This window comes from Amphiprion ocellaris, chromosome 15 (assembly GCF_022539595.1).
Source record: "Amphiprion ocellaris isolate individual 3 ecotype Okinawa chromosome 15, ASM2253959v1, whole genome shotgun sequence".
Taxonomy (NCBI): Eukaryota; Metazoa; Chordata; class Actinopteri; family Pomacentridae; genus Amphiprion; species Amphiprion ocellaris.
In genome coordinates, this window is record NC_072780.1 from 33478897 (window position 1) to 33623075 (window position 144179).

General features: G+C 37.6%; 5 protein-coding genes and 1 long non-coding RNA gene across 9 annotated transcripts in view; 2 read left to right on the top strand and 4 right to left on the bottom strand.

Annotated features, from left to right (window-relative positions):
- LOC129350639 (uncharacterized) overlaps positions 1-38 on the bottom strand; it is a 4945-nt gene extending 4907 nt beyond the window's left edge. Inside the window, exon 1 of the long non-coding RNA XR_008604110.1 lies at positions 1-38. This exon is cut by the window's left edge and continues 125 nt beyond it. This is a non-coding gene — a long non-coding RNA (uncharacterized LOC129350639).
- Positions 39-3554: 3516 nt separating this feature from the next.
- Positions 3555-12788, bottom strand: srsf4 (serine and arginine rich splicing factor 4). 3 transcript variants are annotated; one of them, XM_055017747.1, is made up of 7 exons: positions 12614-12788; positions 10248-10390; positions 8114-8310; positions 7595-7701; positions 6038-6252; positions 5867-5944; positions 3555-4394 (listed from the first exon to the last, which is right to left on the bottom strand). In XM_055017747.1, exons 3-7 carry the CDS (start codon positions 8196-8198, stop codon positions 3917-3919), a joined length of 963 nt encoding a protein of 320 aa, XP_054873722.1. In that variant the 5' UTR covers positions 8199-8310; positions 10248-10390; positions 12614-12788; the 3' UTR covers positions 3555-3916. The 3 variants fall into 3 exon arrangements, with proteins under 3 accessions (XP_054873722.1, XP_054873723.1, XP_023116987.1); XM_055017748.1 differs by having other exon boundaries at positions 8162-8310; positions 12614-12787; XM_023261219.3 differs by lacking the exon at positions 8114-8310 and having other exon boundaries at positions 12614-12785.
- Positions 12789-15569: 2781 nt separating this feature from the next.
- Positions 15570-21602, top strand: xkr8.3 (XK related 8, tandem duplicate 3). The gene is made up of 3 exons (XM_055017746.1): positions 15570-16392; positions 18258-18445; positions 19452-21602. The coding sequence occupies exons 1-3, from the start codon at positions 16067-16069 to the stop codon at positions 20234-20236; spliced, it is 1299 nt and encodes a 432-aa protein (XP_054873721.1). The 5' UTR covers positions 15570-16066; the 3' UTR covers positions 20237-21602.
- Positions 21603-23334: 1732 nt separating this feature from the next.
- On the top strand, positions 23335-30710 carry LOC111562608 (XK-related protein 8-like). Its single transcript, XM_023261231.3, has 3 exons — positions 23335-23696; positions 26274-26458; positions 27997-30710. Exons 1-3 carry the CDS (start codon positions 23401-23403, stop codon positions 28722-28724), a joined length of 1209 nt encoding a protein of 402 aa, XP_023116999.1. The 5' UTR covers positions 23335-23400; the 3' UTR covers positions 28725-30710.
- An 859-nt stretch (positions 30711-31569) lies between these two features.
- eya3 (EYA transcriptional coactivator and phosphatase 3) lies at positions 31570-55701 on the bottom strand. Its single transcript, XM_023261216.3, is given in 20 exon segments — positions 31570-36514; positions 36516-36542; positions 37551-37651; positions 38762-38883; positions 39660-39774; positions 39910-40070; positions 40170-40228; positions 40898-40987; positions 41844-41927; positions 43498-43667; positions 44092-44269; positions 45779-45867; positions 46035-46172; positions 46355-46464; positions 48264-48318; positions 48403-48483; positions 48561-48655; positions 48816-48865; positions 50112-50207; positions 55578-55701. Coding segments are annotated over 19 exon segments (1995 nt in total). The 5' UTR covers positions 50160-50207; positions 55578-55701; the 3' UTR covers positions 31570-36292.
- A 3257-nt stretch (positions 55702-58958) lies between these two features.
- On the bottom strand, positions 58959-84353 carry si:ch211-195b13.1 (STKc_SGK domain-containing protein). Of its 2 annotated transcripts, none has more exons than XM_023261214.3 (13): positions 84112-84353; positions 67207-67282; positions 66585-66666; positions 65906-65946; positions 65744-65801; positions 65580-65663; positions 65369-65500; positions 65175-65287; positions 64931-65054; positions 63712-63807; positions 62383-62538; positions 62204-62293; positions 58959-61942 (listed from the first exon to the last, which is right to left on the bottom strand). In XM_023261214.3, exons 1-13 carry the CDS (start codon positions 84137-84139, stop codon positions 61778-61780), a joined length of 1245 nt encoding a protein of 414 aa, XP_023116982.1. In that variant the 5' UTR covers positions 84140-84353; the 3' UTR covers positions 58959-61777. The 2 variants fall into 2 exon arrangements, with proteins under 2 accessions (XP_023116982.1, XP_023116981.1); XM_023261213.3 differs by lacking the exon at positions 84112-84353 and adding an exon at positions 69147-69358.
- Between the last annotated feature and the right edge of the window lie 59826 nt (positions 84354-144179).

Here is a 144179-nt window from a genome sequence, read left to right on the forward strand (position 1 = left end):
CGATTGTTTACGCCTGAGTCCCCCAGATGTGAACAACGAATTTTTGACAGCGAATTTTTTGATGGCGAATTTTGAACATTGAATTTTTTGATGGTGAATTTTGAACACATCGAATTTTTTTGATGGCGAATTTTGAAGACATTGAATTTTTAACTGGTTTTTAGAATTCTGATGAGCTAAATTCAGGCATAAAAAAAATTCACATACGTAATTTTGATGCAAAAAAATTCAAAGTAAGAAATTCAGCAGCTTTTAAAATTCAGAATCTGATGAGTCTGATTTGCTTCCATAAATGTTCTTCAAGAAAATATTAGAAGTTTTACTGATATATATGGAATCACTTTAGATATTTTTAGGATTTTTTGGAAGATTTTCACTCATTTTCTGAAAATATTTACAAGAATTTTCTTGCCAAATTTGGGGGATTTTAAAAAAAAAAAAATACAACTTTTAAGGGGAACTTTTAAGGAATTATTGGAATTTTCTTCCTGAAGGTTTTGCAAATTTTCAGAAATTTGGGGAATTTTTTTGCTGAATTTTTGGATTTTTTTCAGACAAGGAAACAATATTTTTTGGTGCCTGTAAATGAAGACAACAGGAGGGTTAAACTGAAAACACGTGGACAAAATAGTTGGTACCCCTTGGTTAATGGAAGAAAAACCCACAATGGTCACAGAAATAATTTGAATCTGACAAAAGTAATAATAAATAAAAATTCTATGAAAATTAACCAATGAAAATCAGAAGTTGCTTTTGAACCATGGTTTAACAGAATTGTTTTAAAAAATAAACTCATGAAACAGGCCTGGACAAAAATGATGGTACCCTTAACTTAATATTTTGTTGCACAACCTTTTGAGGCAATCACTGCAATCAAACCATTTGTGTAACTGTCAGTGAGACTTCTGCACCTCTCAGCAGGTATTCTGGTCCACTCCTCATCAGCAGACTGCTCCAGTTGTCTCAGGTTTGAAGGCTCCTTCTCCAGACGCCATGTTTCAGCTCCTTCCACAGATGTTCAATAGGATTTAGATCAGAGCTCATAGAGGCCACTTCAGAATAGTCCAATGTTTTCCTCTTAGCCATTCTTGGCTGTTTTTAGTTGTGTGTTTTGGCTCATTATCCTGTTGAAAGACCCATGACCTGCAACTGAGACCAAGCTTTCTGACACTGGGCAGCACATTTCTCTCTAGAATACCTTGATAGTCATGAGATTTCATTGTACCTGCACAGATTCCAGACACCCTGTACCAGATGCAGCAAAGCAGCCCCAGAACATAACAGAACCTCCTCCATGTTTCACAGTAGGGACACTGTTCTTTTCTTCATATGCTTCATTTCTGCATCTGTGAACATCGAGCTGATGTACCAAAAAGTTCCAGTTTTGTCTCGTCTGTCCATAGAACATTCTCCCAGAAGCTTTGTGGTTTGTCAACATGCAGTTTGCTAAATTCCCATCTGGCTTTTTTATGATTTGTTTTCAACAATGGTGTCCTCCTTGGTCGTCTCCCATAAAGTCCACTTTGGCTCAAACAACAACGGATGGTGTGATCTGACACTGATGTAGCTTGACCTTGGAGTTCACCTTTAATGTCTTTAGAGGTTGTTCTGGGCTCTTTTCTTACCATTCCTATTATCCGTCTCTTCCATTTGTCATCAGTTTTCCTCCTGTGGCCACATCCAGGGAGGTTGGCTACAGTCCCATGGATCTTAAATTTCTGAATAATATGTGCAACTGTAGTCACAGGAACATCAAGCTGCTTGGAGATGGTCTTATAGCCTTTACCTTTAACATGCTGGTCTATAATTTTCTTTCTAATCTCCTGAGACAACGCTCTCCTTGGCTTCCTCTGGTCCATGTTTAGTGTGGTACACACCATGTCACCAAACAGCACAGTGACTACTGTAACCCTATAAATAGGCCGACTGACTGATTACAAGTTTGTAGACACCTGTGATGCTAATTAGAGGACACACCTTGATTGAACATGTCTCTATGGTCACATTATTTTCAGTCTTTTCTAGGGGTACCATCATTTTTGTACAGGCCTGTTTCATGAGTTTATTTTTTAAAATAATTCTGTTGAACCACAGTTCAAAAGCAATGTCTGATTTTCATTAATTTTCATAATTTTTTAATTTATTATTACTTTTGTCAGATTCAAATTATTTCTGTGGCCATTGTGGGTTTTTCTTTCACTAAACGAGGGGTACCAACAATTTTGTCCACGTGTGTATTTCCTCGATTAATCGAGTTTCAACGGTGATAAATGTGTGGTTTTGTCCACGACTGAAAGAGGTTTAGTAAAAGTCTCACAGCTGACGGGTTTTAAGCTTGATTCTACGTTTGTGGTCGATCAGACAACATGTAGTTCTGGTTTATTAACTCTGGGCTGATTTAATTCTTTAACATTTCAGTAATAAAAACCCTTTAATTAGCCTTTTTAAATCAGTGTTTTCTCTTTATTTAAGAGGTTTGGACTCCAGATTTACACCATATTTCCTGTAAAAATGAGAGAACAAAGATCGACTGACCTGTTGAATTAAAACCACTGCAGACTTTTACAAACATTTTAATAAATCAGTTTCATGAGCTCCTGCACAGACGAAGGCTGCTGGAATCCTGAACATCCTGGGGTTAAACTGGAGAGAAACCTGACCAACAGGTGATCCGTTCTGCTTTAACTACAGTTTTTATTCACAAAGAGCTGAAAATAAAACAGTTCAAGTCAAATTTGAATCTCCTTTTTTTGGTTTTATTTTTTCATTCATGTCTCTGTAGTTGTGGGAACATTTTTTAATCAACATAATATTTTAAATAATTATTATTCATGGAACGTTTCCCACAACATGTTAGCAGAACCTGTAGATGACGTTTTTGTCGTTTTGGTTGTTTCATGTTTTGTTTTTATCATTTTGTCTCGTTTTTGTCTTCGTGTCTTGCTTTTGTCATTTTGTCGTTTGTCATTTTGTGCCTCGTTTTGTGTTTTGTTTTCTATTTAGTTTGTCATTTTGTGTCTTGCTCTGTCTCGCTTTTGTCGTATTGTTTTGTCCGTCATTTCCTCTCCTTTTTGTCATTTTGTGTCTCGTTTCTGCCACTTTCAGTCTGTTTCTGTCGTTTTGTCTTGTTCTTGTCATTTTACGACTTGGATTTGGTGTTTTCCCTCCAGCTCATATTATCAAGATCAGACTAATTCTTTGGACTGTTTTCCATCAGTCAGTTTGTCCTCTTGGTCAGCAGTAACAGCAGCTAAATATCTAGCTTCTACTGCTGAGAAAAAGATCACATTAGCATGGATTAGAGTAGAGTTAGCAAACAGCACAGAAAACATGGAAGAAGAAGCTGAGCCCATCAATACCTATTATTGATCAATGTGGAGCAGGAACAAAGAAAGTTTAATGTTCAAACATTTTGAGATGTCCTCCAGTTCTGAAATGATCCGTATATCGACCTTAAATTTCATAATTATATTTAGAAGTATCCAAAACCGTTTCCACCGATTGTTTTAGCTCTAATAAATGAACTTGGTGAATCCAGAAACAGAACACAGATCTGCCTCCAAGACCAGAACAGACATTTTTAATCTGAAACAAAAACGGTACAAGGATTTCACAAAAGGCGGCAGACGTGGGATCTGGCTCCACCCGGCATATTGACAAAAACAGTATGCTTCTACGTCAATTAAAAAAGGCTAAGACACATACCAGAGCATCGGTGAAACTTATAAAACTCAGACTGCACCCTGTTCTCTTACAAACACCTCTAATGAAAAGGATGTAAAAGTCAAATGAAGTGGAGCGGCATGTGCATAAAAGACGGGGAGCAGAGCGCTGCTTTCTACGGCTACTTATCAAAAACAGGAGGTGGGGCGCTGGGGGAATGTAAATACAGGACGGGGCCACCGACAGTCCACCACTAGGAGCGGGAACGGGAGCGGGAACGAGACTGGGAGCGGGATTTGGAGCGGGACTCTGAGCGGGAGGCGGACCGGGACCGGGAGCGGGCTTTGGCCGGGGAGGGGGAACGGGACTTGGACTTGGATTTGGACCTGGCTCTGGACTTGGACTCGGCCGGGGAGCCGGATCGGGAGCGAGAGCCCCTCTCCGGCTCGCCGCCCTCGTCGTCGCTCTTCGCCGGCTCCTTGGAGACGGACTTCCTGGAGCGATCCTTGTTACCCGACCTGGAGCGGGACCTGGAGCCGGAGCGAGACCTGGACCTGGAGTCGTCCTTCTTCATCTTCTTCCCGTCCTTCTTGATCTTTTTGCTCTTCGGGCTGCGGCTCCGGCTGCGATCTTTTCCCTTCTCAGCTCCGTTGCTTCGCTCCTCTTCCTCCTTCTTGTTCTTGCCTTTATTCTTCTTGCTGCGGGATCGACTGCGGGAACGAGACGCCGCTCTGTGGACCAAAAAAACGAGTTAAAGTAACTTTATCTTAGCTAAAACTGATGTGATTAGTTAAAGTTGCTCTGAAATAATTTAAAGTTGCTCTATATTGGTTGAAGTTGCTCTAATATTAGTTAAAGTTGCTGTAAATGAGTTTAAATTGCTCTATATTAAAGTTGTGCAAAAATTATTTAAAGTTGCTCTAAATGAGTAAAAGTTGACCTACACTACCGTTCAACAGTTTGGGGTCATCCAATGTTTTCCAGTAAACCTCCCACTTTTATCCATGTGCTAACATAACTGCACAAGGGTTTTCTAATCATCAATGAGCCTTTCAACACCATTAGCTAACACAATGTAGCATTAGAACACAGGAGTGATGGTTGCTGGAAATGTTCCTCTGTACCTCTATGGAGATATTCCATTAAAAATCAGCTGTTTCCAGCTACAATAGTCATTTACCAAAAATAACGATGTCTACACTGGATTAATCATTCATTGAATGTTATCTTCATTGAAAAAAAAAAAACTTCTTTCAACAATAAGGACATTTCTAAGAGGCCATAAACTTTTGAACGGTAGTGTACCTCTAAAGTCCTTACAACAACCTCTCACTGAACATGAAATGAGTCACAAAAAAGGCTAAAATCTATTTTAAGTGGGGCTGAACGATTTGAGGAAATTAACTAAGCAAGCAGCATTGGTCGGGTCCAATCCAATCATGTCCATGAGGTGGCGCAGTGATTGAGAGTGGTTTTTTTTCCCCTATGGATGTAATCAGGGCCGGACTCTGATCATACATGTAAAGTTTGAATCAGATTGTAGCATGTTCAGGCTAGTTAGATATCACTTCCTGTTTCATAGTGACCCGTCCACCAGGTGGCGCTCTCTCTGTGACTGCAGTTTGTTCTATAGAATGTCATCAGGGCCGGACTCTGATCACACATGTAAAGTTTGAAGCGGATTGGAAAAATTTGAAAAAATGCAAAAATTGGTCAAAATTGTCCAAGATATGACACATAATTCAAAATGGCTGACTTCCTGTTGTGTTTTAGGTATGGGTGTCAGAATCTGATTAAGTAAGAAGACTGAGCTCATGCCAGTCAAAACAACAACTTAAAATAAATAAAATTGCAGCTTTTGTAGGATTGCAGACCAACTTTCCCATTGGACACACCAGTACATGATTTAGACCAACCTTCTGATGTTCGTTAATCACCCTGACATGCTGATGAATATTTCTCTTTTCATACTCTAGTTCTACATTAATATAAGGCTTAGGTAGTGATTTCAGCCTTGATATTTGATAAATGTATTAATATTGTCATCAGGCTCTTCCTGGAGTTTGTCTGACATTCCTCCTATAAACTGCACAGGTTAACCTTCTCACCTGCTTCTTCTTAGCTGCTACAGTTTACAGATGTTCCCTAAACGCCTCACTATGATGCGTTTAAATGAAGACTATACCAAACTGTGGTTTCTCACCTGGAGTGTGAGCGGCTTCGGCTGCTGCTTTCACTGCGGCTGCGACTCTTGCGAGATCTACGGCTCCTGGAGCGAGACCTGAAAAAACAAAAAACAAAACACAGATTAGCACCATTAGCATTGAGCTAACACGCTGCTGTAACCTCAGACGTGGTGACAAACGCCTCTGACCTGGAGCGGCTGCGACTGCGGGAATACGAGCGGCGACGTCGGGCACCGGGACGGTCCTCGATGAGCCGGATCTTTCTGCCGTTCACCTCGGTGCCGTCGAGCTTCTCCAGAGCCCTCTTCATGTCCGAGTAGAGCCTGAACTCGATCACGCCCTCGTTCCTGCGACCCTTGTGGGTGTCGGCGTAAGTCACCTCCCCCGCCTGCCTCATGTAGTCCTGGGGAGAGAAGAACATCAGATCGTCTCATTTAGCCCGAAAAAGAAGATTTATTATCCTGCTAAGGAACACAGTGGAGTTATGTGACAAACTGTGTTGGTTTGTGGGTCTGTTAGCAACGTTACTCAAAAACGGACTAAAGGTTAGGGAAGGTCAGAAATGACATAAGGACCACAAGAATGTCCAGTGGAATTCTCTGGTAGGTTCTTGTAGATGTTCCACCTCTAATCTTAGATAAGAACCTACCAGAGAAGTCCAGTTGAACGATAATGTTGCTTCTCTACACAACCTTCAGTTCTCTTTCCTCTAAAATCCATATATTTACTCCACCAAGGAATGCTGTCTGTCTCATTCCTCAAAAACAGACAAACGGATTTGGGTGAGATTTTCAGGGAAGGTCAAAAATGACACAAGAACCAGAATCTAGACTTTAAAGTGTGTACCGTGAATCACATCATAAATTCTGTCTGAAATTCTGCCACAAAAGCCACATCAATGCTAAAATTGCTTTTTAAAAGATGGATTTTTTTTTCTTAGCATAAACATGCCTTTTGACACATTTTGTGTTCAGAGGGTATTTTTGTCATAGGGGGTTGTTGTGTTGTCCAAGCTGTAGTTTTATTTAATTTGAGTGGATTGAGAATTCTTTTGACTGACATATTTATTCTAATGTATTACACACAAGCTTAACTTTGAGAAACTATTGAAGATACTTTCACTTTACTCTAAGTAAGCAGATTTTTAGCAATAATATGCTACTGTTTGATGTTTTATGTTGAGGGTTCTTTAGTTAGAGGGGTTGTTGTTGTTTTCAGGACTTTTGGGGATTTGTGTGCTTGGAAAAGGTTGAAGACAGTTCTGTTTTTTGCTTTGTCCAGGTTAATCTGGAGTCCTAATAAAGCTCTAATTTTATTTGACTAGATTGAGATTTTTTTGACTGACAGAAACTGATTATTGAATTTAGTTTATTTCACAGAATATTGATCAAAACCTTGACTTTGAAAATAATCTTGAATTTTTATATTTTTCCTTTCGCCTACTACTGTTAGATGTTTTATGTTGAGGGTCATAACTCCGCCAACAGAACACGGCAGAGTTATGTGACGATCAGCATCTATCCGTCTCATTCCTCAAAAGCAGACCAACAGATTTGGATGAAATTTTCAGGGAAGGTCAGAAATGACACAAGGACCAAGTGATTAGATCTTGACAGTGATGTGGCTTATAGTCTGGATCCACGGATTTGTTAAAGATTTCTGTATCATTGCCAGATAGCATCACAGCGTCACTGCAGCCTTGCAGGAGTACTGTCAGAAGCTATGAGACAAATCAACAGTCTTACCTTCAAGTCCTGCCAGCTACAGCGGCTGGAAAGATTCTCAACAATAAGCCGATAATCCGTCCTCATCGGCGGACCATATCTGTCTCTTCCCCAGCGTCCATATCCACCTTTCAGGGTAACAAGGAAACAACAGGAACAATGAGACCTGGAAAGCAACTGAGATGGTGCAAATATGCTAAACTCCAAAAGCTACACGCTACAAAAATATCTCAATATTCACTTGGGAAAGGAAACAAAGAAGGGGAAAAGCAAAAGGTGAAAAAGATTTACAAAAAGAAAGAAAAAAACATTAAATTCTAAAAAGATCCTAGTTATTTCTCTCTACAAGATCTTAATTCAAAAGCTTAAGCCAAAATAACACAGTTTTGGTAGAAGCCCAATAGGCCTATTGTTAATAAGAACAAAAAAAGAAAAATCATAGCTGATCCAGGAAGTACTTACGGTGAACTAAAGCATGTTTCTAAGCTATCCTATCTAACAACATTTCACTGATACAAAACATGTTCTGTTTTCAGGCACCTATGAGAGCTGAACCCACATCTCTTCCTAACCCCATGGCATCCTCACCACCCGGCCTGGGCCTAATGGCAAAAGCGGTCTTCATTCACAATGGCTCCCTTTTTTGGTCTGCCCAGGGGCCCAGAATGGTCAAACCACACTCTTGGAAAGGGGGGACACCATGGCCAGCAATAGGGGCAGGCAGTCAGCAAAGGACTCTTTCAATTAAAACATTGAGGTTCTTTGTTAAATCTTTACCTTTAAATTGACAATCATTTTAAATGAAATAAAAATGGAATAAGACATCAATAGATTACAAGATATATTTAACAATAACAATACTCAAAAAAATGAATACAGTTTATATTCCTTGTCTATTATTAAGCCATTTCCCCATCACACATTCACATGATCATAACAAGTCTTAACTCCATCACATGAAAGATACTTGTCAAGTCATTGGTGGCTCTGGTGCACACAAATTTAATCATGTTACGAGCTGATAAAGAAACTTCCTCCCAGAAAAAGGAACCGTCAGCGGGTCGTTTATTAGCAGGACAATACGAAACTAAAGGAGACACGCCTGTATGTTAACCCTTGTGTTGTCTTCGGGTCAAAAGTGACCCGGCCACGATGTTTAACGGTAGAGAAAAACCCCTAAATGACCTTTTTCAACTTGAAATTCTTCCTAAAGTGACTCCAGCAGTAGAAAAAGTGAAACACCGTCTTTGTTAGTATTTTCATCAAAGCTGTACATTAACAGCATAGAAAGATTGTCTCAGGGTCATTTTTGACACTCCCACATCACACACACCTCTAAAGCCACAAAAACACACACCCAATAAGAAAGTGAGATTATGGATGCTACTGATTGATCCCAGAAAAACTTCAACTTTCATGTGCATTGTTGTCTCCCTTCAAAAAATGTATTTAAAGCTACTTTCTAGACATTTCCGGTCCTTCTTAGGATATGTAAATACTGTCTCTTGCTAAATAAATAACGTTTACACCCATGCAGCACCTTTACTAACAATAACAGTGATAATAAAAATCTACTTAAGTAAACAGTTACAAAATGTAAGATGTAATAAAAGCAAGTGGTGTCCACTGATTAACCCTCCTGTTGTCCTCATTTACAGGCACCAAAAAATATTGTTTCCTTGTCTGAAAAAAAATCCAAAAATTATACAAAAAAATTCCCCAAATTTCTGAGAATTTGCAAAACCTTCAGGAAGAAAATTCCAATAATTCCTTAAAAGTTTCCCTTAAAAGTTTTATTTAAAAAAAAAAAAAAAAAAATCCCCCAAATTTGTCAAGAAACTTCTTGTAAATATTTTCAAAAAAAAAAAAGTAAAAATCTTCCAAAAAATCCTAAAAATATCTAAAGTGATTCCATATATATCAGTAAAACTTCTAATATTTTTTTTAAGAACATTCACATAAAAATCAACCAAAATCCAGCGAATGTTGCTGGATTTTGGTTGATTTTTTGGTGAATGTTCTTAAGAAATATTTTTTTTAGCATTTCTTTTTTCCACCAAAAAAATGTTCAAAAATTTCCCAAAAATGTTGAAAATGTGGACATCAGAAGTGTCACTGTGAAAATATATTTTTTAAAAACAGGTCAATGTGACCCGCAGGATGACACAAGGGTTAAACACAGTGGGAAAGTCCAGACATTCACAAAGCGTGTGATGCATGACAGGCTGTTTCTTCGTGGAAAACAGATTTTGGGCTGAAAATTCAATCAAACTGCTTTATTTTAGAGGCTCAGTGTGGAGTGTACAGGATGTTAAGACAATACGAGGGTTAAAAAGGGGGGTCAAAACCCTGAAAGGCTCACTGAGGACAGGACAATGGAGGGAACCGATGGGAGGAATGTGTGTCAATCAAGGAAATACATGACAAAAAAGCTGGAAAACAAGCACAAGTTAACCACCAATAGGATTCAGGAGCAAAACGCTGATTTTTTACAGTTTTTAACCCCCAGCCCTAGACTCCATCTACAGAAGGAATGATATAAATTGGATGCACATCAGCCACCAAGGACAAGCTCAACAAATTTCGCCCCTTTTTTGAAATTAACCTGCGATGAACGAAACCCCTCATCAACGACACATTATTCAAACAGGAAGGAAAACTGCCGGACACTTACTCCTTCCGCCACCGTAGCCTCCGTCCCTCCGGGGCCCCTTGGTGTGCTCCACTATGACCCTCTCTCCGCACAGCTCTTTGCCGTTCAGGTCGTAAACCGCATCGTCGGCGTCGCGGGGGTCATCGAATTCAACAAACCCGTACCTGCAGACGGGAGCAGAAGATGTTTCAGCTCCTCAGAGGAACACGATTACGTCACACAGCAGAAGCCAGACTTGTACAGACTGGTGCAGCGCTTTGCTACGTCATGTACATTTAGGCACGGATAACTAAAACCAGGACTCTCTCATGCATATTCACACAGGTGTACTCCTGTTACCTGGCTGCTGATGATACTACACAGAGCAGAGACTACTGTTTGTATAAATACCAGCTATACGTTGTGTATAAAATTAAACAGCTTCTGCCTCTAAAACATGAATAAACGCCATTTATCTTTCTCTGACGATTACTGTAACTGTTGATTAATGTGTTGATTATTTACTAAGTTAATCAATTAGTCGTCTGTGCTTTAACACATCAGAAAATGTTGAAAAATGTCTTGAAAGGATCTAAAATGTCTTATCCAAGACAATTCAAACATATTTAAAGTCAATGAGCAGGAAAGACACTAGAGAATACTTAAATTTCAGTAACTAACTTCACTTAAACATTGAAATACTTCTATTTTTTGATGAATCGATGACCACTAATCAATTAATCACAGAGCCTGAACCACTTTTTGAATAAAGAACCAGTTAGATGAGAGAAATGTAAAAAATAATAATCATTTTTTCACTTTGTAACACAAATGTAATAAATTCAATGTGTTCTACTCTCAGGTATGTATGACATGAAGGTTCATTTGTCTGTAAAATGTCTCAATTTGCCCAAAGATCTCCAGTTTTCTGTCACAGAAGAGGAAAGAAAACAGAAAATATTCACATTTAAGGAGTTAAAATCATAAAAGGAAATAAAATAAAAGTATTCTCAAACTACAAGACTCATAATTTACTCAGGATGATCAAAAATATTAGGAATCACCAGAGGAAACGGGTATTTTTAAGTAGAAAACACATTTTAGAGCAGAAATGATGTACTGGGGCTGCAGGTTTTATGGTTTCTGCATCATCAGACTTTATTTCATGCTTTATTATTTGACTTTGAGTGCCCATAAAAGCGCTACACAAATAAAATGTATTGTTATCAGAATTTTCTTTGTTTTTATTATAGTGAACTGAAACAAGCTGGTATCTGTGGGGTGTAGATGGAGCGACTGAATAAATAATCCGCTCTAAATGAAAGGTGACGATGCAAATATTAAATTGCAAAGGCTGCAGGTTTTAATCTAAATCATGCACCACGTCTGACTCTGGGATTTTTTTTAATCATTATTACTTTATTATCTTGAATGAGCTGCTTCAATGTCATGTCCTGTCTACACAAAGATCTGATTATAAACTGTAATTTTTATTAATAATACTACTTTATGCATTTAGGCACAGTCACAGCTTTGTGCTCTTTTTGTCTCACTTGTATTGTTTGTCATTTGTGCAATTGTTTTTGTCTTTTTTGTTTCATTTCGTGCCATTTGTCTCATTTTTTTTTGTCATTATGTGTCTAGTTTTTGTCATTTTGCATCTGATTTTTGTAATATTTTGTCTCGTTTTTGTTGTTTTTTTGTCTGACTTTTGTGGTTGTGATCCTCCAGTAAATCCACTATGGTTCAGTTCCAGGTGACTAAATGTTGTGTTCCTTTGTAGACACTGTGATCTGGAAGTCGTAATGTGGAAATGATAAACTTGAATTCATTTTTTTCATAAATTTCAGGTTCTTCATGATGTTTAGTAAAAAGACAATTCCTTAAATGTGAACATTTTTGCAGTAAAACAAAGGAACCATTAGGAGTTGTGGTTATTTCTAGGTTATTATGCTGTGGTTTTACTGGTTTTACTGGAGATCAGACTGGACTGGATTTAGAACCTGATCTAGAATAAATCTGACTCTCCTGGGTTAAACAGTTCTTATCTAGAGCTCCACATGGGTGTGACTGAACCTGAAGTTGTGTTTTGCGGTTCGTCTCTTAAACTCAGCCGCCTTTGACTTTGCCACGTCTAACATTAGCTAGCCTGCTAACATTTACGGACATATCATACAACAAAAACCTTTCCCGAAGCTCTTAAACACCAAACTTTAGCTTCCTGTTGAGAAAACAATCAGCTAATGGAAGCTAAATCGTCGCTGTGAATCATATTCGACGCTAAACGCTGCTGGTATTATTAGCCCGTTAGCATTAGCAGGCCGGGCCTGCTCCGCACAACAAGGCCCGGCCGTGCGCTCGGCGGCCTGTGCGGACCTTTAGCTCCAACAGACGTCCCTCTACGTTACCCGTTTTTCAAGTCGACTTCGAGGATCTTCCCGTAGCCTTTGAAGAACCTCTCCACGTCCTTCTCTCTGGCCCGGTAGCTCAGCCTGCCGATATAAACCCGCGACATTTTCTCCGCTTCTCTGTTCCGCCGAAATGTGCGACCGACCAAAAAACAAGGAGCGCGGCACACGGAGCATGCGCGGAGCTGCCGACAGACGTAACGGGCTCCTTTCATACGATTGGCCGAACGGCCGCAGGGGGGCGTGCCTACCTCGGACCGATTTTCATTACAAACTTTATTGACTATAGAATAGAATAGAACAGAACAGAGTTGAATAGAACAGAATAGAATAAAGTAGAATAGAATAGAATAGAATAGAATAGAATAGAATAGAATAGAATAGAATAGAATAGAATAGAATAGAATAGAATAGAATAGAATAGCCACTTTATTGCCAACGAGAACATATACTAGCTGGCGCACATTAGGAATGAAATTTCAATGCAAAAGCTTGCCATCGGATTTGTAAAAAAACAAAACAAAAATTATTCAAAATAAAAACAATTCCAATACATCCATGTAAAAACTATATAAATGTATATAAATATGTACACTACTGTTCCAAAGTTTGGGGTCACTTAGAAAGGTCCTTATTTTTCAAAGAAAAACATTTTTTTCAATGAAGATAACATCAACCCTCCTGTTCTCTTCATTTACAGGCACCAAAAAATATTGTTTCCTTGTCTGAAAAAATTCCAAAAATACAGCAAAAAAATTCCCCAAATTTCCGAAAATTTGCAGAACCTTCAGGAAGAAAATACCAATACTTCCTTAAAAATTTCTCTTGAAAGTTTTATCAAAAAAAAAATAAACAAATGTGGCAAGAAAATTCTTGTAAATATTTTTGAAAAATGAGTAAAAAATCTTCCAAAAAATCCTAAAAATATCTAAAGTGATTCCATATATATTAGTAAAACTTCAAACATTTTCTTTAAGAACATTCAGAAAAAAATCTACCAAAATCCAGCAAAATTCACTGGATTTTGGTTGATTTTTTTGTGTGAATATTCTTAAGAAACATTTTTAACATTTCCTTTTTTCCACCAAAAAATGTTCAAAGATTTCCCAAAAATGTTGAAAATGTGGACATCAGAAGTTTCACTGTGAAAATATATTTTTTCCCACATTTTCAAACTTTAAAACGGATCAATTTTACCCGTAGGACGACACGAGGGTTAAATGAAGGATAAATCCAGTGAAGACATTGTTAATGTGGTAAATGACTATTCTAGAGTACTTAGTAATGTTACAAAACTAATATTACAAAGAATGTCAGAGAAAAAAATAAATTAATAACATTTAACAGACAATCAAGAAGGAATTAAACAATAAAATGTAAAATACAGACATTAAAAGAGGTTTCTGGGCAGAAATGAGAGACAAAACTGAAACTAAATCACAAGAATATTCATGGTCAAGTGCAATATTTATGGTTGTGTAGAATGTTCATATCTCTGCTCCTTATTGCTCTTTTGCATATATTTTGGTTGTATATATTTTAAATCTGCGTTTCATATTTCTTTTTATAATTTATCTTTTAATGCTGCTAATGCAGAGAGGGTCAAACGGAATGCCATTGTTTTATGTAACAGTGATAATAGTCATAGTTTCAAATTATGTATTTTAAATCACATTTTTTAATGCAGTCATAGAAATTGATAAATTCAAACTATGTGATTCAGTTCATCAGTTTTACCTGTTCAGAGGTAAATTAGCTGCTAATTTACTCTGGTGCACTTACTTTTAATTGTGTGCTATTTCTGCCAAAATAAACTGTAAAATATAGTAAAATAATAACAATATATAATATCACAATAAAAGTGTAGAAACTTTAATAAAATTGTGCTAAATTTAGCAGATGAAAAACCAGAAAATGAGCTTTTATTGCTCTCAAAAGACTGGTTTCAGCTTCTGAAATGTGAAGGATTGAATCATTATCTGTCAGGAAAATTCTTCAGTGGAGTGCGCTCTGTGCAGATATTGTTGCTGCGGTAACAGGAAGTTCAAACATGAGTCATGCCTCAGCTTCCTGTTTCACATGGCAACATTATTATTAGAGAAGAGTTCCTCATTTTCACAGGAAGGTTCCTAAACAACTGAAACCTCATCGAGCCTCTGGATTATATTTATTCTGAATTATTCTGAGGATTATTTTCCACATTAATTGATCAAGAAAATGATAGTTTCAGCCCTAATTTACAAAATAATCCCAGGATGCAACTGAATTGGTTGATAAAATGTCAGAAAAACAGTGAAAAATGAAACTAAAACTTGGCATTTTTGCTTCAAAATCAGTAAAATATTTGGCTTTAGGAAACCTTTAGTGACATTTTTAAGCATTTTTTGACATTTTATCAACAATCGTCACATAACTCCACCGCGTTCCTTTGCAGAGTAAAATATGAATTTTAGAGGAAAGAAAACTGGAGGTTGTGTAGAGAAACAACAGGATTGTTTAACTGGGCTTAAGTCCAGAGAAGTCTGCTGGACTTCTGTTGTAGGTTCTTGAAGACGTTCTTGTGGTCCTTGTGTCATTTCTAACCTTTCCTGAAAATTTAATCCAAATCTGTCAGTCTGTTTTTGAGTAACGTTGGTAACAGACAGACAGACAGACAGACGGACCAACGTCGATCGTCACATAACTCTACTGCGTTCCTTGGCGGACTAATAATGCAAAAGTACTGAAAGGTTACATAAAAGTATTGTGAGATAATGCAAAAAGTGAAACAGCAGCATAGTGAGGCAAGTTAAAACTATTAGGAGTTAATGACGTGAAGCTAAACTAGCAAAGAGAACGCAAAAAGATTGTAACTGAAAAGACGACAAAAAATCCTGAAAGTTCCAGTTGTTTTGGAATTTTATTTAAAAGATCTTTACATTATTATTGATTATTAAAGTTGTTGTATTTTTCTTTTAATACCAATAAACAGAATTCCTGAGCTGCTAAATAAAAACAAATATTGGAAGAAGAGAATCTGAAAATAATCCACCTGAGAATAACCCGTTTTTTCTTGATGACCACGTTACCAGAACTGTTGTAAACAAACTTCCTGTAGATTCGATTCATGATTGATTATGGCGTATTTCCGGTCGACCTCTAGGTGGTGCTTCCAGTCCTCACCTTCCCCTCCCCGCTCTCCGGGCGGCGGTGGGCGGGGTTAAGGTTCACAATGGTGGGGTGTTTACGGCGGCGGCTCCCCGGAGGTTGTCCCGCCGTCTGACCAATTATTTTCCCTCCAAACCGCCCCGGCGGGTTCACGGTTCCTCGGGGAGGAGAGTCCCGGCGGCGCTCAGATGCTGGAGTCCGGGAAAGTTGTTCTGTCGGCGGCGGTGAGCAGCGAGGAGCCGCCGGAGGGAGGAGAATAACGGTCCGTTAGCCGGATGTTAGCTTCCCGGTCCGGTAGCCGACGCCATGGACCGCGGGTCCTTCTCCCGGTACTCCTGGATCGACTTCGCCTTCTCGGTGGTCGGGGTGTGCACCTTCCTGCTGGACTGGGGCTCCGACGTGTGGGTGGCCACCGAGCTGTACCTCCGGGGGGAGCTGCTCTGGTTCGGGCTGCTGGTCGGCCTCATGGGGCTCTCCTCCGTGGTGGTCCAGATGTTCAGCTGGTTCTGGTTCCGCTACGACCGGGAGCTGCCGGGCTTCGGGGGACAGACCGGGGCCGGGACGGTGCTGTTCGGGGACCGGGCGAAGCTGTTCTGCCTGCTGCACGTGCTGCAGCTGGGCTTCCTGTGCAGGTAAACTCACCTGGACGGAACCGGAATCGACCGGAACTGTATCGTGAGGATATTATGGTATTGTTATGGTGTGATTATAGTATGTTTTATGGTACTATTATGGTATTATTGTGGTATTATTATAATATTTTTATGGTACTATTATGGTATTATTGTGGTATTTTTAGGGTATTATTGTGGTATTATTATAATATTTTTATGGTACTGATATGGTATTATTGTGGTATGATTATAGTATGTTTTTCAGTATTATTGTGGTATAATTCTAGTATTTTTATAGTGCTATTATGGTATTGTGGTATTTTCTTGGAATTATTATGGTATTATTGTGGTATTTTCATGGCATTATGATGATACTTTCATGGTATTTTATAACAACGATAATAATAATAATACATTTTTATTTGTAATGCATTTTTCATTTAACAAAATCTCAAAATGCTACATTAAAGATATTAAAGGATAAAAACAAAAACAAGCAGGTAAAATAAATAGTTTAATTAAAAGCTTTGTTAAAAAGAAAGTTCTTTAGGCCTGGTATTTTTATGGTGCTATTATGGTGTTGTGGTATTTTTATGGTATTTTCATGGTATTTTTCTGTTGTGATGGTTTTATTGTAGTATTTTTATGGTATTTTTATTTTTAACAGTTTGTGTCGTTAACAGCTGGTTCCTGGTGGAAGTTTCTCAACAAACTTTAGAGAGACTGAAAGGAAGTAAAAGTTCCTCAACTTAGTGCAGCACTTTGCCTCTAGAATAATAACAACAACAACAACAACAACAACAACAACAACAACAACAACAACAACAACAACAACAATAATAATAATAATAATAATAATAATAATAATAATAAAGCTTATTTCTATGGCAGCTTCCAAAACTAGACTCCTTTACTAAACATTAAAATACAAAAAACATGATATTAAACAGTAAAATGAATAAAACATTAGTAAAAATCAGAGAATTTAGAACTAATCTAATATAAACTGATGAATCAGTAATAAAAATAGCTGGAGGTTCCTTTAATAGTCGACAACTACTCCATTAATTAATGCTTAGTGCTTGTAGTTTAGTCAATAAAATTCTTGTTTTGTCCAAAGATACTCAGTTTACTGTCACAGACAAGGATAGAAACCAGAAAATATTCACATTTGTTTCCCAAGGCCAAATATTTGAGTCATTTTTAAAGCAACATGTCGTTAGTTCTGGCCTTTATTTGCTGTTTTTCTCTGTTATTTATGAATTTTCTTGAGTTTTCTGACATTTTTCACAGTTTTATAGACAAATTCAGACCTTTTTTCTTTAAAAAAAAAATACTCAAACCAATAAATAACTGCTGAAAATAGTTGGAGATTCCTTTATTAGTCGACAAGTGATCGATTATTGCTGTTGTTCTGTCTGAAGATGTTCAGTTTACTGACAGTCTACAGCAGATGTTTCTCCAGAATAAGTGAAGCCATGTAATTATCAGGTGTGGTAACCAGTAAAACCAGTAACTCAGAGGAGAAGTGAACTCCAGAAATGTATAAATAAACGAGTTAATGAGAGATGAACAGCTGAAGACATTTAATTCATCATGACGGCTTGTTTTCACTTTTAATCACACAACTGAATGCATCTGTCTGGAAAGAAGGAAATATTCTGGAGTAGTCGGTGGTTTTTTATTTATGGTATATCTATCTGTAGTTTTATCATGGTAATTTTATGGTATTTTTATCCTATTATGCTGGTAGTTTTCATAGTATTATTATGGTACTATGATGTCATTATTATGGTATTTTTATGGTACTACTGTGGTATTTTTATGGTATTTTCACAGTATTTTTATGCCATTATGATGTGCGTTTGTCTCGTTTCGTTCAGGCACATCTCGGCCATCCGTCAGGGCTTCAAGGTGTGGTGGAGGAAGCAGGAAGGATCGGAGTACGCCGTCTACCTGAGCCACGATCTGAGCATGCTCCGTCTGATCGAGACCTTCTGTGAAAGCGCTCCTCAGCTCACCCTGATGATCTACGTCATGCTGAGGACCAACAAGGCCCGCACTGTGCAGTGTGAGCTTAAAGAAGCACAATTAGAGAACACAATTAAAGAAGCACAATTAGAGAAAACAGTTAGAGAAAACAATTAAAGAAGCACAATTAGAGAAGCACAATTAGAGAAAACAATTAGAGAAAACAATTAAAGAAGCACAATTAGAGAAAACAGTTAGAGAAAACAATTAAAGAAGCACAATTAGAGAAAACAATTAGAGAAAACAATTAAAGAACCACAATTAGAGAAAACAATTAAAGAAGCACAATTAGAGAAAACAATTAGAGAAAACAATTAAAGAAGCACAATTAGAGAAGCACAATTAGAGAAAACAATTAGAGAAGCACAATTAGAGAAAACAGTTAGAGAAAACAATTAAAGAACCACAATTAGAGAAAACAATTAGAGAAAACAATTAAAGAAGCACAATTAGAGAAAACAATTAAATAACACAAGGAAGGTTTTATAGAGCTGGGAGACAACAGGGTCACATTTAAACCCTACTGTGTTTGTTTTGAGTCTTTTTGTGGTGGTTTTATGTCTTTATATTTGTTTTTCTGTTTCTTTTTTTGTCTTTGTGGTTGTTTCACCTTGTTTCATGATCATTTTGTGTCTCTGTGTTTGTTTTGTGTGTTTTTGTCTTTTTATGTTAATTTTGTGTCTCTTTGTTTGTTTTGTGTATTTTTGTATGTTAATTTTATGTCTCTTTATGTTTATTTTATGAGTTTTTGTGTCTTTTTATGTTAATTTTGTGTCTCTTTCTGTTTGTTTTGTGTGTTTTTATGTTAATTTTGTGTCTCTGTGTTTGTTTTGTGTGTTTTTATGTTAATTTTGTGTCTCTTTGTGTTTGTTTTGTGTGTTTTTATGTTAATTTTGTCTCTTTCTGTTTGTTTTGTGTCTCTTTCTGTTTGTTTTGTATGTTTTTATATTAATTTAGTGTCTCTTAGTGTTAGTTTTGTTTCTTTTTGTGTCTGTTTCCTGTCTTTTTGTCACCGTTTCTAACAGCCTGACTTCCTGTGTGTGTAGTTGTGAGCGTGGTGGCGTCGGCTATGTCTATCGCCTGGATGGTGGTGGACTACCACCGCTCTCTGCGCTCCTTCGTCCCCGATAAGGCCAAGCAGGGCTGGGGCTCGTCGCTGGTCTACTTCCTGTGGAACCTGCTGCTCATCGCCCCCCGGGTGGCGGCGCTCGCCCTGTTCTCGGCGGCGCTGCCCGGATTCGTGGCCGTCCACTTCCTGCTGCTGTGGTCGGCCTTCCTGCTGTGGGTCTGGAAGCAGCGCACCGACTTCATGGACAGCGCCGGCGGGGAGTGGCTGTACCGGGCCACCGTGGGCCTCATCTGGTACTTCAGCTGGTTCAACGTGGCCGAGGGCCGGACCCGGGGGCGGAGCCTCATCTACCACGCCTTCATGACGGCGGACGGCGGGCTGCTGCTGGGGACCTGGTGGTTCTACCGGGACCCGGTGCAGACGGAGGCGTACGGCCCGGCGCTGCTGCTGGCGCTGCCCCTCACCTCCCTGCTGGGGCTGCTGTTTAAAGCCCTGTACTACTGCTGCTTCCACCCCCGGCTCTGGAGGCCCCCGCTCAGGGACCCGGTCCGGGACCTGCCCGACGCCCAGGTCACCTTCAGGGACGCCTCCATCCAGGACGACTCGCTGTCCTCACAGCTGACCAACCGACGGATGGCTCGCCACGCTGCACACTTCTACTTAGACGGAAGGACGTCTGGAGGAACCGACGGAGGAACTAATGGAGGAACCGACGGAGGAACTAATGGAGGAACCGACGGAGCCGAGACATCGCAGCTGTGACCCGATTATTATTATTATTATCATTAGTTCTGCTGGAAACGGCTGTTCAAGAGCTGTTAGGTCTAAAAAATTTCAGGAGACGGAGAAAATTGTCCGTCAAATACCAAAACTGGAGACATTTTTAAAGTGAAAACCAGAACTTTTCATTATTTTCTGACATTTTATCCACAAATGTAGCTGTAAACGACGATTATTCTGAAAACTAGAGCTAAAACTGTCATTTTCTTGAATAACTATTTGGTAAAATCAGTTTTCCCTATTAATCCAGTAGTTGTTTGGTCTCTAAAATGTCAGAAAATGGGGAAAAATGTTCGTCAGTGTTTCCTGAAACCAAAGATTTGAGACATTTTTTACTCTTACTTGTTTCTCTTGGAATGTACTTGATCTTTGGTGGATGTAAAGGCACAATTTTCATAATTTTATAGACAGAAATTACCTGAACCCTATGATTATTTTCAAAATTACAGCTGAAACTAAGGGAAAAAACATAAATACCAAAAATAGAAGATATGTATTTTTCCCTTTTAAAAAAAATACCTATTTTAGTTACAGTTTCTGGCTTTTATTTTGAAAATACAGCAACAACAACCTGGTTTTGTGTAACTCAAACAACAATTATCTGAATATTTTAGTCAATTTTAAATCTGGAACATTTAAATTAATTGGTAAAAGTCACAGATGTGTGGTTTTCTACTAATTTTATATGAAATTAAAGTTTTTAATATTTTTATTATGAAAAAAATCCCAACATTCAGCATAAATGGTCTCTGCCTTAATCTGAGATATTTTAATATTTGAAGCTCATTTCTAATCCAAACTTTGGTGCTTTTTCTATGAAATAAATCATATTTTATTACTTTAGGTACGCAGTTCTATTTTTACTTGTTAAAATGGGGAGGAAAAAAAACAAGTGTTTAGATATTTTAGTTACAGTTTCTGCCTTTTATTTTGAAAATACAGTATAAAATACAACCTGGTTTTGTGTAACTATTAAATTTAATAGTTACTGATGAAAAATAAAAAATCTGAATATTTTGGTCCATTTTAAACTTGGAACATTTAGATTAACTGCTAAAAATGACAGATTTGTGGTTTTCTATGAAGTAAAGTTTCTAAATGATTTTATTTTGTTAAACCTCTGAATGTAAATTTACCAATAAGTTCCTCTTTTTTAAATTCTTGTTCTGTTACATTGAACAGGTGATGTTTACTTCCTGTTTGTAAACTCTGATCAGTGTTTGTTTGTTTATTTCAGGTTCATTTAACCTTTTCAGATTCATCAGTTTGTTGTTTTACTCGTTGAAACTTCTAGTTTTCTGTTTTTACCTCGTCGGTTCTGTAAAATTATTAAAGCTGTTGTTATTTACCTGTTGTTGTTGTTTTTGCTGTTTTTCCTGATTTACATGATTTTTACAGTGAAGTTGTCGGTCAGTAAAATGGTGAAACGTTTTGATCAGAAAAGATTTTAGTCGAAGTAAAGGAGACATTTTTATAGTATTATTGTTATATTTTCATTGTATTATCATGGTATTTTTTCATGGTATTGTGATATTTTTAATTATTATGGTATTTTTATGGTAATATTGTATTTTTCTGGTATTATGATGGTTTTATTGTAGTATTTTTTATGGTTTTATTGTGGTATTTTTATGGTACTATTATGGTACTATTATGGTATTATGGTGGTATTATTATAGTATTTTTATGGTATATTTCATGGTATTATTGTAGTATTTTTATGGTATACTCCATGGTATTTTTATGGTATATTTCATGGTATTTTTATGGTATTTTTATGGTACTATTATGGTATTATCGTGGTATTATTGTAGTATTTTTATGGTATATTTCATGGTATTATTGTAGTATTTTTATGGTATATTTCATGGTATTATTGTAGTATTTTTATGGTATATTTCATGGTATTTTGTGGTATTTTTATGTTATATTTCATGGTATTTTTATGGTACTATTATGGTATTATCGTGGTATTATTTTGGTATTATTGTAGTATTATGATGGTATTTGTTTGGTATTATTGTGATATTTTCATGGTATTATTATGGTGTTTTCATGGCATTTTCATGGTATATTTTATGGTATATTTCATGGTATTATTGTAGTATTTTTATGGTATATTTATGGTATTTTCATGGTATATTTTATGGTATTTTTGTGGTATTTTCATGGTATATTTTTATGGTACTTTCATGGTATTTTATGGTATTATTGTGGTATTTTTATGGTATGTTTATGGTATTTTCATGGTACTATTATGGTTTTATGGTATTTTTGTGGTATTTTTATGGTATATTTATGGTATTTTTGTGGTATTTTCATGGTATATTTTATGGTACTTTCATGGTATTTTCATGGTATATTTTATGGTATTGTGGTATTTTTATGGTATGTTTATGGTATTTTCATGGTACTATTATGGTATTATGGTGGTATTGTAGTATTTTTATGGTATATTTATGGTATTTTTATGGTATATTTTATGGTATTTTTGTGGTATTTTCATGGTATATTTTATGGTACTTTCATGGTATTTTTATGGTATATTTATGGTATTTTCATGGTATATTTTATGGTATTATTGTGGTATTTTTATGGTATGTTTATGGTATTTTCATGGTACTATTATGGTATTATGGTGGTATTGTAGTATTTTTATGGTATATTTATAGTATTTTCATGGTATATTTTATGGTATTTTTGTGGTATTTTCATGGTATATTTTATGGTATTTTTGTGGTATTTTCATGGTATATTTTATGGTATTTTTGTGGTATTTTCATGGTATATTTTGTGGTATATTTCATGATATACTTGGAGTTTATTGAATAGAAATGGGTCAGATGGGACATTTTTCATTATTTTCAGTCTTAATTTTCATTTTTAATCCGAATCATTGAGTTGTTTTGAGCTACAGAGCGACAGAAAACGTTAAAAAAGTGTCTCCGAGTGTTTTTCTGCTGCCAGACTCAGTGTTGCTATGGTTACGTGAGTGCTATTGTCTGGACAGGAAGTGATTTCACAGTAAAAGCCTGTTGCTTCAGGTTGCAGCTGTTCCTTTAAGAGCAGCAGAGGCGTGTTCAGACCCTGAACTTTGTCTCAGCTTGAAAACTTTCAGTTGTTTCTGTCAGACGTCTTTCTGAACCATGAGCAGCTTCAAATACTCCCGTCTGGACTTCCTGTTCACCTGTGTGGGTCTACCTGTGTTCCTGCTGGACGTGGGCCTGGACATCTGGGCTGCTGTCAGCTTCTACCGAGCCGGGGCCTACTGGAGCCTTGGGGTCCTGGTCCTGCTGCTGCTGGGCTCCTCGGTGCTGGTCCAGGTCTACAGCTGGTTCTGGTACAGCTATGAGGACTTCAGGAGGGAGAGCCGGGTGGAGGCCCGCCTGAGCCAGAACCAGCTGAGACTGGTTCACCTGCTGCAGCTGGGGATCTACCTGAGGTGGGTCAGAGCCGGGGCGGTGCGTTCAGGGACCTCGGGAGAGTTGAAATTATCATCATCAGGTTCATTATTTCAGGCAAAATTGACTAAATTTAATGTGTTTAGACTTTTATTTGCAGTTTTTTAGTCACTTTCTATGACAAAAGTAGTAAAATTTATGTATTTTGAGTTTTACTTGCAGTTTGTTAGTCACTTTCTATGGCAAAAGTACTAAAAGTTACTTTTATTTGCAGTTTTTTAGTCATTTTCTATCTCCAAAGTACTGAAAATTACTTTTATTTGCAGTTTATTAGTCACTTTCTATGGCAAAATTACTAAAAATGACCTTTTTGGCAGGTTTTTAATCATTTTTGACAGCAAAAGTACTAAAAATGTATTTTATTTGTAGTTTTTTAGTCCTTTTCTATGGCAAAAGTACTGAAAATTATTTTATTTGCAGTTTTTGCATCATTTTCTACAGCAAAAGTACTAAAAATGTATTTTATTTGTAGTTTTTTAGTCATTTTCTACGGCAAAAGTACTGAAAATTACTGTTTTGACTTTTATGCCGTAGAAAGTGACTAAAGAACTGCAAATAAAAGTCAAAACACATACATTTTTTGTATTTTTGTTTTAGAAAATGAAAATGATCACCCAACTAAGTTGATATTTTCAGATTAAGAGCTTAATTTAAACTCAAACAACTAGAAACAACTTAATTTTACACAATTAGTCATGAAAATAACAGTTATCTGCAGCTAATTTTGTCTATAAAATGGCAGAAATGAATGAAAAATGCACCAAAAGTAAAGTATTTTCATTAAGGACTCAGAAAAACAACAAATAAGAGTTTTTTTTTTTTTTTTTTTTTTAAATGACATGTTGGTGTTTTTGCTCTAAAAATGACTCAAATAAAGCTTCTTACATATTAATATTTTTTAAATTTTTTCCTCCTCTATGACACTAAAACAATAGTCAGCCAGGATTTAGCAGCTAATTTTGTCTCTAAAATGTCAGAAAATAGTGAAAAATGTCCAAGATGGTGCCTTAATATAGAACAAAACCCACGTAGATTCATAAAAGACTGAGAAAATAAATGTCTAAACATATTAAATTTTAGTACTTTTGCTTCAGAAAATGAAAATGATCGTCCAACTAGTTGTATTTTTCAGATTAAGAGCTTTATTTAAAGTCAAATTACGAGAAACAACTTAATTTTAAACAATCAGTCAAGAAAATAACAGTTATTTGCAGCTAATTTCATCCATAAAATGAGAGAAGATAGTGAAAAATGTCCAAAAAACTGCAAATAAAACTCAAAACATATCATTTTTAGTACTTTTGCCATAGAAAGTGGGAGATTTGACTCATTTTTAAACCAAAAATACCAACATTGTTTACATTTTGACTCTTATTTACAGTTTTTCTTGGTCCTTTATTCATTTATTTGTTTTTTTCATGTAAAGACGGCATCTTTGGAGTTTTCTGACACTTTTTAGCTGGGATTAGCTGCATCTGAGTTGAGTTCTGCCTGGTAGAAATCTAAACCTTTGCACAGGTTTCCAGTAGTTTCAGTTTAGCCTGAAGCTCTTAGATTTCCTGGAAACATTCCTCAGTTTACTGGAAACGCAGACAAGAGCTGAACTGTTCAGATAAGATTAAAAAAACTGCACAAGATTCTGAACTAACGTGGCACAAATATGTTGTAATATTCTCATCAAACTCAGATATTAGACGTGAAACAGAAAGTGAAAGTGAAACATAGACTCCTGTTATGTCATTTAAGTGTTTTATTACTTTGTTAACGCCGAGTCATGCTTTATGTACAGATATTGTTACCGTGGTAACAAGAAGTTCAAACACGAGTTACGCCTCAGCTTCCTGTTTCACATGACGACATTATTATTAGAGCAGAGTTCCTCATTTTCAAACTAAAATACCGACGGAGTCACAGGAAGGTTCCCAACGAACAGAAACCTCATCGAGCCTCTGGAGTATTTTTATTCTGAGTTAATGTGTGGATTATTTTCCACATTAATCAGTCAAGAAAATGATAGTTTTAGCCCTCGTCATGCAAATAGCCTTCAGTTGCAGCTGATTTCGTCCATAAAATGTAAAAAAAATAAAATAAAAAATAAATATCCAGGATGACACCTTTACATCAAACAAAACCCAAAGGTATTCATAAAGGACAAAGAAAAATAGTGAAAAGGAGTGAAAACAAACTAAAATTTGGTATTTTTGCTTCAAAATGACTCAAATATTTGGCTTTTGGAAACCTTTAGTGACATTTTCCAGCATTTTTTCAACAAATTCAGCTGCATCTGAGGATTATTTTGTGAATTAGGGCTGAAACTTTCATTTTCTTGATCAATTAATGTGGAACATAATCCACAGATTAACCGGTGATTAAATTAAACTATTTAACAGATATTTAATAAAAATGATTATCTTAAGGACTGAAAGATGGTGAATATATTTTTTTAACAGTTGTAGAATGTTTTAGATCTGTCAGCATGAAGAGCTTTATGGTATGAACCTACTTAGTCATGGGTCTGTTGACCCGGTCCGACTGGTTCTGCTTCACTCTGTCCTCAGACACGCCGGCGTTCTGGAACTTTCTGTCCTCAGCTGTTACATGAAGGACCATAACGGCTTCGTGGTGTATCTGAGCCACGATCTGAGCATGTTGAAGATCATTGAGACGTTCACGGAGAGCGCCCCCCAGCTGGTCCTGATGCTGACCATCATCCTGCAGGAGGGTCGGCTGGACGCTTTCACCGGTCAGGTTCTGGTCAGGTTCTGGTCAGGTTCTGGTCAGGTTCAGCAGTCAGATCTGTCTCAGCGGTTTTACTGGTAGAAGAAATGTTCCACAAAGATCTCAGAACTTCATCATTTACCTTCATCCTGGGAATATTTCCACAGTTTCAGGTCCTTGAAGTCCATAGAGGTGGGTCCAGATTTACCACTTTTTAATGGACTTTTTCCATCATTTCTGAGCCTCAGAACTTCATCAGTACAGCAGATAGAACTATGACATTTAGGAGGAAAAACACATCTGAGTTCTGGGAAAAACTGCAACTAAAATAACTAAAAAAGCTGGAAAATTACCACAAAAGGAGACCAAATTACCACAAAAGACCCAATATTACCACAAAAAGAGGTAAATATACCACAAAAAGAGATAAAAGAAATTACCCTGAAATATGCAAGATTAATACAAAGACTCAAAGTCAGCACAAAAAATGCAAAACTGAACAAAAACACAAAATAACCATCAAAAGAGACAAAATCAGCACAAATATGGTCCAAACTACCAAAAAAAGACACAAAATCGGCACAAAAAGGTGTAAACTCACCAAAGAAAGGATCAAAACTATTACAAAATGACCCCAAACTACAAAAAAAAATAGGTGGATACACCACAAAAAGACACAAAATTACCACAAAAAGATGCAAAATTACCACAAAGACTAAATACCCAAAAATGCCAAAAATGACCACAAAAAACCCCAAAATCACCACAAAAATATGCAAAAGTATCACAAAAACAGATTAAATCAGCACAAGCAGGGTCCAAACTACCACAAAATGGCCCCAAATCACCACAGAAAGTGTGATGAACAGTTTAATGTCTATAACATAGAGTCCTAGAAACAATCATTGGTTCCCTGGATGTGTTTCTGGTTTCTGATAATTCACCAGAGAAAACTTTATAAAGGTCATTCTGGATAAACTTTAAGGCTCATGTCAGCATGTTAGTAGGTGGTTGGTCAGAACTATTAGAGACGATGGAAGAAGAAATGTGTCTATCTGCTGGACTGATCAAGTTCTGAGGATCAGAAATGATGGAAAAAGTCCATTAAAAAGTGATAAATCTGTGGTGCTCGTATAGCTCAACGCGTTGAGCAGGCCACCCATGTGCAGGGGCTGGTCCCCGATGCAGCTGGTCCGGGTTCGATTTCCGCCCTTTGCTGCATGTCTTCCCCCGATTCTTTTCCTGTTTCTCTCTCACTGCGCCTATCAATAAAGCCGATAAAAGGCCAAAAAAATAACTTTAAAAAAAAAAAAAAAAAAAGTGATAAATCTGGACCCACCTCTATAGACTTAAAGGACCTCGAACTCTGGAAATATTCGCAGTACGAAGGTAGAACTCTGATCATTGATAAAGTTACTGGAGATGAAGAACCAGATGTTCTGAGGAGGTCAGGATACATGTTTTTGAGATGTTTATGGACTGATTCAGTACCTTACAGCGCTTTCCATTTATTTAGTTTGTATATGTGGACTTTAACTGTCTTCTCCTCCATCTCCTCCTCAGTTCTGAAGGCGGTGGGTTCAGCGTCGGCCATAGCGTTCTGTGTGACCACCTACCATCGTTCTCTTCGTTCCTTCCTTCCTGACAAACAGAAGCAGCGCTTTGGTTCATCTCTGGTCTACTTCCTGTGGAACCTCCTGCTGATCGCGTCCCGCCTCACCGCCATCGCCCTCTTCGCCTCCGTGCTGGCCTGCTTCGTCTTCACTCACTTCATCTGCTCCTGGATGGTCTTCTTCTTCTTCGCCTGGAGGTCCCAGACCAGCTTCATGGACAGCGCCGGTGGGGAGTGGCTTTACCGGGCCACAGTGGGCATCATCTGGTACTTCGACTGGTTCAACGTGACTGAGGGTCGGACCAGGTACCGGACTCTGGTTTACCACAGCTTCATGCTGCTGGACATCTCCGTCCTCTGTGGCATCTGGTGTTGGAAGATGATCACGGATCCTCCTTATGCCACGGTTCCTCCCCTGAACGCCGCCGTCACCGCTGCTGGCGTGGTTCTGGTCTACGTCCTCGGCCTCCTGCTGAAGATGCTCTACTACAAATGCTGCCATCCCAACCTGAACAAAGAGGAGCTGAAGGGGGATGACTTGGAGTACCAGAGGGCTCTAGAGGAGGATGTGGTGGACACTCGGATGTTCAGGATGGCAGCAGTCCAGCAGGAACCATCTCCACCACTTCCTCACTGCAATAAGAGGATGAGGAAGCTGGCAGAGAACTTCTACTCCTGATCGGATGACAGGAAGTCATGGAGGAAGTCCTGCAGACACTGTTTTAAAAGATCATGAGTCTGAGGGATCATATGAGGATCTGAGGTCAGTCAAGAGATCCACCTCTTGAATCATGATCTTGGTGGAAGATCTACCTCTTGAACAGAGGTAGTTATCTTAAATAACCTCAGATCCTCTTACAAGGCCTCCAGGAAGCTCACTGATGCCTGACATCGGAGGATCTGAGGTTAAGAGGATCTGAGGTTATTCAAGAGGTGGGTCTCGGAGATCTACCTCTTGAATACCTCAATTAAGAGGTAGATCTTCCACCACCAATACTCATATGAGATCTGCCTCTTGAATAACCTCAGATACTCTTACAAGGCCTTGGGTTAGCTCTAACCCTAACCCTAACCCTAAGCTCAGTGATCCCTGATGTCAGCCATCTTTTAAGGACAAATGTACATTTTTATGCATCTGTGTAAAACTTTGAGACAAAATTTTACTTAGATGCAACAAAACGGTCCTGCGCTGGTTCATGTCCTACCTCTCAGGGAGATACTTTAGAGTATCTTGGAGGAGAAAAGATTCTTAATTGTACAGACTATCCACAGAGGTTCCTCAAGGGTCAGTGCTCGGTCCCTCCTCTTCTCATTAAACACAATAATCCATTCCCATGGTTTTTCATACTGTCACTATGCTGATGATGCCCAACTCTTCCTGGATGATCATACTGTCTCTGCCCAGACCTCATCATGCCTTGCAGATATCTCAGCATGGATGAAAAAACACCACCTTCAGCTCAACCTCTCCAAGACTGAGCTCCTTGTCATCCCAGTCAGTCCATCTATACAACAAAAAAGCAACATCCAGCTGGAATCAACCCACCTCAAACTCACAAAGTCTGCCATGATCGATGACCAGCTAACCTTCAAGGCTCATGTGGGCTCTGCTGCTCGGTCGTGTCGATTCATCCTGTAGAACATCAGGAAGATCAGACCCTTCCCATCTGAACATGCAGCTCAACTCCTGGTCCAGGTCTATATATACGAGATCACCATCCACTGCTGCAACTCCTTACTAATAGGCCTCCCTTTATGCAGGTCAAACCTCTGCAGATGATCCAGAATGCAGCAGAACGTCTGGTTTTGAACCATCCAGAAACAGTTAATGTCATCCCGCTGTTCAGATCGCTGCATAAAATCCAAAACTCTGACACTTGGATTGAAAAAGACTGAAAACAGCTCCCTCCTGAACCTTCTCATCCAGGCCTACACAGCTAAAGTTCTTGATCCACCCTCCACACCAGGGTCGGTCCATAGCTGGACTCTTCTCCTCTGTGGTTCCTGGTGGTGGAACCAGTTACCAAACTCTGTTCAGTCTTTAAGACAAGACTAGAAACCAGCTCTTCACTGAACACCTTTAACTTGACAGACTTCCTGTCGACACCACGGTCCTGTTATCACACTAGAACTTGTTTTATGGCTCTTATCCACGTTGTTTTCTCCTGATTAGGTCCTTGCTGGTGTTATATCTACTCTCAGATGGATGTCGCTTTGGATAAAAGCGTCTGATAAATGAAGTTGTAAATTGTACTCATGTGCAGTTCCACTGGGAGAAACGACCAAATGTAACCTTACTATCGTGATATTTAATTTAAATCACCCTTTTCTATGAGTTTTGTTTAAAAAAAATAATAATAATAAAATAAAAATCAACTGTTTACACTAAACAGATTCTGTCAAACACTAAAAATTCTGCATTTTGGAGCACAACCATTAAACTATTCATGACTCAGCTGGAACCAACAGTCACATGACAAAAATTATGGGATTTTCAGCTGAACTGCAGGTCGTGTTTCCACAGAGCAGAGAGGAGACAGATAATAAATTAAAACTGTGAATAGTAAATTTTCTATAGCTTGTAGAGTCACACCTGTAAAATTCTGTACATGTTGATTCCAGATTTATTTTTGTAAAATAAAAATGTATTTTTTATGTCTTCTGACTTTGGAACTGGTTTATAATGAGTTCTCTCTTCATGCTGTTCTGGTTCCATGGAGCTGCAGGACGTAGGATTGAAAAATGAAGAAAAATGGAGCAAAAAAACAGTTTGAGCTTCAGAGGGTTCATTAAAATAAATTCATTAAGGTGCTGCCGTCCCAAACAACACACCAAAGGACAGAAGATTAATCCTCCCGTTCTCCTCATATACGGGCCAAAAAATATTGTTTCCTTGTCTGAAAAAAATTCTGCAAAAAACTTCCCAAATGTCAGAAAATTTGCAAAACCTTCAGGAAGAAAATTCCAATAATTCCTTAAAAGTTTCCCTTAAAAGTTATATTTTTAAAAAATCCCCCAAATTTGGAAAGAAAATTCTTGTAAATATTTTCAAAAAATGAGTAAAAATCTTCCAAAAAATCCTAAAAATATCTAAAGTGATTCCATATATATATCAGTAAAACTTTTAATATTTTCTACCAAATCCAGTGAAATTTGGTGGATTTTGGTTGATTTTTATGTGAATGTTCTCACGAAATATTTTTAACATTTCTATTTTTCCACCAAAAAATGTTCAAAGATTTCCCAAAAATGTTGAAAATGTGGACATCAGAAGTTTCACTGTGAAAATATATTTTTTTTCTCCACATTTTAAAAATTTAAAACGGGTCAATTTTGACCCGCAGGACGACACGAGAGTTAATGAGTAAAACAAGGCAAATTTTTGTTGTTTACCTGCAATTAAATCACAAGATTAGATATGTGAACATTTCTAACAAAGAGCTGATTATTTAATGGGGTGTCCTAACTTTTTCACGACTGTAGATGTGAGTTCAACAAGCAAATAAACACAAAGTGGAGTCTGAAACTTTTTAAAATGTATTTACATGTTCTTGGGCGTACACAGGAGAACCGTACAGGACTGTGGAGGGAACGTAGTGATTACTGGAATTAAATTAGCTGTGATTATTAGAATAAGTGTTCAGTTTACAGGCGTCCACACGACCCCAGATCGCCTCGAAAATGAGATGAAACACATAAAAAAACAGAAAACAGACAGAATTTGAACAACAGTATTTGGCATCGGAAAGAATAAAAACAGAAAGAGGACTCATCTACTAAAGGCCCTTTAACGTTTCACGGACATTCTCCATGAGATTTACTTCAAAACAGATGCAACATGCAGGTAAAGAAATAAACATTCAATAAGCTGAAAAGATGCAAAAGGTCTTAACTTTTCTTGGGTTTCTTTAGGTAGTACAACACTGAGCAATCAGAAGCAGCTTCATTTAAAGCTGCTTCTCACTTCTGCCTTAAAAACGCCGGATTGTGATTGTCTGAGCGTTTCACAGCCACTAAATAAACCAGATTTCCATTCAAAAGGAGCAAAATGGACGAGAAACGAGAATGAAAAGTGGAGTTTTGGAGGAGACCTTTACAGTGCAGACAGAACATATCAAGAAAACTGGGTAACAAAAGAAAATCTTAAAAAAAAAAAAAAAAAAAGCATTAAAAAAGGTAAAATAACACTTTGGATACTAGAAGGATGCAGCAATATACGGATCAAACAAAACAAAAACGTACATATTTCCCTTTGAGATTATGATGATGGTTAAAGGCACAATATAAATATGCACACAAAGTAATTACACAGAAATACACATTCGTAACGGTCAAGCTGCATGTGTGGAAACATCTTCTTCAGGCTCAGTATTGTTCAGTCGTAAATCTCTTCCACCGCCCCGAAAAATCCTCCAGATAGTCAAAGTAGAAAGTAGGAATCTATTGCACAGTCCTTGCTTTTGGTTTTTCCTCCTCAGATACGACTCAAAGGTGTGGATGAAGATTCAACGATTCATCTGGAACCATTTTCAGAATTTTTCAAGCAAAAACACCAGAATTGAATTAGCTTTGAGTCGTTTTCTTGATTTTTTTTTTTTTTTTAGTTCTAGTCGATATAAAGACGCCACACTTTCACTGTTTTCTACCATTTGTAAACAAAATTAGCTGAAACTGTCATGACTGATCATTGAATATACAAAACTAAACTTGCACCCGATCCGATCCAAGACATTTATTGTCTGACGATACTTGATGTACACTACCGTTCAAACGTTTGGGTTCACTTTACAGGCAACTGTTTGTATCATCTTACCAAAAGATGGTATAAACAGTCAAAAATATATTAGTTATATATTATATCTTATATATAACTAAGATATTTTTGACTGTTTATACCATCTTTTGCAAGACTTATTGTTCCTCTTGTTGCTGAAGACAATTTTTTGTAATTTCAAATCAAGTATCGACAGACACTTAATGTCTCAGATCGGATCGGGTGCAAATAAAAACCTGATCAGGACATCCATATTTAAAAGTGTAACCTTCTGCTGCCAAAGTTTCACTTGCAGAGTTCACCATATTTAAAAAAAAAATTAAGCGTCACCAATGCTGCGCCACAAATTATTCACCCGTTGGATGATTGGTCCTCAACTTAAGGAGATAGCTTTCACTGGGCCTGTATGACGCATTTATTGGGCTGACAAGGTAAAATAAAATTAATTGGCCATGAATTCTGGGTAATTTAAGACATTTTCTTCAAATTGAAAAAAACACGGCAACCCAAACAACTGCATCAAACTACTAACTTTCTTTCACTCCAGCAGAACATTTTTACTGAAGAATTCAGTGAAGAACGTCTGATAAGAAAAAAAAAAGATCTCCAACAGATTTCTCTTTGCTTGTGCAACACTCATCAGCAAATCACAAATCCTTCGGTATCGAAGCAAAAGCTCTAAATCAGCCCAACAGTCTGGCGGTTAACTTTTGACCTTAAAATGAGCAGATTTTTATGGTTGGGAAACTTCCATCCCACAAACTTTAGATTGGTTGACATACATGCCAGTCATTCGGAACCTTTATCATCCAATGGAAACACCCTTAAAAAAAAGACGTGGAAAATTTGCAGAAAGCAACGTTTAACTGCTTCATCGTACACTAAAAAAAGCCAATATATGCATGTATGGCAGGTGATTAAAAAAATCTCTGAAAGGATTTGGGATGTAGGATGTAGTTAGTTATTGGTTGAACATAAACTACCACCAGACAAACCTTTCCACTGGTCATCTCCTTCTGAGACGTTTCTCACGGATGTACGGAATTTCAAGGACACTTAAGACTGTGCTCTGAAAACGTGTTGATTGCATGCAGATCAGTTGTAGTACCTGTTTTTTCAACCAGGTGGAGCTTCTTCCTATTTAACTACAGTTCATGTTGACAAGCAGAGAGCATTGTGGAAATTTAGCAGCAACGGGCACCATGAAAAAGACTTCTGTGGAGGCTAATGACCTCCGATTAGAGCTAATAAAACTATCGTTCGCCAGGATTGACTACAACCTTGTGGCAGGTAAGGGTAATATTACTACAGTTACTACAACGCCTACTGCACTCAGTATTGATTACTGATTGATAACGCTGACGGTTATCGGTTGAGGAAATGATTCTAAATTTGCCATCCTCATCTCAACTAACGGATCAATCGTTGCAGCTCTAATTTCCTTCAATCAAAGTGACGTCTTCAACATGCTCGTTTTCAAAAACCCTCCAACAACCCAAAGATTGTCTGTTTCTGTGGTATTTTTGCTTGAAAAATTACAAATAGTTTTAGTTCTACCTTGAGAAAATAAAACAAGATTCGGGTCAAAATAAACACAATCGGAGCGTCCATGCTTTTAACTGAATTCTGTGACTTTCCAATGATAAACACTGACGTCAAACAGAAATCCAGCCGAGGGCGTTCCACTAGAAAACACTGAATATTCATAGAACACGGATCAGTTTGTTTTGTCCTTTGTCACATCATTAAACGACAGGAACCATCTACACGTGAGAACGCTACTGTTTCAAAGACAAGCTGGTCAATTCTTTCTGAGATGTTTTTGACGGACGTTTTATGGGGTTTCAAGGACACTTAGGACTGTGCTCTGAGGAGCCTGAAGGTCAGGCTGCAGGAAAACACAAAGATTAGCGTCACACTGCGGTGAAAACCACGACTGTCCAACATGTCAAGCTGCAAAAAGCTGATCTGTGATCACGCTTCTGTCCAGTGACTTTTCTCAACCATAAAACAAAACCTCATGAAAATCTGTTGGGAAATTTTACTGAGAAATAATCTGCAGACAAGAAAACAACCGAAAGCGCTTGTGTTTTTCGTCTTATTTTTGCCATTTTGTGTTTCGCTTCATTCATTGTTTTGTGCATCTTTTTTGTCTTGCTTGTGCTGTTTGTCCATTTTTTTGTCACTTTGTTTTTCACTTCTGTCATTTTTTGTATTGTTTGTGTCATTTATTTAATTTTTGGTCTCGTTTTTGTTGTTTGTCAAATTTTTTGTCTCTTTTTTGTTTTGTGTCGTTTGTCTAACTTTTTGTCTTTGTGTGTCTACAATTTGTCTTGTTTTTGTTGTTTTTTGTCTGACTTTTGTTGTGATCATAAAGTAAAATCCTCTATGGTTGAGTTCCAGATACCTGTGACTAAATGTTTTGTTCCGTTGTAGATAAACTATAATTTGTAGATTGCAATGTGTTTTTCTCCATTAATTTCAGGTTGTTCATGATGTTTAGTAAAAAGATAATTCCCTAAATGTGAACACTTCTGCAGTAAAACAAAGGAACCATTAGGAGTTGTGGTTATTTCTAGGTTATTCTGCTGTGGTTTTACTGGAGATCAGACTGGACTGGATGTGGAACCTGGACTAAGATCAGTTTGACTCCACTGATTTAAGCAACAAATTCACAACCTTTAACTGTTTCAACTCACCGATGGAGAGACGGCGTAGTTGAAATGTTCCTCTGTTTGCTAAATTAAAGGCTTTAAATTCATCTACGAGCTTCAGTCTCATTTTGTTGTCTGGAAATTTCATGTCACTGAGCTGAGAAGCAGCAGATTCAGATTAATTCAGCTGTTTTTAGCAGATCTCGTCTAAAATACTTTGGAGCCAAACAGAAATGAGATTCACTTCAGTTAAACTGCAGCTGATTTAAGGAGCAGGTTTTGACAAGAAAGAAGGATAAATGTGGTGAGGAATGATTTTCACTGGACTGCGACGTTTTAAAACCCTGTTCACTGCTTTGATAATAATACTTCAACTACTGGGGCAGAAACTCCAAACCAGAGAGCAGCTTCTTCCACAGTTGTTGCTGAAACAGATCAGGTTCGTGGTTTGTGCACGTCATGGTGGATGTTTCATGACACGTCTGATGTTCTGCACATGCTCAGTGACCACGGATCACTCCAACCACACGTCTGCTGATCAGCTGACGGATGCTGTGGTCTGCTCAGGATGAAGTCACACTATTTAAAACCAGCTTCAGTTAAATGGCGACACAAAGAACATCAGACGAAGCCGGGATTACTGGAGGTTTGATGACTAAAAAAACGATGACTTCAAGTCTTCTGAAAAGCTTCTACAGAGAACAGAAAGAGAACCGAGAGGGATGAAGCCGGCTGCAAGAGGTTTTCTGAAGAGGAAATAAAAATAAAGGCCGTGGAGAAGGTAAAATAAAAAAATAAAGTATACCTTCTGTGTCCAGATCAGTGCCAGTCAGGTGGGGAGGTTAGCTGCCGTAGAGGAGGAGCGCCAGGCGACACGAACCTAAATCCAGGGCCGTCCCTCAGAGAGAGAAGGTTTCTAACAGCTGTGGAGGATTCAGTTCTCTCCAAAGTCTCCCACGTTTTTCCCTTTAAGCCGCATTCTGCTCCTTTACAAGAAGTCCAGTTCCAGCGCTTGGTGAAGAGACACCAGGTCGCCGTGAGTCGAGATCCTCCAGAAAGGCATGTTGTGCTGCACAAAGACCAAAAGACAGACTTTGTAAAGTGTAAAAATGACAGAGAAGACATTAACTGCAATTTTTCAATAAAAGTAACTGCTATTTCAAATTTGTCCACCATACTGCCATAACTTTCATGTATTTTTTATGTATAAATTTCCTACATTTACAAGGCAGGGAGGTAAATGAATGTTCTGCCTGTAAAGGTGGTCAGGATTACTACACACATGTGGAAATGAATGGAAATTTAACAATTTCTAGATCTTGACAAGTTGTTTTGATCATAAAGTAAAACACAACAACCATAGAGGTACTTTTTTTTTTTAAAAGAAAAAAGATTGTATTCTACATTACAAAAGTAACTGTGCAAAAAATTCAATGTAAAAATGCATCTTAAAAGAGCATATTCAGAAAATATCACTAGTTGCTTTTTAGTTTTTTTTCTTAATGAGCTCAAAGATGGAACTTTAATGACAGCTTATTTTAAAATATTTCAGCTCACCCAAAATCACAGATTATTTGATCTATATGTCCAACATTACAGATTCTGAATCAATGTCATGATGAGAAATACGAGGGAAAATTTCAGGTTTTTATCTGTAATAGTTCCTCAGATATTGATGTTCAAACAGCCTCATTACAGACTGTTGAAGCAACCAGCAGACCATGTAGGGTACATATATGCTTCCCTATTAAAAACATCTAAAAACACACAACAAAACAAATGGAAGACTTTTGTTCTACCGCAAAGGAAAGGTTTAAGATCTACTATTTTTCAAAAGAAAGCACGATCTCACTAAAAACAAATGTGCTGCAGAACCAGACACCATGAGCTGGTCTTTAACCAGACTGTACTGGGAGCTGGAGGTTAAATCATGTGTTTCCTCCTGCAGCTCCTCTGGATGATGTTTAGTTGGCTTCACTGTTTGTGTGCAGACAAACTGAACTGAACCTAAAACTTTGTTTGACTTTGCTCCAAAAACACACAAAGACGTCAGAAGTGAGTAAACATTCAGTCTGACCTGTTTAGCTGCGAACTCCTCGTCTCTGCCGTCACCGATCACCACATACGTCACCTTCTTACCGAAGCGAGAGACGATCCTCTCAAAGCAGCTCTCCTTCCCTGCATTACAGGAGGGCACCAGAGGAAATATTATTAATAATAACTAGAAAGAGCTCAGTCCTCCTCCAAGGCTGCTCATTCCCCCACATGTCAGAAATGCAGCATTTATTTATTAGTTAGTGATGATCAGAAATCACAGCAACATAGAATGTGTCCATTTATTATAGATGAACCCACAAACTAAATGACCTTGCGCTGAGCACAGGTGTGTGTTCTGCATGTGTACGTTATGTACGGATACCGAATACGGATTTGACCCAACAGATTTTGTTCTATTTCCAGAAGACATTTAACAAATCTATGAAAGGACTAAAATACATGACTGTTTTTATTGTGACAAAGATTTGTGTGTTTCAATGATCCCAGAGTTCTAGGAATCATTATGAACTGAAGACTGCCATCATAAACATGGTCTTTACTAGTCGAGTAAACTTTAGTTCATGTCTGTACAAAAAATGTTTATTATCCTCAGATGAATCAACAATTCAAAAACCATTTAAAAAAAATAAATCCAAAATTACTAAAAAGTGGCTCAAAATGACTAAAAGTTGTCCAAAATGGCTAAAAATTGGTCCAAAACAACTAAGAATTGGCGCAAAATGTGTCCAAAATGACAAAACCTGTCTAAATTTACTCAGAAATAACTTGAATTTGTCCAAAATTACTTTTAAAATGGTTGAAAATGACTCAAAATTGGTCAGAAATGACTCAGTCAGTGGTAAAGAAATGGTTCCATCAGGCTAGAATGAAGGTTCTAGACTGGTCTCCCCAAAGTCCTGACTTAAACCCATCAAGAACCTGTGGACTGATGAAGAAACAAGTCTGAGGCAGAAAGATGACAAATTTAGTTGAAAGGCACCAATTCTGGTGCCGTTCAACTAAATTTGTGGTGTTTCTGACTCACACTTGTCAGTTAAATTGATAGTATAATGATACTTCCACCTCCATGCTTGAGAGTAGGTATAGAGTTCAGAGGAGTCGAAGATAAACCAGAAGACTGAAACCAAAATGAACATGAAAATTGCATCCAAATCCTGTTTTTGAGTAATGTTGCTAACAGACAGACAAACCACCGCCAATGAAGAACAGACTTAAACGCCGTCGGTGTACCTATTTTTGTGGCGCTGAAGATGTTCTCGATGGGGAAGACGTCTCCCAGACCGTACAGCAGAACTTTGGCCAGAGCAGGTACAAGCTGAGTGGTGGTGACCAACACGTTCATACACTTCCCCCTGGTGGTGGGAGTCAGTATTACACTCTAGTACAAATATGCACAATACTATACATTTAATATACAGGCAGGAATATGGACAAACTGAATGAAAACATTAAAGGTTCATCTGGAACAGTTTGAGATGTTTAATTCGACTATAACTGACCCGACACCATGGAAACTATTGTTAGCATTTCATTTATCCTGTCTGGTGGTTTGATGTCAACCCTCCTGTTGTCCTCATTTACAGGCACTAAAAAATATAATTTCCATGTCCGAAAAAAATCCAAAAATTCAGCAAAAAAATTCCCCAAATTTCGGAAAATTTGCAAAACCTTCAGGAAGAAAATTCCAATAATTCCTTAAAAGTTTCCCTTAAAAGTTTTATTTTTAAAAAAATCCTCCAAATTTGGCAAGAAAATTCTTGTAAATATTTTTTTAAAAAATTGAGTAAAAATCTTCCCCCAAAAAAACCTAAAAATATCTAAAGTGATTCCATTTATATATGTGTAAAACTTTTAATATTTTCTTTAAGAAAATTCACAATAAAATCCAGCGAAATTCGCTGGATTTTGGTTGATTTTTATGTGAATGTTCTTAAGAAATATTTTTAACATTCCTTTTTTTCCACCACAAAATGTTCAAAGATTTCCCAAAAATGTTGAAAACGTGGACATCAGAAGTTTCACTGTGAAAATATATTTTTTTTCCCCACATTTTCAAACTTTAAAACGGGTAAATTTTGACCCGCAGGACGACACGAGGGTTAAAGAATAATAACGGTGTTGGTGGAACCTGGACTGGATGAGCAGCAGACTCTTCAGCGCTGTGCTGAGCCAGGCGTCGGTGACGTTCTCGATCTCAGACTGAAGTCTTATGAGCAGCTCCCTCTTCATGGGACTCAACAGGCCTGAAGAACAACAGCAGGAAGTCATACAGAAGCTCCACACAGCAAGGTTTGACCTCACATCTGCTGTAGCTGGTGGTTCCACCCGACGACGGAGGTAAATGTTTAGCTTTTTTCTTCTCCGTGGTCCAAACTCACCCCCGACGTTCCTCTTGTAGCTGTTGTAGATCTCTTTTAGCCGACGGTAGCGGAAGGCCAGTTTGCGCATCCACTCCACGCCTCCCTGGACTCCTGTGGTGGTTCCTGAAGCTCCTCCACCACTGGGACCATTAAAACCGTCCGCCAGGAAGTTGTAGTTACTAAAGAGAAGACGAACAAACCTGAGATCAGTCTGAGGTTGATGAAGCTGAAGGTAATCTGGACGCTATGAAGAGATCAGAGGACGGTTTAAAACCCACCTCAGGTCCTGTCCGTTGTCATCAGAAGCTACATCCTCCACATGGACCTGATCGCACTCCTGGAAGGAAAAAAAGCAGAAGAAATGTTATACATGTTTAGAAACCAAACATTCACTGGAACACCTACAAACAGTTACTGAGTGTCTTTTAAACAGCTGTGAACAGTGTTGTATACAGATACTATGAAAGTACTGCAACACCCAGCAGTTAAAAACTATATTTTTAATGATTTTATTAGTATTACCACTGTGTTCCTCTAAGTCAGGGGTGTCAAACTCATTTAGTTCAGCCCATATAACCACAACTCCAAATGTTTCCTGTGTTTTAGTGCAAAAAAAGAACATTCTCAAAATGTTCACATTTAAGAAATTATCTTTTTACTAAACACCATGAACAACCTGAAATTTATGAAGAAAAATTAATTCAGTTTCATCAACATTCAGCCTGAGTTTATCATTTCCACATTACAACTTCCAGATCACAGAGTGTCGACAAAGAAACACAACATTTAGTCAACTGGAACTGAACCAGAGAGGATTTACTGGAGGATCACAACCACAACAAAAGACGAAAAAAGACAAAAAAACAACAAAACAAGACAAAATATTACAAAAATGAGACAGAAAACGACAAAAATGAGAAAAAAATGAGAAAAAATGAGACAAAGCAGCTGTGACTAAAACTAAAAGCTGAATTCCTCCCTGCAGTCTAAATGTTCTCCACCGTACCTCCAGGTCGTTGAAGAACAGATGAGTGTCCGCCAGCTCGAAGATCAGCTCCTCCATCTGCAGGCCCAGATTCAGCACCGTGGCCGGATCCTGGACAGACAGACCCAGAGTCAGTTTAAAACACAGACCCAGAGTCAGTTTAAAACACAGACCCAGAGTCAGTTTAAAACACAGACCCAGAGTCAGTTTAAAACACAGACCCAGAGTCAGTTTAAAACACAGACCCAGAGTCAGTTTAAAACAAACAGACCCAGAGTCGGTTTAAAACACAGACCCAGAGTCAGTTTAAAACACAGACCCAGAGTCAGTTTAAAACACAGACCCAGAGTCAGTTTAAAACACAGACCCAGAGTCAGTTTAAAACAAACAGACCCACAGTCGGTTTAAAACACAGACCCAGAGTCAGTTTAAAACACAGACCCAGAGTCAGTTTAAAACACAGACCCAGAGTCAGTTTAAAACACAGACCCAGAGTCAGTTTAAAACAAACAGACCCAGAGTCAGTTTAAAACACAGACCCAGAGTCAGTTTAAAACACAGACCCAGAGTCAGTTTAAAACACAGACCCAGAGTCAGTTTAAAACAAACAGACCCAGAGTCAGTTTAAAACAAACAGACCCAGAGTCAGTTTAAAACACAGACCCAGAGTCAGTTTAAAACACAGACCCAGAGTCAGTTTAAAACACAGACCCAGAGTCAGTTTAAAACAAACAGACCCAGAGTCAGTTTAAAACACAGACCCAGAGTCAGTTTAAAACAAACAGACCCAGAGTCAGTTTAAAACACAGACCCAGAGTCAGTTTAAAACACAGACCCAGAGTCAGTTTAAAACACAGACCCAGAGTCAGTTTAAAACAAACAGACCCAGAGTCAGTTTAAAACAAACAGACCCAGAGTCAGTTTAAAACAAACTGCTTCGTATGTCGTGTGTTCAGAGAAAACAAACCTTTCCAAACTTCTGAGCGTAAGAGCCAGTGAGCAGCGAGTGGAAAATAATGATGGTCTCGTCCAGATCCCACAGGAAAATACGCTAATAAATGAAAACATAACATCCTCATTAGCACCAGAAAGCACATTTAACTTCCATTTTTAGCTTTAAGTCTTATGAGCCTTTCATTCTAGCATCACGACGATGAAAACAAACAACCAAAACTGTGGACATTTGGCAGCAGGAGGTGCTAGAATTTTTTATTTATTTTTTTTTAAATAAACAACCTTTGCTGAACTGATCCCATATAATTTGTGATCTAACAAAGCAGGAAAAATCTGGAAAATAAGACTTTCTTTCATCCTTAATATACCTGAATATTTTTTCTTTTAATTGCAAACAAATGTCTGTAAAATATTACTATAATTTGATAGATTAATACGGAGTAAAATTATGTAATTTTACAATTAATCGCTGTAAAACGGCAAATTATTATGTGGAAAAATACAGAAATTGGATGTGGATTTATTTACAGTTTTAATGTTTTTTTATGGTCAACATGTAAATTAATTATTAAAAATTCTTGGATTTTACTGATTATCATCTGTAATTTAACCAAACAGGGAAAATATGTAAAATAACAGTTTAAAAAATGATTTACCATTTGTCAATCATGAATATACACATTTTTGTCTTTCAGTGACAGCAAATATCTGTAATATATTCATATTTTGTGGCGATTTAAAGTGGAATCTTACAACCAAACATAGCTAAAGATCAAATTACAAAACAAATACGGTTAGAAAGATTGAAGCTTTGCCTCTATACTTGAAAAACAATGACAAACAATAAAAAAAAAAATCCAGATAAACTACATCAGGGGTGTTCAACATGCGGCCTGCGGGCCAAAAGAGGTCCTCCAGAGGGTCCAAGCCGGCACTCAAAGTGTAAAAATTCCAGAGAAGACATTAACTGCAGATTGTAAATTAGTAAAACTATAAATTTAAAATCATTTCTAGACCATGACAAGTTGTTTGGATCAGAAAGTAAAATACTAGATTGATCATTGTTCTTTTGGGTCTCTTTTAAAAAAAAAAAAAAATTTTGTCTTGTTTTTGTTGTTTTTTGTCTTTTTGTCTGACTTTTGTGGTTGTGATCCTCCAGTAAATCCTCTCTGGTTCAGTTCCAGGTGACTAAATGTTGTGTTACTTTGTCGACACACTGTGATCTGGAAGTTGTAATGTGGAAATGATAAACTGAGGCTGAATGTTGGTGAAACTGAATTTATTTTTCTTTATAAATTTCAGGTTGTTCATGATGTTTAGTAAAAAGATAATTTCTTAAATGTGAACATTTTTGCACTAAAACAAAGGAACCATCAGGAGTTGTGGTTATTTCTAGGTTATTCTGCTGTGGTTTTACTGGTTTTACTGGTCCAGTCCACTGGAGATCAGACTGGACTGGATGTGGAACCTGGACTAGGATCAGTTTGACTCCTCTGATCTAGATTGTTGTTGTTTTCCTAGTGTGTGATACAATATAAACTTTGGACAGTTACATAAAAAAATGACTAAAATCTGACTTATATATGGGGTGAAATATGTGAGTTAAATAAGCTGAAAGGGTGAATTAGTTGAGTGTTAATCCAGGTTAATGAACAGCTGCTGGTTACCTCCAGGTCGGTGTCGGTCGGTGGGCAGCTGTCCGACTTCTTGCCCTTCCCTTTGGCTTTTCCCACAGAGTTCCTGCGACCGACCTCGTCCTGATCTCGAGCTCCAGCAGGCAGAGCCACGTTGGTGGGAAGAGCTGCTCCTGCCGGGAGGTTCTCAGGTGGAGACGCATCTAAACACAACATGGGAGTCAGATTAGCACTAAATTAAACATCTAGTAGCTTAGATCCTCCTCTACCACACAGTAGGAAGGGTCTACGATAAACGGCTTTAACATTTAACAGCAGAGTTTCACGAACCAGAACTACAATTAGAGACGTCAATTAGGGCTACAACGATTCCTCAAGCTATTGGAGTAATTCGATTACTAAAATTCCTCGAGGCATAATTCTCTGAATGGAGTCTTTGTTTAATCCACTTCATACTAGACTCCAGGTATGTCCACATGTCTGACTCTACATATAACCAGCTCTGACCTGCAGCTTCTGGTGCAACTACAGACTACAGGTGAATAAATGCTGCTGAACAAAACAAACACTGATCACAGGTTGGTTCTGAAACAGCAGCATGACGTGCAGATAAAGAACAAAAACCACCTCTGGGAGGAAGTCCAGCTGAAGCGGCTTCCTCCGACTTCACCGCTGAATATCCGGCTGCTCCAACACCAGCGCTGTGCTCATCACTGCTGGGCAGACCAGCAGGAACATAACTGGGAGGCAGACTGTAGTACTGGGAGAACTGGCTCTGACCCAGAGAGTTGTAGCTGCTGAACTCCTACAGAAAACAAATAAAACAAATAATTACTGATAACAGCAACATACATCTTGCAAAAATAATCCCATCATTAGCTGGGTTCAGGTTCTGTGTCAGAATCAGATGAAATTAATCTGGAAAAGCATCGACCTCAAAGACATAAATACTGAACTTGGTTTGACCTGGAACTTTTGCACACATAAATATGTTTAGGCACCATTTATCTGATATTATTTTATGAATCGCACTGTCATGGTCTCATCTCCTATTAGGATGCTGCAGTTTAACCCTCAGATGCTCCAGTGATTGGACCTACACTCTTCCATAAGTGGGTCAAAAATGACCCGTAAAAGAATCAATGTGGGGTGTTTTTGCCATTTTGATTAACAATAATCATCTGTATTATTATTTGTATTATATTTTTGAATGATTTCATGTTTAAAATATGTTTATTTTTCCTTTTATAACAGATTTTGATGATTGAAAAAGAAGAACATTGCACAGAACAGCAATAGAAGAATGTATATTCAGTAGTTATGATCCCGGGTTTGTTTTCACTCTTTCACAAAGCTAATCTGTCAACCAGTTTGCATCAATAACTTTACATAACAACTACAGCTAAACCTATTAGTTAATTAACATATTTTCGTTTGTAAAGTTCTATTTATGTTGTTGGTGTAGATTAGTTTGAACATGGAGCATTAAAAACTGAAATTCCTGCATTCCGGTGAATTTTAATGCACATACATATATATATATATATATATATATATATATATATATATATATATATATATATATATATATATATATATATATATATATATATATATATATATATATATATATATACATATATATATATATATATATATAAAATATATAAAAGAACACAGAGCTTTAAGTTCACATGTGTTTCAGTAATGTTCAAAACTTTCTGCACATTCAGGACAGATCAAACATTTCCACCATAAACTGAATTAAGTTTATTGGCTACTTTATTCAAACAAAACTACAATACATCCCATAATACCAAAATCTGATCAGGTGGTTCCTGTGTCATTTCTGACCTTCCCTGCAAATTTCATCCAAAAACCAGTCTGAAGGTGACTAAAACCAGTCTGAAGGTGACTAAAACCAGTCTGAAGGCGACTAAAACCAGTCTGAAGGCGACTAAAACCAGTCTGAAGGCGACTAAAACCAGTCTGAAGGCGACTAAAACCAGTCTGAAGGTGAATAAAACCAGTCTGAAGGTGAATAAAACCAGTCTGAAGGTGAATAAAACCAGTCTGAAGGCGACTAAAAGCAGTCTGAAGGCGACTAAAACCAGTGTTTAGGTGATTAAGTGTTCTCCACTGGTCGTGTGTGTGAGATCTTGTACGGTGCATCGTTACCCTGTTGGGTTAACGGCTGCAGCTGGCAGCAACTCCTAGAAATAGGACTACACAGCGAGCGGACTGCCTCGGATGAGTTTCCCTGCTTCCACAGCATGCTGGTGGACATCCTGAGGCCCACTAACCACTAACTGACCTGGTGTGCTGCTGCTGCTGTGGAGGCCGTGGTGACGGCTGTAGCTGAGGGGATGTTGGAGTAGACGCTGGATGTTGTGAAGCTGGAGCCTGAAACAGAGAAAAGTCTTTACAACGGAGCCAAACACTACAGAAAAAGTATGTTTTCATGTGGTGTGAAGAGAAAGAAACTGCTGCAAGTCCTCCGGTGTCTCTGTGCAGCTGAGGAACTTGCAGCAGGGTGGCAGCGGTATCTGGTGAGGCAGGGTGCAGCTTGCCTTGGCTGGGGTATGAGTAGTGCAGCTGGCCGGGCTGGGTTGAGGTATATGCGGTGCTGAAGCTGAGAAACCCAGGCTGGCCACCAGAGGGCGCCTCAGGCAGCCCTGTCTCTGTTTTTATGCCTGGCCACATAGCACCTGAAGACAGGAAGAGAGCAACGGGAGCAGAAAGTAAAGAGGCGGCGACAGAAGTGGATCACTGAGGAGAAGTTAAAGAAACCAGAGGTAAGCCGAAGCACAGTGAGGCCTGAGGAGCAGAGTAACGGAGGTGTGCTGCTGGTTTTAGTGGGCAGGCTGTTAGAGGAGGAGGGAGCACTGACCGAACGGTGGAAGGCCGTAAGTCTGTCCGGTCTGGGGGAAGGCCGAGTACACGGTGGACTGAGCCAGAGGAGGGAAGGAGACCTGGCCGGTGTAGGACGTCACTGCTGGGCTGGAGGACAGGAGCCAAGGGTTAGAAGCTGCTGCAGAACCAGGTAAAACGTGGAAAACTGGAGTTTTGGTTTTTAAACCCTTTGACGCCTGAATTTATTTACAATAATTTGTGTTTTTGCTTTCCAGCTGATGCTAAATTAAGCAGAGATTGATAATTTATCTGTAGCACATAGAATAGATGTATAATAATGTAGGTCCCACTCTGACCAGTCCTATGAGAAACCAATGCTTACAAAAGGTTCCTAGGTACATACTGAATATGCACAAACCAGCACTGGGGGAATGGATACGCGATCTCAGCTGCAGTCTGAATGAAAGCTGTATGATGCGAATTCACGATGATCAGCGTTAAAGGGTTGAAGTTATTTTTGTTGGCTTTATTAGACAGTTTAGTTGAGAGGCAGACAGGAGAATAGGAAAGACCTGCAACAAAGAGCCGTGAGCTGGAATCAAAGGCAGGCCGCTGCATCAGAGACTACAGCCTTTGTTCATGGGTCGCCATCTGGGCACCCGTAAAACTGGACATTTACTTTCCAGCTTTTTCTCCACACAGAAAGTTTATGGAACTCTCTCAGCCCCAGAAGCTGTGGTTTGAAAGAATGCAGTATCTTAAAAAAAGCCAAAATCTCACCACTTATTAGAGTTAGAAATAATAAAACAAAAAGAATAAGAGATTTCTAACTCTGAGACTATAAGGTCCTTGAAGAAAGTCAGAAAAATTGTCATCATTCATCTCTTTCAAAAATTACACAAACAGTTTGCAAAAAATACTACATTAAAACTGTTCATCACTGAATTTCCCAATTCAACACATTTTCTCACTAACAGGCAGTTAAAGCAATGCAGGTTCTATATACATACACAAATACACGATGAGTTGTTATCTTTGACCTGTTAAACTCTATTACTGCTTTTACTATATGTCCTATATGAAGTCTTATTTTATTCATCCAGTAACTTTGATTTTACTCTGTCTTTTGTCTCCATTTTGTGTCTCGAGTTATTTTTTTGGCCTTTGTGGCTTTTATTTGATAGGTAAGTGGAGAGACAGACAGGAAAGTGGGGAGAAGCTTGGGGGAAGGACATGCAGTAAAGAGTCGTGAGCAGGAATGGAACCCAGGCGGCTGCATCAGGAACTATAGCCCCAGTTCATAGTCACCCACTCAACCAGCTGAGCCATCCGGGGGCCTCGTCTTTGTCGTTTTGTGTCTCATCTTTGTCGTTTTGTGTCTCGTCTTTGTCGTTTTGTGTCTCATCTTTGTCGTTTTGCGTCTTGTCTTTTTTGTTTTGAGTCTCGTTTTGGTCATTTTGTTTCTCTTTTTTGTCGTTTTGTTTTTTATCGTTATTATTTTGAACACATTTTTCTCCATGTTTCCTCACTACTGTGCTCATCATATGCAGAAAGATGTTTCACCATGCTGAATGGATCTCCATCAACCTCCTCCTCTGTTCACTGTTTCTGAGTCAAGCTGCGTTTACTTATTCATCCAGTAGCTCTGATTTTCCTCTCAGTCTCTCTGTGGAAACACTGCCTGCAGAATAAATTGATTTTGATGTAAAATCACAATTTTAGGTTTAGATTTGGTTAATTTTCCCGAAACAAAGGGGCTCTTTATAAATGTTGAAAATCCTACAAGTCTGTCTGTTTTTCCAGTTTCTAGCTCTGATAAATGGAGTCATTTTGGCAGTTTTTTAAAGATAACATTGCTTTTAAACCTGCTGGTGTGTTTGGAGTTCAGAGGGTTAAATCTCATGTTCTTACATCAGAACATGATAAATGAGAAGACGTGAACTCACCTGCTTCCCTGATAAACCTGCTGGGTGTATTCAGACGTGGCTGTTGTGTCGGCGGCTGGAATGAAAATAAAACAGCTTCAGTTTTAGGTTTAGTTTTCCTGACAGAGCCGTTTAGAAGTCACACGGTTTGTGTTTGTACCTGAATGTGCGTACGAGTTAATGGAGTCGCCACATGTTTGAGATGCTGCTCCTCTGTCTGCATTGGACTGCTCATGTTCACCTGCAACCAGAGATAAAATCAACACCACGGCAGCATTTCTGGACATTAAGAGGTTTTATTTAACATGTTCTGCTGACCTGGGTCGAGCTGTGCAGTGGACAGAGCAGAATACGAGCCGTCCTGCTCCGATGAAGCTAAAACAGAAGCCGGACTCCCATCGTCACCCAAATTACTGAAAGAGCAACAAGAATCCACTGGAATTAGAGAATGTCTGCACCTAATCTGTAGTCATCTGAGAAATAAACAAACATCATGGAGGAATAATATCTTCAATAATCCCATCAAAAGTCTAGATTTTCCTCTCAGCAGCAGTTTAAAAGATGAAAACCAACCTCTGCTCCTTCTCCAGTCCACCGTCGAGCTCAATCTTGGCCTTCTTTGCCTGCAAATGCACAAGTTTACAGAAAAGCTTTTAATTCTGTTTTCTCTGCTGCTGCACAGAAATGAGATGAACTTTATTTTCCCCTCAATACTGCAGCTGAACAAAGTCATATGAAAATAAAAACAATGGTTAAATTAGATTTATATGAACCAGACGGCGAAAACTGCCCGTTTAAAACATGAAAGCAAAAATAATTCAGGAGCACAGACTGTATTCGCTCTAAACTGCAAATAAAAAAACATTAATAATATGTTGTGTGAATGTCTGCTATCATAATTATATAAAACACAGAACAAGCTGTGAATGGGTCAGACACAAATATGAAAGTTTGGCACCATCTCGTGCTTTTATGCATTTTTTCTGCTTTTCTTACTAAATTAAAAAGTAAAAACAGATGACAAATCAGAAAAAACTATTTACCAGTCTTTAATATTTTATTGCTTCGATTATCTAACCGATTCATTTGGATTTTACAAGTTACCACAGACAACCAGAATGTCTTAAAGATGCTTATTGTGGAGTAAAATATTCATAATTGTGTCCAGTTCCCTCTGAAATCCCCTCAGCTTTAGTTTCTCTAAGAGAAAATTTATTGAGACACAGATCAGACACAAACTAGAAAGTTTTTCAATACCTGCTGTGCTGCAAAATTACAGAGAAATAACTTTTTTTGCACATTTTCTACTTTCCAGTGCTTTACTTTGATTATTTTTACTACTATTTAACCAACTTTTTTGGAATTTGCCACAATCAAACATAATGTCATAAAGATGCTTTTTATGAAGGAAACTATTTATAAATGTGTGCAAAAACAGCTACTTTGAGGCAATTATCTTTTAAACTTTAGGCAATATTTTGAATCATTTTCGAGTCATTGTTGACTATTTTGTTATTTTAGACGAATTTAAACCAACTTTAAGCAATATTTTGAAACATTTTTGAAAGGCTTCTGTCAATTTGAACACATTTCATTTTGAAATTATATTCCCATGTTTCCAGCCTCTACTCTGCTCATCATCTGTAGAAAAATGTTTCACCATCCAGATTTTGCAATTTGCCACAACCGAACACAGTGTCTTAAAGAAGCTTTTTTGGACTAAACTATAAATGTGTGCAAAAACGGCTACTTTCAGTCAGTTGCCCTTCAAACTTTAGCTTCTATATAAGAAAAGTGAACGAGACATGATATCTGCATCACCGTGCAACAAACGCAGTAAACAATGCACAGTTTCCCATCTGGACTCACCGGCAGCTCCTGCGAGTCGTCCATCTCTGCAGCAGAGCGACCCGACATGTCTGCACGCTCAGCCTACTCTCTGCAGCCGGAGAGCCTGTCGGGACCCTGCAAACACCAACACACAGCGAGGAAATAATGGTGGGAAAGCAGCCTTATGTAGCTCCCTGCTGCCCCCCACCCAAAAAAAATATCGATGGACCCCTCCCCTATCATCGGCTGACCACAGGAAGTGGGCCAACCTGGTCTAATCTCCGGCATGAGACCCTGCAGGTGAGGCACGTGTGGTGTTACCCAACGTCCCGGCGCTCTTTGTGTTCGCAGCGGGATTAAGGCTGTGTGTCGCCTTACATATGACCTAACCTACATTCTAAGAAAACATACTCTCCTGAAGCTTTAGCTGCTCAGGTGCAAGCTGTCATATCAATAGATGCCCCCGGGGGATAAGATCTAATCTCGTTCTGTCCGGCCTTCTCACCACAGTTGGAGGGATGGAACATTTATCTGACATAATGTAAACACAGAGGGAGAAAACAGGTCAGACGTCAAATTTAAAACCACCACCGATGTGCCATTTGGTTGTTTATCAGAATCAGAAGCGTGCCGCCTCAGTTGGTCAGACCCTTCAAGTACATGTGAGCTAAAGCAAGATTCATATCAGTGAACTCAAAACTACGTATCAAATTTGATGCAAAATAGGCTTTTCTGGCAGCAAATTAACCCACAGAATTTTAGATATTTCAACCAAAGTGTGCGTCGCTTTAATTAAGACGCAAGAACATCCTCTACTCTCAGGCTGCAGCTTTTTTAAAATTAAGAATCATTTATCCAACCAGAGAATCACAGATCACTGCTGCTCCTGCTTATTTCTGCTCATTTAACAGACTTGAAATCATCGAAATGATCAGTAACCGAGCTGAGGGCCACACCACCAAGCAAGATTCACATGTTAGCAGGTTTGTCGAGCCTAAAGTCAGAGTTTTCTTCTCTTTTAACCAGCTAGATCTCCATGGTAACTGATCACATGGAGCTAGATCTCCATGGTAACAGACGCTGCAGAGCTAGATCTCCATGGCAACTGATGCTGCAGAGCTAGATCTCCATGGTAACTGATGCTGCAGAGCTAGATCTCCATGGTAACTGATGACGCGGAGCTAGATCTCCATGGTAACTGATGACGTGGAGCGAGATCTCCATGGTAACTGATGACGTGGAGCTAGATCTCCATGGCAACTGATGCTGCAGAGCTAGATCTCCATGGCAACTGATGCTGTGGAGCTAGATCTCCATGGCAACTGATGACGTGGAGCTAGATCTCCATGGTAACAGACGCTGCAGAGCTAGATCTCCATGGCAACTGATGCTGTGGAGCCAGATCTCCATGGCAACTGATGCTGCAGAGCTAGATCTCCATGGCAACTGATGCTGTGGAGCTAGATCTCCATGGCAACTGATGCTGCGGAGCCAGATCTCCATGGTAACTGATGCTGCGGAGCTAGATCTCCATGGCAACTGAGGCTGCAGAGCTAGATCTCCATGGAAACTGATGACGCGGAGCTAGAGCTCCATGGCAACTGATGCTGCAGAGCCAGATCTCCATGGCAACTGATGCTGCGGAGCTAGATCTCCATGGTAACTGATGCTGCGGAGCTAGATCTCCATGGTAACTGAGGCTGCAGAGCTAGATCTCCATGGTAACTGATGCTGCGGAGCTAGATCTCCATGGTAACTGAGGCTGCAGAGCTAGATCTCCACGGTAACTGAGGCTGCAGAGCTAGATCTCCACAGTAACTGATGCTGCAGAGCTAGATCTCCATGGTAACTGATGCTGCAGAGCTAGATCTCCATGGTAACTGATGCTGTGGAGCTAGATCTCCTGGTAACTGATGCTGCAGAGCCAGATCTCCTGGTAACTGATGCTGCAGAGCTAGATCTCCATGGTAACTGATGCTGTGGAGCTAGATCTCCTGGTAACTGATGCTGCAGAGCTAGATCTCCATGGTAACTGATGCTGCAGAGCCAGATCTCCATGATCTGATGCTGCAGAGCCAGATCTCCATGGTCTGATGCTGCAGAGCTAGATCTCCTGGTAACTGATGCTGCGGAGCTAGATCTCCTGGTAACTGATGCTGCAGAGCTAGATCTCCATGGTAACTGATGCTGTGGAGCTAGATCTCCATGGCAACTGATGCTGCAGAGCTAGATCTCCATGGCAACTGATGCTGCGGAGCTAGATCTCCTGGTAACTGATGCTGCAGAGCTAGATCTCCATGGTAACTGATGCTGCAGAGCCAGATCTCCATGGTAACTGATGCTGCAGAGCCAGATCTCCACAGTAACTGATGCTGCAGAGCTAGATCTCCATGGTCTGATGCTGCAGAGCTAGATCTCCTGGTAACTGATGCTGTGGAGCTAGATCTCCTGGTAACTGATGCTGCAGAGCCAGATCTCCATGGTAACTGATGCTGCAGAGCTAGATCTCCATGGTAACTGATGCTGCGGAGCTAGATCTCCTGGTAACTGATGCTGCAGAGCTAGATCTCCATGGTAACTGATGCTGCAGAGCCAGATCTCCATGGTCTGATGCTGCAGAGCTAGATCTCCTGGTAACTGATGCTGTGGAGCTAGATCTCCTGGTAACTGATGCTGCGGAGCTAGATCTCCTGGTAACTGATGCTGCAGAGCTAGATCTCCATGGTAACTGATGCTGTGGAACTAGATCTCCTGGTAACTGATGCTGCGGAGCTAGATCTCCTGGTAACTGATGCTGCGGAGCTGACCTGGCCTGGTGGAGGCAAGAAAGAAATCAACAAAAACATACAACACAACACACAACATCAAAAGTCAGTCAAAAACAAGACAAAAAAAACAACAAAAACAGGACAAAAATTACAAAAATGAGACACAAAACAATAAAAATGAGACGATGACACAAAACAAAAAACCAGACAAAATAGTAGACAAAAAAGTTAGAAAGTGACAAAACAATGGACAAACGACACAAACAAAACAAAACAACAAAAACCTGAGACAAATGACAAAAAAACCCCACAAAAAACACAACAAAAATTACAAAAATGAGACACAAAATAATAAAAATGAGACCATGACACAAAACCAAAAAAAGAGACAAAATAGTAGACAAAAAAGTTAGAAAGCGACAAAACAATGGACAAATGACAAAAACTACCCAAAAAATTACAAACGACACAAACAAAACAACAAAAACCTGAGACAAATGACAAAAACCCCCACAAAAAACAAGACAAAAAACACAACAAAAACAGGAGAAAATATTACAAAAATGAGACACAAAACGACAAAAGAACAATGAACAATCTAGTATTTTACTTTATGATCAAAACAACTTGTCAAGGTCTAGAAATTATTTCAAATTTATACTTTTACTAATTTACAATCTGCAGGTAATGTCTTCTCTGGAATGTTTACACTTTGAGGGCCGGATTGAACCCTCTGCAGGACCGCTTTTGGCCCGCAGGCCTCGTGTTGGACACACCTGATCTAAAGTACACAAGCACAACTTTACACATGATTCTAACTCTGTAAATTATCATCAATAATATTAATTTTAGGACACAGTTTGGTCCAGATATCCTGCACTCAGTGTGATAATAATGTAGAATACAAAGAAAATGGGATAACCTCACATTTTATATTCATTTTGCTCTGAAGTAACATAAAAGAAGGTGAAATTAGGAGCTGAAAATTTAACTATCCGGATTCTAAGACCTCTGCAGACCACATCAGCTCAGGTAAAGGTGTGTCTGTCACCAGCTAGCCGACCACCATTAGGTTAGCCGCATCCAGACAAAAAAAAAAAGCCAAAATACAAGTAAAACAAGATATTACAAAACCGAGACACAAAGAGACAAAAAAAATGGACAAACGACACAAGCCAGACAAAAAAATACACAAAACAACAAAAATGAGACAAAAAACAACAAATAAAGTGAAAGAAAAAATTACAAAAATAACACAAAAAAGAGAGAAAAATAGGAAATGCAAAATGACAAAACCGAGACACTAAACAACAAAAAATTAGACAAACAACACAAGTGAGACAAAAAAGACACAAATCACAAAAATGAGACAAAAAATGACCAAAGTGAGAAACAAAATGACAAGAAAAATAGACAATCAACATAAGTAAGATCAAAAGGAAACACAAAGCAACAAAAACATGAGACAAACAACAAGTCAGACAAAAAAAACAACAGACAAAATATTACAAAAACAAACGCAAAATGACAAAAACAAGACACTAAACAACAAAAAAAGAGACAAATGACACCAAATAAAACAAAAAAGAGACAAAAAAATTAGACAAAAAAAGTTACAAAGTGACAAAAAATGGACAAATGACCAAATAAGACAAAAAAAGACAGAACTACAAAAACAAGACAAAAAATTACACGAATGACAAAATCAAGAAACAAAATGACAAAAAATAGACAACACAAGCGAGATAAATAGGAAACACAAAACGACAAAAACATGAGACAAATAACGAAAGTCAGACAAGAAAACAACAAAAAGAAGACAAAACATTGCAAAAATGAGACACAAAATGACAAAAGAACCAATGAGCAAAGTAGTTTAGGATCAAAACAACTTGTCATGGTCTAGAAATTATTTTAAATTTATAGTTTCACTAATTTACAATCTGCAGTTAATGTCTTCTCTGGAATTTTTTACACTTTGAGGGCCGGATTGGACCCTCTGGAGGACCGCTTTTGGCCCACGGGCCTCATGTTTGACACCTCGGAATATAAAGAAAATGGGATGACCTCACATTCTATATTGATTTTGCTCTGAAATATGATTAAAAAAGTTGAAATCAGGAGCTGAAAATCTAACTATCCGGATCCTGAGACCTCTGCAGACCGGGACGGACGGCATCAGCTCAGGTAAAGGTGTGTCTGTCATCAGCTAGCCGACCACGGTTAGATTAGCCGCATCCAGCAAATAGCCGGAGACGGCCTGCTGTGAAGGTGAAGCCAGGCAACAGACTACTTCCTGGGAAGCAGTGGCTTCAGTTTAACCCCAACAGGCCTGAAACACTATTTAACTCCAACATGTAAACACGAACAACTAGTTAATTACCAACTACCAACTGAAGAGGGCATAAACAGAGCACACAGGACCAGCATTTAGACGCCACCGTACAAGCTCCCAAGCTAACTAAGCTAGCTAGCGGTTCCGATTTCTCCTAATCTGACAAACTGTTTTTAAAAGAGTCCGGTCCTGTCGACTAGATAAAGTTCACAGGTTCGAAACTTGCTTAGGTGGACCTAGTTTGGCCAGGCCGTGAAAGTTTCCCGCTCCAGAGATTAGTCGGGGCCCAGCAGCCGTTGGAGCGGGTACAGAAACGGCAGCGTGTGGAAGGACCGGCCGAGCAGCTCACCCGAACCCAGAACCGAACCGTCCGGACAGAGAGAGAATCGGAGCCGGTCTTACCATTGAAGGAGGAAAGCAGGAGCGCCGTTACGGAGGTTTTCTTCACCGGAATCCACTCTGACAAGCTTTGTCTGTTGTTAGGGAGCACTATTTGGCAGGAAGCGCTCTCGTTGCGGGGCTTACCGCGCATGCGCGAACCGTTGATTCACAGAAACCCGTTTTGTTTGGCGCCACGGGAGGCGACAGGTGCGACAGGTGAGGAGAGAACTGCACACATTTGTCTTAGGGACAGGCCAGCCCGCGTTTTTACAGCCGTCAAGTTTGTCGCAAGGTTTTTAACTGCCATTAACTGCCCTGTAATGTCGAACAACTGGTTGAAAATTCGTAGGAAATAGCTGTTTGTGAATTAGTTGTTTTGGCTAATTTCAAACTAGCTGAATTTAGGCTAATTGCCATTTGTGATCTAAAAAAAATATTGTTAAATTTAAGGTATGTTTCTTTGGGACCACATGGAATTTATATAGAAAAAAATTATGTAAAGTCAAAAAACTTAAGTAAAAACAAAATATGTATCAGCAAAATATTGTTATAAATAAGGGAAATTTGAGGTATTTTCTTGTTTCAGCTAATTAATTGTGAGTAGTTTGTGCCTCTCTTTGATACCAGACATTTTTCTTGTGTTCTAATATACCAAGTGATCAACCAATTTACTGTAGTTTGTGACAGATTAATAGCTAAGGGAAAAAATAGTTCATTTCTTATTAGAAGGTTTTTCCTGCATGAAGGAATTTTTGGCACCTAGCTAAAGAGTTTTTTACAGCACCAAAATTATGAGAATTTCAGTTTTTTAAAACCATTTTGTTAATGAGGCTTTAATTTATTCCAGCATAATTATGATTTTTGTTTATTTTACTGTACTTTTTTCTTTTGTATATAGTCAAACCCCAGTCACCTGTTATGAGGAGAGTGCGATGATGACTCAATTAGTAGTCTACTTTTATAGTCGACTGATCAGTTATAGTAAATTTTTAAAGAAAACACTTTGATATTTTTTTATTCCAGCTTCCTAAATTTGAATATTGTCATATTTCTTTCCTCCACTATAGAATCAAACTGATATCTTGTCATTTGATGTCACCCTGGACTCTGGAAAACGCTGATATCCATTTTTTACCTTTGTGTGACATTTTGTAGAACAAACTTAATCAAGAAAAGAATCAAAAATGAAAGTAATTGATTAGTTGCATTGTCATTTCTGACCTTGGGTTAAAAAAGACAAAAACTAAATTTGAATTTCTCCAGTTTGGGATTTTGGAATCAATATGTCCAACGTATTTCTAAGAGCCCACAGGTGTTACCAATGCTAGAGAAAAAAAATGAAGCTCTAAATGTTATAGATATTTAACATTTTTATTTGTACAACCTCTACTAACTTGGCGTTTTTCACTCTACTCTAGAAAGATGTTTCACCATATCTTCTAAACTTCTTCTAGCCAGCGCTGGAGAGCCCAGGTAAGAAAGTTTTAATCTGTGGGAACATAAATGTGTTTTTCTACCTATGTATTATTATTTTTTTATTAAAACCAAATCTTGCAGGCGTTTTATCAAGAATAGCAGTCATGTTTGTGGCCCATCCATGGTTATCATCTTTCTCAGCTCGGCTGCCGGCCTGGTCGTCCAGCTGGATCATGACTGACCAATATCTTTAGAATTTGTAAACCGAAGCACCAAAGTCCAGCTAACATCCGTCCTGTCGGCCGGTTTTGTAAAAGTTGCATTACGAGCAAAAACAGAACAAACAGCCTGATTTTAGAGATTTTATTTGCCATTTCTGACACACATTACAGTTCAGTATTTCAATTCAATTTTATTTATATAGCGCCACTTACAGTCAAATTGTCTCAAGATGCTTTACAGAACCCATATGCCTGAACCCCCAGAGCAGCCCTAAGGAGACAGTGGCAGGAAAACACCCTTTTAACAGGGAAAAAAACCTGGAGCAGAACCTGGATCTAATGTGGGGGGACCCATCTGCTGCTGGAAGGAGGGTTGAGAGGGACAGAAGAGGTAGAGATAGAGGGATGGAGGTAGAGAGGTAGAGGGGGAGGGACGGGAGAAGAGGGGGGTGGGGGGGACAAGGAACATATAACACACAGTTGGATCCATGTATGATAAGACAGATGATACATACAAAGTAGAAGCTAACATGTAAACTGATTCATAGTTTACTGTTATGATGTACGGCTCTGGCATTAAATATACTACATATATAGCTGGTAGTGAAATTCAATCAGTAACTAGATGAACAAATCAAGTATAGTGAGGGTGATGCAGAGTAGATTGATGGAAATGGGCAGCTGGAAGCAGTGGGCTGGAGGAAGGTCAGCAGCAGCAGCATCCCACAGATGGAGATTAGGCCAGTTGGTGGGAGAACAACCACAGATCTGAAGCATCCAGCTCTGGGATCAGGGACACTCGGAGAAAATTTCAGTTGATCATGTAAATTTTCTTATTCATACAGTAGCAGTGGCATGAAAATAAATACACATAAAAAATACAAAACAGAAAATTAACGCTTCCAAATGTGGAAGAAAACAATTAGAACTGTGTGTTGTTGTTGTTGTTTCCTTTATGCTTTCAGCAGATTTGGAAATTAACTTACTGTTGTTTTTCTGTGAAACCTGAAATGTGAAATATGTTTTTTAACTGTCATTTTATAGATTTTTTTTCCCAGTTTTAATAACTCATGGGAATAAAATTATTTACATTTTCACTAAAAAAAAACCAAACAGAAAAATAAGCCAAAGCTGTAAATAATATCCACATATATTTCTGTAAATGGCAATCTGACTGTAAAATTACACAATTTTACTGCATTTAAATGCATTTTTTGAAGGAAAGATAATGCAAATTTTTAAATGGTAAATGTTTTTTAAACTGTTATTTCACATACTTTCACAATTTTCTTTTTATTATAGATCATATCTAGTAAAAATTATACTGTATTATATTGTATTTAAATCAGCAAAAAATATTTTTCTTTCATAGACTTTTGCAGACATTTAAGAGTAAAATCATGTAAAAGAAGGACTGAAAAATCTGAATTTTTTTAACTGCCATTTTACAAATTTTTCCCTGTTTTAATAACTCATAGGAATAAAAGTAGCAATTTACATGTTAACTGTCAAAAAAAAAAAACCAACAAAAAAACAAGCCAAACCGTCAATTATATCCACATATATTTCTGTAAATGGTAATTTGACTCTAAAATTACACAATTTTACTGCATTTAAATACATTTTTGGAAGGAGAAGTAATGTTTACTGAAGATTATAAAATGGTAAATGTTAAATATTTTACATATTTTCAGTTGTCTTTTTATTTTAGATCATATCCAGTAAAATCACGGAGAAAAGCATGAACTTGCACGTTGACAGCAGGTGATTTTAGAGATTTTATTTGCCATTTCTGACACAGATTACAGTTCAGTATTTCAGTTGATCATGTAAATTTTCTTATTCGTACAGTAGCAGTGGCATAAAAATAAATACACATAAAAAATACAAAACAGAAAATTAACGCTTCCAAATGTGGAAGAAAACGATTAGAACTGTGTTATGTTGTTGTTGTTGCCGTTTATGCTTTCAGCAGGCTGGAAAATTCATTTACTGTTGTTTTTCTGTGAGACACGATGCAGCAAAACAAAGACAATCCTCTTAATAATTTAATGAACATCAGAGCATAAATTACTTTAATTATTCTTTCCGTCTTAATATTTTATTGCACTTTCCAGAACAACGCAGCAGGACAGCGGCTAAACTGCTCCACCTAGTGGTTCCTCTCTGAAGCACTTTATTTTACAGATTATCTTCTAGAAAGGTTTGGGGAAGAGCGATATGTACAATAAACATGGATCAAGCCGCCTTGGACAGGCACGAGACATTCACAGTTCTTCTCTACATGATGCATAAATACACACAGACATTTGTAATAATTTGTCTAGAGTTTTTTTCTGGAGTGTTTGCAATAAAACAGCAATCACTTTCATTTCAAACAGATGGATTTACAGGCTGGATGTGCTATTACTGATGGGGGCCGATTATTGCTGGTTGAACTGTCGCACTCTCCGGATCAGTCAGAGAACTCCTTCATTAAGTTTGCCAACAGCAGATATAGATTAACTAACATTTAGATGAAAAGAAAAATAAATTTATTGCCATAGTTGAAATAGAAGTTTCATAAATCTATTTATACGTATATATACACATGAGGAAACATTTAGAACTTATGTACACTAAATGCAGAACCTTCTTAAGAGTAAACAGTGAATGTTTGCAGTTAATAAAATACAATAAAATATATGTAACTTCTTTTTTTTTTCTCTACACAGTACAGTAAAGTTTGATTTTCAGTTTATGAGGACAAACAGGTCAAAGAAAAGTGAGTTTTGGTCTGAGTGTCACTAGTAGTGCAGATTACAGAGGGTCCTCGGTTTACGACGTCCTCGACATACGACGTTTCGTCATATTGTCAGAACTGGTTACAGTCGAATCCGCGGTTTACGACGTAAAGAGTTTCTAAGTTACGTTGGAACCGGTCATGGGCGAGTCCTTGGTTTACTATGTAAAGAGTTTCGTCGCTACGTCACAACTGGTCATAGGCGAGTCCTCGGTGTACGACATTCGGCGTTTTGTCGTATCGTCAGAACTGGTCATGGGCAAGTCCTCAGTTTACGACATACGGAGTTTCGTCATTGCGTCGGAACTGGTCACGGGCGAGTCCTCGGTTTACGACGTACAGAGTTTCGTCATTGCGTCAGAACTGGTCATGGGCGAGTCCTCGGTGTACGACTTACGGAGTTTTGAAGTTACGTCGGAACTGATTACGTGGAACTTGTTGGAGCAGGTAAATACGTGCAGCGGACGAATACAGGCTGGGTTATGCTTACCGTACGAACGTGACGCGGAAATGAGATGCTTGGAAATCCGCTCGAGAGAACTTGTGTGGCGTTAAACTCCGTGTCGCGTCTGCTACTAAACTCGCAAACACACATCTAACATGGCGCTAAACTGGAGTAGAAGTCTGACATCGATTACACCTTTTACAACATGGCATTTTACCGAATAGTTGCATTTCAGCAGTTAGTTTTAATTTCATGCCATGAATCTGTTCAAAACCCAGTTACCACGGTGATCTCTGTGTGATGAATCCTATAAATGCCTGGATTTCTGAACTTCTACTCCTGCAGTTTTCCGCGTCTCTATCTGCATTGTTAGAAAAATTTGGAAGGTGCACGACACAGAAACTTTCTGCTTGAGAAGAATTCGTCCACACGGAGCCAGACGGATCTTGCAGAGGCATCAACGCGGCACTAAAAGACAGCTTTGTTTGAAATTCTCCGGTTGTACGCCACCTTGGATTGTGCTACATTCGCTAACTTTTTGCCCTTCATTATGGCTCCCAAGCGTGAGTCAGACTCTTCTGATGGCAGTGCTTCGAAGAAGAGTGTCGTAAAATGACTCATACATACATGAAAGTCGTTGGTATTCATGACTTTTCTGAAGAACTAATTGATATCGTGATGAACGTAACGACTTTGTTTACATTTTCGCCGGAGTTCCGTCGAAAAGTCGAGGACCCCCGGTACTGAAATGCCGTTATTCTTTTGTCCAAAGAGGAGATATGAGATAAACAACTGGAAAGATATGCAGCGGTCTAATCCGAGTTGTTGATGCTTGAAGCAAAATGTTTCACTTCTCCGACCCTCGTTTCCTCAAGTGCAATCGAGCAAAAACAAAATGCATCGAACTTTAAGAAAAAACACAAACAGCTTGAACATAAAGGCATCACCCGTAACGGCTAGCGCTCTGGTCAAAAGTCCAAACAACGGAAACAGGTTTTGTGTTTTTTATACTTCTTTTTTTGATAAATCTGGCTCCTGCCAACGCTGCTGCTGCTGTCCAAACTGCCTTTTGAACCTCAGGCACTTCCTCCTGGCGTCACTCCGCCGGCAGCCATGAGGGATGTTTCCTGACCCCACGCTGCATCCAGACTTGGCACACATGTTTTGTAGTTGTGGATGGTTGAGGCAGAAGTGTAGCGCCGGCGGTGTTGAAACATGAGAGTCCTCCGTCTGTACACGAGATCCGTCAAAGCTGTTAGATCCTCTCATCGACAGGCCGCTCTGCTGTGGTCCATGTGTCCAGACCAACCACAGCTCTAGTCCTGTTTATGTTGTTGTTCTGACGGGATGAAGGCGTTCACATGAAGGAGTGGTCCGCCGGAGGTCCGTAGGAGAAGCCGGGAAAAGCTCCGGCCGCCTCCTTGACGCTGCTGGTCACCGTCAGGGTGTCGGTGCACAGAGAGGAGGAAACCGGCAGGTGGGTGAACTCTGGGTCGAAGTGTCGCAGATCAGTAGGACCGCTCTGAGAAGAAAAGGAGGAAGGAGAAGACATTTCATCTATGAAAAGTTCTGCCCTCATAGGTTCATTCATACCTACTCTACCGTTAAAAGTTTGGGGGTCACCGCGAAATGTCCTTATTATTGAAAGAAAAGCAGTAGTGTAGGTCAACTTGAACTCATTGTAGAGCAACTTTAATATAGAGCAACTTTAACTCATTTAGAGGACTTGGACCACAGAGTGTTCATGAATATAAACATGAGTTAAAGTCATCGTCTAACGTACCACTGAGGGAACAAACGGAGGTGTGATCTTCTTGGCCATCAGGTCGTCCCAGTTGATGGGAGAGAAGAAGGAATGATACTTGAGCTCCAGCTGGAGGGAAACAGAAACTAGATGAGCATTCTGACATCAGACTGATATAATGGATCTGTTCCGGCGTCAGGTTTATCTGCGTCTCTTACAAAGTCGTCCTTGACCCCCAGCCTCTTGGTGCGGTCCTTCTGCAGCAGACCTTCCAGCAGCTCCCTGCCGGCATTGGACACGTTGGGCTTCAGCACCGGGGATTTGTGGAGGATGTTGTTGTACATCTCAGCGGTGTTACGGCTGTAGAACGGAGGCTGGTGGAGAGAAAACACACCATTACAAACAGGATTTAACTCTAAATGTTTGCACAGTTGACTGTTAGTTTACAGATTCTTTCTGTTTTGTTAGATTATGGATAATAAGTGGTAAAATCACAGAAAATCCTTATTAATTTATGAGTTCACTGGAAAAAAAACAGGCCGACACTATAAATAATGTCCAAGAAAAACATCCTCAACATCTCTGAGTGGTTCTCAGCTTGTTTCTGTGCTTTTATTGAGGTCAGTGTTGCTGAAGAAAGAAGAAAATTCATCAAGAAAACTGAAAGTTTCGCTGCTAAAATCCAGAAAACAGTTAGTAAAAATGTTCTCAGTGAACTGAAGGTTTCTTTATATTAACCTCAAACCTGTGCACACAGAAAACAGGAGCGTGCACGTGACGTGAGCTCAGAGCAGAAAACCATTTTTCCGCATTTAAATACATTTTCGGAAAGAGAAATAATGTTTACTAAAGATTTTTTTTTTAACAGTTATTTTACATATTTTCACAGTTTTGTTTTATTGTAGATCATATCTAGTAAAATTATACTATATTATACTGTATTTAAATCAGCAAAAAAAATGTTTTTAGTTTTGTAGACATTTGAAGGTATTTAAGAGTAAAATCATGTAAAAGGACTGAAAAATCTGAAATATCTTATTAATTTTCATTTTATAGATTTTCCCTGTTTTCTTAAAATACAATTAATAACTCAGGAATAAAAGTAGTAATTTATTACATTTTTGTTGACTGTTTAAAAAAAAAAAACACAGCCAAAATTGTCTATAATATCCACATACATTTCTGTGAATGGTAATTTGACTGTAAAATTACACAATTTTACTGCATTTAAACACATTTCTGGAAGGAGAAATAATGTTTACTGAAGTTTTTAAAACAGTAAATGTTTTTAAATCTGTTATTTTAGATCATATCCAGTAAAATCACAGAGAAAATCATTAACTTGCATGTTGACAGCAGGTTAAAAAAGTCATTATTTTACAGATATTTGTCATTATTTTCACCATTTTTACTGTTTTGAAACATCACAGTGTCCCATCATCACCTGGTACCTTTGCTGCCCCAGTTTTACTATTTATTTACAGATTTTTTTTCTTTTACAACAAACAGAGTTAATAGATTTGTTTTAAGTGGTAGATTTGACTCACCAGTCCGTAGAGCATCTCGTAGAGCACTGATCCCAGACACCACCAGTCCACAGTGCGATCGTACGCCTGCTTCTGGAGAACCTCTGGAGCCAGATACTGAGAGGAGGGAAACAAGAAAACATCGCTTTTTACAACGTCTCCCTTATTGTTTCTGCATTTCTACCGAGGAAGTGTCAATGTCTAAACCAGGGGTGTTCAACATGCAGCCCGTGGGCCAAAAGCGGTCCTCCAGAGGGTCCAATCCGGCCCTCAAAGTGTAAAAATTCCAGAGAAGACATTAACTGCAGATTGGAAATTAGTAAAACTATAAATTTAAAATCATTTAGACCATGACAAGATGTTTGGATCAGAAAGTAAAATACTAGATTGTTCATTGTTCTTTTGTCATTTTGTGTCTCATTTTTGTAATATTTTGTCTTATTTTTTGTCTTTTTTGTCTCAAGTTTTTGTCGTTTTGTGATTCTTTTTTGTCTCGCCGGTGTTTTTTGTCCATTTTTTTGTCGCTATGTAACTGTTTTGTGTTATTTTTTGTCTCTGTTATTGTTTTGTTTTGTTTTATGTCGTTTGTCTCATTTTTGTCGATTTGTGTCTCATTTTTTTGATATTTTGTCTTGTTTTTGTTGTTTTTTGTCTTTTTTGTCTGAGTTTTGTCACTTGTCTCATGTTTTTGTCATTTTGTTTCTCATTTTTGTTGTTTTGTGTTTCTTTGTTGTCTCGTCTTTTTTGTGGCTTTGTAATGTTTTGCCAATTTTTTGTCTCTTATTGTTTTCTTTCGTGTCATTCGTCTCATTTTTTGTCATTTTGTCTCGTTTTTGTAATATTTTGTCCTGTTTTTGTTGTTTTTTGTCTTTTTTTGCCTGACTTTTGTGGTTGTGATCCTCCAGTAAATCCTCTCTTGTTCAGTTCCAGGTGACTAAATGTTGTGTTCCTTTGTCGACACTGTGATCTGGAAGTTGTAATGTGGAAATGATAAACTTGAATTTATTTTTCTTCATAAATTTCAGGTTGTTTATGATGTTTAGTAAAAAGATAATTCCTTATATGTGAACATTTTTGCAGTAAAACAAAGGAACCATTAGGAGTTGTGGTTATTTCTAGGTTATTCTGCTGTGGTTTTACTGGTTTTACTGGTCCAGTCCACTGGAGATCAGATTGAACTGCATGTGGAACCTGGACTAAGATGAGTTGAACACCCCTGGTCTTAAGGTTAGTTCTGTACCTCAGGTGTCCCACAGAAGGTGGTGGTGGTCCCAGTGGGCTCCAGACCTTCCTTGCAGAGGCCGAAGTCTGTCAGGACAATGTGACCCTGAGAGTCCAACAGGATGTTCTCAGGCTTCAGGTCCCTGTCAAGAAGAAGAAGAAGAAGAAGAAGAAGAAAGCATGATTCAAAATGCAGAATGTGATGTTCCCTCCATGTCATGTCTACAGATGTCCACCGGGGGGCGCTGCAGGACCATCGTTACCTGTACACAATGTGCAGAGAGTGCAGGTAGCCGAGTGCACTTGCGATCTCGGCGGCGTAGAACCGAGCTCTGGGCTCCAGGAAGATCCTCTCTCTCTGGAGGTGGTAGAACAGCTGGATGGAAACAAAACATCTGTCAGCATCTGCTCCGATTAGACCCTCGTTCTGACCTGATTCTGAATCCGGAGGCCTCACCTCTCCACCGTTGACGTAGTCCAGCACAAAGTAGAGCTTGTCGGTGGTCTGGAAGGAGTAGTGCAGCCCCACCAGGAACGGATGTTTGATGTTCTTCATCAGCACGCTGCGCTCCGCCATGATATGCTTTTGCTGGAGGCCAGTTAGAAGACGAGTTAGACTCTGTTCTCACGGCTTTATGCTAAACAAGGAGCTGGGTTTAGTTCCTTACCTCTTTCTTCTTCAGGATGATTTTCTTCTGCAGCACTTTGACAGCGTAGTATTTGGTGGACTCCTTGTGCCGAGCCAGCAGGACCTGTATCCGGGCAGACTGGCCTTAGTATCGGTGTATGGAGAGGATGTTACATAAAGGATGAACCGCAGAGACACACTCACCTTCCCAAAGCTGCCTTTCCCGATGATTTTGAGGTAGTCAAAATCACAGGGTTTGATCCTAAAGCAGGGAAACGGACAGAAAATTAGGATTTTTACCAACATGAGCTGATATTTGAGCTAAAACTGCAGTTTAGAATGAAGAGAATCTACAAGTCAACTCACTGAGTGTCCTCAGCCAGGGAACTTCGTGAATTTAGGCACATCTGAAACATGTGAAATGGAGAAATTTATCAGCATGCTGCCTTATGTTTAACCCTCCTGTTGTCTTCATTTACATGCACCAAAAAATATTGTTTCCTTGTCGGAAAAAAATCCAAAAATTCAGCAAAAAAATTCCCCAGATTTCTGAAAATTTGCAAAACCTTCAGGAAGAAATTTCCAATAATTCTTTAAAATTTTCCCTTAAAAGTTTTATTATTAAAAAATTCCCCAAATTTGGCAAGAAAATTCTTGTAAATATTTTCAAAAAATGAGTAAAAATCTTCCAAAAAATATCCTAAAAATATCTAAAGTGATTCCATATATATCAGTAAAATTTCTAATATTTTCTTTAAGAACATTCACATAAAAATCAACCAAAATCCAGTTAAATTTGCTGGATTTTGGTTGATTTTTCTGTGAATGTTCTTAAGAAACATTTTTAACATTTCTTTTTTTCCACCAAAAAATGTTCAAAGATTTCCCAAAAATGTTGAAAATGTGGACATCAGAAGTTTCACTGTGAAAATATATATTTTTTTCCCACATTTTCAAACTTTAAAACGGGTCAATTTTGACCCACAGGACGACACGAGGGTTAAAAGGAAACGACGGAGATAACAAGGAGACGTTCTGTTCTCACCGGACTATCAGGAAGCTGATCGGTTTCAGAGTCCTCCTCGTTCTGGTTCTCATCTATCTTCAGGAAGTTGTTGACTTCAGCACTGGAAGAAAACACAGAGAGGAACATATGAGCAGCTGTTTGGTTTATTCAGTCAGTCTGATTCCTCGTCTGGTTCTGAATGAAGGTTGGATTAAGGTTCTGTCTGACCGTCTGAAACCTCCAGGTCAAGTTTACAGCTCATCGGCGCTCAGCTTCCTAACCCGTCTGAGAAAAGATTAAGCCGATGCTGACCGAAGGTTCAGTCGGCTGGCCTTCTTACCTCCTGGATCGCATCAGAACCAGAACCCTGAGAGGCCCAGAGTTCAGGACGGCATCATGGAATAATTGAATTACAGGTTTATCTTGGTCTAGGGAACAGAGGGGATTTGCTCTGGAGGTGATTATGCAGTGGAGGACTGTTAGTGGAGGCTCGTCATGAAACAACTATTCTTAGATGATTCTCCTGCTGGAACGTCCTGCAGGAGCTGATTGGATTTGGCCGAATGGACGAATGATCAGAAATAAATACTGGAGCAACGAGAGCAGGAAGCAGATTTCCATCCCAGATTTAACATCACCCCTCGTTAGTAGATGAACTCACTGTTGGCAGATATGTGGAGTGGACACCAGCTTCTGGATGAAGTCGTTCAGACCCATTTTCCTCTCCTTGATGAAAGCTGCAGAGATGAAAAGACTTTAGTCAGCATCATAGATCTATATCTCTGTTTGTACAAAATGCTCAGATCTCATCTCCAGATGTCTCGTGTTGATCGGCCAACGCTCTCAAACCCAAAGATCATCAGTTTACTGTCAAAACTGAACAAAGAACCCATCAAATTGTCACATTTGAGAAGTAATTATTTAACATTTTGCCACAAAATGAAAAAGGATCTTTATAATGTCCAGCAGCACAAATCTCCAGATGTCTTGTGTTGACCGACTAACACTCCAAAACCCAAAGATGATCAATTTACTGTCAAAACTGAACAAGGAACCCATCAAATGTCACACTTGAGCACTAATTATTAAACTTTTGGCCAAAAGAAAATACAAGAACCATCATTTCATTGTCAAAATAATAATTTTTTTTGTCATCAAAATGAAAAATGCTCTTTAGAATATCTCTAGATGTTTTGTGTTGACCAACTAACTCTCCAAAACCCAAAAAAGATAATCAGTTTACAGCCAAGGAACCCATCAAATGTCACATTTGAGAAGTAATTATTTCACATTTTTGCCAAGAAAAGTACTAGAACTTCATTTCAGTTATCAAAATAATGATTATTTTTTGTAGATTTCTTTGTCCAGCAGCACAAATCTCCAGATGTCTCGTGTTAACACTCGCAAACCCAAAGACAATCAGTTTACTGGCAAATTTAACAAAGGAACCCATCAAATTTTCACACGATTACTAATTGGTTAATATTTTGCTAAAAAAAATACTAAAACTATCATTTGGTTGTTAAAATAATGATTTTTTTTTTGTAGATTATTTTTTGTCCAGCAGTACAAATCTCCAGATGTCTTGTGTCGACTGGTTAGCACTCCTAAACCCTACGGCAATCAGTTTACTGCCAAACTTGACCGAGGAACCAATCAAATATCACATTTGAGCACTAACTGTGTAACTGTTGGCCAAACAAAACTACTGTAACTATCATTTGATTGTCAAAATAATTATGTTTTTGTCATCAAAATGAGAAATGCTCTTTAGAATATCTCTAAATGTCTTGTGTTGACCAACTAACACTCCCAAACCCAAAGATAATCAGTTTACAGCTAAAACTGAACAAGGAACCCATCAAATGTCACATTTGAACAGTGACAGCGCTCTTGGAAACACTTAATTTTCCCTTTTCAGTAATTCTTTGTGTATAAAGTGTCTTATAAATGTATTATAAAATCCTGCAGTACAAATCTCCAGATGTCTTGTGTTGACTGACTCACAATCCAACACCCATAGACGATCAGTTTGACATCAAAACTGGTAAAGAAACTCATCAAATTGTCACATTTGAACGTTTTATTGTCAAAATATCATGACATTGTGAAGACCAATGATGTGCTGCATCCTTCCAGAGATCATTAAATTCTAACAGGATCTGCAGAAATGTGTCACAGATCTATTTATCTATTTATCCACAGTATCTAATGAGCACCAACAGTTCATTCAGAGGAGGCATGTCGGAGCTGTAATCTCCCAAACATCCCTCTATAGTCCAGATCTGCTGTCGTGCACAGACCTGTTATGCTGCAGATTATAGGTTATGCAACCAGAGGGTCACAGATCCAGAAACCAGCAGAGCAGCTCAGCGTTTCCATCCTGATCCTCATGACCGCAACACTTTAAATGTTTTTACATTTTTAGGATTAATTCCTAAAGTTTCCCTCATTAATTCAACAAATCCACAGAATTAATCCACCAGTTTCCACCTGTCCTGCTCACCTGTCCGCTCCTGTCCTCACCCAGGTGTTCATTTAGTTTATAATTTGCATATTAGCTGATGAATGGATTGATTGATTGTGTAATGTCTTTCTCACCGGTCAGAACGGCTACGATTCCCCTCATTTTGCAGTAAGTCAGATCACATCCGGCTTCGGTCACGGCCATGTCGACGCACGAGCAGGTATGAAAAACAAAAACCAAAAAACCACCGGGGAAAAATGTCAGAAATAGATCCGATCGGTGATCAATGAGCCGCTGATCGATCCCCGCAGAGCCCCGCACGCCGCTCCGCTCTCAGACTGCCGCTGCTCGCGTCACCGGCCCGTTTTTATACGGAGCACGTGGTCACCGGGAGGAGGAGACGACGCCCACCGCTCCGTCACCGGCGTTACCACGGCAACGCGGCTGCGGGGCGTGACGTCACGGGATTCCGCCGCAGCCGTGTTCTGCCTGCAGGAGGCGGAGGGATGACGAGGAGCTTCACCGCAGAGGAGGAGGAGGATGAAGGACTCCCACCTCCTCCTCCTCTGATCCTCTCAGTGGAAAATCTCCAACCCAGAACACAAAGAGAAGAAGAACGTGTGCTGTCATGGAAGAGGAGGAAGAGGAGGAGGAGGAAACTGAAGCTGCTGCTTCCTCCAGCACCAGGAAAACCTCACTGGGTCTGCAGAAATGTGTCACGAGCTTCAAACAGGACAGAATCTAGCATTTAATGATCCAAATATCACCTCAGCAGACATTAGATACAAAACATTAACTGCAGACTGTAAATTAGTAAAACTATAAATTTAAAATCATTTCTAGATCATGACAAGTTGTTTGGATCAGAAAGTAAAATACTAGATTGTTCATTGTTCTTTTGTTGTTTTGTGTCTCATTTTTGTAATATTTGTCTTGTTTTTGTTGGTTTTTGTCCGATTTTTGTCGTTTGGCCATTTTTTTGTCCCTTTGTAACTATTTTGTCCATTTTTTTTGGTCTTGTGCCTCATTTTTTGTCGTTTTGTGTCTTGTTTTTGTTGTTTTTTGTCTTATTTTGTACTTTGTCTCTCATTTTTGTCATTTTGTGTTTTCTTTCTGTCTCACTTGTGTTTTTTGTCTTATTTTTGTTATTTTGTATTTTGCATTGTTCAGCGTTTTGAGAATCGTTTCTGTTGTTTTGTGTCTGGTTTGTGTCATTTGTGTAAGTTTTTGCTTCTTTTTTGTTTTGTTTTGTGTCGCTTGTCTCATTTTTTGTTGTTTTGTGTCTCATTTTTGTAATATTTTGTGTAGTTTTTTTTTTGTCTTTTTTTGTCTGACTTTTGTGGTTGTGATCCTCCAGTAAATCCTCTCTGGTTCAGTTCCAGGTGAATAAATGTTGTGTTTCTTTGTCGACACTCTGTGATCTGGAAGTTGTAATGTGGAAATGATAAACTGAGGCTGAATGTTGATGAAACTGAATTTATTTTTCTTCATAAATTTCAGGTTCTTCATGATGTTTAGTAAAAAGATAATTCCTTAAATGTGAACATTTCTGCAGTAAAACAAAGGAACCATTAGGAGTTGTGGTTATTTCTAGGTTATTCTGCTGTGGTTTTACTGGTCTGGTCCACTGGAGATCAGACTGGATTTGCTTAAAACATGACAAAATCTAGCATTTAATTATCCAAATATCACCGCAGTATGAATGCTCTAGAATCTGTTGGAACTTCCCGCCGTTATGTAATTCACCGGGGATCTGCAGAAATGTGTCACGACTCCTGCATTTCAGCTGCAGCTTCTCATCCTCATAACCCACATATCAGCCACAAACCATGAAGTGGATGAAAACACAGACAGGGATCTGACATGCATGAAAAACACCACCAAGCAGTGAAACATGCTAATCAAAAAAGACACAAAACAACAAACACGAGACAAAATATTACAAGAATGAGACACAAAATGACAAAAATAAGATAAAAAACACGTGAGACAAAAAAGAAACACACAACGACAAAATATTACAAAAATGAGACACAAAGCAACAAAAGCAAGAAACAAAATGACCAAAAGTTCGACAAACGACAAGAAACAAAACCAAAAAGAGACAAAAAATTCAACAAGTTACAAAACGTCAAAAAAATGGACAAACAACAAAAACGAGACAAAAAATGACAAAAGCGAGAAACAAACAATGAATGAAGCAAAACAAAATGACAAAAGTAAGACAAAAAACCCAAGCGAGACAACAAGTAAACACAAAACCACAAAAACGATATAACACATTAAACAATCTAGTATTTTACTTCATGATCCAAACAACTTGTCATGGTCTAGAAATTATTTTAGATTTATAGTTTTACTAATTTACAATCTGCAGTTAATGTCTTCTCTGGAATTTTTACACTTTGAGGGCTGGATTGGACCCTCTGGAGGACCGCTTTTGGCCCACGGGCCTCATGTTTGACACCCCTGATCTAGAATCTGTTGCATTGTTCCACACTTAGTTCTTCTTTTTCATTAATTATTTGTGTATAAAATGTAATATAAATGTATTATAAAGTCCTGCAGTGCAAATCTCCAGATATCTGGTGTCGATCTACTAAATTACGAACCCAAAGATAATCAATTTGACATCAAATTTGGCAAAATAACCCATCAAATTATCACATTTAGGAAGTATTTGTTAAAGAAAAAATGACTAAAGCTATAATTCAGTTATCAAAATAATAACTATTCCCTTTCTGCCGTCATTAAATTTACTGAATCTGCAGAAATGCGTGTCAAGCTGCTGTATTTCAGCTGTAGCCTCTCATCAGATGATCGTTCTAGTATTCTGTTTTAGCAAAATTAGTGCTCAAATGTGAAAATTTGATGGGTTATATTGTTAAATTTGACACTAAACTGATCATCTTTGGGTTTAGGAGTGAGTCAGTCAACACAAGATATCTGGAGATTTGTGCTGCTTTTTCCCTTTTTCACCCCTTTTCATTTTGTGGCATTTTATAGACAAATACCTAATGAAAAAGAAAAAAATAACTCTGCTTATCCAAGAAGTCTAAAGTAGATTAAGTTCTGTTTTATCAGACAGACTTCTCTTGTAGATTCATCATGGAAAATAAAAACAGTTGTTGGTGCGATGCGACCGTTAGACTCACCACAATGTCAGTGCTGAATGATGTATTACATAATATACAGTAAACTGATAAAACAGCCCTAAAGTAAGAATTATACATCGATATATCCTCCATGAATATAAATACACTGGAAACAAGAGGTTGTATCTGAGTAAATCTACTAGTGTGTGATTAAACAACACCTAGAATCAACACACATCAGTAAGTTCAGCTGAAAAACCTCCACAGAACATTCAGTGGATGTATCGGTGGTTCAGTCTGTGGTTCAGTCTGGATATATCAGTGGTTCAGTCTGGATCTATCAGTGGTTCAGTCCATCCTGAGGCTCTCCAACCATCTGATCAGGGCTCTGTTATGTAACTCAGAAGGTCAGTGGACCAACATCTGTGACAGCTGGACAGAGCTGACATGATCTGCATTTTCCCTGAATTTATATAATTCTGTGGGGTCGAGTCACCTTCACCACCTCGACCTTCTCAGCCGCTGAAATCCACAAATCATTTAAAGCTGCTGTGAAATGCTGCTTATTATGGTCTGGCTCCTATTACAGCTGAACCAGTGGGATCCATTCATTTTCTGCATTCAGCCTGATATTCAGCATTTATATCGTATATTTCTATATTTATCTCACTGATTACTGGGTGTATTGTTGTATACAGAGCTGACAGTGACAGTAAATGCTTCTCATTCTGAAAATGAAAGAATGATTTCTGGAAACTGCACAGTCATTGCAGTTTTCTCACTGTTTACTTCCTGATTTTTATGACTCTTATTTGGTTTATTGGGATGAAAATACAGCAGCTTGACACACATTTCTGCAGATTCAGTAAATTTAATGATGGCGGAAAGGGAATAGTTATTATTTTGATCACTGAATTATAACTTTATTCATAATCAGCACTGACACATCGCACCAACAGCTGATTTTATTTTCCATGATGAATCTACAAGTCTGTCTGATAAAGCAGAACTTAGACTTCTTGAATAAGAAGAGTTCTTTTTTCTATTTAATTATTTGTCTATAAAATGCCACAAAATTAAAAATGGTCCTAATAACATCCAGCAGTACAAATCTCCAGATATCTTGTGTTGACCGACTAACAGTCCTAAACCCAAAGATAATCAATTTACAGCCAAGGAACCCATCACACGTCACATTTTAGCATTAATTCTTGAACTTTTGGCCAACAATATATCAGAACTATCATTTGATTGTCAAAATAATTATTATTTTGTATTTTTTTGTCATCAAAATGAAAAAGGGTCTTCATAATGTCCACCAGCACAAATCTCCAGATGTCTTGTGTTAACACTCCTAAACCCAAAGATAATCAGTTTTCAACCAAATTTAACAACATAACCCATCAAATTTTCACACTTGAGCACTAATCATTTAATATTTTGCTCCAAAAATACTATATCTATCATTTGATTGTCATAATAATTTTTTGTAGATTTTTTTTGTCATCAGAATGAAAAATGCTCCTGATAGTTTCCTGTTTGGTTCGATTAAAACAAACTCAGGTGTGTTTGGACAGTTTTCTAGAGGTCATTTGGGGCTTCAGCAGACACTCCTGCAGCATTTTAGAGAAAAGAAAACTGTTTATTTTTCACCGTTTTACATACTTGGTAATTTCTGCAATGGCTCCAGTTTGGCTGGTTGGTTAATTACAGGTTTCTGTGGTGAGATAAACTAAGAACACATGTTTTGGAGATCTGAGCAGCTCAGTAAACAGTGGAGGCTTCATTCAGCTGACGGGGAACTCCTCCGTTCTGCTCTCAGGTTGGCATGTGACAGTCATGCATGGTTTAGAGGAAGTGAGGCTCCACAGGGCCGATGAAACAGGAAGTTAGGTGTCTTATCTGAGGCTGGTTCAGAGCCAGCTGGATGCATTTCATAGCAAACACTCAGCTCCAGCTCTGTTTACACAGAAACACTCCGGATCCTGTTCCCTGACAACGACACCTCTCCTGGGCTTCCACTGAGGCTCCTTCCCCACCTCATGGAGTGTTTCTGTCAATTATCCAGCTGTATCATGTTGTCGTCTCATCAGGATGGATGTTTCTGGATGTTTCTGTATCTCAGAACCAGCGCTGCTCTGGGTCACATGACTGATTAATCAGGTTTTCTTTAGCAGCTTTAAAAGCTTCCCGTCACTCTGTCCACTCGTGTGATTGATGCCAGCAGCGTTTCTGCTCTCTGACAGGTCGTCTCGTTAGTCACCTGTTGGTCTGAAACCTCCCAGCTCTCAGGATTCATCCAGCAGAACTGAAGCTGCATCAGAAAGTTGCTCCAGTTTGAGCCGAAATTAAACCAGAAATGACAAAAAACTATAAATCAACTATAAATCCAGCCGTAAAACATGAACTTCTTCAGCTGTTACTGAAGTTTAACCTCCAGATTTTATTTGTTTCAGATCATTCCTTTATCTTTACTTTCATTTTTATTAGTTATTTATGTTTTTAATGGTAGTGTACATGAATTAAAGTTGCTCTATACTAGTTAAAGTTGACCTACACCACCGTTCAAAAGTTTGGGCTCATCCAGATAATTCCATGTTTTCCAGTAAAACTCCCACTTTTATTCATGTGCTAACATAACTGCACAAGGGTTTTCTAATCATCAACTAGCCTTTCAACACCATTAGCTAACACAATGTAGCATTAGAACACAGGAGTGATGGTTGCTGGAAATGTTCCTCTGTACCCCTATGGAGATATTCCATTAAAAATCAGCTGTTTCCAGCTACAATAGTCATTTACCACATTAACAATATCTACACTGGATTTATCATTCATTTAATGTTATCTTCACTGGAAAAACTGCTTTTCTTTCAACAAAAGGACATTTCTAAGTGACCTCAAACTTTTGAATGGCTATGTATGTATATTTTTCCTTCATAAATGAATGATTTTAACATTTCTTTTATTTATAGGCTGGATTTTACAGCTTGTGTACATGGAATATTATATTGTTTGCTTGTTTTGCTCAACAAACAATCCAAACTACAGAAATTTTACATTTGTGGTCATAGATGACGGCAAAAACCAGCCAATGTCGACAATTTCACCAAATTTTCTGACATTTTTACTACAAAATTTTGCATTTCAGGTCAGTCAGCTAACTAATATGGTATAATAATCGTTTCATCTCTACTTTCTGCTGTTCTTAATGTTTTTCAGTCTTTTCTAAGCATCTGGCTGAAAAATATTCCACCTACTCTGCATTGCTAAAGATGTTTAAGAGAAACTGGTCCTCATTTTCTTAAATCAAACAGCTGGAGTTAACTTAACTCTTTGCACAATATCAACCAAGATTTAATATGCTATTATTATTTGCATTAAATATTTATTGATATTTGACATTTTGCTTGTGCTCTCAATCTTCATGGATTGTAGAAATATCATCATATTTATTTATTATTTAGAAATGGTGTGACTCAGGTGTGCAGGTAACAGTAAACCACAGTCATGACGTCATGTTAACCTCGATTCCACTGGTTTCTGTCAATCTGCGTTTCTTTTCATTTTACTTATTTACCACGTTGTAAAGTAAACTGGCTGCTTTAACAAGCTGATGCCTTTAAAAAACAGCTTTTGTCAGGATAAAAAACACTACAGCTCTATGGATAAACTGTCTTTTTTACTTGGTTTCTCCCACATCCATGAAATTCACCAAAGCTTTCTACATTTTAGCTGCACTGTACTGAATAAAACATCTGCTCTGTTTAGTCCTCTTGGTCTGTTTTGACTGAATCAACAGCAAAACCAGCCTCAGTGTTTGGTTAAAGTCAGCACAGAACTCTCACACCGATAATCACCTTTTATTTACTTTGTATTTACTGATTTTACTTCATTGTCTGCAAACTGGAAAAGCGTGCACACTGTTCACCTGAATTATCTACGTAGAAATCAGCAGCTGATTCAATTTCCCACGCAGACACACAAACATGCCTCAGTATAGAACACACACACCTTTTATTAATAGCTGTTGGTGAATTTCCAGAGATGTGAGAAAAGAAACTGGCTAAAACTCAAATATGCAGAATAATGATGCTTATTATCTGCAGTAAATCACTTCACACAGTGTTCATCATTCAGTATTTCCTGACTTTACATTTTCATTTTGTACTGTTTTATGTATTTGTTGTTTATTTTATTTTTCGGGGTCAACAGATGTAAATCAGCTGCTAGCTCACTCTGGTGTGATATTTATTAATTATGCGTTAAAAAATTGACACCATCAGTAGAGCTATGTGAGAAAAATAAATACCACATTACAATTAAATGTTTAATTTATTTCTATATAGACAATTATTTACATTTTTTAAAAAATCTGGTAAAAAAAAAGTATATTTAACCACTTTAGCTTATTAATCAACATACGCATAATACTTTAAATGTTAACACAACAATGAAAAACACAAATGCACAATATTATACACAGTACTGTTCAAAAGAGTGTTTAAAAGTTGAAAGACTCTAATATAAAACAATCATCTACACTATCATTCAAAAGTTTGGGGTCACTTAGAAATGTCCTTATTGTTGAAAGAAAAGCATTTTTTTCAATGAAGATAACATTAAATGAATGATAAATCCAGTGTATACATTGTTAATGTGGTAAATGACTATTGTAGCTGGAAACAGCTGATTTTTAATGGAATATCTCCATAGAGGTACAGAGGAACATTTCCAGCAACCATCACTCCTGTGTTCTAATGCTACATTGTGTTAGCTAATGATGTTGAAAGGCTCATTGATGATTAGAAAACCTTTGTGCAGTTATGTTAGCACATGGATAAAAGTAGGAGTTTTCATGGAAAACATGGAATTATCTGGATGAGCCCAAACTCTGGAACAGTAGCGTAGGTCAGAGATGAAAATCACGGTTGGTTGACGGTAAAAAGGATCAGTCTGCCTCTGTAAAGGCATCGACAATTCATTTTACTGTTATTTCTGACCATTTGATAAACAGAAATGTGGTCTATCTAAATGTCATCATCTGGTCTTTGAGTAAATGAATCAGCAGTTAGAAAATTAATTCTCAGCTCTTCTTATTTTCCTTTGAGGCGGCAGGAAAACACACTGCAGCCGTAGTGAGAAATCCTATTTATCTTGTTTATTTTTGATAAAAGCGGCAGCTCTCTGGATGTCATAGTAACACCTGAGCAGCAGACTTGTACCTGCTCCCAGCGTAGGAGGCAGCAGAAGGCGGATGAGTCATCGGTTGGCAGGAAGGCTGGCGGCTAACGAGGACGGAGGCTCTCTAATTACCATCCGAGCCTCGCTGACCGGCTCTGAGCAGCATCTCGGCCTCTCGTGTTTTCACTCCCACTCGGTTCAGAAATCTGTTGAGAAATCCTGCGTTCTCGTTGCATTACTCATATCTGCAGCGTCGCAGTGCAGCCTCGGGCCTCGCCGAGTGGGAGCAGGTTTGGGCTGATGAAACCACACTTAGAATCGCTCCGTCTTTGAATTCCCAGGCAGCAGATGAAATGTGTTCGCCTTTATTTCTCTGCTCTCCACGGGGGATTAGATGGCTGCTCTTCATCAGGTAACGGCAGGGAAGAATCGGTTGCTCTCTTTATGCTGTGACTCACGCTGCTTCCAAGCCACTCCATAATATATTACTTTAATTTGCTGCCAAGTAAGTGGGATGATCCTGGCCATTTAGACGCAGCGAAGCCTCTATTAATTCTATTAATGTGACTGCTGGTGCTGCTATAATTACAACTTTTCCATCGTGTTCTCCGGCTTTATCTGCAGTGTGACATGTGTTTGGTTTGTCAGAGGTTATTCCAACGTTATATGTGACTCCATACAGAAACCCAGAGGGGAAGGAAGCTCATAAAAAACAGACATAGAAACCATTTTCATTCACAAACAACATGAATCAGAGGACAGCGGTGACTTCCGTTATTTAAACAGTTCCTTTTTCTTTGTTCGTGACCCTCGCTGTGATAATACATGGCCTGTCCAAAAAAAACTACTTGGATTTAACTAGAGCCTTCCATTGGATAATTACTGCAGTGATGACAACAACTTCTTTACCCCTAGCTGACGCAGTGAGGAGCTTCCATGTTGGAAGACGTATCCTGTGGTCATAAAGGATGTTAATCTGTCTCAGAAGGGTCAAATTATTGGCCTGCATCAAGCAAAGAAAACAACTAAGGAGATGAAACGACTAAAATCAGGTTAAGAACCGTCCAATGCATCATTAGAACCTGAAGGATAGTGGAGAACCATCATCTCCAGGAACAAACTCTTAGATGATCATAGGAAACCAACAGTAGAACTCACAGCTGTTTAATAAGCGGAAGGAAGAACATTTCCACATGAAGAGAACTCAAAGGACTGGGACTAAACAGCTGTAGCTCTAAGAAAACCCCTGATCAGTGAGGATGACTGGAAAAAAGGCTTCAGTTTGCTGTGGAGCATAAAGATTGGACTCTGGATCAATGGAAGAAGGTCATGTGGTCTGATGAGTCCAGATTTACCCTGTTCCAGAGTGATGGGGGCATCAGGGTAAGAAGAGAGGCAGATGAAGTGATGCCCTCATCATGGCTAGTGGGGGTTAGAGTTATGATCTGGGGTTGGTCAGGTTCACCAACGTTCTGTTCCCAAAGAATGAGGTCAGCTGATACCTGAAGATACTGAAGGACCAGGTCTTTCCATCAATGGAGGTTTTCTTCATGTTCCAAGATGATGATGTCAGGATTCATGGGGTCACACTGAGAATGAGTGGATCAGGGAGCATGAGATGGATTGTCCTCCACAGAGTCCAGACCTCAGCCCCACTGAGGATCTCTGGGATGTTCTGGAGAAGACTTTGGTCCGACTCCCCCATCATCAATAGAAGATCTTTGTGGAAAATTAATGCAACTCTGGACAGAAATAAATGCTGTGACATTGGAGAAGCTTATGGAAAGGATGCCACAGAAAATGTGTGTCGTTCTCAAAGCTAAAGACGGTCCAATGAAATATTAGATTGTGAGACTTTGTGTGTTAGAAACCAGACACCCAGAAAAGTAGCACTGAATGTCCCTGTTACCTAAATAAGTCACTGTGTTATTCATCTGATCTGGTTTGTGGTGAGCGTCTTGGCGTTAACCTCACGAGAGGAATCCACTCAGAGTCAATCAGCTGTGGAATCTTTAAACCAATCAATGGAAAGTGTGTGAAATGTTTCTGTGCAGATGCTGACGACATTAAGCGTCATTATAGTGCATGTTTGAACTGGTGCCAGTTCATCATCTTACGTCTCTGGGTGTTTGTCAGCAGCTATTAAAACAAGTAGTGATCTATACTGAGGCATGTTTGTGTGACTGTGTGGAATATTTCAAATTTAATCAGCTGCTGATTCCTGCGTAAATAATGTGGGTGGGTTTTCCTAAACAGCTTTTTCCTGGTTTGTCAACAGGCAGCAGAAGATCAGTCAGCTGCTTCATTTATTCAGTCATGTGCAGGAAAATGTGTGAGAGCAGCTTTCAATCTGTTGGAATTAATTTAGGCGTGCCTCTACTGAAGCTGATCCCGAACACAATGAGTCAAGTTATTTACCTATCATGTTTGGCTAATTAGGACTCGAAAAACACAAACAATAAAACAACATTAATAGCCAAGTTAGGGGAATAGTTTGATATTTTGGGACAAATACATATTTGCTGTCTTGCAGCGAATTAGATTAAAAAGATCTACTAAGATGCGATCGAAAAGTTCCAAGACTGTGCCTATATAACCAAAAACTAACCCTAAATATGGCTGACATCCCCACAGAAGTAGTCTCTTTGTGCAACAATACTCTGCTTCAAATGAAACCTTCAGCTGTTTTCTGTGTTGTGACAAATCCTGTCCCAAAATCCTCACAAAACTGGGTTCCTATTCACAGATGAATTATGACAAACCTCCACTGACGATGAAGCTAATACAGAACACAATGAGCTTCATGATGTTTTCTTTGCCCCAGTTTGAGATTCGTAGGTACCATTGGTCACAAAAACCAGTGATAGTTGATAGAGCAGTACTATGTGACAACCAGACTCATGACGTTTATGAACATGAGTCCTTATGGTTAGCAGAACCTCCCAGCATTGGACGCTGGTTGTACAACTCATCAGGTTACAGTAGATCACAGACAGATGTTCTTCAACAACCAGGCAGACATTGGCTGCACCTGATTGGACGAATGCTTCTTTCATGGACTGTCTGCTCCTGGATTTCAAGTCTGACCAACGTGGCACTTTGATTGGAAACATTTGAGCCATAAAATCATCTCCTGGATCTGTTTTCATTTCAGATCAACGAAGGTCAGTTCAGAAGTTTTCCAGAGGCAGCAGCTGGACGCCTCTGATTTACATAAAGAGCTTAACTTTATGTAAACGAGGAGGAGCAACATGACGCCTCTTTAGGCTGCTAACATAGACAATGAATGGGAAGAACTGCATTGATGGATCCTGTTGCAGCTGCATGACCACAAACAATATTAGAACTTTTTATCTCCTGTCTTATACCACTCTGATGTCTGTACGTTTGATTTTAATCTATGACACCTGGCAGGTTAGCTTAGCATAAAGACTAGGAAGAGGGTGAAACAAAGAGCCTGACTACATACCAAGCTAACGCCTGTTAGGTGTTTACAGGTGTTCTGTTCCGAATAGTTTTTGGCTTGGAGCAGTAACTTCCTTCTGTTGTGTCTCTTTAAGGTTAAGAAGCAACTCGTCAACTCCACAACCTGTCGATTTTATACAGAATGATTAGAGAGCTTTAGAGGAGCTGAAAGTCAGATTTTATTACGATTAGGACAGAGCAAGACTTGCTATCTCGCCCTGCTTTTTAGCTCTTTATGCTAAGCTAAGCTAACCTGCTACTGCCTGCAGCATCTCAGTTAGCAAAGATAGTTGCATTAATCACTGCAGTCTTGCAACAGAATGCGTGATAACGATGTATGTTCACAGTGTAAAACCTTACTAGTTTGACAAAGGCTGTAAAATAGTGAGATGGCTGTTGTTTTTGTTTTGTTTGTTTGTCTATTTTTCCTCTGTTGGCCTTGTCATCATCATATGAAATCCGTAAGAACAGCAACAAGGTCTGAATTAGGACACTTTGTTTGTTTCCAGTTGTTAGCTATTTTCTTTACGGTGCAATAATTCAGAGGGGTCTTGACTTACATCAGAATTCCGTTCCTACGGCGTGACGTTAAGTGATTTTCACCGTAAGTCAGAACTCACACATAGACATAAGCACCTGTGTCATTCAGCTACGCTAACAATGTGGTAACTGCAATCAGACGAGTCTGACTGATGCTTTGGGGCCATAATGAAGGGCAAAAAGTTTCCAAAAAACAACGCAAATAAAAGAAAGCGAATCTAATGTGGCGTACAACCTTTGTAAACAAAGTGTCTTCCTCTTATAGCGCTGCGTGACGACGTATTCATCCACTCCATTCGCCAACTAGTTCCTGCACAAAATTTGTTTCAACGTCTCAAACGCCATGCGTCGGACTGATGGAACAAGACTTTCTTTATAAATTGATGGGAGATGGTGACGTAACCACAAAAAGGTCGAGGACGTCGTAAACAGACCTGCTGGACCTCATTAGACATGAAGCCTGCTTGGTTCAGGAAGAGGTCCTGATTTGGGTTAGAACAATCCTGACTGTTTACTTTTATTTATGAGTCTCTGTTTTCTGTCATTTTCTGTGGCTGTTTGGTTTTGTTTCTGCTCCAGAAATTCCTTCTTAAGTTAAGTTCATCATGATTAGTGTTCAGAGACACAAACCTTCAGTTGTTTTCTGTGTTTTGACAAATTCTGCCCTGCAAACATGCACACTCCATGCAGAAAGATCCCAAGAAGGCCGGGACGTGAACCGGGGATCTTCTAGCTGTAAGGCAACGGTGCTAACCACTGAACCACTGTGCAGCCCTCAAAAACAGACATAGGAACCATTTTCATTGACAAACAGCATGAATCAGAGGACAGCGGTGACTTCCGTTATTTAAACAGTTCCTTTTTCTTTTTTCGTGACCCTCGCTGTGATATTATAAGAAACCAGACGCGCTGAACATCCCTGTTAACCTAAATAAGTCACCGTGTTGTTCATCTGATCTGGTTTGTGGTGAGCATCTTGGTGTAGAGAGGAATCCACTCAGAGTCAATCAGCTGTGGAATCTTTAAACCAATTAATAGAAAGTGTGTGAAGTGATTTAGTGCAGATGCTGACGACAGGAAGCGTCATTATAGTGCATGTTTGAACTGGTGCCAGTTCATGGACTGTTTGGTTTTGTTTACGCTACAGGAACACCTTGTTAAGTTTAGACACCAAAACTATTTCGTTATGTTTGGGGTAAGATCATGATTTGTGTTCAAAGACACAAACCTTCAGTTGTTTTCTGAGTTGCGACAAATCCTGCCCCAAGTAATCCACGCAAAACTGTCTTCCTGTGCAACTAATTTTGTTCCGAAACAAACATTTCTTACCTGTTAAATTTGTGGAAGCTGGAGCTACTCGCTAGACGTTCGGCTAAGTTTAGGCACCAATATGGAGAGGTTCAGGAGAATAGCTAGATTTAGGTTGAAATATGATCCGATCACTACATGTTCGAAACTTCTCTTCCATTTAATAATAAATGATTGAACAGTACAGCACTAAACTAAACAGGAAACACATGCAGACAAATCAAATCTGGAATAAAATGCCCTCAAAACACAATCAAAACTGAAGTTTGGTTGTATGGAAACCATTTTTCCTACATACAGGGCCCAAAAATAAGCCTTTTTATTGAGAATATTACATATTGCACTGTGGACCAATGCAGCTGTTACATGTTCATTAGTGAGACTAGAATGTCTAAAAACATGTTCAAAACGACTAGAAACATGTTTAATTGACTAGAAACACGTCCAAAATGACTAGGAATATGTCCAGAATGATTAGAAACACGTCCAAAATAACAAAAACATGTCCAAAATGACTCCAAACATGTCCAAAATGACTAGGAACACGTAAAAAAGACTAGAAACATGTCCTAAATTATTAGAAACACGTCCAAAATGACTCAAAACATGTCCAAAATGAATAGAAACACATCCAAAATGACTCAAAACATGTCCAAAATGACTAGAAACATGGTCAAAATGACTTGAAACATGTCCAAAATGACAAAAACATGTCCAAAATGACTAGAAACATGTTTAAAATTACTCGAAACATGTCAAAATGACTAGAAACACATCCAGAATGACTAGAAACATGTCCAGAATGTCTACAAACATGTCCAAATTGACAAACATATGTTCAAAATGACTAGAAACATGTCCAAAGTGAATAGAAAAATGTTTAAAATGAGTCCTGTGACAGACTGGTGACCTGTCCAGGTGTCCCCTGCCTTCGCCCCAAATCAGCTGGCATAGACTCCAGCTCCCCCACAACCCTAATGAGGACTGAGCGGTATATAGATAATGGATGGATGGATGGACGTTTAAAATGACAACAAACACATCCAGAATGACACGAAACGCGTTCAAAACTACTAGAAACGTGTTCAAAATGAATATATGGGATATATTACGTATATTTTCCTATCTCTCTCAGGCTTTCAGTCTGTGTTGGACTGAAACTGATCAGTGAACACCAGAACCGTGTGATCTCTGGTCCTGGTTCGAGGCCTGGATCGGTTCTAGTGCAGCAGGGAGGAGGAGGAGGAGGTGAGAACATTAAACAGAACAGAATGATGTCTCTGAATGTGAGATCTGCTCTCCTGTGTAACCAAGAGGAGACGCTGACGTCAGAGTGTGCAGGGGGAATACAAAGAGACAAACGGATGATTGAAAAAGCAACACCCAGCCGAGGATTTAGACGGTTAAAGTTGGCGTCTTAAGGTGCATCTTCCTCCTCTGTGCTGCTGAGAGGCTCGGTGTTCCCCACATCCCCTCCCAACGCACACACAATGAAAGCAGCACCTACCGATGAAGGATTTCTTGCCGGTCTTCATGTCCTCCTCGGTGTTGGATTATATTAGCCACCGGCTGCAGCGTCTCTGATGGATGAGCGGCTGTCTACTGCTCAGGTGATGGACTGTACGAGGAAAGATGCTGTAAATACGCCTCCTCTGCTTCTCCGTCTCCTTCAACGGCTCTCAGTCGCTGCTGCAGCTGAAAAAGTCTTCGATTCGCAGGCAAATAACTTTCCCCGCTGCACTTCCCCTCTCGTCTCTGTGCCGTTTCTTCCTCTTATCGCCCAGCCAAACAGCTGAAACCAAAGATGTGTGACGCACCTACCTCCCCTCCTCCCCCAGCTGCTCTTTCATCCACCTGGAGAGCTCCAACAAAACAAAAGCAGGTGTCTGGTTACGGAGAGCGTGGGAGTCCCGGCGGAGAGGAAGCCGGTCTCCATGACGGGGAAACCACCTGAGGATCAGAGCAGAGGCGCTAAGAGCTAATTAGAGGCGATGCTGCTCATCCTGCTTCGTTTGCAGCCTCTCAGGAGTCCAGAGAATCATCTGGTTAGTCACTCTGGTAGCTCTGGGCTGCAGGTCATCAGAGACAGGAGGTGTGACATCCAGATGCAACAACAGCAGCACAGATGAGTAACACTGGTGTTCACACAGCTGCTCTGAACCACAATCAGACTGGAGTTAGTCACAGAGATGACTAGAAATATGTCCGGTATGACAAGAACATGTTTAAAATGACTAGAAACATGTCCAAAATCACTAGAAACATGTTTAAAATGACTAAAAACATGTCCAAAATGACTAGAAACATGTCCAAAATAACACAAACATGTTCAAAATGACAAAAACCTAATGCAACAACAGATGAGTAACACTGGTGTTCACACAGCTGCTCTGAACCACAATCAGACTGGAGTTAGTCCACAGATGACAGATTTATTACCTGGTGTTACTGAGAAAACATCGTCCAGCTGAACAACCTCAACAACATCAAATACAGCAATGAAAATAAAGATATTATCTGCTAATATAAAACCTCTAAACCCCAAGCAGTTGCTCACTGTAGGCAATGTTTCACTGCCGTCTCCAAGATGACTAGAAACATGTTCAAAATGACAAAAACATGTCCAGAATGAATAGAAACATGTCCAAAATCACTAGGTCACGTCTAAAAAGTCAAAACACTGTCCAAAATGACTAGAAATTTGTCCGAAATGAATAGAAACATGTTGAAAATGACTAGAAATGTCCAGAATGACTAGAAACATGTTCAAAATGACTAGAAACATGCTGAGTATTCAACAGTCCTTCATCCCTCCAGTATCTCCAAATTTCACTTTAATTCTTCCAGTTTTTAGGAAAAACAAATGCCCAATCCGTCCCCACCCAGAGGCCCATAGCAACCCTGAAGATGCTTGATAGTGTGACTTTATGAGGTCGTTAAACGCTATAAAAAGGAGCGATGGGTCCATTTGTAGCGCTACAGTGTTTATAGATTTTTAGCAAACTACCAAAAGTCAGTAAAGTCTTGAACATCTGTACATCTTATGTGAATATCTGACTGTCATCTGCATAGCCGAGCTGAAAGGCAAAGCTCTTGTTTTACTTGTTAATCTGTGTTCCAACCCTGGCTGATGGTCAGGAGCTCCATCTGGCCTGCTAACTGGAAAATGTGGACTGGGACATCTGGAATGACCTGCTGCCACGACGACCCAACTCTGGATCAGTGGAAGAAAACTGATGTTTGGCTAAATGTACAAGAAGCTCCACAAACATGGAATTAATAACAGCAACAAGAAGAAGCCAGACGTCACAGGTAAACTTTCGAGTAGATTTTTTCCCTACATCGTCCAGATTGGTTTGTGTACATTTTTGGGGACAACCATGTTTATAAATTACTATTTTCGCTGTCAGCTTTGGACAGTTACCTCAGCAAAGTCTGCAGTTATGTGATCTTCATGTACTTTGTACAGCTTACTTTAAAGTCTGTTTAGTGTGAAGATTGGGATTGTTAAAAGAATTTACACTGCCGTTCAAAAGTTTAGGGTCACTTAGAAACATCCTTATTGTTGAAAGAAAAGCAGTTTTTGAAGTGAAGATAACATTAAATGAATGATAAATCCAGTGTAGACATTGTAAATGTGGTAAATGACTATTGTAGCTGGAAACAGCTGATTTTTAATGGAATATCTCCATAGGGGTACAGAGGAACATTTCCAGCAACCATCACTCCTGTGTTCTAATGCTACATTGTGTTAGCTAATGGTGTTGAAAGGCTCATTGATGATTAGAAAACCCTTGTGCAGTTATGTTAGTACATGGAGAAAAGTGGGAGGTTTACTGGAAAACATGGAATTGTCTGGATGATCCCAAACTGTTGAACAGTTGTGTAGATTGTCAGGAATTCTTGCAAATGGGATTTTCATTTCAGGCGACTACAACAAGCTGGACATTGGTTAAAGCTGACAAATGCAGAACCTGTATTATTATACAACAATTCACACCTGGAAGCAGGTGAGTCCTGGGTCACCGTATATAGATTTGTATATAAATAAATATTTAGATAGGATTTTAATCATAATATTCAAAATTCCCAGGTAAGTTTGCATATTAATAAATAATGCTGTAGGGTCTTAACCTTAATATTTATATTAGTCAGGGAAATATATATATCAATATATAACATTGTAGAGTCTTAAACTAAGTATTTAAATCAGTTATGGTAATTTATATAACAAATAATAATAATAATAATAATAATAATAATAATAATAATAATAATAATAATAATAATAATAATAATAATAATAATAGATATTCTATGGTCCGATCCCTATTATTTAAACCATGTTAATTTGCATATTTTATAATATTGTAGCGTCTTTGTGCTAAAATTTACATTACTTGGGCAAATTTGTATAATAAATAAATAATATTGTAGGGTCTTAACCTTAATATATAAATTTTTATGTGAATAAATAAATATGTAGGATTTTAATTGTAACATTTAAATTTATATATTAATAAATAGCTATGTAGACTTTTAATCAGATTATTTAAATTTGTCAGGTACATTTGTGTATTAATAAATAATTATGTAAGCTTTAATCATAATATTTAAATCTGTATATTAATGAATAACTATGTAGGGTTTTAATCGGATTATTTAAATTTGCCAATTAAATTTGCATAATAAATAATACTGTAGGGTCTTAACCTTCATATTTTTATTTATTTATTATTAAATAACTCTATAAATAACACTGATTTGAGCTGACTTTACTTAATATAAATTAAATTACTACATAAAACAGTAAATTACTGAAGATAAAATAGAGCAAACCAATAAATCCTTATAAATATGAATAATAAAAATAAACGTGAGGTTCTGGAGGTTTCCTGAGTTCAGCTTCAACAGAAACGTCTCTGTTTGTTCCAGTAAACAAGCGAAGACAACAAACAATGGCTGGCTTCATGTCTTCATCCTCAACAATGAGCCCATAGAACGTCAGCGACCAACAACCATCACATGTTCTAACAGATCAGCTGTTCCTGCATGGCCCACCACTCTCACCAGTCTGGAACCATTTAAACCACTGTCCAGAGAGGTTATTACACCTTACTGCTACTCTGCAGTCTAAAAAACATCCAGAACTCAGTCTGGAACCATTTAAACCACTGTCCAGAGAGGTTATTACACCTTACTGCTACTCTACAGTCTAAAAAACATCCAGAACTCAGTCTGGAATCATTTAAATTATAGTCCAGAGAGGTTATTACACCTTACTGCTACTCTACAGTCTAAAAAACATCCAGAACTCTGTCTGGAACCATTTAAACCACTGTCCAGAGAGGTTATTACACCTTACTGCTGCTCTGCAGTCTAAAAAACATCCAGAACTCAGTCTGGAACCATTTAAACCACTGTCCAGAGAGGTTATTACACCTTACTGCTACTCTACAGTCTAAAAAACATCCAGAACTCAGTCTGGAATCATTTAAATTATAGTCCAGAGAGGTTATTACACCTTACTGCTACTCTACAGTCTAAAAAACATCCAGAACTCAGTCTGGAACCATTTAAACCACTGTCCAGAGAGGTTATTACACCTTACTGCTACTCTACAGTCTAAAAAACATCCAGAACTCAGTCTGGAACCATTTAAACCACTGTCCAGAGAGGTTATTACACCTTACTGCTACTCTACAGTCTAAAAAACATCCAGAACTCAGTCTGGAATCATTTAAATTATAGTCCAGAGAGGTTATTACACCTTACTGCTACTCTACAGTCTAAAAAACATCCAGAACTCTGTCTGGAACCATTTAAACCACTGTCCAGAGAGGTTATTACACCTTACTGCTACTCTACAGTCTAAAAAACATCCAGAACTCAGTCTGGAACCATTTAAACCACTGTCCAGAGAGGTTATTACACCTTACTGCTACTCTGCAGTCTAAAAACATCCAGAACTCAGTCTGGAATCATTTAACCCTCGTGTCGTCCTGCAGGTCAAACTGACCCATTTTACAGTTTGAAAATGTGGGAAAAAAATGTATTTTTATGTGCAGATTTTCAGCATTTTTGGGAAACTTTTGAACATCTTTTGGTGGAACAAAAGAAATGTTAAAAAAAATTTATTTAGGAACATTCACATAAAAATCAACCAAAATCCAGCAAATTTCGCTGGATTTTGATAGATTTTTTTCTGAATGTTCTTAAAGAAAATGTTATAAGTTTTACTGATATATATGGAATCACTTTAGACATTTTTAGGATTTTTTTTGAAGATTTTTACTCATTTTTTGAAAACATTTGCAAGAATTTTCTTGCCAAATTTGGGGGATTAAAAAAAAAAATAAAGCTTTTAAGGAATTATTTGAATTTCTTCCTGAAAGTTTTGTAAATTTCCAGAAATTTGGGGAATTTTTTTGCAGAATTTTTAGATTTTTTTCAGACAAGGAAACAATATTTTCTGGTGCTGGTAGATGAAGACAACAGGAGGGTTAAACTACATCAAGAGAGGTTATTACTCCTTACTGCTGATCTACAGTCTGAAAAACATCCATGTGGTCTTTTTCTCAGCTACATGACACCAATCTGAGTTTATTTTCTCTTTCCCTGAGAACTATGTTGCTCAGGTGATGAGTGGCTGGAGAAATATGTTTGTTGGCAAAGTGTGTTGGTTCCAACGCCAAAGATAAAGATACGTTTGGCATCTCTCTGTGGTCATTTTGTGTCTCTCTGTGGTCATTTTGTGTCTCTCTGTGGTCATTTTGTGTCTCTCTGTGGTCATTTTGTGTCTCTCTGTGGTCATTTTGTGTCTCTCTGTGGTCATTTTGTGTCTCTCTGTGGTCATTTTGTGTCTCTCTGTGGTCATTTTGTGTCTCTCTGTGGTCATTTTGTGTCTCTCTGTGGTCATTTTGTGTCTCTTTGTGGTCATTTTGTGTCTCTCTGTGGTCATTTTGTGTCTCTTTGTGGTCATTTTATGTCTCTCTGTGGTCATTTTGTGTCTCTCTGTGGTCATTTTGTGTCTCTCTGTGGTCATTTTGTGTCTCTCTGTGGTCATTTTGTGTCTCTCTGTGGTCATTTTGTGTCTCTCTGTGGTCATTTTGTGTCTCTCTGTGGTCATTTTGTGTCTCTCTGTGGTCATTTTGTGTCTCTCTGTGGTCATTTTGTGTCTCTTTGTGGTCATTTTGTGTCTCTGTGGTCATTTTGTGTCTCTCTGTGGTCATTTTGTGTCTCTCTGTGGTCATTTTGTGTCTCTCTGTGGTCATTTTGTGTCTCTCTGTGGTCATTTTGTGTCTCTCTGTGGTCATTTTGTGTCTCTCTGTGGTCATTTTGTGTCTCTTTGTGGTCATTTTGTGTCTCTCTGTGGTCATTTTGTGTCTCTTTGTGGTCATTTTGTGTCTCTCTGTGGTCATTTTGTGTCTCTCTGTGGTCATTTTGTGTCTCTCTGTGGTCATTTTGTGTCTCTCTGTGGTCATTTTGTGTCTCTCTGTGGTCATTTTGTGTCTCTCTGTGGTCATTTTATGTCTCTCTGTGGTCATTTTGTGTCTCTCTGTGGTCATTTTATGTCTCTCTGTGGTCATTTTGTGTCTCTCTGTGGTCATTTTGTGTCTCTCTGTGGTCATTTTGTGTCTCTCTGTGGTCATTTTATGTCTCTCTGTGGTCATTTTGTGTCTCTCTGTGGTCATTTTGTGTCTCTCTGTGGTCATTTTTTGTCTCTCTGTGGTCATTTTGTGTCTCTCTGTGGTCATTTTATGTCTCTCTGTGGTCATTTTGTGTCTCTTTGTGGTCATTTTATGTCTCTCTGTGGTCATTTTGTGTCTCTTTGTGGTCATTTTCTGTCTCTTTGTGGTCATTTTGTGTCTCTTTGTGGTCATTTTGTGTCTTTCTGTTCATTTCACGTTTTTGTGGTTGTTTTTCATCGTTTTGTGTCTTTTGCTCCTAGTTAATCCTCTTATTGCGTTAATTTTGTCCATTTTTGGTAATTTTGTGCCTCTTTCTGATTATTTTATGTCTTTTTGTGGTAATTTCATGTCTCTTGCTGTTCATTTTGTGTTTCTTTTTTGTTCATTTTGTGTCTTTTTATGTTTGTATGATCTCTTTTTGGTCATTTTGTGTCTCCTCTTCGTTTGCTTTCTTTTTGTGGTTGTTTTCTGTCTTTTTGTGGTAATTTTGTGTGTCTTTCTGTTCATTTTACATGTTTTAGTGGTTGTTTTGCATCGTTTTATGGTCATTTTGTGTCTTTTGTGTTCATTTTGTGGCATTTTCTCTTAGTTTATCTTCTTTCTGTGCTCATTTTATGTTAATTAAGTCATGAAGATGACTCAGTGGAAGCTGTAAAAAGGAGCATCGGATTTATTCTCCATCTCAGTGAGTGCATTTCTAAACTCTCCTTGACCTCTGCGGGTTCTGAAATTTAAATAATGCTTGTTAGCCGGTGGTGGGAGCAGTTTGTGTTTCCTGTGAAGCTGGAGTTCAGCGGCAGGGCAGCAATCTGTGCGTCAGAAGACTTTCCATTCAGTGAAACATAAATATGCAAACGGCCTCAGACATGATCTTCTATGCCGAGGACGCTCTTCTTTTTATCAGCAATGCAGATTTGTTTTCACACAGACGTTCACCTCAAAACACTTCAGGAAGAAAACAGCTAAGAAACTGAAGATTTCCTACCAGAATCAGAAAAGAAACCGATTCTCCACACCTCCAGGAAGCTCACTTAACCCTCGTGTTGTCCTGCGGGTCAAAATTAATTCGTTTTAAAGTTTGAAAATGTGAAAAAAAAAATATATATTTTCACAGTGAAACTTCTGATGTTCACATTTTCAACATTTTTGGGAAATCTTTGAACATGTTTTGGTGGAAAAAAAGAAATGTTAAAAATGTTTCTTAAGAACATTCACATAAAAATCAACCAAAATCCAGTGAATTTCACAGGATTTTGGTTGATTTTTATGTGAATGTTCTTAAAGAAAATATCAGAAGTTTTACTGATATATATGAAATCATTTTAGATATTTTTAGGATGTTTTGGAAGATTTTTACTCATTTTTCTTAATAAAACTTTTAAGGGAAACTTTTAAGGAATTATTGGAATTTTCTTGCTCAAGGTTTTGCAAAATTTCAGAAATTTGCGGAATTTTTTTGCTGAATTTTTGGATTTTTTTCAGACAAAGAAACAATTTTTTTTGGTGCCGGTAAATGAGGACAACAGGAGGGGTAATTGTGTAATTCTGGCCATGTTGTAAAGATAACACACTTTTTAAATCCTTTAAATCCAGAGCCTTTACTGATAATTCCATATATTTCACCAAAATAATATCAAACATTCATTGGTTTCAGGTTCAAGAGATTTTCTGATGACATTTTGTGATCATTTTGTGATGTTTTCCAGGCTGATTAGTTTCTCAGAATTAATCAGAACATTAAAAACACAAAGAAAAGGAACAAACAGCAAAGTGAGATGTTTGTGGAGGAGTTTTTGTCTTTCCTGCATCTCTTCACTGCTGATCCGTTTCTCTGTTTGTCCTCCGTCTTGCTGCTTCATCACCACCGAGGACCGAGGACAGGATTGGGATCAGTCTGTCTGTACAGTGGGTCGACTCACCTGCTGCTATCTTTAACCTGATTATCTGCAGGTCGCCAGGAGGAAATGTGTGAGTGTCAGCGTGGGATTAGCTCCACTGCTGGAGAAGTCAGCCAGGGTTTGTTCCCACGGACATTTCATCTTACGCAAGAGACGGAAAACGGCCGTAGAAAACTGATTTAGAGGGATTCACTTCAGTTTTATCTACATGAAAACATTTTCACAACATACAGTAGATCATCTCCGTTTGCTTCACAGAATAACAGAAGCTCCAGTAAGACTCTTCTTCTTATTTTACTATAAACTACAGATTTTAGCTTGATATATTAAAGATTTTCAATAAATTTTCTTCATTAAATTGCTTGTTAGCACATTTTTCCCACATTGAAATTTGACAAAACAAACAAAACAAAAATAGACAAACAACACAAGTGAGACAAAAAACACAAAACAACAAAACAATGCACAAAATAATGAATAAAGCTAAACAAAAAATGACAAAAATAAGACAAAAAATGTAAGCGAGACAAAAAGGACACACAAAACAACAAAAGTCAGACAAAAAAAACAAGAGAAAATATTACAACAAAGAGACAAAATTTTACAAAAATGAGACACAAAACGGCAAAAGTGCGAAACAAAACGAGACAAACGACACAAAACCCCTAAAAATTAGACAGAAAAGTTACAAAACGACAAAAAAGTGGAAAACAACACAAGCAAGCCAAAGAAAAAAAACACAAGACGACAAAAATGATGCTCAAAACAACAAATAAAGCAAAACACAAAATGATAAAAATGAGACGAGATTAAAGATGAAAAACTGATTTTTAAAATGTTTTTCCTCATTCAGAATCTGCATTGTTGGAAAAAACAGATCAAATATTCTCTGAAATAAACTGAGCTAATTCAACCAAAAAATTCTATAAATAGGTTCCTAAATTTCCTTATTTTATGCTTTAAAATTTGCAAAAAATATGAGATGATTGAACAGAAATTGTTAAAAAAAATCTGATTATTTGAGATGGAATCACCCACAAGATAAAATAGATAATAAAATCCTAAAGGAAATTCTTGAGGTAGTTTTTACTCAGAAAAACAACACAACATGAGAATAAATGCAGAAATCTTCTTAGAAAAACTACACAATTAGTATAAAGCATTACTATTATTAAAACTAAGTAAACTAAAATAAGACTAGCACAGATAGACGTAATGTTGATTCAAGATTTAGGATTTAATAGTCTCTATTTGTCAAATATGTGCAGTAAATGTCAGGGCTCCCTCCTCGGTCCCAGCTTCAGCCTCCACCTGACCTCCCTCATCCTCCCTCATCCTCCCTTCCTCCTATTCCTCTCTCCACCTTCCTGCTCTGTCCAGCTGCTGTTCATCACCAATCACTCATCAACAGAACTGTGGGCAGTTGTGGTGCAGCACACCTGATGATCATCTCCACCATAAAAGCTGGCTGCACACTCCACACCCTGCCAGATAGTAAACTCTGCTCACGCAGTCAGTCGTCTAGCCTTGAACCTTTGCTGAGATTTTTCCATTGAAAAGCCTTACCTTGACTAACCGTGTTTTTCTTGTCTAGCTCTGCTAACCCAGCTGCCTGGTTCCACCTGCTCTGTCCTCCCATCTCCTGCACGCTGGATCCAGCCCTGACCAGACCTCCCCCCTGCCTCCTTCACCTTGGACCTGTTCCTGGATCCCCTGCTCCTGGTGGAGGGTCTCTGCCTGCCGTGTGCCCCCCTCGGCTCTGGAAAACACCCCACCCGTCGCCCCCCGATGGAACGAGGCCCTCCTGCCCGCTGTCCGCCCCACCCCACGGAGGACGCCAACCGGGCCGCCGGTTCCTGGTACAGTCACCCCCCCAGCCTCCCCTTTAGTTCAGTTACTCCAGTCACCAGGTTCCCCACCCCGTCCAGCACTCCCCTTTGTTTTTGTTAATATAATTCACCTTTGTTCCTGCCTCAGTCCCTCGTCTGTGTGCTCTCTGCTCGGGTTCACCCCCACGCCGTGACAGTAAAAATAAGACATTATAAAAAAAAAAAAAAAAAAAACTATTCTTTGAAACCAATAGACAAATAAAAATGTCCTAAACACTAATCAGGTGCAGACTGTGATGCTAATTAAGGTTCTGACTTTATAATATCATATAATAGAGCCAGTGATTCCCTTTAACCCTCCTGCTGTCTTCATTTACAGGCACCAAATAATATTGTTTCCTTGTCTGAAAAAAATCCCAAAATTCAGCCAAAAAATTTCTGAAAATTTACAAAACCTTCAGGAATAAAATTCCAATAATTCCTTAAAAGTTTCCCTTGAAAGTTTTATTTTAAAAAATCCCCCAAATTTGGCAAGAAAGTTCTTGTAAATATTTTCAAAAAGTGAGTAAAAATCTCCCCAAAAAATCCTAAAAATATCTAAAGTGATTCCATATATATCAGTAAAACTTCTGATATTTTCTTTAAGAACATTCAGAAAAAAATCAATCAAAATCCAGTGAAATATGCTGGATTTTGGTTGATTTTTATGTGAATGTTCTTAAAGAATTTTTTTTTTAACATTTCTTTTGTTCCACCAAAAGATGTTCAAAAATTTCCCAAAAATGTTGAAAATGTGGACGTCAGAAGTTTCACTGTGAAAAAATATATACATTTTTTCCAAATTTTCAAACTTAAAAACGAGTTAATTTTGACCCACAGGACGATGCGAGGGTTAAGTGAGCTTCCTGGAGGTGTGGAGAATCAGTTTCTTTTCTGATTCTGGTAGGAAATCTTCAATTTCTTAGCTGTTTTCTTCCTGAAGTGTTATTATATTTTTACCCCACATTTTCAAACTTTGAAACGGGTCAATTTTGATCCACAGGACGACACGAGGGTTAAAGAAACCCTCTGGGAGATTATAGGTTTAAGGAGACGCTCTCTGGACCTGAACAGCTGATCAGATTATAGAAATAGAGACGTCTTAACAACCGTCTGATGCCAAATGTGAAGTGTTGAGTCACAGTTTGGCATCGAGTCGACGGAGTCAGAAATCTGTTGGTGGGAATTTCTTTTAGTTATTGAGGTTTGAGTGAGTATGTTTTTACTTTTCAGATTACAAAACTAGAATCAGAGAGCTCAGTCCTCCTCCAAGGCTGCTCATTCCTCTATATGTCAGAAATGCAGCATTTGTTTATTAGCTATTGATGATCAGAAATCACAGCAACATAGAATGTGTCCATTTAATATAGATGTACCCACAAACTAAATGACCTTGCTCTGAGCACAGGTGTGTGTTCTGCATGTGTACGTTATGTACAGATACCGGATCACGTGACCTAAATATGTAGCAGGCAGCAGGAATTGATGGGACTCAGAAACACCCCCACAATTTAATCAGTTGTTCCTTGGATCATTTCTGATGGATAAGTCCTGATAAGTCCTCAGAGGTGGATTTGTAGTAGGATCACAGTCATGTGATCATCAGCAGGCAGCTGATGTAGTGTTCACTGGTTGTCATGGTTACAGTGACGCTGTGCCGCTCTCTGGCAATGATACAGAAATCTTTAACAGATTTGTGGATCCAGACTATAAGCTGCATCACTGACAAAATCTAATCACTTGTTCCTTGTGTCATTTCTGAGCTTCCCTGAAGATTTCATCCAAATCTGTTAGTGTGTTTTTGAGTAAAGTTGTTAAAGATTTCTGTTTCATTGCCAGATAGCTGCACGGCATCACTGTAACTATGACAACAAGTGAACACTACATGATCACATGATTGTGATCCTACTACAAATCCACCACTGAGGACTTATCAGGACTTATCCATCAGAAATGATCCAAGGAACAACTGATTAAATTGTGGGGGTGTTTCTGAGTCCCATCAATTCCTGCTGCCTGCTACATGTTTAGGTCACATGATCCGGTATCCGTACATAACGTACACATGCAGAACACATGCTTTTACTCAGCGCAAGGTCATTTAGTTTGTGGGTACATCTATATTAAATGGACACATTCTATGTTACCGTGGTTTCTACCATGAATTTTTTTCAAGATTTCATCCATTGGAAATGATGCAACTGAGCAGCCTTGGAGGAGTACTGCGCTGTCTGAAGGCTTTTCTTGTTTGTTGACTTTGATACTGACATTTTAAAACTGTCAACAATTTAGTTTTGCTAGTTTTTCTTGTAAAAAATAAACAAAAAAAGTATAATTTCTAGTTGTTTGTCTGTCTAATGCTGCCACACCTTTGGAAACACAAAAAAGATTTTTCCACAAATATTCATGATAATTTTTGAGATTGTGTAAAGTCTTAATGGTGTCCAAAAACTTTTCTCCACCACTGTAGATGTTCTGGCTGTTTAAAGTGAGATTTATGACCCATTTTAAAGGCTGCAGAGTGACCGTGGACGTTCTGAAGGACAGAAGTTTACATCAGCAGAGTGACGGCTTAATTTCAGGCAGTAATGAGGACGCCTGTCCCTGCCTGGACCACTGCAGGGCGTCCGGCCAGTTTACCCCGAAGGACGGAGCCGGGTGGAAAATATAGGGAACAAAAATAGACCAGCTCACTTCCATTTAGTTCTCAGAAGTGGCCCGTCTGTTTTAATAGGTCAGAAAGCAGTGATGACACACATTACATCACCGTCGCATCACTCCAGCTTCCTGCAGATATAATCTCTCCCTGCAGTTTAAACATGAAGGTTACACAACAGCTCCTTACCTAACGGCAGGATTATTACTGCATGGATGAGGTCACACATACATCTGTCACATACTGAGCATGTTTAGGGCTTACATCTGTCAATAAAGGCTTTTCACAGAAGAACGTGGAGGATTAATTCTCCTCCTCGACGTATAGAAGCAGCCAGATGACTTCCTGCAGTTTAAAGCTTCTGCAGCTTCATTAATCTGAAAAAAAGACGTCATTCAGAGTTTTAGTCTCCTTCATCCCACACGGAGAGATCTGGGATGTTAAATACAGAATAAAAGCAATAAATTAATCCAAACTGAGATACTTTAGCTGATTTAAAAACAGTAAAAAAGAAATTGCTCATGTAAAAATACTGATTTTTACTGTGGAGTTTTGGTAACATGTAAACTAATGTTTTTTTTCTGTGATTTCAAGATATATTATCCAGTGTTTGAAAAAAACATTTTGCAGTCCTAAATATACACAAATTTTCCTTCTAAAAAGGTAAATTTTTGTAAAATAATACTTAAAAAATAAATTTTTTTATTCCTTGAATATACATAATATTTCTTTCAAAAACAGCAAATATCTGTAAAATATGTTTTGTTTTGTTTTTTTTGCTGATTTAAAGACAGTAAAAAGGGTGTAATTGTATTTTTGCTGATTACTATTTACAGATTTTCCAGTGTTTCTGACTCCATGTTGATTCCAGTTTATTTTCAATTTTTAAAAAACAAGTCATCAAAGAGATTCACTTCTGTTTTCTCTCCCTAATGGTTTCCATCATTCTAACAGAAGACATCTGTGATTCTCTCTCCTTCTTCATTCTGGTTCCTCAGAGCTGCAGGACTTCAAACTGAACCCCTGTGAGTTAAAATGAGACAGAAACAGGTTCAGAGAGTTCAACAGTTAAACCATGAATCAAACCCTAACATCTGTAATGAAGCGGTGGCAGCTCTGGACAGGGAGGTGTATGTTTTTATGTATTTTCCTGGTTGATTTCTGGATGCAGGCGTTTCATGTGTTTACAGAACAGAGATGAATGTGTTCATTCTTCAGCCTCTAACTGGATGGATGGAGATGAAGAGGGGAAGCTGGCAAGGAGCAAGAAACCCAGCCTTAACCCCAAACCTAACTATAACCTTAATAATAATAACCTTAACCCACCAGGAGATGTTTCAGATCATCAGACAGAGAAACGCTGCATCACCCTCCGAGCTTTTAAATCCAGATCTCCAGATTAGACGACGTCAGAGCTGCTGGACGGAGTTCAGATCAGGTTTAATAATGATGGTGGAGATCTGCAAGAAGGAAATACATTAAAAACAGTAAAACAGTGAAAAATAATTATGTTACCTTACATTTCAGTCTGTAGTTTACACTGTATGCTGTTAGAAAACAAATCATTTAAAAAAACCCTGAAAATCTGACAGCAGCTTCACCAGAAAAATACATGAAACGGTCCGAGTCTGTAATATTTTTTTAAAAACGTAATAATAATAATAATAATAATAATAATAATAAGAAGAAGAAGAAGAAGAAGAAGAAGAAGAAGAAGAAGAAGAAAAATACAGTGAAAATAGCAGCAAATATCTAAAAAATGATCACATTTTAGCTGATTTGAATACAGTTTTAAAAAGTGTAGCTTTACAGACCCTTATTGAAATGAAACAAATTATTGTTTGTAAAATAATTAAAAATAAAACTAAGAAAAATATTTTAAAAAATAATTATTAAAAACTATAATAATAATGAAAATTATTAAACATTTTTTGGATGAGGATATTATGTACAGTTTTGGTCCATGCATAAATTAAATTATTTTCCTGTAATTTTGCTAGACATTATCTGTGACCAAAAAAAGCGGATCTGTAAAATGTTTAAAAATTTACCATTTTTCACTCCTTTATATACAATAAATATCTGTTAAATAATGATTTTTTTTCTTTTTTTGCTTAACTCCTTAAATTTATATATTATTGAAACTGAATTAAAAGTATTTATTTAAACAAATTTTTTTATGCTAAAATTATTTACAGATTTGATACTGAAATACAAAAAAATGTATAGCTGCATATTGTATAAAATGAATTTATTTGTTTGGTTTTTATTATTAATAATTTTCAAAATATTTTTACATGTTTTAATTGCTGTTTTTTTGTATTTGTTAAATTTTTTATTTAGTTTTTTTTTATTTATTTTTTTTACTGTTTTGGCCTGTTGTTTTTTTATGAATAAAATCAAAATGAATTTCCTATTTTCTGATTTTACTAATATAGCTGTTATTTACCAAAACAGGGAAAATCTGTAAAATAACACTTAAACAAAGGATTTACCATTTTAAAATCCTAATTTATATGTGATTTCTTCCAAATAATCTCAAATATCTTTTTAATCTGGTTTGAATATAGTTTTAAAAATTATTTTAAAGCTGCATATTGTATAAAATGTATTTATTTGTTTGATTTTATTATTATTAATTTCTTTAAATAAATGTTAATTATTTGTTAATTTTTTTTCAGATTTTTTACTCTTTTGGCCTGTTGTTTTTTATGATTAAAATTAAAATGAATATCTTATTTTCTGTGATTTTACTTGATATACAGTGGTATGTGAAAGTTTGGGCACCCCTGATAATTTTCAAGATTTTCCTTTATAAATCACTGGTTGTTTGGATCAGCAATTTCAGTTAAATATATCATATAGCAGACGAACACAGTGATATTTGAGAAGTGAAAATAAGTTTATAGGATTTACAGAAAGTGTGCAATAATTATTTAAACAAAAGTAGGAAGGTGCATAAATTTGGGCACCCCAACAGAAAAATTACATCAATATTTAGTAGATCCTCCTTTTGCAGAAATAACAGCCTCTAAATGCTTCCTATAGCTTCCAATGAGGGTCTGGATTCTGGTTGAAGGTATTTTTGACCATTGTTCTTTACAAAACATCTCCAGTTCAGTCAGGTTTGATGGTTTCCGAACATGGACAGCCCGCTTTAAATCACACCACAGATTTTCAATAATATTCAGGTCTGGGGACTGAGATGGCCATTCCACAACGTTGTACTTGTTGCTCTGCATGAATGCCTTAGTAGAATTTGAGCAGTGTTTAGGGTCGTTGTCTTGTTGAAGTATCCAGCCCCGGCGCAACTTCAACTTTGTCACTGATTCTTGAACATCGTTTGCAAGAATCTGCTGATACTGACTGGAATCCATGCGACCTTCAACTTTAACAAGATTGCCAGTACCTGCACTGGCCACACAGCCCCACAGCATGATGGAACCACCACCAAATTTTACTGTGGGTAGCAAGTGTTTGTCTTGGAATGCTGTGTTCTTCATCCGCCATGCATACCACCCCTTGTTATGTCCAAATAGCTCAATTTTAGTGTCATCAGTCCACAGCACCTTATTCCAAAATGAAGCTGGCTTGTCCAAATGTGCTTTAGCATACCTCAAGTGACTCTGTTTGTGGCATGTACATAGAAAAGGCTTCTTCCGCATTACTCTCCCATACAGCATCCCCTTGTGCAAAGTGCACTGAATAGTTGAATGATGCACAGTGACACCATCTGCAGCAAGATCACGTTGTAGGTCTTTGGAGCTGGTCTGTGGGTTGAGTTTGACTGTTCTCATCATCCTTCACCTCTGCTTATCTGAGATTTTTCTTGGCCTGTCACTCCGGGCCTTAACTAGAACTGTGCCTGTGGTCTTCCATTTCCTCACTATGTTCCTCACAGTGGAAACTGACAGCTGAAATCTCTGAGCTAGCTTTTTATATCCTTCCCCTAAACCATGATGTTGAACAATCTTTGCTTTCAGGTCATTTGACAGTTGTTTTGAGGCTCCCATGTTGCTACTCTTCAGAGAAGATGCAAAGAGGAGAACAACTTGCAATTGGCCACCTTAAATCCCCTTTCTCATGATTGGTTTCACCTGTGTATGTAGGTCAAGGGTCAATGAGCTTACCAAACACATTTTGTGTTCCAATAATTAGTGCTAAAGGTATTCAAATCAATAAAACAACAAGGGTGCCCAAATTTATGCACCTGCCTACTTTTGTTTAAATAATTATTGCACACTTTCTGTAACTCCTATAAACTTCATTTCACTTCTCAAATATCACTGTGTTCGTCTGCTATATGATATATTTAACTGAAATTGCTGATCTGAACAACCAGTGATTTATGAAAGGAAAATCTTGAAAATTATCAGGGGTGCCCAAACTTTTACATACCACTGTATCTGTTTTTTAATGAAACAGGAAAAATCTGCAAAATAACTGCAAAAAATTCAAAGCCTGACGGTTAATAACTAATAACTAATAATATTTTACAGTGCAGCATGTTTTTAAACAGCCTGAGTAAAATTAAAAGTCTTTTTTAAAAGTCATTTTTGATGCTGTATGAATGTAGGATGTTTGTATTTAAAAGCTCCATAAATGTTAAATAAACGTTCTTCTGCAGACTGAATGAATGATGGTTAATGAACCCTCGTTTGTGGAGCAGCTGCAGCCTCGAAGCATCAAGTGGTACTGATGAGTCACTGCACATTTCTAAAAGAACACGACGAGAACATTTACATAACAAAACTGTTCTTACACCACGTGGAGTCCAGCGGTCCTCTGCTGACTTCTACTTTTGCTGGACGGATTATTTTTAGACGGTAGAAATGTCGGCTGGGCATCGCTTCACATCTGATATGACAACAGGATTACACAGCAGATACTGGAACTCCAACACACTTTCACTTTCTGAATGTGTTTCAGGTCATTTTAACAAGACACAGCACTGATTCTTTATTGGAAAAGAGTCAAAGCTATTTATATATGCGTGTAGAATAATTAGTTTACTAGTTATCTCTTCTCCAGAGTGAGGATTTGCTGTTTTTCTCTGTTTTATATCTTCATATTTATCTCACCATAACTATGACCACTGGTTTTGAACTGGATGTGTTTCTTTGAAAACCAATGATCACTGCAGTCCCCGCTTCCTTCAGGAAGAAAACTCTCTCTGTGTTTGTGATTGACAGCATGGAGTAAAACAGTTAAGCACACAGCTGATGACTTTGGGTCTTTCTAGCGCTTCTAACTTTCTATCAGAGAATTATTTTACAAGGAAATATCACTGCATGTATATCTCATTTTAAAAACCACTGAGCCCCGCAGTCCCCGCCCCCTTCAGGAAGAATACTCTCTCTGTATTTGTGATTGACAGCACAGAGAAAAGCAGCTGACCACATAGCTGCTGACACTGGGACTTTCTATCGTTTCTACTCTTCTATGTGAGGATCATTGACATGGAAATATCTCTGAATTTACAGCACGTATGTTTCACTCCGAAAACCAATGAGAGCCACAGTCTCCGCCCCCTTCAGGAAGAAAACTCTCTCTGTATCTGTGGTTGATAGTCTGAAGTCTGGTTAGCGTATTTTTGGGCCGTGTTTCAGTTAATATTTCCTACTTTTTTGGTTTTGTTAAACAAAACATGCATGTCCAACATGCGGCCCGTGGGCCAAAAGTGGTCCTCCAGAGGGTCTGATCCAGTCCTCCGGAGGGTCCAATCCAGTCCTCCAGAGGGTCTGATCCAGTCCTCCGGAGTGTCCAATCCGGTCCTCAAAGTGTAAAAATTCCAGAGAAGACATTAACTGCAGATTGTAAATTAGTAAAACTATAAATTTAAAATCATTTCTAGACCATGACAAGTTGTTTGGATCAGAAAGTAAAATACTAGACTGTTCATTGTTCTTTTGTCATTTTGTGTCTCATTTTTGAAATATTTTGTCCTGTTTTTGTTGTTTTTTGTCAGATTTTTGTTGTTTTTTGTCAGATTTTTGTCATTTGTCTCATGTTTTTGTCATTTTGTGGGGGTTTGTTTGTCTCGCTTGTGTTATTTGTCTCCTTTTTTTTGTTTTGTTTCGTGTTTTGTCTAATTTTGTTTCTTGTTTTTGTTGTTTTGTGTCTCATTTTTGCAATATTTTGTCTTGTTTTTGTTGTTATTTGTCTTTTTTTGTCTGACTTTTGTGGTTGTGATCCTCCAGTAAATCCTCTCTGGGTCAGTTCCAGGTGACTAAATGTTGTGTTCCTTTGTCGACACTCTGTGATCTGGAAGTTGTAATGTGGAAATGATAAACTTAAATTTATTTTTCTTGATAAATTTCAGGTTGTTCATGATGTTTAGTAAAAAGCTAATTCCTTAAATGTGAACATTAGGAACCATCAGGAGTTGTGGTTATTTCTAGGTTATTCTGCTGTGGTTTTACTGGTTTTACTGGTTTTACTGGTCCGGTCCACTGGAGATCAGACTGGACTGGACTACGATGATTTGACTCCCTGGACTAAAGTCAGAGGAAACCAAACCTTTCCAGCCAACAGGAGCCTTTCTTTAATGAAAGCCTGTCAGAACCTGTCAACGCAAACACTGTGAGTGGATTCTTCCGGGTTTAGCTGCAGTCGTCGTTCCTGGAAACTGCTGATGTGTTTTGACTGCTCAGGACTCGGTTATGTAACATCCTGCAGCTGCAGCCGCCGTGGGAGGGACGCCTCCGACTTCAGGATCCAAACACTGAACTGAATCCATCCAGTCCAGGACCAGACGTCCAGCTGCACCTCTGGACCTGTTAGTGGACGTTTAGCTGAGGCTCAGAGGCTCAACCCTGCTGGCTGCTGGAAAGGCCCGTTGTTTTCAACCAGGATGACCTCTGCTAGGATTATCTGTGAATGGAGTCGCTGCTGAAGGCTCATTCCACAACTGGAGGACATTTAAAGTAATCCACGTAGAAAATCCTAAAACATGCAGTAGTTGTGTAAATGTTCTTGTCCTGAGACCAAATCTAAAAAAACTAGGAGAAAAGAATGTTTTGGACAAATTCTAAGTAGATTTGGACAAGTTTCGAGTCATTTCACATGTATTTTAGACACATTTTTAATCATTTTGGATGCATTTGAATAATTTATGACAAATTTCAAGTTATTTGGAAAAAGTATCAGCTCATAATGGAAACATTTCAGTGGATTTGGGACAATTGAATGAGTTTCGGACAAATTTTAAGTGGTTTTAGATGAGTTTTGATGAATTTTGTACTAATTTAGACTCATTTCACATGTATTTAGACAGATTTAGACACATTTTTAATCATTTTGGATGAATTTTGCGTTACTTTGGACAAATTTCAAGTCATTTGGAAGAAATATCAGCCCATAATGGAAATATTTCAAGAGATTTGGGATAACTGGATGGGTTTAGAACAAATTTTAATTGGATTTGGAAGAGTTTTGAGTAATTTGGGTCTGTTTTTGATTCATTCAATATTTTGTCTTGTTTTTGCTGTTTTTTGCCCTTTTTTGTCTGACTTTTGTCATTTCTCTCATGTTTTTGTCATATTGTTTCTCGTTTTTATGGCTTTGTTTCTTGTTTTGTATCTTTTTTGTCACGTTTTAGTCTCATTTTTGTTTTGTTTCGTGTCATTTGTCTCATTTTTTGTCATTTTGTGTCTCATTTTTGTAATATTTTGTCTTGTTTTTGTTGTTTTTTGTCTTTTTTGCCTGACTTTTGTTGTTTCTCATGTTTTTGTTGTTTTGTTTCACGCTTTTGTTGTTTTGAATCTCATTTTTTTCGTATGTTGTATTGTTTTTGTCTTATTGTCTGACTTTTGTCTTTTGTCTCATGTTTTTGTCATTTTGTTCCTCGTTTTTGTCATTTTGCATTTCCTTTTTGTCTCGCTTGTGTTTTTTATCTTATTTTTGTCATTTTGTATTTCAATTTATTCGTTGTTGTGTGTATCATTTTTGTTGTTTTGTTTCACACTGTTGTCATGTTTTGTGTCGTTTGTGTCATTTGTGTAATTTTTTGTCAAATTATTTTCTCTTTTTTGTCTTTTTCGTGTCGTTTGTATCTTTTTTTGTCATTTTGTTTCTCGCTTTTGTCGTTTTGCGTCTCATTTTTTGTAATATTTTGTCTTGTTTTGTTGTTTTTGTCTTTTTTGTCTTCTTTTGTGGTGTTGATCCTCCAGTAAATCCTCTATGGTTCAGTTCCAGATGACTAAATGTTGTGTTTCTTTGTGGACACTCTGTGATCTGGAAGTTGTAATTTTCAGGTTGTTCATGGTGTTTAGTAAAAAGATAATTCCTTAAATGTGAACATTTTTGCACTAAAACAAAGGAACCGTTAGGAGTTGTGGTTATTTCTGGGTTATTCTGCTGTGGTTTTACTGGTTTTAATGGTTTTACTTGAGATCAGACTGGACTGAATGTGGAACCTGGACTAAGATGAGTTGGACAGCTCTGCTTTAGCTCGTCCAGGAAGTTTAACTGATATGTTTGGAGACGTGTCAGATTTTCTCATCATGATGATCACAAAGTAAACAGAAGACGGTGTTCTGGTTTCATATATCAGGAATGTTTGTTTGTATGTATCTGACGGGACAATTTAATGAATTACATAATAATGTTACACCGAGTTATGAAACCTGAGTCTTCAATTAAACCAGACAGGAGTGCTGCTAATTTGTCAGCTCAGAAATAACTGGAGACTCGTAGAAATAGAACCACTGCTAAAGAACAGGACTGTTGATATGATAATCTGTGACTTTGCATTGAAGCACTGTTTCCACCAAGAACTTAGAGGAGGCTTCTGTGAAACTTAACCCTCCTGTTGTCCTCATTTACAGGCACCAAAAAATAGTGTTTCCTTATCTGAAAAAAAATCCAAAAATTCAGTAAAAAAATTCCCCAAATTTCAGAAAATTCGCAAAACCTTCAGGAAGAAAATTCCATCCATCCATCTGTTATCTATACCGCTTAACCGTCATTAGGGGCTGGAGTCTATCCCAGCTGACTGGGGCAAAGGCAGGAGACACCTGGACAGGTAACAGTCTGTCACAGGGCTGCATATACAGACAATCACTCTCACATTCACACCTACGGGCAATTTAGAATAATCAGTTAACCTCAGCATATGTTTGGACTGTGGGAGGAAGCTGGAGTACCTGGAGAAAACCCACACATGGACAGGGAGAACATGCAAACTCCAAAGAAAATTCCAATAATTCCTTAAAAGTTTCCCTTAAAACTTAGATTTTTAAAAAATCCCCCAAATTTGGAAAGAAAATTCTTGTAAATATTTTCAAAAAATGAGTAAAAATCTTCCAAAAAAATCCTAAAAATATCTAAAATTATTACATATTTATCAGTAAAACTTCTAATATTTTCTTTAAGAAAATTCACGTAAAAATCAACTAAAATCAGCAAATTTTGCTGGATTTTGGTTGATTTTTGTCTAAATGTTCTTCAGAAAGATTTTTAACATTTCTTTGTTTTCCACCCAAAAATGTTCACAGATTTCCCAAAAATGTTGATAATGTGGACATCAGAAGTTTCACTGTGAAAATACTTGAACTTTAAAACAGGTCAGTTTGACCCGCAGGACGACACAAGGGTTAAGAAACTGCATTGAAGCATTGTTTCCACCAAGAGCTTAGAGGACTCTTCTGTGACATCTTAACCCAGAACGATTAAATAACAGTCAAAACATGAACTAATAACCTGGACGTGATTCTAATGAGCCGTACAGGAGTGTGTTCAGGTCGTAAAGAGGCTGGATGGAGTTGATTGTTTGCTCTGATTGTTTGGAGAGGAGCTAGTCGGCGCTAATGTCAATGCAAATACAGACCCACACAAAGAAACACAACCGCCGGCCTGGTTTAGAAACCATTAGTTCACTTTCTAGGAGGGTGGAGAGAGAAAAAGCTCAACGATTTATCACCGTGGAAGCTTTTATTTCAACTGCTGTTGAGAATTATTGTTAACCTAGTTTTAATAAAGACCACTTTAGCTTCATAATCAAGGTACAGAATGTAATGTTGGAAGAGTTTAGCTTAACCCTAACCCTAATAACCATCATCGTTGTGCTACTGAGGAATAAAATCTGGATTTCTAGGAACCAATAACAGTCATGTGGGGTGGATCTAATGCTAAATAGTGATGGTGGAATTGTTTTTGGTTCAACATTTTAATGCAGGGAGACGAGCGCTGTGATTAAAATGGATAATCCACATAAAAATAGCAGCAAATCCTCTGTAAAAGTTGATATTTTCAGTGTGGTTGGTTGCTGCTGTTGTTGTTTACTGTCAGGTTTGAAAATTCTAACGCTCGGATCACAGAAGGAGAGGAGAAAGCTGCTTATTTACATTACCATTCAAAAGACAATTCCATGTTTTCCATGAAAACTCCCACTTTTATCCATGTGCTAACATAACTGCACAAGGGTTTTCTAATCATCAATTAGCCTTTCAACACCATTAGCTAACACAATGCAGCATTAGAACACAGGAGTGATGGTTGCTGGAAATGTTCCTCTGTACCTCTATGGAGATATTCCATTAAAAATCAGCTGTTTCCAGCTAGAATAGTCATTTACCACATTAACAATGTCTGCACTGGATTTATCATTCATTTAATGCTATCTTCATTGAAATAAAACTGCTTTTCTTTCAAAAATAAAGACATTTCTAAGAGACCTCAAACTTTTGAACAGTAGAGTACATGATTTAAAGTTGCTCTATATTAGTTAAAGTTGATATTATTAGTTGAAGTTGCTCTATATTAAAGTTGCTTTATATTAGTTAACCCTCGTGTCGTCCTGCGGGTCAAATTAACCCGTTTTAAAGTTTGAAAATGTGGGGAAAAAAAAATATTTTCACAGTGAAACTTCTGATGTCCACATTTTCAACATTTTTGGGAAATTTTTGAAAATCTATGCAGCAAAATTCACTGGATTTTGGTTGATTTTTTTGGTGAATGTTCTTAAAGAAATATTTTTAGCATTTCTTTTTTCACCAAAAAATGTTCAAACATTTCCCAAAAATGTTGAAAATGTGGACATCAGAAGTTTCACTGTGAAAATGTGTTTTTTTCCCCACATTTTCAAACTTTAAAACGGGTTAATTTGACCCACAGGACGACATGAGGGTTATGAAGACTGTAAATGTTGTCAAAGTAGCTTCTAGAGTGTTGAATTAAGGATATGGACACTTTTGTAGATGAGAGATATTTCATGTAGTCATTGTAGTTTAATGATTGTAGATTGATGGGCAAAAATGATTATTTTAAAATGAAACTAAAACTTTATGAAGTGTAGAAAAGTTGAGAACAGTTCTATTGTACATTTATTAAAAGTGAAAGATCAGAATACATTTTTCACTGCAGTCGTTAAGTACCGCAATGAAAACTAGAAAAGCCCTCAGAGAGCTCAGTCCTCCTCCAAGGCTGCTTATTCCCTCAAATGTCAGAAATGCAGCATTTGTTTATTAGTTATTGATGATCAGAAATCACAGCAACATAGAATGTGTCCATTTAGTTTCAGCTTCACGTCTTCCTGTTCTCCATCATCATCGTTGGTTAATAAAGCAGCTATTAATTCAACAGGATGATCTGAACACCTCACATGAAAGCAGCTCAGATCTCTGGAACAGAAGACGAGTTAAACGAGGCCGAACGCTAAGTGGCAGCTTTTTATCAGCTACAAAGGAGGCAACAGGACTTTGATGTTCAGCTTTTCAGAGCAACACGAGACGACTGGAAGGTTCTGCATCCAAAGAGCAGCTGTACACGGATGAACCAGGAAAAGACGATGGACAACATGTGACCCACTTCTAGTGATAAATGAAATGTAAAGCCTCTGTTCATTTACAGCAGGAGAGTCAAAATCATCTTAGTCCAGGTTCCACATCCAGTCCAGTCTGATCTCCAGTAAAACCAGTAAAACCACAGCAGAATAACCTAGAAATAACCACAACTCCTAATGGTTCCTTTGTTTTAGTGCGAAAATGTTCACAATTCAGGAATTATCTTTTTACTAAACATCATGAACAACCTGAAATTTATGAAGAAAAATAAATTCAGTTTCATCAACATTCAGCCTCAGTTTATCATTTCCACATTACAACTTCCAGATCACAGAGTGTCGACAAAGAAACACAACATTTAGTCACCTGGAACTGAACCAGAGAGGATTTACTGGAGGATCAAAACCACAAAAGTCTGACAAAAAAAGACAAAAATCAACAAAAACAAGGCAAAATATTACAAAAATGAGACTTAAAATGACAAAAAATTAGACAAATGACACGAAACAAAACAACAAAAAATTTGACAGAAAATGACACAAATGACACAAACGAGACAAAACATGACAAAAGCGTGAAACAAAACTACAAAAACGATACACAAAACAAGTAAACCGAAACACAAAACGACAAAAACATGAGACAAACAACAAGTCAGACAAAAAAGACAACAAACAACAAGATACAAAATGACACAAATGAGACAAAAAATGACAAAAGTGAGAAACAAAATGACAAAAACATAGACATACTACACAAGTGAGACAAAAAACACATAACAAAAACAATGCACAAAACAACGACTAAAGCAAAACACTAAGTGACAAAAATGAGACAAAAAACACAAGTGAGACCAAAAGGAAACACAAAATGACAAAAAAATGAGACAAACAACAAAAGTCAGACAAAAAAAACAACAAAATATTACAAAAATGAGACACAAAAGAACAATGAACAATCTAGTATTTTACTCTCTGATCTAAACAACTTGTCATGGTCTAGAAATGATTTTAAATTTATAGTTTTACTAATTTACAATCTGCAGTTCATGTCTTCTCTGGAATTTTTACACTTTGAGGACCGGATTGGACCCTCTGGAGGACCGCTTTTGGCCCACGGACCTCATGTTGGACACCCCTGGTTTAGAGCATCACACACTGGAGCTGTTGGGGTTTTGTTGTCTTTTTTACAGTGCATGTTTATGTAATAGTTATATAAGCGTTATGGAAATGTTCCATTTAAATAAAGCACCACAAGTATTCAAACAAACGTCCAGCATCACAAAGCTTCAGGAACCAGTTCAGTAGGCCAACAGGAGTCCTACTGAACACTGTTTTTAATATTTATTCAAATGTTTCCTGCTCTGTTCATCCTGCTGCTGAGTCACGCTCTGTTTGCTGCCGGTTTTCATACCTGGACAGGTTCACCTGGTTTCTGTCGATACTACGACCAGAAATCACAGCTGGAGGCCGTTTGAACACTGAGATCATCAGGAATGTTTGGAACTAACTCTACCTTTCCAGGTTCCTTCGGGGTGTTTTAAAGCAAGTGTTCTGTTTTAAAGTCTTTACATCCAGTTAAAGTCCAACAACAGACCGGTTCTGCAGGAAACACTGAAGCTCCTCCTTCAATGACCTCACATGGTTCCTCTGAAGCAGCATGAGGAGCTTCAAGAGAAACCAGAAGATCAACACAGCGTTTGACTGAGTTCCTGTCAGTTTATCAGTGAAAAATGAAGATCAGGTTTATCTCTGCAGGCTGCTCACACCAAAACACTTTCATTACCAGCAAAAAAACAAAACACAGGTCACAGCTGTGAATAACATCCACATTTCAAATCTATATTTTTTACAAAGAGTAATTTATTCTTTTACATTAAAATTTGACAGTTTTACCATATTTAACCTTCCTGCTGTCTTCATTTACGAGCACCAACAAATATTGTTTCCTTGTCTGAAAAAAAATCCAAAAATTCAGCAAAAAAATTCCCCAAATTTCTGAAAATTTGAAAAATCTTCAGGAAGAAAATTCCAATAATTCCTTAAAAGTTTTTTTTTTTTTTTAAATGAGGGGACAGTTCAGGCCTGGAAGAGTCATCAGCACCAACCCAGACAGTAAAGGTGTCGTGAGGGACGTCAATGTCAGGGTCTGTCCAAGCTGTTGTGTTCCTGTGATAAAACCTGTTAAAAATGCAGTAAAGCCAAGAAATCCATCATCTGATGCAAACAAGGAGAAATTCCAGGCAACGACTCTTCACCGGGATGTCAGACGGCTGGTTGTCTTACTACCTGTTGAGGAACAGATGAAGGATCCAGGTTAGATTATCATGAGTTGGGCATGCTTCAAACTGAAACTTCAAGATTACCTTCAAAAGCTGCGATCTTCCAAGTGTGACCACAGAAAGATCGAGTGGGAGGTGTCAAGTCAAACTGGGAGAAGCTGAAACCTCATAGAAAGAAGAAGCTGAAGTCTGATAGAAAGAAGAAGCATTCGCACAGGTGCTACACTCAGCTGGGGCGGAACCAATCTGCGGCTGCAGGTTTGCTACCTGCGGCATAAAAAGGGACACACGCAGCACTGAGGAGGAAGGAGAATGAATGAGCTCCTCAAACAAAGTGGCTGTGAGCGTGAGGATCTGCGGGAAACTGTGCAGGACTGCTTCATCTACAGAAATCCAGGTAGCAGCAGGTAAGAGCAGAACCATGAAAGATCTGGGAGACTGTTTAACCTGCAGAACGTGTTAGCTTTAGCATTAGCATTAGCCACGGAGCGGCGGGTTGTTAACTTTCTGTCTGTATGCCAGAATTGCTGTGTGTTTGTAATTGCTCAGTTGAAAATAAGACTGCAGGCTAATTGGTGCTAATTAGAGGTTTTCCAGCTAAGGTTAAAAAAACAGTTAATTCATTCTGTTTGTAATGGTGGGTTTGTACTATGCACTTTATTCTATTTGTTTATTTATTGGATCTGGAACGGAATGCACTTTAAAAGTCACTTTATGCACTTTAAGTAATTTTAAAAATATGAATTAAAAAGTATAAAAATAGTTTTAAAAAGTCTGATAGAAATGTTAAGAGTAAAACTTGTTAAAATGTGATCAAAATCAACTCTTTAAAATGCAGGTAAATTCATATGCGGCGTAGGATTTGTTGAAAATTGGTCATGCCATGGTTTGTTGCTTCAGTTATTTGATGTTGAGGTTAACAAACATAAATTGAGCAGCATTTACTGAGGTGAAATTGTACGTGGGGAATGGCTGCTACTATCTGCTGAAAGCAATATTGTGAACATTGTTCTTTTGTGTTTTGTTTGTTTTTCACCTAAACCTATCAACTAACCCTATCAACTAAACCTATCAACTAACCCTATCATCTAAGTTGCCATCGTTGTATTCCATGACCTTGCAACCATTGCAAAATAAAAGAGGAAGAAAAGAAAGCAACTGTTTGACTCATGAGTGGAGTCCAGCTCATAACCTGGGTAGATAAAACATCCTTTTACAAGTGGGGAAACTGCACACTAACCCTCAAAAATCATCAATGATATTCACGCGTTATTGAAAGTGGGAGAACACTTGACATGCATAGAATATGTTTTTACAGAACTTAACTTTTGGTACAGAAACCTTCGTCTACAGTTCCAGAGGTCAGACATTTCCTGTAGTTCCTGACCAGGTTTGCCCACAGCACTCCTCCATACAGATCTTCTCCAGATCTTTCAGGTTTCTGGGTGTCACTGGGAAACACAGAGTTTCAGCTCCTTCCAAAGTTTTTTTTTTTTTTTAATTGGGTTCAGATCTGGAGACTGGTTCGGTCACTCCAGGACCCTGAAAAGCTTCTTCTGGAGCCACTCCTTAGTTGTGTTTCAGGTCATTGTCATGCTGGAAGACAATGACTCAATGCTCTTCAGTGCTCTTACTGAGGTAAGGAGGTTGGTTCATGGCCTCATCCATCCTCCCCTCAGTACGGTAAGAAGAAAAACACCCCCACAGCATGATGCTTCCACCCCCATGCTTCATGGTTGGAATGGTGTTCATCCAAACACAGCAAGTGGAGTTTATTCCAAAAAAGTTCTATTTTGATCCCATGTGACCACATGACCTTCTCCCATTCCTCCTCAGATGGTCGTTGGCAAACTTCAGACGGGTGCTGCAGGACTTTAACCTTCCTGTTGTCCTCATTTCCTTGTCTGAAAAAATTTTGAGAATTCAGCAAAAATAAATCCCCAAATTTCAGAAAATTTGCAAAACCTTCAGGAAGAAAATTCCAATAATTCCTTAAAAGGTTTTTTTTTTTTTAAATCCCCCAAATTTGGCAAGAAAATTCTTGTAAATATTTTCAAAAAATGAGTAAAAATCTTCAAAAAAATCCTAAAAATATCTAGTGATTACATATAAATCAGTGAAATTTCTAATATTTTCTTTAAGAACATTCACAAAAAATCAACCAAAATCCAGTGAAATTTGCTGGATTTTGATTGATTTTTTTTTTGGTGAATGTTCTTAAGAAACATTTTTAACATAATTTTTTCCACCCCAAAAAGTTCAAAGATTTCCCAAAAATGTTGAAAATGTGCACATCAGAAGTTTCACTGTGAAAATGTATCTTTTTCCGCATTTTCAAACTTCAAAACGGGTCAATTTGACCAACAAGACGACACGAGGGTTAAATTAACTTAAATTAGTGTTACTTTACAGATATTTGGGGTTATTAGAAAGAAAGATTTTCTGTATGTTAAGGATTAAATTTTTTTTTTTACCTGTTATTTTACAGTGTCTTTGTGTTTTACCAAATACAGATAGCTGGTTTAAAAAAAAAAAAAAAAAAAAAATTATTATTTTTTTAAATTACATTTTGACCCTAAAAAAGGCCAAAACTGATCAAAAATCTGTATTGAAACTCCATTTTACTGTATTTAAATCAGCAAAAAAACTTGTTATTTTACAGAAATTTGACTTTATTTTCCCCATTTTTACAGTTTCTATATGTTCTAGCATTCTACCAGGGGTTTCTGCTGCTAGATTCTCATATTTTTCTTATTTTTTACAACATGCTCCTCATTTAAACAACACATCATCTATATTTATAGCGTGATTAAAAACTAAGGGTTAAATGACACCTCTGTATAATTCTGTGAGTCAGATCTGGTTCCTGTTGTTTGTGAACAAGCAGCTGTTCAGGAGGATTACTGAGGAGTTTTGTAGTTGTTGTTGTTGTTGTTTTCTTGCACATATGGTACATTTCTGAACAGAACAGACTCACAGGGTTGTTGATTAATGGAGCAGCAGAGACAACTTCTTTATTCAAATGTGAACCAGAGTCCTGTTGTGGAATTAGAGCAGATTTTGTGACTCTAAATTTAAAAACCAATCAGTGTTTTTCTCCTCAGTGTTTGGGACAGAAGCTCCACACGGCAGCATTTTAATCACTAGTTTACATCAAACTCCTCCTCAGGTGGAACAACAACAATCTAACTGTGACACAGAAGTCAACTGTACAATATATATATATATATATAAAACATATAATAATATAATATGATACAGGAAGAACTGGTGGTCAGAGAATAACAGCTTTCAAACAGCATGTTGAATCTAAAAAAAACTTGTTTTATGTTCAACGTGTAAATTCATACTTTTTCCCTGTGATTTTATTATTAGATATTATCTGTAATTTAACAAAACTGGGAAAATCTTTACAATTAAAGTTTGAAAAATAGTTTTACTATTTTTTATTCCTGAATATAGTAAATAATTATTCTTTCAAATCTGTGAAAAAGTTTTTAAATAATATATTGAAATCAATTTTTAAAAATATATTATTGAAACCAAAATATCACTTTTTTATTAAAACAAAAAAGTGATATTTTGATTTAAATAAAATATTTAAATCACAATATCACTTTTTATTTAAAAATATTATTTTTGAATGCATTTATTTTTATTTTTTTAAATATATAACATATTTAAATCAAGATGTCACCTTTTCATAAAAAATTTTAACTTTTAAATATTTTTAAAATTTATTTTAAAATAAATAATATATTTAATAAAGTCATCACTTTTTTAATTTAAATATTTATTTCAAAATATCATTTTTTATTTAAATCCAAAAAAAGTGATATTTTAATTTAAATAAACCAAAAAAATGTATTTATTGAAACCAAAATATCACTTTTTCCACAGATTTAGACAAATCGTTCTGTTCAGGATTAAAAACAGTAACTATATTTAAAATTTTAATTGTCAAGATTTTTCCAGTTTTGTTAAAATACAGTTTTATTATTTAAATATATTACTTAAATTAAATATCATTTTTTTGTTTCAATAAAAAAGTGACATTTTGATTTAAATAATATATTGAAGTACAGTAAAAATAAAGAAATAGTCTCATTTTACAGTGAAACATCCTTAAAGAATGAATTATGATTTTTAATGTGGATATTATTTACAGTTTGGGACCATTTTTTTTGTAAATTAGTAATTTTTTCTGTGATTTTACAAGAAAATATGCGTCATTTAACAAAACAGGGAAAATCTGTAAATAACAGTAAATTCTTTTTAATAAACGAAGAGTTAAACCTGTTAAAGAATATTTATTCTTTGCAGTCTGGGGACAAAATAAATCAACAGTGTCACTAATAAAATGTGAGCAGTTATATAAGCAGACAGAGTGATGATTTTTGGTTTTAATCTGGACTTTCTGAGTCTCCTGATTACTTTTTGTTCTTTACTTTGTCCTCTGTCTTCTGTTCACCAAACTGAGGTCATTCTTTCTGTTACGTAAAAAACACAAATCCTCCCAAAGCCTGCAGCTCCTTTCAGCTGATGCATGGCTGAACCAGCAGTGAAGGAAGGAATGAATGAAGGAATGCAGGAATGGAGGCTTTTACTTCTCGTCCCTCCGGTGATGCGTTCATGTTCTCTTCCCTCCATTGTGTGACTCTGAGTGTCAGAGATGCTGCTGTACTCGGATCAGGAGGTTGCGTAAGAAGCAGTGTTTGGTCTGTTCGGTATCTGGGTTAATGCAGCTCCACTGGACGACTGAACAGAGGAGATGTTCTTATACTGCAGGGAGCCAATCAGAGCTGATCTCAGAGCAGCAGAAAGCCTCGTCGTGACCTTGAAACGTCGCTCTCAGGATAGTTATCTAAAGACAGTTATCTGAGTGATTGATTCTGGTTTTTACAAATTCAGGCTTTGTCCACAAAATAATTCATTTTAATTTTAAACCACAGTTTGTCCAACCAGAAAAGCATTTTAACACGTTTCAGAAAAACATAAATTAAACACAGAGTGTCCTCGGTTTATGGCGTCCTCGACCTACAGCGTTTCATCGTTACATCAGAACTGGTTATGTGGAACTAGTTGGCGAGTCGTCATGAGGCGTTATAATACAGCTTTGTTTCCGTTCTGTGGTTGTACTCCACCTTGGATTGTGCTACATTCACTACCTTTTTGACCTCCATTATGGCTCCCAAGCGTGATCAAGCTGTAAAAATAGGTCAGCATGTTAGGTTATCTTCTTGCAAAATGATTCATACATGCATGAAAATCGTTGGTATTCATGACTCTTCCGAAGAACTGATCGATATCATGATGCACGGAACGAATTCGTTTACATTTTCGCTGGCGTTCCGACTTGCAGCAAAAATCAACTTCCATCAATTCATAGGAACAGAACTCTAATGTAAGTCAATGACCCGCTGTATATATTTACAATGAAAATAAAAAGTATGTGAACCTTGTGGAATTTCATGGTTTTCTGCATTATTTTATCAGAAAAGGTGATCTGATCTTCATCTAACTCAAGGGTGTTGACAAATAAATTGTGCCTAAAATAAAAACACTAAAAAAAATGTAATCTTTCATGTCTTTACTGAACTCATACAACATTCAAAATGGTGTTGTAAAAAGTAAATGAACCCTTGGAATTGATAACTGGTTGAAAATTGTTATTTTGGGTGATCTTTGGCTAATTTCTGTCTTTAGATTAATTTTGATCTAATTTAGGAGCAGATTGAAATGATTTTTGACTTTTTTTTGGTGATTGTGGTCAAACTTTGCACTTGTGGTATGGTCTGTTGTTAGCAGTGCTGATTATAAGCTGGTGGAAGGTTTCAGTCTGAAACAAAGTAAAAAATGCGGTGAACTGAATGGAAGCAGCCTGAGAACTGACTGACTTGGTAAAAGTCTAACATGTTTGTGGATGAAATCTTTTCTGAAATCTGACCTCGGTCCTCAGCAGCTTCACTCTGGAGGATTTTCACAGCAGATTAAAAACTCTCTGCTACAAGATGCTGGATTGTAATGTTCTCGTTTTTACAGACATCATAAAATCCCAGAAAGAAAATTAAAAACTCCAAAGCTGTGGAGGTCAGGTACAGACGGTGTTTATCTCACCTTGATTCATCACGTCCAGGTTTTTATTCAGTTTTATTCACACTGTATCACTCAAATAAACCAAATCAGGGCCAAATTTAACTATTAGATTTATTATTATACATCATACAGTTTCAGAAAATAATGACAAATGCCTGTCATCATAGAAAAACAGCTACAACAGTTCTGCCTCTATTAACTGACTAATCAATAAATTACTGATCTATATTTTTAATAGGACTATTGTTCTTGTGTCTGAGATTATTTTGTTATTTATTCAGCATAATCAAGTTAAAAAAAATATTCAGTGTGGTTAAAATTATAGTCTTCTGTATCTATTTAACAGAAATAAGTGCTGCTAAATAATAAAAATAAACATTAATATATATATATAATATAAAATATGAACTCCTCTTTTCCATCTTATTATCTTCAGCTGTCTATTACTTTTAGCCATTAGCTTTTTATGACTTTTAGCTTATTATTTATTACTTTTAGCTGTTCATTTTGTACTTTTACCTATTCATTGATTTTAACTAAGTATTTATCATCATTAGCTAAAAATGTAGTACTTTTAGCCAAGTCTTTATCACATTTAGCATTTTTTTCTTTTTTTTTTCTAATATTTTAAGCTTCCTATTTTTGTATTTACCTTTTTACTTATGACTTATAGCTAGCTCTTTGTTACTTTTAGCTAACTATTTAATACGGTTTGCTAATTATTATTGTATTTAGCTATGCGTTTATGACTTATAGCTAGCTAGTTATTAATTTTCGCTTTTTATTTATTACATTTAGCTAACTTTATTACATTTAGCTATTTATAGCTAACTGTTATTGTACTTAGCTTTTCATTTATAACTTGTAGCTATCTATTTATTGATTTTAGCTATTCATTTTGTACTTTTACCTAACTATTCATTGATTTTAGCTTAGTATTTATCACTATTAGCTGAAAATGTATTACTTATAGCACACTTTTTACTACTTTTAGCTAACTCTTTATTACATTTAGCAATTTGTTAAAGTACTTTAAGCTAACTATTGTTGTTTATTACTCTTAGCTATCTGCTTAATACTTTTGGCTAATCATTATGGCACCATGCTATATGTTATTACTTTTAGCAAGTTCTTTATTAATTTTAGCTATTTATTTATTACATTTAGCAATTTATAGCTGACTATTATTGTACTTAGCTTTTCATTTATGACTTATAGCTAGCTATTTATTGATTTTAGCTATTTGTTTATTACATTTATCTATTATTTTAAGCTAACTGCTATTGTAATTAGCTTTTCATTTGTGACTAATCACTAGCTATTTATTATGTTTAGCTATTCATTTTGTACTTTTACCCAACTATTCATTGATTTTAGCTAAATGTGTATCACCATTAGTTAAAATGTATTACTTATAGCCAACCTTTTACTACTTTTAGCTAACTCTTTATTACATTTAGCATTTTTTAAAAGTACTTTAAGCTAGCTATTGTATTTAGCTTTGTATTCATTACTTATACCTAGCTATTTATTAGTGTTAAGAATTCATTTTGTACGTTTACCTAACTATTCATTGTTTTTAGCTAAGTATTTACTATTATCTAAAAATGTATGACTTGTAGCGAACTTTTTTTATTACATTTAGCTAAATCTATACTACATTTAGCATGCCTTTTGCTAATTATTATTGTACTAAGCATGTATCTATTACTTTTAGTGAGCTATTTATTCATTTTAGCTATTTATTTATTACATTTAGCTAATTATTACATTTACCTATTTATTTATTACTTTAAGCTAGCTATTATTGTAATTAACGTTTTGTTTATGACTTATAACTAGCCATTCATTAACTTTAGCTATTTGTTTATGACTTTCTGCTAACTATTTAATACTTTTAACTGACTAGTTATTACTTTGAGATAACTATATGTTAATTTTAGCCAACTATTACTGTATTTAGCAATTTATTGATTTATTTAGTACTTTTTGCTGTTTGTGTATTACTATAATTTTTTGTAATCATTTTTAGTTAACTATTAATTACTTTCAGCTGTTTATATTTTTTTTACTTTTAGCTAACTGTTTCAGTCCATTACTTTTATCTATTTGTCTGGAGAGCACCGTCTAATTTAAACTTAATCAGGGCTAAATTTTCCATCCGGACCACATCACCGGCAAGTTAAAGGTCAGAAAACTGGATCTGATGGATTCGGCCTTTTGCTGGAGGTTTGTCAGGTTCAGTTGTTTCCCTGAGAGGAGGTGAATTAACTTCTGATGGATACCAGTTTAGCATTTAGCTCTTTAAAATTCTCCGTCAGCGATTCATGACAGTGATGGACCAGAACCGAGTAGAGCTCAGTGTGGGCTGAAGGATTTAAACCTTAAAAAACTCTTTAGCTTCTGAATGTGTCAGAAATGTTTGACACTTATTCATAGTGATTTATTTGTTGTTGGAGCCTCTTCAGACAGACGGATGGACGGACGGATGCTGCCAGCCTGTCTGACGTCATTCCTCTAAGCAGATCAGCCAGAACACTAAAAGGCTTTGTGCAGTGATAAAAAATAATGCATTTAGTTCTGATCTCACTATTTCTAAATCTTAACCATGGCTCTGCTTTCTGTCAGTGATGACAGTTTCAGAACTACACACAAAGTATTTTACTAATAAAGTCTAATAAACACACTGTACTTGTACTGTCTGGTGTTTTGTTGACCCGTCCATCAACCCCAACTTTCTGTTGGTCACTCTAAACAAGACATGGTATCTGCAGCTCCGATTCACTTTTTTTTGCCATTTTCTGTCATTTTACAAACCAAACAATGAAAGTTTTGTTTTATTTACAAAATAATTCATCAAGAAAGTGATAGTTTCAGCTCTAATTTTCAAAATTATCGTCAGCTGCAGCTAAATTTGTCTAGAAAATGTGAGAAAACAGTAAAAAAAAAAAAATGTCAGAGATGGCAGCTTTCCATTCACCAGAACTAAAGTAGATTCATAAAGGACAAGAAAAACATCAAATAAAAGTCAAAACTGAGAAATTTAGGTATTTTTGCTTTGACTGTAGATCAAACAGTGGTTTTATTAGACATTATATGTCATGTATTTTTATCGTTTAAATCATTTAAAAACCATCCAAACCCCAAAAGTCGTCAGTGGTTTTGGAATTAGATTTGATTTTTTCTATTTTTGAGGCCCAAAAGATGTGAAAACAGGAGAAAAAAAAGTTGTTTTTTCAACTTTTCAGCGGTTCTTGAAATAATCATGTGCAACTTATAGTTCAATGTGAAAAATGAAACCAAACAGAGCTTAAAATTATGATACTTTGTCAAATTACTTATTCAATAATCAAACAAATTCTGTATAAGACAAGAAATTCTATATATCTCGGCACAACCGTGAAGCCAGTAGCAGCAAAATCCAGGGATCCTCTTCCAATGCACGGCTACTCCATGTACTTCTGACTTTCACCTTTTAACCACTTATAACAGTTGCAAGATAAGATAAGAACTTTATTAATCGTGAAGGAAGTTCTTATGAATCAGAAAAAAACATATTACATAACATCTGAATAAGTGCAGTGTCAAGCAGTCAGATAAATATACAATATAATATTAAAAACAAATAAGCTAAAATAATAGAAACATTCAGGGTAATACAGGAAATGATGCTGAAGTAATAAATACTGCACCTGATAAGATAAATACTCCACATGAAATTTAAATATTACAGATAACTTTGGAACTGATATTTTATGGTTAGAATTATTACACTTAAGTGTTTTCGGTGTTAAATCACACAAATTACAATATTGTCATGTTTATTTATTGTTCCTGAAGTGTTGAGGTCAGTCTCAGTGCTTTGACTGTCAGGTTAGGTAGAAGTAGGGTTAGACAGGGTTAAGGTTAGGGTTAGGCAGACGTAAGACTAGTTTTGGTCAGGTTTGTGAAATTCTATCTCAATGACTCCCCCCATCCAAGCAGGGTACTTGAAGTAGGGAGTTAAAGGCAATGCACGGGCCACCGCTCATTGTCAATACCCTCTGGTCTCATTCTAAAGTATATCTGTCTTGTTATTGTACCCCAAGTGGTTTGGTGTTCTGACTCTGAAGCATTTATTCTGGTGTGGGGGTTAAGTCTCACTAAAGGAGGTAAAGTTATTACATTAAATATTGCTAAGGTTTGTAAATCGGGTGTTCCAAGGTAAGGGCTTGGATCTAGAGATTGGTTGGTTGTTTTGGGCTAAGTTATTGTTATAGGTTTGTTAAAGTTTTAAGGTAAGTTTAGTTTATAAATTGGTTATGGTTCTCTCTAAGGTATATTTTACAGTTAGAGTTTGGGTTAGATTTTGGGGTTAAGATTAGAGTTAGGGTTTGGGCTGGGTTTTAAAGTTTAGGGTTAGGGTTAGGATTACATTCTAGATGTAGGGTAGATATTATGGTTAAGGTTAGGGTTCGGATTAGAGTTAAGGCTAGGTTTTAGAGGTAAGGTTAGAATTAATGACTAGGGCTAGGGTTAGAAGTTAGGAATAAGTTTTTAGAGCCAGATTTAAGGTTAGGACGATTCACCGGGGAATCAGTTGCAGAAATTTCAGAAGGCGTTTTTATTATTCATGCATTGTGTAATCTACAGTTTGTTTCATGACACTGGATGCTCCTCAGTTCGTAGTCCAGATGGTCCCGGCTTGACAGAGTCCAGATGCCAAGGCTCAAAGACAACACGGGTTGCCAGTTTGTGTTTAATTCATGCTAAGTGAAGGCTGCAGAAGAAGCGACTCCTCGTGTTCCTTCTTATGTAACAGCTCCAGCCGGTAATTGAATCATCTCTGCGCTGTACAATGTCGCCAGACAAAAGCTCTGACATGATTTCCAGCTCTGAGTGCCACTGAGTGTCGGGTCGCCTTTATTAATGTACGACTGATTATTCTGCAAGTGGTGCTCCAACAAGCATCCATCAGTTCTGCTTCACTGTGAGCAGTAAGTCACAGTTATTACCGTAGAAGGTGACAGAGAAAGTTAGAGTCCTTTAACCATCTGGAAACCAAGTAGGCGCTGTTGCTTCTGTGATGTTTTTCTTCACTGTTGAACCAGAAAAAGATGAAGAAGGAGAGAGAACTCAGAAATATCTTCTGTCAGTAGGACTCGGTTAAAATGCCGTAAACCATTAAGCAGAAAATTTTAATTTTAATTTCTTTGTTTCTAGTTTTTTTGGGGGGACAAAATGGAATCTACATGTGCAACATTTTTCCAACTACCCACAGGTGTTACCAACACTATCAATAGAAATAGTGAATCTAAAGGCTACTTGCATCTTTAGTTTCCACACTCCTTCCACACTTGTTTGAACAACAATATAATAATAATACAATAATAATTCAAAAAATGAAATTTCACTGTTATTTCTCATCTTGTCTTTAAACTCTGTTCTACTTGGATCATTATATCTTACCTGCGGCAAGGCACAGTGGTGGCATCATCATACTCTGGGCTCTGTAAACACTGCCTGCAGTTCAGCTGAAAACGCCCTGATTTTTTGTTTTTGTCAACTGTTCGACACAGCTGGTCTCCATTCTTAGTTTTTACAGAATTTGGTGCAAACAATTTATGCCAACTTTTAAAAGTAGACATGTAGAGTGAAGTGATTTTTGTGAAATATAACAGTTTTAAACCTTTAATTTAGCAGATTTTTCACACATAACTGCACATCACACCCTAATAAAATACAATAAAAGTGATCTTTTCAAACATATTTTGAAACCCATTGGAAAGAAGAAAAACTTGCTCATTTTATCATGAATAAGTTATTTGGAGTTCCAGTCGTAGACTCAGTATAGCTGCTGCTTTGTTGTTACATCATGAGAACCAGAAATGCGACACCTGAAGGTCTTTAATTCATTAGAACTGCAGAACAGGTTTCCTCTGGTTGCTTTTGGTCTGTGTGGTCAACTGTTCGTTAAACAGTATTTATGCTCGTAAGGGAATCCCCTTTCAGATCTGTACAATGCTGCTTTTGTTGAAGTTCAGCATCAGATTACAGTCGATGATTGGACGACTGCAACTCTACACTGAACTATTGTGTGATCAGGCTGTACCATGATTATGTAAATTACCCACAGTGGCTCTGGAGACACTTGTTTATCTGCCTTGTTTCATTACTAAACACGATTTTTCTAGATGCTTATTACTGATAGAGATCTAACTTTACTGGATTATTTATCTGAGTCCTCCAGTATTTAGATTGATAATTTTTGAAAAGCAGATTTATGCAAAGTAATGTCAATTAATTTAAAAAAAAAATTTAAATATGTGATTGCAAAAGTAACTACAGCCTTTAAAGTGACTCAACTAGTTGAACTCAGCTGCAGCCAGTTGGTTCTAGAAGTCAACAGATAAAGAAATAAAGATGATTTGATGTCAGTGATAAAGACTCTCGGATCTGAAGGTCCAGTCTCTGGTGAATCAGAACTCCTGGATAGAACTACACCAGGAAGACTAAAGAACATTTCAAGAAACTCTGAGAAAAGGTTGTTGTAAAGCATCAGTCAGGACGATACAAGAACATTTCCAAGTTCCTGAAGATCTGCTGGAGTCCAGTTAAATCCATCATTAAGAAATGGAAGGAAGATGGAACATGAATAAATCTGACTAGAGCAGGACATCCTCAAGACCTGAGAGACTAGAGAGGGAGGCCACCAAGACTCCTATGACTCCTCTGAAGGAGAAAGAGACTAGAGAGGGAGGCCACCAAGACAACTATGATTCCTCTGAAGGAGTTCCAGCTTCTGTTGTTTGTTCTTCACCAGTCAAAGCTTTATGGAGACAAAGAGAAAGACTCTGTTGGAAAAAGCTCAAATTAAATCTGGACTAGAGTGCACCAGAAGACATGTGGAGACTCTGCAGTCACCTGGAAGAAGGTTCTTTGGTCTGAGGAGACCAGAATGGAGCTTTATGACCATCAGACTAGAGACTGTCTTGTGGACACTCAGCTTTGCACACCATTCAGAAACATACCATCCCCATTGTGAAGCACGGTGGTGGCAGCATCATGATGTTGCTCAGCAGCAGGTACTGAAAGGCTTGTAAAGGTAGAGGGTAAATAGAGAAATCCTTGAGGACAACCTGATGCATCTCAAGAGACCTGAGACTTGGAGAAGATCAGTTTTCCATCCAGACGATGAGTCGAAGCAAACAGACAAAGATCCTCAGAAATGGTTTAAAGACAACAAGGTGGAAGGTCTGGAGGTCGAGTCAGAAACCAGACCACAATCCAGCTGAGAACTAGAGTCTGGACCTGAAACTTCTGTTGACTCAGGATCCATGAGGAACCTGACAGAGTTTAACAATTTATAAAGAAGAAGGAGTGAAAACTTCAGATGTTCAGACTGATGGAGACCAGCAGGACCAATGACATAAAAATGGGTTAGGATTAGATGGAGTTGTTTAATAGCTATTATATAGTTTAATTAACTGACATCACTCTGTAGGAATTTATTTTCACTTTGACATAAAATTTCTTATGTTTCTGTCTTTTTTTGTGAACTACTGTAGAAGTCAGTTTAAATGACCTGATTCTTTGTTGTAAAGGAGTTAAAGGGCCTGAACTTTTTATGGACACTGTAAGTTCTTGTTTACAACCAGGTGATTCTCTTCGTCCATAAAATGTGAACGGTCAAAGTAGAAAATATCAGATTTATGGTTTATGGTTTGTTTGAGAAGCAGTTACAGCGATTCATTGCATGTCGACTGAAGTACGGAGAGTTCCAGGAAAGATCTTCAGCTTATTTTTACTGAATGATGTGAAAAGTTTCCAAGTGGGTCACTTGGGGATTTACACTACCATTCAACAGTTTGGGGTCATCCAGACAATTCCATGAAACTCCCACTTTTATCCATGTGCTAACATAACTGCACAAGGGTTTTCTAATCGTCAGTGAGCCTTTCAACACCATTAGCTAACACAATGTAGCATTAGAACACAGGAGGACCCTGACGGGGTGAGCTGGTGTTTTCATTTGCACAACTGACTTCCCCTCTTGACGTCCCTTAGTTCTGCCCCTAGTTCTGCTGCTACAGGCCTAGGCTGCTGGAGGACCTCTCTGGATGAACTGAGCCCTTCTCTATCTAGCATTATATTTAATATATATATACCATTATTGCATTACACTCACTCTGTTTCCCCCTGTGTCCTTTCTCTGAGTGTCCCTGGTCCCAGAGCTGGATGCTTCAGATGTGTGTTTGTTCTCCCACCTCCAGCTGCCCATTTCCACCAATCTACTCTGCATTGCCCTCAGTATACTTGATTTGCTCAAGTACTTATTTTTGAATTTACCACCAGCTATATATGTAGTATATTTAATGCCAGAGCTGTACACCATAGCAGTAAACTATAATTAGTTTCCATGTTAGTTGTACTTTGCATGTATCATCTGTCTTATCATGCATGCATCAAATTGTGTGTTTTATGGTCCTGCTTTTCTTTCAAAGGACATTTCTAAGTGACCCCAAACTTTTGAATGGTAGCATAAATGAGTTAAAATTGCTCTATTTTCTTTCAACAATAAGGACATTTCTAAGTGACCCTAAACTTTTGAATGGCAGTGTACATGAATTAAAGTTGCTCTATATTAGCTAAAGTTGCTCTAAATGAGTTAAAATTGCTCCACATGATTTAAAGTTGTTCTATATTAGTTAAAGTTGCTCTATATTCTTTCAAAAATAAGGACATTTCTAAGTGACCCTAACCCTTTGAACACTAGTGTAGTTAGAAGGCCAAGACTGAAGAGGAATAAAGTTGTGTTCAGACAGGAGGCTGAGAGATTAATCACAGCTCTGTAATGCAAACATCATACAGCTGAGTGTTAAATATTTACAGAAACATTGACAGAAAAGTTCTTTCTTATTGATTGTTCCGACTCTTTGTTCTGTTTTTCTCACTAGGAGGAATGTTTTTGTGCTGAGAAATACTTTTTTGACTCCCTCTGTTTCCCAAAAGACCGAGGGATTCCTCACATCAGACTCTTATTCTTCCAAACAATGCCAGGTTTGTCCAGGCGTCTCACTGTTTGCTTGACCTCTGAAGGAGGAATTTTCCACTCGGTGATCTTTCCCACAGAGAGCAGCTTCTTCTGCTCTTGTTTTATGGACACAGGTGGAAATGGGTCACTGCAGTGCGTGAGACTGTTTTTATCAGAAAATATCGATGCATCCGCTGGTGATAACCCTCCTGTTATCTATGGGGTCAATCTGACCCTTTTCAATGTTCAAAGTCTCTAAATAAATGATTGACTTCTTATTTTTTCTTCATATTTCATGACTTTTCCTTATTTAATGGGGACAGCTGGGTAAATATAAAATTAATGTGATAATTTGTTTTCAATGTCCTGTACATATAATGTATGAATCAGTGTTCTTTGGGGTCAATTTGATGTATTAAACATATTAATTTACATGTTGACTGTAACAAAAACAAAAAAAACTGTCCAAAATTGTGCATATTGTATTGTAGATTGGTGCATTTTCAAGCTAGATAGACAGTACTTCCTGTTTCATGGCAAAACGTTGAAATTCTGAGTTTATAGTTTTTGAAAATGTCCGAAAATGACCCAAAAACCGTCCAAAATATGAAACATAATTCAAAATGGCCAACTTCCTGTTGTGTTTCGGGCATGTATGTCAATTACAGTTTTGTGTGTCTTGACAAATTACATATGTGTACCAAATTTCTTAAGGCTAGGTCACACATATTTGTCGTAATAAATGTTTGATATTTTCCAGGGGGCGCTATTGAGCTGTTTTGGTCCACACTTGTACAATTTCCCCAAAATAGCAAATTTTCTGATGTGTGTGCAAATTTTCACGTGTTTTCCAGTATTGTTAGGGCCTCAAAAATGTGTTTCATCTGACAAAAGAAAGTCTACTAATTAAAGCTGCAAGCAGTGTTGGTCCTCGCATTCTTGCTGGTCAGTGAATCCAGGCAGGTCCACCAGGTGGCGCTGCGATTGAGATTGTATTTTGGCCTATGTATCTGATGAAGACTGAAGTCTGATCACACGTGTAAAGTCAGAGGCAGATTGGAGCATGTACAGGCTAGTTAGACAGCACTTCCTGTCCATCCATCAAGTGACGCTACCACTGTGACTATATATTGGCCTATGTATATCATCAGAGCTGGACTCTGATCACACATGTAAAGTTTGAAGCAAATTGAAGTATGTATAGACCAGTTACACAACATTTCCTGTTTGATGGCGAAATGTCGAAATTCTAGCTTTTGAAAATGTGCAAAAATTGGTCCAAAATAGTCCAAAATATGACACATAATTCAAAATGTCCAACGTCCTGCTGTGTTTTGGGCATGGGTGTCAATTACATTTTTTTGCATCTTGACGAGTAACATGTTTACCAAATTTCATAGCTGTCGGTGACAGCTGGCCGTCATTCCTGTTTGAAATTTTCCAGGTGGCGCTATTGAGCCATTTTGGGTCACACCTATGCAAATCCTCTAAAAGATCAATTTTTTTGCAGGTCCTGATGTGTGCAAATTTTCACGTGTTTTCAAGTATTTTTAGGCCTTCAAAAGTCCAAATGAAAAGTCTGCCAAAGAAAAAATAACAGAGTAGAATAAACCCATGGGTTTCAATAGGGTCTATGCATCATTCAGTGCTTGGACCCTAATTAAAGCTGCAAGCAGCATTGATTGGGTCCTCACATCCTTGCTGGTGAGCAAATCCAAAGATGGTCACCAGGTGGCGCTGCGATTGAGAGTGTATTTCGGCCTATGGATGTGATGAGCGCCGGACTCTGATCAAATATGTAAAATTTCAGGCAGATTAAAGCGTGTACGGGCTAGTTCCTGTTTCATGGCAAAGCATCCAAAATGTCCGCCAGGTAGCATCACATGTGCACAATTCCCCTAAAATATCAAATTTTTTGCCGATCCTGATGTGTGTGCAAATTTTCACGTGTTTTTGAATATTTTTAGGGCCTCAAAAATGCGTTTCTTTCGTCCGATGAAGAAAGTATAATAATAAACCCATGAGTTTCAACAGGGTCTTCACACCCTTAGTGCTTGGACCCTAATTATAATAATTTCCTAGAGGTCTAAGTTGCTTGAGTCAAATTGACCCCAAGGATAAAAGATGTTCATAAATGTGAAAGTAACAGGAGAGTTAATCTGAACTCAGTCAAACTGGTTTCTGTTGAGGAAGGGACGGTTCACTGATGTGCTTCTAATTTGCCTCCCAGTCGTGACACAAAAGTACATCTTTGCATAAACGCCGGGACAATGCTGCTGTCAAGACTCCAAACAAAGTCTTCATGCGTGACGTCAGGTCGCTGCCGTGTTGGAGTTTTTAAAAGAGTCGAGCCTAATTTAACTCCTGCTGTCTTTATAAATAGCATCGCTTTGACGCAGCAAGTCGATCATCACCTCGCCCAGCCGGCTTTCACAGACAAAACCAAACATGTGGGAGAAAGTCCTGAACACATCCTCATGCATACATTAAAAACACTTGTGAAGACTACATACCGTGTCATTGGCGTGTTTTACAAGTGAGAGTAAATCACGGCAGGATCACGGCACGCTAATCCTCTGAAACATACGCTGGTCTAAGTTTATCTGCAGCCTGACCTGAGCTGAATGAATGACTCCAACGTAATCTTCCTCCAGCTGGAAGTGGACGGCCAACAAAGAGCAGGTATCAGATGTCAGCGTCGTAGATTCAGAACAAAGTGTTCACAGGACTGAAGGTCACGGTATTATTCATTAGGCTCATTAGAAGTGGACTGAACATACTGCAGAGAGAAAGTAAAGAATAAGAAAGAGAAAAAGCAGCTTATAGCTACTAACAGATACAATGCGATCATTCATCCTACATGTAAAATTTACACCGATTCAGTGGAGCTCAACTTCAACTAATATAGAGCAGCTTTAATATAAAGCAACTTTAATATAGAGCAACTTTAACTAATATAGAGCAACTTTAGCTATTATAGAGCAACTTTAACTCATTTTAGAGCAACTTCAGCGAATATACATCAACTTTAGCTATTATAGAGCAACTTTAACTATTAGAGAGCAACTTTAAATAATATAGAGCAATTTTAATATTGAGCAGCTTTAACTCATTAAGAGCAACTTTCATGAGTATGGAGCAACTTTAGCTAGTATGGAGCAACTGCAATTAATATAGAGCAACTTTAACTCATTTTTGAGCAACTTTGACACATTAAGATCTGAAGAGTCTCTACAAACCAACACCTGGGATCCTCTGAAACCTCGGCTGTGTTTATGTAAACCAGGAAGATAAGCTGATGGTTCATGTAACCGACCTACATCCAAGGAGACTCCAAACATAGCTGCACTCCTACCTTCTAACGCTGTGAAATACCAGCGTCTGGACTCAGAAATACTTCACAGTGTCAATGTGATGAACTACTGCTGAGTGCCAACACTTTACTGGACTAATTAAATGACACCAAAAAGATCAATAAAAGAGTTTTATCAGCATCAGCAGCACATTACGTTCCAAACTCAACTCTCAAGTTCAAAGAGCAGCTTGTCTTGTGTGGATTATTTCCTGGTGGAGAAACATTTTCTTCTATGAGGAAACATGATGTTAAAACAAACTCTGATTGTTCACCTGATTATACAACACAACACGTGCAACAACGACATACAAAGAGCAGCTTTGTAGGTTTAGAAAACTTACAAATGCTTTATCATAGCGGTTATTTTAACCTGGAAGCTGACGCGCTACACCAGGAAGATCTGCTAAATGAACCTTTGCTGTTTAGAAGAAACCGACGGAGTCTGACAGAAATAAGGGTCATGTTGTTCCACCGTCTACGATTTGGTTCTCTTGTTTTTGGCTTCATGTCTCCAGATGATCCTGGTTTCTTCTTTCTTTATCTCTGAGGCTCAGAAATGATGGAAGAAGTCCATTAAAAAGTAATAAATCTGGACCCACTTCTGTGGACTTGAAGGGAAACTATGACATCCCATTATAGTGATGCTCAAAGTTCTTTTATGGTAGTTTTATGACTTTCGGTAGTGATTTTGTGACTTTTTGTCTTAATTTTAGCTCTTTTTGTAGTAATTTTTTTGTTTTTGTTGTGATTTTGCATCTTTTTTTGGTGATTTTGCAACTTTTTGTCCTAATTTCACATCTTTTTGTCGAGATTTTTTTTGTTTTTGTGTTGATTTTGCATCTTTTTTGTAATGATTTGTTTCACTCTCTGTTGATTTTGCATCCTTTAGTAACAATTTTGCATTTAGGACTGGTTTAGGACTGGTTTAGGACTGTCTTGGGTTGGTCTTTTTTTTAACCCCAAGAACACCAAACCTCCCATCAAGCATGGAGGTGGCAGTATCATGCTCTGTGGAACTGGAGCTCCACACACAGTAAATGGAATAATGAAGAAGGAGGATCACCTCCACGTTCTTCAGGAGAACCTAAAACCATCAGCAGAAGGTTGATCTTGGACACAGTTGGATGTTTCAACCAGACAATGAGCCCAAACACACATCAGACGTGGTAAAGAAATGGTTCCATCAGGCTGGAATGAAGGTTCTAGACTGGTCTCCCAAAAGTCCTGACTTAAACCCATCAAGAACCTGAGGACTGATGAAGAAACAAGTCAGACTTGAGTCAATTAATATGATAGTATAATGATACTGCCACCTCCATGCTTGACAGTAGGTATAGAGTCCAGAGGAGTCGAAGATAAACCAGAAGATAGAAACCAGAAGAACCAAACTGAGGAGGAAATGGACAAATTTCACCAAATATCAACATTTCTGTTTGTATATTTATGATCCAGCAGATTTATTTGTATTTTCAGAAGACCTCTAATAAATCTATGAAAGAACCAAAATGATTGTTTTAATGATTCCTTCATAGTAAAACTGTAGGAGTCATTGGAAACCTCAGACTGCGATTATATACGAGTGGATTTAAACTTTAGTTCTCGACTGTATTTAAAGCTTCTCCTACATTTTTTGAGCTAATATTTGAAAAGTTGGCAAAAATCCGGAACAGTGAAGCAACAAAACTAATGTGGAAGATCCGTTGACTTATTTATGATGCTTTACAAACAAACCTTCAACTGGGATTAGGGTTAGGTGTATAGAATGTCATTTTGCAGAGCTTAAAACATGCACATCTCACCATTTTACATGGTTTTTGGTGTGAAATGAATATATTTAGTGCTGTAGACCAGCGTAGATGTCATAGATATTTCTATAAGACTTATTCAGATGATCTTCAAACCCGGTGAAGCTTCAGGATCACAGTTTTTCTGGAGACTTTGGGACTAAAACAGGAGAGCTCCTCGTGCCTTAAATCGCCTTTAACCAGTCGGATCATGAGGCTCAGCTGAGTCACGGGAACTGGAGTCTGATCTCAGACCGTCTGGATCATGTGACGGCAGAGTTATGTAGTTTTACATCCATGGACATTCCTGACCTCAGTCCATCTACTGTACTCTGCCACCAGGTCGTGGTTCAGTCATATGAGAGGAATTAGGCTAATATGTGATCACAGAGTTATATAATGTTCAGACTCCAACCTTCAGAACTGAAACCAAACCTCAGGTTTCTGAGTTTAATACTGGACAGGATAAAGATAGTTTGTCTTCTGGGTATAAGGTTCCACTAGAGAGGTGGAGGGAGGTAGTGTTCATGCAGTTTACTTTCATTTCATGCAGCTATTTAAAGATCTGTGACCTTCAGACACCAAACAGCTCAGCCAGACTCTCAGATATTTGACCTTTGAGAGGAAACTCCTGCAGCGTCACATTTATATGGAGCTAAATCAGACTAAAATACAAAAATAAACAGCCATTAAACCTATATCATCACTCCTGTTACAGACGAGTTTAACGGCTTATATAGAATTACAGCTGTGAACTACAAGGGCTGTCCTGTCTCATTTTTCCTCACTGTAGACTTCTTGTAAAAAATTATTTTTAAAAAAATGTGAAAATATGTCAGTGAATCATGGAATACTGTAATTTGCAAAGAATGTTGAAAACAAACAAAATAAAAGGATCAACTGAATGATGCTGAAGCTCAGAACAACCAAAGAGACGACGTTTCTGTTGGACAGCAGCTAAAAAATGAGAAAATCCAACTTTTATGTTTCTGTTGTGGGGAATAAAAGTCCAGCATTTCCAACAGAATCTGGCCGATATTCAGTCACCAGCTGGAGTCTGCTGTCGGATTATAACTGAGATTATCTGACCTGAAAATAATCTGCAAACTGAAAATTCATTCAGAAAAACTTCGAGCAGGAGGCTTAGATTCACAAACATGATGGGATTTAATCTGACTCCGTGAATGAATGAATGAATGAGAGGATGAAGGTTTAATTAGAATAACACCTGATGTAGCCGACAGGTGACAGGAAGTGAATCTAGTTTACTGGGTTAGAAACATCTCTGCACATTTTAAAAGACGGTTTTAATTCAGGAGACAAAGACGCATCGAACTGACAAAGAGAAGATTTCAGACATTTTGTAAAAACAGTGAAATCTGATTTATTCAACACACTTCATTGCTACTTCATTAAACAAGTAAAAGTACATTTTTTTAAAAGCCACTGGGATGAGAACCTAAAAGAGATGTTCAGGTAGTGATTAATCCTCCTGTTGTCTTTACTTATGGGCACCCAAAAAAATATTGTTTCTATGTCTGAAAAAAAATCCAAAAATTCAGCAAAAAAATCTCCAAATTTCTGGAAATTTACAAAACCTTCAGGAAGAAAATTCCAATAATTCCTTAAAAAATTCCTTAAAAGTTTTATTTAAAAAAAAAAAAAAAAATTCCCCCAAATTTGGCAAGAAAATTCTTGTAAATATTTTCCAAAAAATGACTAAAAATCTTTCAATAAAGTCCTAAAAATATCTAAAGTGATTCCATATATATCAGTAAAACTTCTAATATTCTCTTTAAGAACATTCACATAAAAATCAACCAAAATCCAGTGAAATTCGCTGGATTTTGGTAGATTTTTATGTGAATGTTCTTAAGAAACATTTGTAACATTTCTTATTTTCCACCAAAAAATGTTCAAAGGTTTCCCAAAAATGTTGAAAATATGAAAAAAAATAAGACTTTGAGAAGATGGCAATTACTTTTTCACAGCTCTATACATGAAGCTGAACACATAAAAGCTCAGAGAGAATGTAAACCAGAAAAGTTGAGGCTTGTTTTTAGGATCCGTCGTGGATTTTAGCTGCAGAACCACGACTCTGCTGGCGGTTTTTATTTCCTCCTCCGTCTGACTCTGTCATGCTCACAGTAAACAGAAACTCTTCTTCTTCATGTGTTTTAGAATCCATCAGCAGGACGTCTGAACAGGTTTCTGTCTGAACATGAACTGAAACGCTGCAGATCAACAACATCTGGACGAGTCGGGACACAAACAGGCTGAAAACTTCCAGAGATTAAAGCTCTGATTTGCACCGAGTGAAACGTTGCTGCAGTTTTAATCCATCTGCTGCTACACTGCAAAAGCTCAAAATGTTACCAAGTCTATTTGTCTTATTTTTAGTCAAAATGTCTCGTCCCACTTGATTTTAGATAAATTCACTGAACAAGAGACATTTCAGCAGATGGAGGGACTTGTTTTAAGACAATGCATCTTAAATATCTTGTTAAGTCAAACAATCTGGAAGTTATCTTGTTTTGAGTTGAATTTTACAAGAAAACTCAAAATTAGTTTAACCCTCGTGTCGTCCTGTGGGTCAATATTGACCCTTTTTAAAGTTTGAAAATGTAGAAAAAAACTATGTTTTCACAGTGAAACTTCTGATGTCCACATTTTCAACATTTGGGGAAATCTTTGAACATTTTTTGGTGGAAAAAAAGAAATTTTAAAAATGTTTCTTTAAGAACACTCAAAAAAAATCAACCAAAATCCAGTGAATTTCACTGGATTTTGGTTGAAAACCCACGATGGATCCTAAAAACAAGCCTCAACTTTTCTGGTTTACATTCTCTCTGAGCTTTTATGTGTTCAGCTTCATGTATAAAGCTGTGAAAAAGTAATTGCCATCTTCTCAAAGTCTTATTTTTTTTCATATTTTCAACATTTTTGGGAAACCTTTGAACATTTTTTGGTGGAAGATAAGAAATGTTACAAATGTTTCTTATGAACATTCACATAAAAATCAACCAAAATCCAGCGAATTTCACTGGATTTTGGTAGATTTTTATGTGAATGTTCCTTAAGAAAATATTAGAAATTTTGCTGATATATATGGAATCACTTTAGATATTTTTAGGATTTTATTGGAAGATTTTTACTCATTTTTTGAAAATATTTACAAGAATTTTCTTGACAAATTTGGGGATTTTTCTTAAATAAAACTTTTAAAGGAAACTTTTAAGGAATTATTGGAATTTTCTTCCTGAAGGTTTTGCAAATTTTCAGAAATTTGGGGAATTTTTTTGTAGAATCTTTGGATTTTTTTCAGACAAGGAAACAATAGTTTTGGTGCCTGTAAATGAAGACAGCAGGAGGGTTAAACAGTTTATCTTTTCTTCTGTGATATGAGTTAAATGTTAAATCTTGTGTTTTCCGGAGTGTTTCCCGGCAGCTCTGGGTCGGTTTCATGCTCTGGACTGGACCTCCTGCAGCTCCATGGCTCTGGTTCAAGTGTGTCTGGTTTAATTTTAGCTTCAGAACCACCCAGGACACTGTTCACATCTGCTGTTATGTGGATTCCTCACTGAGCGGAGTTCACCACCAGACGAATCCTTGTTTTTGTTCTTTAATCGTGAACTTTCTGCTGTTTTCTGCTCCGAAGGTCAAACAGCTCGTCGGCTGTCAGATGGAAAAACACGTTTTAGGACAAAAACAAAGTGAAAAAACTGCAGCTTTAATAGCGGCTGCATTCTGAAGTGATAAAAGAAAACATTTGTTGGTTTCAGCTTCTCAGATGTGAGAATTTATAATTTTATTCTGCTGTACTGTTTTTATTTCAGTATCATACTTTTATCTTCTTGTTTTTAAACTTTATGTCAGTATGTTTCTACTTCCATCTAATCTATGCAGTATTAATACTTCTCTCAGTGTTTCAGTTCATGAAAGGACCTGTGTAATACCACTGATATGCAGTAATGTTGGGGCTTTAACTAGCACTTATGTATATTATGGTTTATTTTTATATTTATACTACATTCCTTCATCTTTGCCACCACGACTCTGCAAATTTCCGCACAGTGGGATTCATAAAGGCCTAACTTATCTCATTTCATCTCAACTCATCTCAACTCATCTCATCTCAAATCAACTCATCTCAACTCATCTCAACTTATCTCATCTCAACGCAACTCAACTCATCTCATCTCATCCTATCTTTTCTTATCTTTACTTATCTCATGCCAACTCAACTCAATTCATCTCATTCATCGCAACTTATCTCATCTCAACTCAACTCATCTCATGTCATCTCAACTCAACTCAGCTCAACTCAACATAACTTGTGTCATCTCATCTCTTCTCATCTCCTCTCATCTTGTCTCATCCCATCTCCTCTCATCTTATCTTATCTTATCTTATCTTATCTTATCTTATCTTATCTTATCTTATCTTATCTTATCTTATCTTATCTTATCTTATCTTATCTTATCTTATCTTATCTTATCTTATCTTATCTTATCTTATCTCTCATATGGTCACACACATGCACTAAATATTAAAATATTTGGCTGCAAGACTAAAATATGCATCAATCTCATATAATGTGACACCCCTTTTGTGGAGTTAAAAAATAAGAATAAATGCAGACAAAAAAACTTATCTTATCTCATCTCATCTCATCTCATCTCATCTCATCTCATCTCATCTCATCTCATCTCATCTTAAAGTTTAAACTACCAATGGGATGTTTGTCATCTCTGACTGATGTTTTCATTGTTTTGTTGTCTGGATTTGTTGAAGCTGCATCTCTCACAAGATTACTGTGATTCTAAACTGGCTGCAGATGTTTAAATATCAGGTTTAGTCCAGATCTGGAGAACATTTGGGCTTCAAAATGTGTGAAAAATCAACCTTTCTGCTCCATATTGATCAATAATAGGTATTGATGGGCTCAGCTTCTTCTTCCATGTTCTCTGTGCTGTTTGCTAACTCTACTCTAATCCCTGCTAATGTGATCTTTTTCTCAGCAGTAGAAGCTAGATATTTAGCTGCTGTTACTGCTGACCAAGAGGACAAACTGACTGATGGAAAACAGTCCAAAGAATTAGTCTGATCCTGATAATATGAGCTGGAGGGAGACATTCAATCAAGGCTGACAATGGGATGAAAAGATGGAAAATAGAAGAGAGGACATAGCTTTGCTCTACACATTCTGTAGGAACACTGTTGATGATGGAAACGACATAAACAAGACACAAAATGACAAAAACAAGACACAAAACAACCAAAACGAGACATAAAACAACAAAAACTTGACAGAAAATAACAAAAATAAGACACAAAAAGACAAAAAAAGACACAAAATGAAAAAACAAGACATATAATGACAACAACGAGAAAGAAAATGACAAACGTCATCAACGTGGGACACGTTCCATATATAATAATTATTATTTAAAATATTATGTTGATCAAAAGACATCAATGAAAAAATAAAACCACAAAAGTAGATTTAAATGAGATTCTAACTGTTTTATTATGGTCATCAGGGGGGAGGACAAGAGAAAAATGGCATTTTAGGGGAACTCCAGACTTATTTGGAATTTAAAATATTTTAAACATTCTTTTCTCCTAGTTTTTATAGATTTGGTCTCAGGACAAGAACATTTACACACTACTGATGTTTTAGGATTTAATACGTGGATTATTGGAAATCTGATGTAAAATGTCCTCCAGTTCATATTTTTTTTCTCAAAACATAAGTGAGAATTCAGTTTAGTTGTATATTTTTATATTTGTAGAGACAGCAGCCTGTTTTCAATCTGTAAAAAACGTGTTTACAACGATTAACACGCCACAAAACCCCTTAAACGCTCTGAGGACCGTAAATATCTGGAGAGAATCTGGTGTCGATGCATTTTATGGTTCTGAGATGTTTCAGCCAACACTGGGAGTAGCAGATCATTTTGCTCATTATTTTAGTGAATTGCAGGTTTCTGGCTCACAAACATTTGCAGAGAGAACAGAATAATAATAATCTGATGATCTGGAGCAAATTAAAAGAGTCGTGAACTTCCAGACATTCAGAAACACTGAAGCAACCAGAGCTGAGATCCTGACGGAGGTTTCCTGAACGGGGATCAGCTGATGTGGGACTAACGGAGGATCCTGAGGGATTGAAGCTGCAGATAATAGACTTAACCACAGATCCTGCAGCTCCGTCCCGTTTTCTCAATGAAGCCCTAATCAGAGGAAACTCTCTGGACCGACTGCTTACAGCCGATCAATGGAAAATTGCAGCAGAGAAAGGAAATAGAAATATACTGTAATATAAAAAACAGGTGCTTAACATTCAGACATGAAGCACAAATGACGACTGACAGGGAAAACAATGCTCCCAGTGACACTAAATGATCTAATTAACTGGTTTCAGGCATTATTCTGACGGGCTGTTATGTCGAAATAATGTCTTAATTTAATATTGTGTGTTGTAGCAACTCAGATTTCTGCTTAAGTAGATTTAAAACTAAACTTACGTTGAGATAACGTCATGATTTTTTAAAAATTTTAAATAAAAAACAGCAGAATACCACAACCTTCAAACACTATAAATTCCAGTGAAAATAACACCAAATATCTGTAAAATAATTATATCACATTACATTTTTGTCTCTTCTGTCTTATGTTGGTTTCATTACAGACTAGTTATTATTTCAGTCCAACACATGAATAAATGTTTGTCTAAATCAAAAGAAAAAATTTTTTTCTTGGAAATATGGATTTAATACAGTGGTATAGTGAATAGTTCACTTCAAAAGCTGAATCCAGATTTATTAGAACAAACATATGTCCCTGTAAAAACCACACATCTGTACAGTAGTTTAGACGAGACCCTGATGATCCACGGCGTTGTGCAGCTCTTGTGTTGAAGCGTCGCCTCATGGTAATCAGTGGGGGGGTGGGCACTAAATATCAGGTACGTTGCCATGGTTACGGTCTTCTCACCTGGCTTCGACCTCACCCTGTTTCTGTCCTTCAGTCAAGAATAATCTGAGCGTCAGCTAACCGGTTAATAGGATGAACTCACTGACTGAAACAGAGCGATGACGGTGGAGTTTGATTGGTAGAATGACGCACCGATGGACGGATCAAAACCTAAGACCTGAGAATGAAAGAAAATTTAAATTTAAACCCTTAAAAGGTTCAAATGTGGCTCAGTGCTGGTGGATCAGAACTCCTGCATAGAACTACACCAGGAAGACTGAAAAACCAAGAAACTCTGAGAAAAGGTTGTTGAAAAGCATCAGTCAGGACGATACAAGAACATTTCCAAGTTCCTGAAGATCTCATGGATTCCAGTTAAATCCATCATTAAGAAATGGAAGGAAGATGGAACATGAATAAATCTGACTAGAGCAGGACGTCCTCAAGACCTGAGAGACTAGGGAGGGAGGCCACCAAGACTCCTATGACTCCTCTGAAGGAGAAAGAGACTAGAGAGGGAGGCCACCAAGACAACTATGACTCCTCTGAAGGAGAAAAAGACTAGTGAGGGAGGCCACCAAGACTCCTATGACTCCTCTGAAGGAGAAAGAGACTAGAGAGGGAAGCCACCAAGACTCCTATGACTCCTCTGAAGGAGAAAGAGACTAGAGAGGGAGGCCACCAAGACTCCTATGACTCCTCTGAAGGAGAAAGAGACTAGTGAGGGAGGCCACCAAGACTCCTATGACTCCTCTGAAGGAGAAAGAGACTAGAGAGGGAAGCCACCAAGACTCCTATGACTCCTCTGAAGGAGAAAGAGACTAGAGAGGGAGGCCACCAAGACTCCTATGACTCCTCTGAAGGAGAAAGAGACTAGAGAGGGAGGCCACCAAGACTCCTATGACTCCTCTGAAGGAGAAAGAGACAAGAGAGGGAGGCCACCAAGACTCCTATGACTCCTCTGAAGGAGAAAGAGACTAGAGAGGGAGGCCACCAAGACTCCTATGACTCCTCTGAAGGAGTTCCAGCTTCAGACTGTTCATCCAACAACTGTTGTCTGTTCTTCACCAGTCAAAGCTTTATGGAGACAAAGAGAAAGACTCTGATGGAAAAAACTCAAATTAAATCTGGACTAGAGTTCACCAGAAGACATGTGGAGACTCTGAAGACACCTGGAAGAAGGTTCTTTGGTCTGAGGAGACCAGGATGGAGCTTTATGACCATCAGACTAGAGACTGTCTGGTGGACACTCAGCTTTGCACACCATTCAGAAACACACCATCCCCATTGTGAAGCACGGTGGTGGCAGCATCATGATGTTGCTCAGCAGCAGGTACTGAAAGGCTTGTAAAGGTAGAGGGTAAATAGAGAAATCCTGGAGGACCTGATGCAGTCTGAAGAGACCTGAGACTTGGAGAAGATCAGTTTTCTATCCAGACGATGAGTCGAAGCAAACAGACAAAGATCCTCATAAATGATTTAAAGACAACAAGATAGAAGGTCTGGAGGTCGAGTCAGAAACCAGACCACAATCCAGCTGAGAACTAGAGTCTGGACCTGAAAACGTCTGTTGACTCAGGATCCATGAGTCCTTCCTGTCTCTGTACAGATCCAGGATCAGTAGCAGCTCATGTCCGGAGGAAATATTGATGCAAAACCAGAACTCAGGACATTTTTGGGAAAGCCTCAGTTAGATAATCTGATAAAGTCAGTGATGCACACAGACGTGGAGTTCTGCTGAAAACATCCCCCTAAAACCACCGTAAATGGATTAAACCCTGCAGAGGAGAAAATATCTGGCGGCCATTAGCAGCTGTTAATTGATTTTCCCAGCGGAGCCCCAGCGAGGATCTGAAAAAACGTCCCATTAAAGTCTGGAGAGCTGGACTCGGTGGCCTCCTGGCTGGAACATCACCCACAGGTGGAACCAGAAGCAGCAGATCAGCCTGTTCTGTCCTGGACCTCCCCTCCAACCCTGCCTCCTCACATCAGCTTCACAATTACCAGCTCTGATGGAGGAATAATCACCGCTGAGGCCAGAACAGACCTCAGATCTGCTGCTGATGAGGAAACCTCCCTCTAAAACCTTCAACAGCTTCAGCTCAGAGACACTGAGATATATCCAGATCTGTTCAAACAAATCTCACATTGTTATTGGTTTTTATTAAACCTCCTGTTGTCTTCATTTACAGGCACCAAAAAATGTTTCCTTGTCTGAAAAAAAAATCCAAAAACTCAGCAAAAAAATCCCCCAATTTTCTGAAAATTTGCAAAACCTTCAGGAAGAAAATTCCAATAATTCCTTAAAAGTTTCCCTTGAAAGATTTATTTTTAAAAAAAATGGGAAGAAAATTCTTGTAAATATTTTTTAAAAATGAGTAAAAATCTTCCAAAAAAATCCTAAAAATATCTAAAGTGATTCCATATATATCAGTAAAACTTCTAGAATTTTCTTTATTTGCTGGATTTTGGTTGATTTTTATGTGAATGTTCTTAAGAAACATTTTTAACATTTCTTTTTTCCCACCAAATATGTTCAAAGATTTCCCAGAAATGTTGAAAATGTGGACATCAGAAGTTTCACTGTGAAAATATGTTTTTTTTTTTCATATTTTCAAACTTGAAAACGGGTCAATTTTGACCCGCAGGACGACACGAGGGTTAATAAATGTACTTTGTTAAATGGTTTGTAACTGTAATTTACTGTGACTTTACAGGTTTAACATGTTTTCCTCAATTACAGATTACATCTTTATTATTATTATTCATTTACATGCTGATTATACACATCAAAAATCTGACTGTAAAAGACAGTTTAGTGATCTAAATTTATCATTATTTTACAGAATATACATTTACATGTACTGGTGAAGATCATGTTTATTAGTCTTAGTCTCCAGTGACTCTTATTTTCTGTGATGGAATCATTGAAAGACATTTACCTAACAAAATAATCATTTTGGTTCCTTCATAGATTTATTAAAGTTTTTCTGGAAATATGACTTAATCTGCTGGACCACAGATAAACCAACAGAAATATTAATATTTGGTTATATTTGTCCATTTCCACCCCAGTTTGGTTCTTCTGGTTTCAATCTTCTGGTTTATCTTCGACTCCTCTGGACTCTATACCTACCGTCAAGCATGGAGGTGGAAGTATCATTATACTATCAATTTAACTGACACAAGTCTGACTCAGAAAGACGACAAACTTATTGAAATGGCACCAATTCTGGTGCATGATACTGCCACCACCATGCTTGATGGTAGGTTTGGTGTTCTTGGAGTTAAAGGCCTCACCTTCTCTCCTCTGAACATATTTCTGCTCAGTTTTTGTTCCATCTGACCACAGAACTTTTCTCCAGAAGACCTTTTCTTTGTCCATGTGATCAGCAGCAAACTACATGATAAATTGAAGGAGTATCGGAAAGTTGGAAATCTGTGGATTCTTTCTAGTTTTGCAGGTTCTGGCTGAGAAATGACAAAACATGTAACATGTTTCTCATTTTGGTGCTTTTATGTTTCATTTTGGCAGTTTTGGCAATTTTGTGTCTATATTTGGTTGGTTTGTGCCTCTTTTTGGTTGTTCTTTGTGTAAAGTCCCAGAGCATGATACTGCCACCACCATGCTGGATGGTAGCTTTGGTAACAAGACCTCACCTCCTCTCTTCCAAACATATTTCTGTATTTCTTATCAAAACAAGGAAAATCTGTGAAATAACAGTTATTAAAAAATATTCTAAAGGTAAAATTTCACTTATAATTTAACCATCATTTAATCTTTGATCTACATAATATTCCTGTCAGATAACGGTAAGTATCGGTGAAGTTATATATATTTTGCCGATTTAAATACAGTAAAAATTGTGTAATTTTGTGCTCAAGGAATCATTTACATTTTTAAAATAGAGATTTTTCACCTATTTTTTTTATAGCTAACGTGTAAATGCAAACATGTTTGTGAGTTTATTGACTGTCACTTAATATCATAATGTCTGAGAACTCTGTATTTTTCCAGTGCATTCAGAGTGTTTGTGGTATTTTTATGGTCTGCATTTCTCAGAACAAACCATAAAACGTGACACCAGAACAGTGGTGGCTCAGAAACCTGCTGACCTGTTTGATTAAACATTAACTGGACAATAAAACTCTTATCTTGATGTTTGGGAACTCCTTCTCTGTGCAACATGTTCTGTTCTGTTTGCTCAGGAACAAAACATTTCCATCTTCTCGTCCTGGAAATTTTTCCTGCATGCTCGGTTGTGAAACGTGAAGCGACCCGCTGAGTGGGGCGCTCAGATAAGAAGCATCTGAAGGATTTTAACTCATGATGTGGATTCCTAGAACGAAGCGCTGACGCCTGGAGGGGAGCTGAGGTCAGAGGATCTGCAGAGTCATGAAGCCGGTCAGGTGATAAGTCCATTAGAGGAGGATGTGCTCGCCTGAAATAACCCGGATTTACAGCGTCCATTGAGAGAAAAGAGCCGCTGAGGTGGAGGTGGAGGTATGAAACATGACTCAGAGAACATCCTGAGGAGTTTCTGTGTTGAGACTCTGACTCACTTCACAGCAGGACTGGAAAACGTCTTAGTCTGACATTTACGCCCGTCCACGTAGATCAACAGAGTCCACATGTGAGGAGGTTTGAACCAACCAACCCTCGAAACTCTGAACACTTTCTGGGGGTTTTAACTCACTGTGGCTCATTTTTCAATCTAAAAATTAGACAAAAAGTTAGAAAGCCTCAAAAAAATGGAAAAACGACAAAAACGAGACAAAGAAATTACATAAATGATACAAACTAGTCAAAAATGACAAAAGCAAGAAACAAAACGACAGAACAATAGACAAACGACAAAAACGATGCACAAAACAACAAATAAAGTGAAAAACAAAATGAGAAAAATTAAACAAAAACCACCAGCGACATTAAAAGGAAACAAAATGACAAAAACATGAGACAAACGACAAAAGTCAGACAAAAAAGTTAAGAAAAGAAAAAAAGACAAAATATTACAAAAATGAGACAAAAGACACAAAACAAAACAAAAGAGACAAAAAATTAGACAAAAAAGTTACAAAACAACAAAAAATGGACAAGCGACACAAGTGAGACAAAAAACAATAAACGACAAAAATGATGCACTAAACAAATAAAGCAAAACACAAAATGACAAAAATGAGGAAAAAAACACAAGCGAGATTAAAAGGAAACACAAAATGACAAAAACTAGAACCAAAATGACAAAAACATGAGACAAACAAGCTAGACAAAAAAAATAAATAAAACAACAAAAACAACACACAAAATGACCAAAGTGAGAAACAAAATGCCAAAAAATGAGACAACGAAGAAAGAAAGACAGAAAAGACAATAAACAACAAAAACAAGACAAGAATAATGACAAAAACGAAGAACAAAATAACAAAAAATGGGGAAAACAACACAAAACAAACAGAAAAGACAAAAAATGATGCAAAACAGTCACAAAGCAACAAAAAAATGAACAAACAACAAAAACAAGACAAAAAATGACAAAAGTGAGAAACAAAACGACAAAAACGATGCACAAAACAATGAATAAAGCGAAACAAAACAACAAAAACATGAGACAAATGACAAAAGACAACAAAAACAAGACAAAATATTATAAAAATGAGACACAAAGCCACAAAAGAACAATCTAGTATTTTACTTTATGATCCAAACAACTTGTCATGGTCTAGAAATTATTTTAAATTTATAGTTTTACTAATTTACAATCTGCAGTTAATGTCTTCTCTGGAATTTGTACACTTTCAGGACCTGATTGGATCCTCTGGAGGGCCGCTTTTGGCCCACGGGCCTCATGTTTAAGCCACTAGTTTAGAGGGTTAAAATACGTCATTAAGTATTAAATCCAGCCAGGTCTTGTTTCCCACGATGCCTCCTCTGGAAGATAAAGTTCTTAAAGAGTAAACTCCTGAACACCGTGAGGAAACGTGAAGATTTCTCAGGAGCTGAAGACTTCCAGCAGCAGCTGATGGTCTCTGGAAGAATTCCTCTGCTTCTGCTGGGTTCAGGGATCAGGTGGAACAGATTATCTGCTCATTAAACACAAAGTCAGACCTCAGTGATCCTCCAAACCTCACAAAGACTCCCAGGGTTTCATAAGAGGCCGAGAGCCTGAAC

Bases quoted from the DNA above. Each gene is read 5' to 3' on its own strand.
- si:ch211-195b13.1 (XM_023261213.3), bottom strand. From the start codon at position 69,216: ATGGCCGTGACCGAAGCCGGATGTGATCTGACTTACTGCAAAATGAGG. The intron at 67,283-69,146 runs GTGAGAAAGACA...TCATCTCTGCAG, and splicing joins AATCGTAGCCGTTCTGACCG to CTTTCATCAAGGAGAGGAAA. The intron at 62,294-62,382 runs GTAAGAGACGCA...GTTTCCCTCCAG, and splicing joins TGGGGGTCAAGGACGACTTT to CTGGAGCTCAAGTATCATTC.
- LOC111562608 (XM_023261231.3), top strand. From the start codon at position 23,401: ATGAGCAGCTTCAAATACTCCCGTCTGGACTTCCTGTTCACCTGTGTG. The intron at 23,697-26,273 runs GTGGGTCAGAGC...CTCTGTCCTCAG, and splicing joins CAGCTGGGGATCTACCTGAG to ACACGCCGGCGTTCTGGAAC. The intron at 26,459-27,996 runs GTCAGGTTCTGG...TCTCCTCCTCAG, and splicing joins TCGGCTGGACGCTTTCACCG to TTCTGAAGGCGGTGGGTTCA.
- xkr8.3 (XM_055017746.1), top strand. From the start codon at position 16,067: ATGGACCGCGGGTCCTTCTCCCGGTACTCCTGGATCGACTTCGCCTTC. The intron at 16,393-18,257 runs GTAAACTCACCT...CGTTTCGTTCAG, and splicing joins CAGCTGGGCTTCCTGTGCAG to GCACATCTCGGCCATCCGTC. The intron at 18,446-19,451 runs GTGAGCTTAAAG...CTGTGTGTGTAG, and splicing joins CAAGGCCCGCACTGTGCAGT to TTGTGAGCGTGGTGGCGTCG.
- srsf4 (XM_023261219.3), bottom strand. From the start codon at position 12,720: ATGTCGCGGGTTTATATCGGCAGGCTGAGCTACCGGGCCAGAGAGAAG. The intron at 10,391-12,613 runs GTAACGTAGAGG...TCCCGTCTGCAG, and splicing joins GAAGTCGACTTGAAAAACGG to GTACGGGTTTGTTGAATTCG. The intron at 7,702-10,247 runs GTAAGTGTCCGG...TTACCCTGAAAG, and splicing joins AGGCTACGGTGGCGGAAGGA to GTGGATATGGACGCTGGGGA.